This window comes from Anabrus simplex, chromosome 1 (assembly GCF_040414725.1).
Source record: "Anabrus simplex isolate iqAnaSimp1 chromosome 1, ASM4041472v1, whole genome shotgun sequence".
NCBI classification, from domain to species: Eukaryota; Metazoa; Arthropoda; class Insecta; order Orthoptera; family Tettigoniidae; genus Anabrus; species Anabrus simplex.
The window spans coordinates 610,575,949-610,720,127 of NC_090265.1; the positions used below are offsets into that span (position 1 = coordinate 610,575,949).

Below are 144,179 nucleotides of genomic sequence, written 5' to 3' on the forward strand. Positions count from 1 at the left end.
CGTAGCTATGCTGATTGGAGAGTAACGACTGAACTCCAGAGGTTGGTCTTGGTTAGTATAGAACAAGATATAGTATTTTTATTGCCGTTAAACGACGTGAAGTTGTAAATGTCTAAGTCGATTACATAATAAAATAATTTGATTTCCTACGTACATGTAAACAAATTAATTCCTTACTCTACAGGGAGATACAGGATGAATGCGACAATGCTTAGAACGCTGTGCGGCACGACAAATTGATCGTTTTTCAAGAGGGGGACCCATAAATACATAAATACATGGTTTGAGCGCTATGGGGCGTCAAAGTTTGAAAACGCTTCTGATGTGGTGATGGGTATGCATTTCACATTTTGTCACGAAACCTTTCCCAACCCAACCAAGAATCATAACGTGCAGTATATTGAATTGTAGACCTCCAATTTGATTACATACCATCCATCGCTGTCGTTTCCCACTGATTTTGTTCTAGAATTATTTAATGTACTGTATTTAGGAAGTTTTCCAGCAGCTGTGAACGTTTTGAGTGTGCATTGCATATTTTTGTGTACTGATGAAGTACTCATTCACTGATACAAGTCAGAATATAGGTATTTATATTAGAATCGGTGGGAATCGGTGGAAAAATTGGAGAACCTAGATGTATTTTCTACCTGTTTAATCGTCTTAAGAGGGTTAGGTAAGGCCCATAGCAGATTACCATACGCAGATTTATATACACGCCCTGGGAGAGAGAATTATCATGCTTTCTCAAAATTCAAGGTTGGTGAACACTGATGCCCAAATTACGGATATTTCAGTTAGTAAATTTATTCATTTCATGTTTGTTAGGCTATATTTAATTATATTAAGAATTAAATTACCGCCCAAGTGTGAGGCGAATTTTTTATTTAAATTACAAATTCAAAAATGCACTTTGGTTTAGAAATGAGAATTTTAAAAACCAATTACACTGTAAAACACATGTTTTGCCCTCTACATGAAAATATTCAATATACTTTATTAAAGGCCAACGGCCGTAGTCGTGTTGAAACACCGGATCCCGTGAGATCTCCGAAGTTAGGCAACATTGGGCGTAGTCAGGAGTTGGATGGGTTGCCACGCGCTGTTGGTGGGGGGGTGGGGGGGTAAGGGAATGGAGGAGGGGAAAGGAACAGGCCACCCTACCGCACGTAAACTCCGGCTCAGGAACACCTCTGCGGAGGTTCGGACCTGCCTTCGGGCAGAATAACCCTTACCTTACCTACTTTATTAAACACATTGTGTACAAGGTATTAATTAATTAATTAATTAAACGAAATTAGCATCATTTGCATAGTGTGACAATGTCCTGTCTTTGCACTCAATGATATGATACGTGTTGCATGGTCCTCGACATATGGTGCACTGGCATCTGTCGGTGGGGCTGTGGTATCCCTTGGTTGAACATATTCGGTGATGTAGTCCGTGGGCTGCCACTCTCATATATAAATGGCGCAGTTGGTAGTTGGCCTTTTCCCATTCGTTGCTTGTCATCGCTGGGGTGGTGAGGAGTCCGGGATTGATGTCCCTCGCTTTCTGTCGCCTGTCTTGTAGGAATCTGGTGCTTTGTGGTGTTCGTGTCAGATTATGAGCTTTCATCAGGTCTTTTATAAAGAAGGTTGTGTCTACCAGGATATACGTTATTCTGTTTTTCGTGTATTTTGAGACACAGAAAATTCTTTTCAGGTAGGCGTTTTAATCCCCTCTAATCTCTTCAGATTCGAGTATGTGTGAAAATATGTGGTTATGACTAATTTTCGTATGGTAAATTCACGTATGATTTTAGTTTTTCTCCATCACATACCATTTCTTCAGGATATAAATTGTATTATTTGTTATGAAAAAATGTTATTTGTTAGAGAATTCCTTCTCTGTTTGTGTTTCTGACATTGAGCGGTTTGTTGGACGTTGAACTTCAGTATGTTGGCAGAATATTTTTGGTCCTTAGAGACATCGATGAACATGAATACAAACGAAAATGACCAAAAATTTCGTTCTGAGTGTCTTCTTGAGTAAAATACATGTCTTTCCAAGGCTTCAAAATTATGTACTTTTCATAAATAATAAACCTCTGGTTTGTGAAAATGGTATGTAATGGAATATTTTTATTTTCAAATCCTCATTCCCCACATCCACGACAAGTGAAGTCCATTACTGTATTCAGAAGTCAGACAAAACGTTGTAAATTGTTGTACACTGTTATCTGAAATGCGTGAAGTCACTAATAAAAATAAAATATATGGGAACTTTTCTTTGAATTTTACAAGGTACCATTCTTAGTCTCACTTAGATAATGTTAGTCACTTAATGTCTCTGTGCTATAAAACCACATAAAATGAAGTAAAATAATTTTCTCTACAAAATTTGATATAATTTTAACCCCATGCAAAAAAGTCAATGATTTCTGTTATGCCAATGATTTTTACACCAAGGTAAATACTGGGGTTGTACCTTAATTAACCGCCTTTGCTGGCAGGACCTAGTGTTTACAGTGCACCATGTCTTCTGGTATACGCTAGAGCAATTTTGTTACTTTCGTAGATCTGTCTCTGTCTTATCCTTGGCTTTGACAATATGAAAGTGACTGAGGTATGAGCGATGCTAGTAATGCCAATCCTTATGCAGCCAGTCCCTGCTATGAATGGTGTGAAAATGTTGCTCATAGAGTCGGTTGGTGTATGCATTTCAGTGGGCTTGGCAGACTGATATGTAATAGCAACTCTGGCTCGGTGAGGAAAGCAACGGGAAACTACCTCACTCCTCATTTCCCTAGTACGCCTCTTCAGTGATGCCTAGGCCATCTACGACAGCTGATGGCAGAGCTGTTGAGGATCCCACCAGCGGAATCGCTGACGGACTGAACATACATACCTTAATTAAGGCCACGGCAGCTTCCTTCGCACTCCTAGCCCTTGCCTATCCCATCGTCACCATAAGTACTAACTGTGTCGGTGCGACGTTAAGAAAGAAACGACGTATCGTGACCTCTCCATGGTGTCTCTAAGAGTAATGGAATCTGATGAAATCTTGCAGAGTGTATAAAATATTTTACCTAAAATTCTGCAGTGCAGCAGGGGTACATAAGCTAATTAAATGTAACAAATCTTAGTAAATTAACAGTTCGGCAAGTGGTGTGTTCGTATATTAGTTTAAAACGGTTCTTATGTTAAACACGATAAGTAATATTCTTCTTTTTGTGTGTTTAAAGTTTTTATAATTGTTTACTATAATGTGGTGAAGTGTAAGGGAGGCCCATGAGTCTTAACTCTCCAATAATAAATAAATAAATAAATAAATAAATAAATAAATAAATAAATAAATAAATAAATAAATAAATAAATAAATACAACAAAATGAGAAGTAACGTATACCGAAATATTAAAAGCTGTTAACTAAACCCGATCGAAGCCAAGTACTTCGGCTGGCAATGGACAGAACGGCAAAGTACACGAGAGAATAGGAAAAGTCATACCGGGACCTTTTTTATAATTTGAAGGAACCTTTGCAGGTTGTTATGTATTGGTTCTTCACACGTGTTATGAAAAGGGACGAAAGTAATTTTAACCAATTGCTTTATCTATAGTTTTAGCATAACTCAAGAAACACTGCGTGTAGCTAATAGTTTAATATTTTCTCATCTCAGTTTCCTTCTTACTGTATTTTTTGTACTTTTATGTTATTCTTTTATGTGAGATTGTGGACAGGGTTGTGCGGGCACCGGTTTGCGGTACAGTCTACCTCCCATCGCAGTTTCAAGTAGTAGTTTTCATCAGCAGACGCTGACTTGGCAAAAACTTGCGGGGACAGTAAAAATAGTATGTGATCGAATGGAAAGATGACTGCCTTTCAGACCTTTTCCTGTTGCACAGAACAACACTGAAATATTCTCAGCCCGTATTGTAGACGAACTGTGCAGAAATCTCAGTAACGCTGAGTGACATTAATGTAATGTTGGACAGCCGCATCATGGAGTTGATATGAACAACACATGCGAAAAATTCATTCAGGTTTGATTCTATGAAACATGTTGTAATGACAGAAGGTGTTCAAAATTAAATTTAAAGTGAGGTTTGTCAGGAATGTTTCTTAACGAAGATAACCATTTTAAAAATATCAGCAAGAAACATTATTTTCCTATTTGTTTTATGTCACACCGACACAGAAAGGTTTTATGGTGATGATGGCATAGGACATGGCTATTGAGGGGGGGGGCAGGAAAGAAGTGACCGTGGCCTTAAGTAAGGAATAGACCCAGCATTTGCTTGGTGTGAAAAATGTGAAATAACGGAAAGTCGTCTTCAGGGCTGCCGGCAGTGGGGTTTAAGCCCGCTATTCCCCGAATGAATGGTGACATAAACAGCGTAAGCAACTCACTCGGTAAGAAACCATTTCAACCTCTCCCTTAGTCTCTCATCCTCCTTTGAATATTGTAATGCAATTTACGGTAGTATTTAAGTTCACACAATTGTAAAATTAATATCATCGTTGGGTCTCGAAGTACTGCTATGTGAGAATGTTGAGGAGAGAAGTACTGTCCCACAACACATGCATCACTTAGAACGAGAATTCATTGGTATAGTTCATGCAATACTGATCGTTAGATGACAGAACCTTTTTCGTCAGATTTCTAAGCCAAAATATTATCACATAGCGGTTTTCTTCAGGCGCAACGACGATATGCTGAGTTTTATAAAAGTGGACCATGCCATTTCGCGTGATTCCGGAACCCCCACCCCCCAAAAAAGTAAAGGCAAACAGACAGAAACAAAGTCAGTGGTCTCTCATACTTTATATGACATGGAAAGTTTATTTAGTCAAACAAAATATCATTTTTAATAATGTTCAGAGGAATTTATTTATATGGACAAATTTTTTGTTTAATAAACATGTGTTCACTTGTTGTAGTTGCTTTTTAATGCAATGCCTAATCATATAACAACATACGGATTTGAAAAATAAATAAAGGGTCATTTATCAGTGAGCATAATAATCACATTGATCTTGCAAATTATTTCGAGAAAATACACTTCTTTTTTATTTCCTAATAAAAATACAGGTACTGTAGACAGTTAAGCTAACTAGACAAACACGATATTACACAAAGACATAAAGAAAGTACAATTCGGTTCTATACATTGTACGGGTGACTTATATTGCAAATAGGCAACTTCCGTATTGTACACAACTCTCGAGTAATTAATATATTAGGCCTATTTAGTGTCTGAATATTGAAGATCGCTCGTCAAAACTTGGGATAAATATTTTTCTTGTTTCCTCGGTGGTAACATTTTACGCCGTTCTCTTTGAACAGACTGATTCTGAACACCGTAGTTGAATGATGAGGATTAACAAGTATAGTGTAGGTGGCGAAGTGTCTCAAATCCAGTAGAAGGGAAGATTCTTTGTTTGTCGAGGCGGGTAACCTTTGAATGCAGTATTGATGTGATCTGTGGAGTATTGGACTAGGTATGGGTTTCCAATTGCAGGCAGAGGATAACTACTGTCTCCCTGTGTACCAAATGCGGAAACACCAACGTCCTCACCAAAGCGATTTACTAAATCAGGCTGTCCTTGCCAGTGACTCTTTATCATATCAGCAGCTTTCTCAGCAATCATGATCACTGGCGCATTTGTGTTACCAGATATGTTAGCAGGAATGACAGAAGCATCTACTACTCGAAGATACTTCATTCCCTGCACACGAAGTTGAGGGTCAACAACGGCTTCTGGATCACCTATAGGTCCCATACGACAGCTACCAGCCTGATGGTTTACCTCTGGTCCAGAGAGGTGTGTTACTGCACACCTCCAGTATTCGTCGGAAGCGAATGGGATATTTTGGCATTCAGGGACAGGAGTTCTATCAAGTTCAAAACCATACTGGTTCTTCAGTACATTCGTCTCACCTAGTTTCACAGCTAAGTTAAATCCATCCACAATTACATCCATATCTCTAGGATCCGAAAAATAATTTGCATAGATCAGTGGAGGTTCTAGAGGATCTGAAGACTTCAGAGTTATGTATCCACGACTCCTTGGGTGTAGAACTACTGGCGAGAAATATACTCGGCGTTCTTGACTCTGTGAAGATGGATCTTGCAGTTCACCGACGGCTCCAGTCTTGGCGCAGTTAGCCAAAGATCCAGCAAAGAACATCTGCAAGTCAGGGTGGTTTCCTGAAGGATCAGCATACTTAGAGTTGAATTTTGCAGTAACCTGAGACAATCCAGTGCTTGCCATCGGCCCACGCCTGTATAGCATATAATCGACTACTGAAGTCCAGTCCAAGTCGAAAGTGTCAGACGTATTTTTCTGAATGAACGTCACAGGGTATGCAACATGATTGTTGAGGTTACGTCCTACACCCGGCAAGTCGTGCACAACGGGTATACCTACCCTTTCCAGCTCTTCTTTTGGTCCGATACCGGATAACATCAGCAGTTGTGGTGAGTTAATAGCACCTCCGGATACAATTACTTCCTTGCCAACCCGGACAAATTCTGTGCGGCCATTTCTCACGAATTCCACTCCGATGGCTGTTTTTGTATTGCTGTCAGTCAGGACTCTGGTAGCAGTCGTATTTATCAGAATATGCAGATTCCTTCTATCTCTGGCAGGGCGGAGGAATGCTCTTGAACTGCTCATACGGCTACCGTCCCTGTAAGGACAAAAAAGTTTAAAATCAGAAGGAGAAAATTTTACAGTAACTTTCTTTCCTTTCAGTGAACCAATTTTCTTTACTGTATAGGATGAGTCGAATCCACCGCACTTATCTCTAGATCCGTTAAATATAAATCTACATCCTGTTTTCATGTTCTTAAATGCTATTGTTTGCTTAGATAAGGTGAGGGATGCAGTGTGCACAGTGCACTGTATCTTATTGTGTGGTCTAGAATAAGTTTTGTTGCTTTCATTTTTCTGTCTTACCCTTATCCTTGGCTTTGAATATATGAAAGTGACTGAGGTATAAGTATTAATAATGTTTAACGTGTGGCATTTTCTTTAAGTGCCTGGATTGTCCGAGGACATATTCGACTTACCAGTTCTTTAGTTTCTTTTCCCGATACACCCCATGGGGGTGAGCTACATGTGCAACTATGTGAGGGTGTTGTCTGTGGGTGTAGATATAATTGTACGGGTGATTGATTGATTGATTTTGCATTTTATTTTTAAAATTTGTAAAACATTAAAGCACTAATGGAATACACGTCAGCACCACACACCATTCGGTTAGAAATTCTTATGGTCGCTTTGACTGCCGAGATTGAAAATTGTTCGCAAATGCAGTAGAGTGTGTCACATCATTGAGGAAGAACTTGTTCTGATTGCTCGAGAGATTATGCCTCTCCTCTTTGCCATAAACAGTAATAATAATAATAATAATAATAATAATAATAATAATAATAATAATAATAATAATAGCATGGCCTCAGCTACCGTGTGCAGACATTTCAATTTGACGCCATCTGGCTGTCTGCTTGTCAATTTCGACGTTTCGTTTTACTCTAGGCCCACTAGATGGCAGACCGAGTAAACCGGAACTCTCTTGGGCGTCTATGGTTGAGATTTAATGAATGTTGTCCGGTAAACACCAAATGTGTCACCAGAGATCTTTTACAAGCCGACATCGTACGACATGGGGTGTCGAATGGACTTTTTTCCGCCCTTCAAAAATCCGTCTACATCTGCCGGGTTTGAACCCGGCTATCTTGGGATCCGGAGGCCGACACTCTACCACTGATCCACAGAGGCAGCTATAATAAAGTGATATTTATATAAAACATTATATAACAAATATCAGAAGAAGAGGAAGAAGGTAATAAATAAGTTGCTAGACAGCCGAAGCTCGAATCTGCAAGGAAATGCCACGTTTACTTAGCTCATAAACATGTACTGTAAGCCTCACGGAAGAAAATAGCAGTGATGTCAGCGCTGAACAATAGATGTTTAGATTAAATAAATTAGTCACCTTGACATACGACGATGAATTAGCGGTGACGTCTCTAAACTCAGATTTTACGTTATCCATCAATTGAAAAGAACAAACAACACATTAAGCAGATATTCCGTTATCTTCTTCTCTACTTCTATAGCCAAGTGCTTATCCATACTGCAATGTTCATGATATCTTCGAAATTAAGCGACATGAGCAAAGAAAATGATATAAAAACTACTGTAACATAAAATCCCCGGTTCAATTCTCGATATTTACAAGTATGAAAAGTTACCTTTCTTTAGTCTGAGGTGTAAAAGAAGGCGGGAATTAACGATATCACTTACTCGACGAAACCAGGTCTCATAACTAGACGGAATATGAAGATCTATCCAAAATATGAAAATAGGTCAAATTCAAAATATAAAATAGGCCTATATATATATATATTGCTATTTGCTTTATGTCGCACCGACACAGATAGGTCTTATGGCGACGATAGGATAGGAAAGGCCTAGGAATTGGAAGGAAGCGGCCTGGTGTGAAAATGGGAAACCACGGAAAACCATCTTCAGGGCTGCCGACAGTGGGGTTCGAACCCACTATCTCCCGATTACTGGATACTGGCCGCACTTAAGCGACTGCAGCTATCGAGCTCGGTCCTACATATTTTAAAGCTAAACATATTTTCCCTAAACCGTTCAGAGTAGGTCCACATTATTATTTACACATAGGCCTCTCTATACATTAAATTGTATCTATATTTAATAATACGATACCAAATAATGCAATAAATCACAGTAATGATATGGTCCGTCGGTGTAATGAAACTGAGAAAACACAATAAATCACTCTGGCTGGACTTAACACACGTTACGAGACGTTACAAGTAGCCTTTCAATATTTTTCTGGCTACTCCTGAAAAGAGTGACTTGGTTTCTTCAGACACGTTTCCTGGAAAATATGTCATATCTGGAAAGCCCGGTGAAATGCTAATGGAAATATTGGCGGCGGGGATGGGGAATATTTAAAAGCAAAATATTGTAAACCTCACAGAACATGCATTAATATGAAGACGAAATTATCAAAGTGAACATTTTTACAAATCATGAAATATGAAAAATTCACGCAAAATGAATTCTACACGCTGAAAATAGTAAAAAAATCGTTGTTCCCATAGCGCTAGCAACCAAGGTATGGAATATGAAATTTCATATTTTTCCTGACTCGATTCATAACTACTAAGGGTAGGATGTTCTCTTTATGTGTATGTACAGTATACCAGTCTCATTTTTTACTAAGTTTTCCATTCATCCCGTCCCTTTAGCAATCCTTTGAAATACTTCATACATCATCGTTGCTTGTTTTCGCTTGGTCACTTCATACATTTTATTATTTTATTCTCTTCCGTATTCCTCGGTTTCGGTTTCCTTGCATTATCTATTTAACATCTGTACCCTTTTGACCTGCCAATTCTTCCTATTTTCACTCAATAAATCTTTGTACTCCTTCCTGTTCTTACAGAATTCTATCCTCAGTTCTTATGATGCCTCATTTATGTACGATTTTAGTGCCCATATCACTTCAGATATCTTTTACATTAGTATACAAACAGTTTCCATTTTCTGCCATCTATTACTATTCATCTTTTCACCATGCATATTTTATTATTATTATTATTATTATTATTATTATTATTATTATTATTAAACACATTTTCAATAGCTACATTCAAACTCTAAACGCCCCCGCCCAATTCAATATCCTCTAAAGTCATCTTTATATTTTACTAGTTGTTTCTGTATATTAATAATTGTTTTTCCTTAGATTTTTCTTCACCTCTCTGTCAGAATAACAACTATGAAAGGATATGCTGGCCCAGTGGTCTAATATGGAGGTAGTGTTCTTAACTTTGGAGCGGGAGGTGGCGACCACAGGGCTCTTAAATGAGTTCGCATTACGTCCACTGACTTATTTTAGTCTCCTCGCGTTTATCTTTCCTATTCGACCACCATGTGAACTCCTTGCCCTCTTCTGCAGTGTAGTGAAGGAACTGCGTTAAAGAGTTCGGGGAGGAATGATTATCTACCAATATATCTGTATATATCATCTTCTGCAAAGTGTGCGAAGTTAAATGTCCAACAGCACATCGACATTGCTAGATACAAACATATTGAGATAAGTGATGAATAAGAGGCAGGCCTATGCATTTTTTTCCCTATATTTTACTTTGTGCCCAAGGGACTGGCGGCGTATTCTTAATTCCGATAACTATTACTATTGGTTTGCAGAAGCAGGGATGTGGTAACTGACACCAATATATAAGACAGCAATATTAATTAAACTTATAATCGGTACTGGCCACAGTTTAATGACTGATCGTGAATTTATGATAGAGACTGTAGGAATTAAGTTAAAAGAACCAATAAGGAAGTAAAAATTGAAGTAGTGCAATAATATTTTATAATGAAAGAACTAGTGGCAACAATCATTCGTTAGAAGTACATATTTAAATATTTAGTTATTTTTAAGAGCATATTTGCCTAATCATGAACTTTTGGATCCAACAATCCATCACAAAAATGTACTTCGCATGGACAGTGGAGAATTTATACTTACTTGGACGTTGTCTGTGCTAAGGAGATGCCGGTGAGGACTGCACCATTCAGATCAGGGTTTCTTGGATAGCCAAGTTCTTCTCCGGCTTGTAAGATACCTTCGACCAGGTCAGGCTGATGTGGAAACCTCGAAACCGTGAGAGGTCCTCCTACACCATGAAAATCATGTCCCAGTTCGTCCACTTGAAGATTATCTTCTGATTTCTTGAAGTAAGGAAGGACATCCAGGTAACTCCACCCTTCATTGCCTGCCTCCGCCCAGAGGTCGTAGTCCCGTGGATTGCCACGCATATACACCATTCCATTGATTGTACTGCTGCCACCCAGCACCTGAAAAAAACATAGTACCAATTAAAACTTAAAACACGTAAGGGAGGAAGTACACTTTAATGACTCAATGGAACGCATTTATCAATTTATCCTTTATTTATTCATTCAATCGCTTGTATGGGTTGCCATTATGACAATACATACCATACAAGTCTTTCTGTTTGTTTTTACACATTGACATTACAAATTGACAGTAAGCTGTGAGCTTGCATCCGGGAGATAGTGGGTTCGAGCCTCACTGTCGGCAGCCCTGAAGATGGTTTTCCGTGGTTTCCCATTTTCCACCAGGCAAATGCTGGGGCTGTACCTTAATTTAAGGCCATGGCCGCTTCCTTTCCGTTTCTAGGCCACTCCTGTCCCATCGCCGCCATAAGACCTATCTGTGTTGGTGCAATGTAAAGAAAATTGTAAAAAAAAAAAAAGAATTGTAAAATACTATCCAAAGTAAGACGTTCCAAGCATTCTCACAAAGTCCCATTTGTTATAATTCTCGAGTTAGATGATAGTGTTTCTAGTACAAAAATCAAAGTTCTGAAAGAAAGCTGTTCTGGGTTCTCTTTTCAAAGGTACGTGAAACTCGACATTTTTCCTAGTTTTACATACGTTAGTCGCGTCGTCGCTTAGCAAGCTATCGAATTCAGATTGTCCACAAAGGTAGTTATAATTTCACTCAACTATGAATAATTTATGTTACGTAGTGTCCAGCCTTGAAATTAGTCTTTATAGGGCACATCAGTGCGGATAAGAACGAAACCATTAATTTTGTTGTTTGTAAAACGAAAACTGGACATTTATTATGAAGTCACACATTATGGCATATCGAAGTGCAAAATATCATCACAGAGAGATAGTATGGAAGTAAAATATAAGTGTTGCAAGTACAACATCTGAAAATAGCAGCGGAATAATAAATTGTGTTGTTTGTAAAAAGGAAAACTGTGATATTTATAATCAGGTCAGAAATGATGAGACGTCCAAGAGGAGAAAAATGTCACGAAGAGATAGTATGGCAGTAAAATATAAGTGTTACAAGTACAATATCCGACACCCTTCGATGTGTCACTTGCAACGTTGTCCGACTTGTTGGCTGAATGGTCAACATACTGGCCTTCGGTTCAGAGGGTCCCGGGTTCGATTCCCGGCCGGGTCGGGGAATTTTAACCTTCATTGGTTAATTCCGATGGCCCGGGGGCTGGGTGTTTGCGCTGTCCTCAACATCCCTACAACTCACACACTTCACATAACACTATCCTCCACCACAAGAACACGCAGTTACCTACACATGGCAGATGCCCCGCCCACCCTCATCGGAGGGTCTGCCTTACAAGGGCTGCATTCGGCTAACCACACGAAATTATTATTATTATGATGATGATGATTATTATTATTATTATTATTATTATTATTATTATTATTATTATTATTATTATACTTGCGACATTAAACTATCACAAGCACAACAAGCAAATATCTACTGGCAAACAGTGTTGTGGTGGACAGAGGGCAACAACTCTGGCACCAAGATTGAACCATCGCCGAAATTTTTAAAAGGAACTATCGAGCTAGGGTTCCATAAGTAATATACACAAGAAACTTTGGAATATCGAGGATGCAATAGAATAATAAAGTTACAGAACGTTATTTACTGTATCGCAGAGATAAGCTGCAAGGAAATATAAACTTTTAAAAACTCGAATGTTTTTCTTCCAATAAAAATAAATGTCGTATGGCTTTTAATGCGGGGATATCCCAGGAAGGGTTCGGCTCGCCAGGTGCAGGTCTTTCTATTTGACTCCTGTAGGCGACCTGCGCGTTGTGATGAGGATGAAATGATGATGAAGACAACACATACACCCAGCCCCCGTGCCATTGGAATTAACCAATTAAGGTTAAAATCCCCGACCCGGCCGGAAATCGAACCCGGGACCCTCTGAACCGAAGGCCAGTACGCTCACCGTTCAGCCAACGAGTCGGACTTTTTTCCAATATCTAACACAAATAAACAATAATAATGAAAAGGTTGCTATGTGTGATGTTTTTAATGGAAGTTTCGCCTTCTTCACTCTGCTTTATTACCTACCGTGTATGGCCTCCTATGTCATTGTTCAGGTCTCTTACATGTTGTGGTATGCTTGCGATCAGTACATTGACATTATTTTGAGGAAGAATGTTCCATTCCAATTGGGCTACTCTAATGAAGAATGAGAGTGTCTGTCGAGGCTTTGGACGATTACGAACAGCCGTTTAAAGCCTGTCCCATTCATGCTCAATGCAGTTTATATCCGGTGAGTTAGACAGCCACTTTATATGGTTGATACCTTCCACACTCATGAAATTTCTCACTGATACACCTCGATGATGGCAAGTTTCGTCGTCGACGAAAATGAATTCAGAACTATATTAATCCCTAAAGGGTTGTACAAATTGTCGAAGAACTACATCGGTATACCACTAGGAAGTTAACGTCCCTCGAATTAAGGTGAACGATACCTTGCATAATCCCAGCCCAAAACGTTACACCACCACCTCCAAATGAAGTAGGAGGAAGGGAAAAGGTAGGAAAGGGAAATGTAGAGTAGAGGATAGGAAAAGACAGGTGGAACAGGGTCATGGGAAGGAGAAAAGGGAGGAGGAAGTAGCTTCTGCAGCTATCAGGAAAGATAGGGCTGACCAGGAGGGGAGGGGATCAAATGAGGTGGGTAGGGTTGAGGCTCTGGTCATGAGGGATTCCATCGTTAGACACGTGGGGAAAGTGTGTGGAGGAAAGGGAACCAGGGTAGAATGTTATCCAGGAATTAGGTTGAGGCAGATGTTGAGGAAAGTAAAAGAGAGGGAGGAGGGGAAGGAGAAGGTGGTAGTGTTTCACGTTGGTACCAACAACGTAAGGCAAGCTGATATAAGTACCAACATAGTTGGAGATGTGTGGGATCTGGTAAATGCAGCACGGGTGAAGTTTAAGAAAGCGGAGATTGTTATTAGTGAAATACTGTGTAGGAGGGATACTGACTGGAGGGTGATTGGGGATTTAAATGAGACTATGGAGTGGGTATGTGGGAAAATGGGAGTGAAATTTCTAGATCCTAATGGGTGGGTAGGAGATAGGGATCTGCGCTCGGATGGCCTTCATTTAAACCGCAGTGGTACGTATAAGTTAGGAAATTTGTTTGGAAGGGTAATAGGGAGGTACATTCAGTGAAACGGGATGGCCTAGGGAGCGGTGATAAGGGAACAGGGAACTGGAAATCAAGTAGGGATGACATAAAATTGTTAGTGCTGAACTGTAGAAGTATTGTAAAGAAAGGAATAGAATTAAGTAATTTAATAGATATATATTTACCAGATATTGTAATAGGAGTTGAATCATGGCTGAGAAATGATATAATGGATGCAAAAATTTTCTCACGGCACTGGAGTGTGTATCGTAGAGACAGGATAGGAAAGGTGGGAGGGGGAGTTTTCATTCTGGTGAAAGAAGAATTTGTAAGCTACGAAAAAGTTAAAGATGAGATACATGAAATTCTAGGTGTAAGGCTCATTTCTAAAGATAATAGGCAACTTGATATATTTGGAGTGTACAGATCGGGAAAGGGTAGCACTGATGCGGATTCGGAATTATTTGATAGGATAGTCAGCTATGTGGGAAACGACATGGAAAGAAATGTGATTGTAGCGGGAGATCTGAATTTGCCAGATGTAAATTGGGAAGGAAATGCGAACGACAGGAAGCATGACCAACAAATGGCAAATAAGTTAATATGGGAAGGACAGCTGATTCAGAAAGTGATGGAACCAACCAAAGGGAAAAATATCCTGGATGTGGTGCTGATAAAACCAGATGAGCTCTATAGGGAAACTGAAGTAATAGATGGTATTAGTGATCATGAAGCTGTTTTTGTGGTAGTTAAAAATAAATGCGATAGAAAGGTCTTAAAAGTAGGACTGTTAGGCAGTACCATATGGCTGATAAAGCAGGTATGAGGCAGTTTCTAAAAAGTAACTATGATCGGTGGAAAACGGTAAATAAAAATGTAAACAGACTCTGGGATGGGTTTAAAGAAATTGTTGAGGAATGCGAAAACAGGTTTGTACCTTTAAGGGTGGTAAGGAATGGTAAAGACGCACCTTATTATAATAGAGAAATAAAAAGACTAAGAAGGAGGTGCAGACTGGAAAGAAATAGAGTTAGCAATGGCTGTGGAAGTAAGGATAAATTGAAGGAACTTACTAGAAAATTGAATATAGCAAAGAAGGCAGCTAAGGATAACATGATGGCAAGCATAATTGGCAGTCATACAAATTTTAGTGAAAAATGGAAGGGTATGTATAGGTATTTTAAGACAGAAACAGGTTCCAAGAAGGACATTCCAGGAATAATTAATGAACAAGGGGAGTGTGTATGTGAGGATCTTCAAAAGGCAGAAGTATTCAGTCAGCAGTATGTAAAGATTGTTGGTTACAAGGATAATGTCGAGATAGAGGAAGAGACTAAGGCCAAAGAAGTAATAAAATTTACATATGATAACAATGACATTTACAATAAGATACAAAAGTTGAAAACTAGAAAAGCGGCTGGAATTGATCAGATTTCTGGGGATATACTAAAGACAATGGGTTGGAATGTAGTACCATATCTGAAGTACTTATTTGATTATTGTTTGGTCGAAGGAGCTATACCAGATGAATGGAGAGTTGCTATAGTAGCCCCTGTGTATAAAGGAAAGGGTGATAGACATAAAGCTGAAAATTACAGGCCAGTAAGTTTGACATGCATTGTATGTAAGCTTTGGGAAGGCATTCTTTCTGATTATATTAGACATGTTTGTGAAATTAATAACTGGTTCGATAGAAGGCAATTCGGTTTTAGGAAAGGTTATTCCAGTGAAGCTCAACTTGTAGGATTCCAGCAAGATATAGCAGATATCCTGGATTCAGGAGGTCAAGTGGACTGTATCGCGATTGACATGTCTAAAGCATTTGATGGGGTGGATCATGGGAGACTACTGGCAAAAATGAGTGCAATTGGACTAGACAAAAGAGTGACTGAATGGGTTGCTATATTTCTAGAAAATAGATCTCAGAGAGTTAGAGTAGGTGAAGCTTTGTCTGACCCTGTAATAGTTGAGAGGGGAGTTCCTCAGGGCAGTGTTATCGGACCTTTATGTTTTCTTATATATATAAATGATATGAGTAAAGGAGTGGAATCGGAGGTAAGGCTTTTTGCGGATGATGTTATTCTCTATAGAGTGATAAATAAGTTACAAGATTGTGAGCAATTGCAACGTGACCTAGAAAATGTTGTGAGATGGACAGCAGGCAATGGTATGTTGATAAACGGGGCTAAAAGTCAGGTTGTGAGTTTCACAAATAGGAAAAGTCCTCTCAGTTTTAATTACTGCGTTGATGGGGTGAAAGTTCCATTTGGGGATCATTGTAAGTATCTAGGTGTTAATATAAGGAAAGATCTTCACTGGGGTAAGCACATAAATGGGATTGTAAATAAAGGGTACCGATCTCTACACATGGTTATGAGGGTGTTTAGGGGTTGTAGTAAGGATGTAAAGGAGAGTGCATATAAGTCTCTGGTAAGACCCCAACTAGAGTATGGTTCCAGTGTATGGGACCCTCACCAGGATTACCTGATTCAAGAACTGGAAAAAATCCCCCAAAAAAAGCAGCTCGATTTGTTCTGGGTGATTTCCGACAAAAGAGTAGCGTTACAAAAATGTTGCAATGTTTGGGTTGGGAAGAATTGAGAGAAAGAAGAAGAGCTGCTCGACTAAGTGGTATGTTCCGAGCTGTCAGCGGGGAGATGGCGTGGAATGACATTAGTAGACGAATAGGTTTGAATGGCGTTTATAAAAGTAGAAAAGATCACGATATGAAGATAAAGTTGGAATTCAAGAGGACAAACTGGGGCAAATATTCATTTATAGGAAGGGGAGTTAGGGATTGGAATAACTTACCAAGGGAGATGTTCAATAAATTTCCAATTTCTTTGAAATCATTTCGGAAAAGGCTAGGAAAGCAACAGATAGGGAATCTGCCACCTGGGCGACTGCCCTAAATGCAGATCAGTATTGATATTGATTGATTGATATTGAATGAATGAACCTCTTGAACGTGCTGGTACTCTCCACCGCGTCCTTTATGCCTCCACGCTCTTTGTCGTCGTGCCCCTGGCCTAAGTGATATCCGCGGTTTGTCTGCAAACATGACCAACCCCCCAATTAGTATGCTGGCTGGCCCACTTCTCCCCTCAACACGATGGCGATTCTCTAATGGAATACGCCGAATCGTTCGAAATTACCTTAACTGTGTACAATGCATCCAATTGCGTACAGTTTGTGTAGATAAACGGACCCCATTACTCTCAAAAAGTCGTCTCGTAATTGTTGAGCAATCGAAGTTGGTCCCCTCTAAGCTGTTTCGCGGATATACCAATCTTGACGTGGCATTGTCACCCTCGGTCGACTTTCCGTTGGTCTGTCAGTCACACCATTGTTCTCATGGTACGTTTTCCACGCTTTCGATATTGCATTTTTTGGCAACCTCTACTATGCATGACACTGTTGCTGAATCAATACCACAATTCTGGCTCGGTCGAACTTGGAAATACACATGGCACATGAAACGCAAACACCAGGTGAAGCTCGTACTGCACTCTATACCCTACTGCCAGTCTTCATTTGAAATGGCAACTGAGTTAGAGATAGCTGCCGTTTTGGTGAAATGACACGGCAGTCAGCTAAACGAATGGAACAGTAGGCGCAGCACATGACCACGATATTGTCATGCATCATACTGGCCGTGAGGGTAACAGATGAGCACAGAATCTGTAAGATATGAAATCTCAGTGGATTTGATTTCAGCCAGGTTTTCGATGCCGGACTTGTGGACTATTCCATCTCCTAAGTCACTCAGACAGTGGGATTTCCACGAGCCACCGTGTGCCACGAGTAGGTAGATTAGGCTGATGACACACGGAGCGGTTTTTGCCGAGTCGGCAGCCGCGTCGGCCGCCGCCTGTGATTGATACACAGAGCGGTTTTTGCCGACTGTGACGAAACCACTGCCTGCTCGAACTGCATCTAAAATGACTGCTTATAAGCAGTCATCGGGTGCGTATCGAGCAGGCAGTGGACAAAACACATTAGTGAGCGTGACGTTAGGTGAGGAAGCTAGCTAAAATTACCGAAAAATAAAGGATTGTTCTTATTCTTATTCCAAAAGTCTACTTACTCTATATGTCCTTTTACGTGTATATTATTGAATTTCAAAGATACTTCATGATATCTAATACAAGAATACCTACCAATGATGCAATCGCCGCGTAAATTCAGCCACGCCCGACTAGAGCGAAGCATCAAGTCGGCCGTGATTCAGCTGAATGTATTAAATCTATGGCGCTAGAGCGCGCACAAAGTCTTCAAAACGCTCGTTGCACCGCCAGCTACACGACAGGCCGAGTCGGCAAATCTGCCGCCTGTCGGCGAGCACCGCTCTGTCTGTTTCATCCCATCTGATACAATAGAAACATGCGCCGACTCGGCTGCCGATTCGGCGAAAACCGCTCCGTGTGTCATCAGCCTTAGAGAAAATCCACTTCTGCCAGGGTCAGCTACAGTTGTGTACAACGTGTTGATAACAGGATAGCTCGAACAATAACGAAGTGTGAGCAGCCGTACCATCCAGAACCATCTCCTCCTACAGGCACCATCCCACTACGGCACCTCTGCTTACTGCTCACACAAGGTACAAACACTGACGTGAGCAGAGGAACACTGCCACTGGACTCTCAAAGTATGGTAAAAGGTCGCTTGTACAGATGATTCGATTAACAGTTGGTACACGCCGATGGCTGGGTATGAGTTCATCACCAAGTAGACCTACATGAGGCAATGGATAATTGTTGCCAGTAGGATACAGTTCAGGCTGCTGCTGGTGATGGTGGTAGCTTTCTCGTACGGAGAATCTTTACATGGCATACAATGGGAGACCTACAGTAGTACATCTACCACTGTCCCTCACCATTAAAGGGTACAGAAACCTGCTGTTAAATCATGCTCTCCCATTTGTTCGCCTCCAATAGCCTGTAGGAGTTGTTTACGGTACCTACAGCAAGACAACAGACCAGCCCACCACTCCTGAATTGTGGGTTGATGAACAGCCCACGGATAATGGGAGGTTTACCTGTTCCCTACAGTCACCGAAACCATCTGGGATGCAGTTGAAAGGGATGTGCATGTTCTGAATTCCATTCAGATCGATCTCCGTGCATTGTAGAAGGTTGTACAGCTGTCATAGATTAACATATCTCTCCAACGTTTCCGGTGTGTAGTGCAGTCCATGCCACGCCGCATCACCACCGGCAAGAGGTGAACTCGGGTGCTACACGCTACTAGCCAGGTATCTCTAATGTAGTTGCTCATCAGTGTATTTTACGTAACTACACTAAATGTATTGACTTATTAACTTGTGTGTGTGTATGTATGAACGTACGTTTTGTAAAGTATTTCTGATGTGTGTGGCATTCGTGTTTTTACTGGTGGGTAATGGTAATTGATAGAGTTTAGAACTGAGAAGAAACTGGTCATAGCCAACATTTAAAGCACCATTGCGGTATTCACCTGGATTTGGAGAGTGTGTTGGGGTGGGGGAGGAAACCAAGGCCACAAGGATCGTTTAGGTCACAATGTGTATGGAGGTAATTATCCAAGAGGCTCATGAAGACTATGAAGGCGCCTCCTCCGAAGGTGTTCGCCAAGGATGGCCCTATGTACGGAGTTGGGCAGTTGCATGATACAGGTGCACAGGTGCTTACAACAAATTTCTGTGTGGGTTTCGTTCACGCCAAGAAAATTCTGGAATAGTAACATGGTGAAATTCTTTTCTGCCTAATGCCTGTTGTTCACCACCAGTTTTTTTAATTCAATACTTCACAAGAAAAGGTGTCAAATATTGTCAAAGATTGTTCAACATTGCTGAAGGTATGACAAGATTTGAAAAGATTTGGTAAAGTTTGATAGCATTTTGCTTTTACATGGAGGAAAAGCAAACATCAGTTGTGATATGGACGGGGAACCTCCAGTTGTACATGGAATCGAAACCAATTTTTTATTACAAAATTGCATACACACTTTCCGGGATTATTGCTGATTATTGGGTCCAGGATGTGATAGGTGTCTTAGTACTTGAAATAAGGTGTAACCATTATTTTCTTCGAGTGAGTATGGAAAACGTTTAAGGAAAAACAAACCGCAATTTAGCTTCGATCAATGCTAATACTCTTCCAACTTAAAATTATGACATAAATATCAGAGATGTTCACTTTCATATCTGATATCTTGAGAGTGATTATTATTAGGTCAGATACTTCTTGAAAAAGAGAAGAATAGCGTATGAAGTACCGTACCTTTCCCCGAACCCACTGGCAGCGTTTGTCAGGCGAGCTCTGACATGCACGCTGCTCTGGTTCGGTTTTGTAGTTCCAGTCAATCTCAGTGCCCTGGTAGCTAATCACCATAGATGGCACCACTGCCCCCGGAGGTTCATCTCCGCCAGCCTCCAGCAGCAGCACGTTCCAAGCTGGCACCTCAGAAAGTCGACTAGCCATCACTGCTCCGGCCGAACCTGCACCGATCACCACGAAGTCGTACACCCTCTCAGGTACTTGGCGAGGCGCTACACGGCCACAAGGGTCGTTCAGGTCACATTGTGTACGGAGGTAATTATCCAAGAGGCTCATGAAGACTATGAAGGCGCCTCCTCCGCAGGTGTTCGCCAAGGATGGCCCTATGTACGGAGCCGGGCAGTTGCATGTTACAGGTGCACAGGTGCTTAGCTGAAACAAAACAGAAATTATGTAATTTAATTTTCGTACTCCGCTTAGTCTATTACATACGAAGAATTATTTCGAATTTACCTTAACAAGTGAACCGGTAATGTTAAATATTCAAGTTATTTCTTCCTATTATGCTTCTCCGCAGCGTTTATACCGCGTAATTGCATAGTCTGCTTTTCTGCACTACACTCTCCATCGTTTCAGATCCTTGGTGTCAACTGGAGTAATGCCCACCGAGCACATGTCCTCCCGTATTGCGTCAAGCCATCTCTTCCTTGGCCGTCCCCGTGGTCGACGGCCCTCGGTGTTCAAATCTAGTGCCACCTTCGCAATTGAGGTACTACTGATGCGCAGTACTATACCATCTTAGACGTGTCTCTCAGCACTCCAAATGCCGCTCTGACATTCTGGTTCCTTACGTGGTCCATTATACTGAGTCCCAGAAGCCATCGAAGATTCTTCATTTCCATGACATGTCTTTTGGGACTGCCCAGCACTCCATCCCGTATAGTGCTACAGGACGAACGACCGTTCTATAAATCTTTGATTTTAAGTACAACGGTACCTTCCGGTCGAAAAGGACTCCCGTAACATAGCGCCACGTCATCTAGGCTTCATTTACTCTATTCCTTGTATCCGGCAGTGTATCATAGTATGAAACAATGACTGATCCCAAATATGCAAACCGATTTGTTTTAGGAAAATCAACACGGTCATGTTGATGGACCCATTTCCTTATTCTCCACACTCGAAGTATTCCGTTTTCCTGACGTTAAGTCTCAGTCCGTATTTATCCAAGTGACTTTTCCAGTGTTGGACTAGCTGTTGTAGTTCTTGCCCAGATTCGCAGGAGACCATGATATCATCAGCATAAACCAGAGTCCAAAGAAGTGGTGTCTGAAACTCTGCAGTGATGATGTCCAGGCATAGGATGAATAAAAGCGGAGATAAAGCCGAACCGTGGTGCACGCCGAGATAGATATTAAACGGTGCAGCACATCGGACGTAGCTTGTGACATTACAATACAGGGCCTTTCAAACGCCCAAAATCTCACGCGTCAAATTGAGGCCCAGAGTTCCTGTGCAAAGTACATCGGTCCCACTCAGCTCGGCTCGCACCAACGCTTCGTCTCTGGGCATCTCGGCTAAGCTCGACTCAACTCGGCTCGGATTTGGAGCGCTACGGAGCAAGTGAAGAAGAGGGAGACAGGGGGAGCGAGCGAGACAGACGTAGGGAAAGAGAGAAACAGCGCTATTGCTCCAAATCGAGGAGTGGGGGTCTGCACTCTGGTCAACCAAGCGAAGTCGTCTTTTGCACCGTGCACAGTGCATGCCTGAGAGGCCCTGTTCCAATATAAGAGCTGGATCCATCGAACATATCTACGTAGGTGTCTACGTGGTCCTAATTAGTGTATTATTATATTCATGACATGAAGGAATCAACGTGCCGTTAACCAACATTTCAATGTAAGCTTAATACTCTATAGGTATTGATAGTGATGTTTTTTAATTCATAAACAAAGATCTTGAAACTTGTAAACTGTAGAATATATTTTTGTAAAAGTCTAACTAGTGCTCTACGCACTCTGGAGCATGAAATGCTAAATCCGTATCATATACCTCTCTCCATCAAGAACATGGAAACAACATCCAGAATGGTGGCAATTTTTGCGAATAGATATTGCGACATGATACACCGGATTTCTCGTATATATTGTTTCATGATAAAGCAGTATTTACAAATTATGATCAAGACAGCCTTAGAAGTATCCAGTATTGATCAGTAAACACTTCAAGTCAGCCTCTATGGTGTAGTTGTTAGTGTGATTAGCTGCCACCCTCGAAGGCCCGGGTTAGATTCCCGGCTGTGCCACGAAATTTTAAAAGTGGTACGATGACTGGAACTGGGTCTGCTCAGCCTGGGAGGTCAAGTGGGCAGAGGGAGTTCGATTCCCACCCCAGCCATCCTCGAAGATTTCCGTGGTTTCCCATTTTTTCTCCATGTAAATGCCGGGATGGTACCTAACTTAAGACCATGGCAGTTTCCTTCCCTCTTCCTTGTCTATCCCTTCCAATCTTCCCATCCCCCACAAGGCCCCTGTTCAGTATAGCAGGTGAGGCCGCCTGGACGAGGTACTGATTCTTCTGCCCAACTGTATCCCCTAACAAATGTCTCACGTTCCAGGACACTGCCCTTGAGGTGGTAGAGGTGGAATCTCTAGCTGAGTCCGAGGGAAAAACCAACCCGGGATGGTAAACAGAAAAAATAAAGAACTACTCTCCTTTGGCTTCACCAAGTGGAATGTCGATGTTCATGATTTTCCATTTCAGTTCCAGCGAAAAGATCAGATGTAAACAAACATAGAGGATTGGATCGCTTCCTTCACGGCCCTACACCCAGTTCGTTATCAACACACACTACAGTACTGATATTATATGTACCCAGACTATTACACAGAAAGTTCACGCTCAATTAGTACACGGAGCTGATAATCAAGGGATAACGATAAATATTGGTTTAAGGAGAAGATGATGTAGTAGTAGTAGTAGTAGTAGTAGTAGTAGTAGTAGTAGTAGTAGTAGTAGTAGGGACCACTTCCTCTTAACTCTAATCAGAAATGAAATAAGTCGTACCACCAAATCCACCGCGACGAGGCTTGCGTATATGAACACCTTCAAATTCCACCGGACTGAGTCAGGATCGAACCTGCTAACATAGGCTCAATAAGTCAGCTTATACCGCCTGAACCACTTGTAAGCATGCAGTGGTGACCCCGGAGATCGAGCTGCATCTATCATCGGATCCTCTTACTTGGGACAGGCTACATTCCTTCTTATCCGAATTGTTTTGGTCAATACTTATTATCTTCCGAACCAGATGACATTACATTACGAAGGGTTAGCGAGTGTTTGCTTTTCACTCTCTTCCTGGTATCTGACTCGTTGGATGAATGGTCAGCGTACTAGCCTTCGGTTCAGAGGGGTCCCGGGTTCGATTCCCGGCCGGGTCGGGGATTTTAACCTTCATTCCAATGACTCGGAGCCTGGGTATTTGTGCTGTCCCCGACATCCCTGCAACTCACATACCACACATAACACTATCCTTCTCCACAATAACACGCAGTTACCTACACATGGCAGATGCCGCCCACCCTCATCGGAGGGTCTGTCTTACAAGGGCTGCACTCTGCTAGAAATAGCCACACGAAATTATTATTACTCTCTTCCTGGTGCCTTTCTTCCTTATCTTAATTTCTTGAAGGATATGACCTCTTTATTCCATACTTATTGTTAATAACAATTATTTCGAGTGGCTATTGCTAGACTGGGGCAGCTCTTGTATAGCAGATCATCCGACAAAGGTGGACGGTACCTACCGTAAAAATATTGTTTGCTAATGTGATAAAGGATAGTGCAATGTGTGGTGTGTGAGTTGCAGGGATATTAGAGACAGCACAAACACCATTCCCCGAGCCAAGGGAATTAACAATTTAATATTAAAATCCCCCACATTGCCGGAAATCAAAGCCGGAGCTCTCTGGACCGAAAGCCACAATGTTGACCATTCAGCCGAGGAGCTGTATTATTTAATGTTAAGGCATGCCAATAATATACGATAATCACCACCACGACCAGTTTCATCATGTTTCTGTGGGTGCTTTAGTCCTTTCAAAATAGAGGGAGTAAGAATTCTTACTTCTCTGAAGCTAGTGTAGAAATGCGGCACAGCGTGATTTTGAATGAGGTCATGGGCAAGTTACGTATATATTTCTGGGTTCCAATTTAATGAACAGACCTTGGGTCAAACTATTGCAACACCATTCGTTATCTGAAACGAATATAACGCCGATAGGGAATTGATCCACTGAGTATGTGTTTTTGGCACATAGATTGTGTACATAATGACAAATTATTTTCTAGTGCAGATTCATTTTAAGAATAAACTCAGCCGTAATTTGCCCATTTAGTACAGTAAAACGGAACGCGGAATTTTACGAGCAGGCAGCCCATTTGCGGTCAAATTTAAATGCCTGCACACGATAGGTGAATCCACATTATTATTATTATTATTATTATTATTATTATTATTATTATTATTATTATTATTATTATTATTATTATTATTATTATTATTATATCCGGCTCCATGGCTGAATGTTTAGCGTGTTGTCCTTTGGTAAAAGGGGTCCCGGGTTCGATTTCCGACCGGGCCAGGAATTTTAACCTTCAATGGTAAATTCCGATGACTTGGGGAATGGGTATGTGTGTGCAGTCTTCAGCATTAAAATTCATCATAGGTAGGACTCCATCCTCACAGACGTGCAGGTCGCCTATAAGGCGTCAGCTTGAAAGACCTGCACCAGGCGTCTCCGGAGGCCAAACACCATTAAATTATTATTATTATTATTATTATTATTATTATTATTATTATTATTATTATTATTATTATTATTATTATTATTATTATTATTATTATTATTTCACTGTTTGCATCCTAGATATTTAGGGGTCTCTTCGGACCGAACACGTACACATAAGGAGCAGTGCCTTAAAATGAAGCAGATCTCTTCGAGGAACTGCCTCCTCCGTACACTAGCAGAGACTAACTCGGGCACCCATCCCCAAACGTTAAGAACAACAGCATTGGCTTTATGCTATTCAGCAGGAGAATATGCCTGTCCTATTTTCATGGTTCATATTTTGTACTTCTGACACGAATAAATAAATAAATAAATAAATAAATAAATAAATAAATAAATAAATAAATAAATAAATAAATAAATAAATAAATAAATACTTAGTTTAGAAGGAGGCGAATGTGGAAGTGGAAGAGAGTACAACTTCAAGGGCGGATGTAAACACAAGTTTACTTGCCCAGTTCTGTTCTAGATTTGGTGATGACTTTGCATTTTAAAATCCGGACAAGTGGCCGCGCGGTTTGAGTCACGTAGCTATCAGCTTGCATTCGGGAGATAGTGGGTCCGAATTCCACTGTCGGCAGCCCTGAAGATGGGTTCCTGTGGTTTCCCATTTTCACACCAGGCAAATGCTGGGGCTATACCTTAAATAAGGCGACGGCCGCTTCTTCCCACTCCTAGACCTTTCCTATCCCATCGTCGCCATAAGACCTTGGCCCTATCTGTGTCGGTGTGACATAAAACAAATTGTAAATTGCGCAGTATAAAAACTGCTGCTACTATTGAACTTTATTATTATTACTATTATTATTATTATTATTATTATTATTATTATTATTATTATTATTATTAGGACGATTATTTTAATGGTAAGCCGCTTAAAATACCAATCATCGTCGGCAACATCATCCAAATTAATATCTCACATTGTGCACCGTCAATTTATTGTCTTACCTAGGAGATTTGCGGTGATGTCTGAAAGGCGCACTGGCATCCAAGGTCTTTGAAATGTGTGGCAATCCAACTGACGAGCCCACTGTCACATTGAGGCAAAACGCTGATTATTTCACGATTGAAAAATTTACATAGACATCATAGTGTCCAGTTCCTTGGATAGAAGGTCATTCTCTCGACTTCGGTTGATAGGGTTACTACCAGGTTCGATTCCTGGCCGGGTAGGGAATTTTAATCGCCTGGTTAATTCCTATGACTTGCAGACTGTGTGTTTGTGTCCGTCTCCATTCACACCTTTTCATATACAAACCACACACCACACCACCAACCATGAAAAAACAAACGTTCCTCTCCGAGTACACCTAATGATCATTAATATATCTTTCACTGCAAATCAAGGCGACCAAGGCCTACGATAATGATCAATATGATGTCACCCGACGGTACACTTTCTATTTCAGCACACTCTGTTTTATACAAATCCACAGCCACAGCATGTTTGACGACCAAGGCCTACGGTAATGACTAACGTGATGTCACTTCCGTCACACATTTTGTCGCGTTACGTTACACACTATTCCGGATGACCCCAAGCCATTAGACATATTCATGTCAAAAGGCCTAAAGAGATTGATGTTTTTATCATTTGTAAATGATGAAATTAAACTATGGTTTCCTTCCGGAAACGTACTTTTTAAAATAAAAACCATAAATAGGCATTTATACAAGTGGAGGTACATACTTCCACTAAGGTCGTAATACTTAAAGAAGCATTCTGACAGTTCTTAGGGGGAGGTCTGACTACTGCCTGTCTGGTAGGGGAGAAGGGAGTAGGAGGTATGGTTGCCATGGAAACGGGGCCGGGTCCATTGCGTTTGCCATGGAGATAAGCCTGCTGGTCGGCTCGTGTTGCTTGGAGTTGTCAAACCTCTCACTTCTGAGTTACGAACAACAGAACACAGCGTTCTGAAGGAACGAACAAGTGAGCAAAAAACGAGGGGAAAGAGAAAGGAATGAGGAATGTGGCAACACCGTGCAATGGCATGTGCAATGCTCCTCCCTTCATCTCTATCTGTCAGAATGCTTCTTTAATATTACGGGTATAGTGCTCCGTCACTGCGTTGTACTACATAGGAGACTTACAGTGGTGTCTCAAGGGATCCAGAAAGCGCGCTGAATTCGGGTAATTAAAGGGGGCATGAACACAGGCATGTAAATGAGGAAAAACTATTAATGCAAACATTCCTCTATAACAAAAATATTCACAAAGAGGAAAAATAAGTAGAACAATAATGGAGCTTGTTTCAGAAATACATTTTTGAACGAGTCTCATGTACGGAGTTTTCAAAAATATTCACGCGTAAACGGAAAAATAGAATGATTCATAAATAAATATTTTCGAGGAATGTTTTATATACGAAGCTATAAAAAATAATCACAAGTAAGAAAAGTAGAACTTGCTTAAATAAATTTTCTAAATAAATGTACTATTACTGCACAGTTACGAAATGTGAAAAGCTCTACCACCTGATGTACCGCCTGAACAATCTCTATTGGGAAATGTTCTCTGAAGGAATGCCCGCTTTCTTGATATAAGACCATCTACAACTGGTTTGGTTTGTTTGGGAAATCCCAGCTTTTTAAGTATCGGGTATGTCATAATTAAGGATGGCACTCTCAAATTCACCCGAACTTTGCTCTCAAGAGAGTAGCGGCGCTTAATGGGCCCAAAGAAGAAGGAACGTTTAAGAGGCCCCTGTATGTTATACTCGGCTGTACAGAGACACAATAATTATTAGAGTTACTGCAGATGTTATGAAGTCGATGGAAAAAAAGTAAGAGGAGATTCAGGACATACTGGGTTTGAACACCACTGTCGGCAGCCCTGATAATGGTTTTCCATTTTCACACCAGGCAAATGCTGGGACTGTACCTTAATATTAATGCCATGGACGCTTCCTTCCCCTTTCCTATCATATCGTGGCCATAAGACTTATGTGTGTCGGTGCGACGTAAAGCCAATTAAAAAAATAGAAATCGTTATCATTTTCTAGTTCCAGTATCTCGGGTGTGAAGGATGAATTCAAACAACTGCCATTTTATTACTACAACAAACTCTCGATTATCCGGATAATCACCGGACAAATACGCATGGATAACTGAAAACATGGATAATACGATTTTGTGCATTGTATTGCACAACGAAACTTTTAATAATACAGAACAAAAATGTTGTTTGAAAATGCAATAATGTCAAGCAATTAACAAATTCAATAGTCACCTTTGTCAATAATTTAGGCCAATAAAACATCACTTATAAGATCTATTGTTAGTAAAACACTTGAAGTACAAAATGTATAAGCCTACGAAATGTCAGTTTTTATCGTTTGGCGGAAAATATTATTTTGCTTTCGAGATAATTTAAGTTCTTTCGTATGGAAGTACGAATGTTCCGAAGTGAAACACCACTATCATTAAAATGTCCCTGTTATCTATATATATAAAATAACTTGTCCTGACTGACTGACTGACTGACTGACTGATTCATCATCGCCGAGCCAAAACTACTGGACATAAAGAAATGAAATTTTGGGGATATATTCATATTAAGATGTAGGTGCTCGCTAAGAGAGGATTTTTGGATATTCCGTCGCTAAGGGGGTGAAAAGGGGGGTGAAATTTTAAAAAGAGTGTATCTATATCTCAAAACTTTAAAAGTTTACAGATGTAACAATTGGTATTTAGAATCTTCTTTTAAAATAAGGATACACGTATTTTTTTGTTTTCTGAAAACCCCAATAGGAGGGGTGAAAAAGGGTGAAAATGGGGAAAAATGGGTTGAATGCCTTCAATCAGGATACCGGTACTTATATCTCAGAAACGAAGATATTGCAGACCTGAAAATTGGTACAATTGATCTCTTTTAAAAATAAAGAAACACGTATTTTTTTGTTTTTGGAAAACTCAATTAATGGGAGGGTGAAAAGGGGGTAAATTTTTAAAATGAGTGAATCTATATCTCCAAACTTTTAAAGTTTGCAGATGTAAAAACTGGTATTTAGAATCTTCATTAAAAATAAAGAAACACGTATTTTTTTGTTTTCGGAAAATCGCAATAGAGGAGTGAAAAGGGGCGGAAAAAGGGTTGAATGCCTTTAATGAGGCTACTTATATCTCAGAAACTGAAGATATTACAGACCTGAAAATCGGTGTTTGGGATCTCCTTTAAAAATAAAGAAACACGTCTCTTTTTGTATCTGGAAGATCCAATTAAGGGAGGGGGTGAAAAGGGGGTAATATTTTAAAATGAGTGTATCTATATCTCAAAACGTTTAAAGGTTATAGATGTGAAAATTGGTATTTAGAATCTCCTTTAAAAATAAGGAAACACGTATATTTTGTTTTCGGAAAATCCTAATAGGAAGGGTGGAAAAGGTTGAAGGAGGGGTCGAATGCCTTTCATGAGTCTACTTATATTTCAGAACCTGAAGATATTACAGACCTGAAAATTGGTGTTTGGGATCTCCTTTAAAAAAGAAACACGTATTTTTTTGTTTTTGGAAAATCCAATTAATGGGGGGGGGGGTTGAAAGGGGGTGATTTTTTAAAATTAGTGTATCTATATCTCAAAACTTTTAAAGTTTATAGATGTAAAAATTGGTATTTAGAATCTCCTTTAAAAATAAAGAAACACGTATTCTTTTGTTTTCGGAAAATCCCAATAGGAAGGGTGTAAAAGGGTGAATAATGGGTTGAATGCCTTTAACGAGGCTACTTATAATTCAGAACCTGAAGATATTACAGACCTGAAAATTGGTATTTGGGATCTACTTTAAAAGTAAAGAAACACGTATTTTTTTCGTTTTTGGAAAATCCAAATATTGGGGGGTGAAAAGGGGGGTTAATTTTTTAGAATGAGTGTGTCTACATCTTAAAACTTTAAAATTTACAGATGTAAAAATTGGTAGTTAGAATCTCCTCTAAAAATAAAGGAACACGTATTTTTGTTTCCTGTAAATCCCAATAGGAGGGGTGTAAAAGGGTGAAAAATGGGTTGAATGCCTTTAATGAGGATACATATATGTCAGAAACGAAAGATATTACAGAACTGAAAATTTGTATATGGGATCTCCTTTAAAAATAAAGAAACACGTATTTTTTAGTTTTTGGAAAATCCAATTAATGGCGGTTAAATAGGAGTGACAAATTGGGGTGAATTTTTTGAAAGACTATATCTACAGAATATCTTGGAAACGTAAAATGTTACAGACGTAAAAAGTGGGTGTTTGGAATCTCCTGTAAATGTAAAGAAACATAGGCGATTTGTTTTTGGAAACTCCATTTAAGGGGAACTCCAAAGGGGTGAAATTTTAAAATGAGAATTTTTACAGTATATCTAAAAAACTTAACATGTTACAGAAGTGAAAAATGGTATTTTTTATCTCTATTAAACATAAAGAAACGTGTATTTTTATCACTTGGGTGGAGGGGGGCGTAAAAGTGACTGAAAATGGTGTTGAATTCATTTAATTAGGCTACTGATATCTCTAAAATGAAGATGTTACAGACGTGAAATTTGATATTTTCAATCTGCTTTAAAAGTAAAGAAACACGTATTCTCTTAAAACCCAATGAAGCAGGGGGTGGGGGTGAAAGAATTGAAAAATTAATTGGCTTAATTGTATGAAAATACATACATCTAATAAAAACTAAGGTTGTTACAGACGTGAAAATTCGTATTTGGATCTCCTTTAAAAACAAAGAAAAATGCGTTTTGGGCGGGAAACCATCTTGGAGGGCGGGAGTGTAAAGGAGTTGAATTCCTTTCATGAGGACACATAAATCAAAAACTGAAGAACTTAGAGTCGTGATAATTGGTATTTAGAAGATCCTTTACTATTAAAGAAACAAGTATTTTTTGCGGGAAAGTTCACTTAGGGGGGGGGGGGAGTAGTGTGAAATGAAGTGAAAAAAGTAAATTACACTTTTATGGGGATACTTATATCTCAAAACTGAAGGTAATAGACGTGAACATTGGTGTTTGGAATCTCCCTTAAACATAAATAAATAAACTTAACGGCGGGTGGGGTGTAGAAGGAGGTGAGACCAATTGATTTTACTGTTATTAATGTACTTATAAGGATCCTCCGTTGCTCAGGCGGCAGCGCGCCGGCCTCTCACAGCTGGGTTCCGTGGTTCAAATCCCGGTCACTCCATGTGACATTCGTGCTGGACAAAACGGAGGCGGGATAGGCTTTTCTCCGGTTACTCCGGCTTTCCCTGTCATCAGCCATTCCAGCAACACATAATAATAATAATAATATTAATAATAATAATAATAATAATGTTCCGGACCGTCGTCAAATGTGCGGACCGCGCAGGTAACGGCTCCTGGACGGGTAATGACAAAGAATGCAGTCCGGCCGCGGGTTCAGTGCCGCCAAGGCACCCAATATGACACCACGCCGGATCTCCTGAAGGATTTTATCCATATTAAAAATGATTAAAGGAAAAGATGGCAAAGATTTACGGACCCAACTGACCAGGAGGAATACCTGAGCCTAGCCCGGGAAGTACGAAATCGATTGCTGGAAAGGAAGATTGCAATATGGGAGGAAACGTGCTGTAAAATAATAGAAAACGAGTCAGATCGGGAATGTTGGTGGATTCTCACAGAAAACGAGTCAGATCGCGAATTTCGGCGGATTATGTATCTAAAACAATAAGCATTTAATTATAAATTTCAGTATAATACCGTAGCGAAGCACGGGTATCTTGCTAGTAATAAATAAAAGAAGAAGAAGAAAATAATAATAATAATAATAATAATAATAATAAGAAGAAGAAGAAGAATGTACACTTTAGTAGGCGAGCCACTTCCATGTCTTTATGGCACAAAATGCCTTGATTTTAATTATGTCTTGTCTTATGGATTCATTTTCAAATAGGCATACTCCCATCAACCACTAAATTATACCACTTTTATGTAGGATAACAATAACAGGGATGTGACTTCAATTTCGAAAATACCTACCGGTAATGCATTGGCCAGAAATCCAACCACGACCGCCATGCTGAGGATATTTCCTTCCCCCTCCCCCATTTCTCTAGGTAGTTACGTCCACCCAAAATGACTGTCAATTATTATTTCTGAAAGGAGGAATTTAGATTCCTTTTCTGATGTTCCAGCATGAATACAAAGTTGCCATTATTTGTTTACATATACAGGTAACTTGCGTAATTGCAGTGAAGGAAACTGGTTTTTCACCAGATACCGTAAACCAATGAACGCCTTATGTAGACAAACGGAATGAGGAAAAAACATAATACTATTAGAGTGTGTTCTTTTTACAATTAGCTTTACGTCGCACCGACACAGATAGGTCTTATGGCGACGATGGGACAGGTAAGAGCTAGGAATCGGCCGTGGCCTTAATTAAGGTACAGCCCCAGCATTTGCCTGCTGTGAAAATGGGAAACCACGCAAAAGCATAATAACGGCTGTTGACGATAGGATTCGAACCCACCACCCCCGAGTGCAAGCTCATAGCTACGCGACGCTAACCGCATGGACAACTCGCGCGGTCATCTTTGAAAATACGTCTCATCTATCAGTAGTGGATTTTTTAAAATCGTCATATTTTGTATAGGCTGCCCGAGATGCAGAGTAGCCCTGTGGTTTTCTGATTCAAAATCTTTTTATTTAAGTTATTGCGTCAGTCGGCTCACTTACCCACTATCCACGTACACCTATGATCTTGTGATTCGATTATTGAAGTCTTGTGCAATGATGTGGCATACGGACTGAGAAAATACTGAGCGGTTCTTCCCAATATAAAACAGATAATTTCGAGTGGTTACGAGCGTGACTTATAGTCATAAGGTAGGCTACAGAAGTTAAATTAATTGTCAAATGTCAACTAAGTTATAACACTGATTCATTAAACTAATAAATAGAAGAACCAAATAGCCTATCAATCAATCAATCAATCAATCAATCAATCAATCAATCAATCAATCAATCAATCAATCAATCAATCAATCAATCAATCAATCAATCAATCAATCAATCAATCAATACTGATCTGCATTTAGGAGAGTCGCCCAGGTGGAAGATTCCCTATCTGTTGTTTTCCTAGCCTTTCTTAAATGATTTCAAAGAAATTGGAAATTTATTGAACATCTCCCTTGGTAAGTTATTCCAATCCCTAACTCCCCTTCCTATAAACGAATATTTGCCCCAATTTGTTCTCTTGAATTCCAACTTTATCTTCATATGGTGATCTTTCCTACTTTTAAAGACAGCACTCAAACTTTTTCGTCTGCTAATGTCATTCCACGCCATCTCTCCGCTGACAGCTCGGAACATACCACTTAGTCGAGCAGCTCGTCTTCTTTCTCCCAAGTCTTCCCAGTCCAAACTTCCCAACATTTTTGTTACGCTGCTCTTTTGTCGGAAATCACCCAGAACAAATCGAGCTGCTTTTCTTTGGATTTTCCCCAGTTCTTGATTCAAGTAATCCTGCTGAGGGTCCCATACACTGGAACCATACAGTAGTTGGGGTCTTACCAGAGACTTATATGCACTCTCCTTTACATCCTTACTACAACGCCTAAATACCCTCATAATCATGTGCAGAGGTCTTTCCCCTCTATTTACAATCCCATTTATGTAATTACCCCAATGAAGATCTTTCCTTATATTAACAACTGGGTACTTACAGTGATCCCCATAAGGAACTTTCACCCCACCAACACAGTAATTAAAACTGAGAGGACTTTTCCTACTTGTGAAACGCACAACCTGACTTTTAACCCCGTTTGCATTGCCTGCTTCATCTCACAACATTATCGAGGTCATTTCGCAGTTGCTCACAATCTTGTAACTTATTTATTACTCTATACAGAATAGCATCAACCGAAAAAAGCCTTATCTCTGATTCTACTTCTTTACACGTGTCATATATATAAGAAAACATAAAGCTCCAATAATACTGCCTTGAGGAATTCCCCTCTTAATTATTACAGGGTCAGATAAAGTATCGCCTACTCTAATTTTCTGAGATCTATTTTGTAGAAATGTAGCAAACCATTCAGTCACTCTTTTGTCTAGTCCAATTGCACTCGTTTTTGCCAGCAGTCTCCCGTGATCCACCTTATCAAATGCTTTAGACAGGTCAATCGCGGTACAGTCCATTTGACCTCCTGAATCCAAGATATCTGTTATGTCTCTCTCTAGAATCCTACAAGTTGAGCTTCAGTGGAATAATCTTTCCTAAACCCGAACTCTCTTCTGTCGAACCAGTTATTAATTTCGCAAACATGTCTAATATAATCAGAAAGAATGCCTTCGCAAAGCGTACATGCAATATTTGCCAAACTTACTGGCCTGTAATTTTCAGCTTTATGTCTATCACTCTCCTTTATACACAGGGGCTACTATAGCAACTCTACATTCATTTGGTACAGCTCCTTCATTCAAACAATAATCAAGATAAGTACTTCAGATATGGTACTATATCCCAATCCATTGTCTTTAGTATATCCCCAGAAATCTAATCAATTCCAGCCGCTTTTCTAGTTTTCATCTTTTGTACCTTATTGTAAATGTCATTGTGATCATATGTCAATTTTAATACTTCTTTAGCATTTGTCACCTCCTCACCTGGACATTATCCTTGTAAGTTGTAGCCAACAATCTCTACATATTGCTGACTGAATACTTATGCCTTTGGAAGATCCTCATATACAGACTCCCCGGTCTGTACAGGCTTCCTGTCGTACTGATTCCTCGAATGTCCTTCTTGGAACCTGTTTCTGCCTTGAAGTACCTATACGTACCCTTCCATTTTTCACTAAAATTTGTACGACTGCCATTTATGCTTGTCATCATGTTATCCTTAGCTGACTTCTTTGATAGATTCAGTTTCCTAGTAAGTTCCTTCAATTTCTCCCTACTTCCACAGCCATTTCTAACTCTATTTCTTTCCAATCTGCACCTCGTTTCTAGCCTCTTTATTTCTCTATTATAATAAGCTGGGTCCTTACCATTCCGTACCACCGTTAAAGGTACAAACCTGTTTTCACATTCCTCAACAATTGCTTTAAACCCATCGCAGAGGCTGTTTACATTTTTATTTGCCGTTTTCCACCGATCATAGTTACTTTTTTTAAACTCTTTCATGCCTACTTTATCGGCCATATGGTACTGCCTAATAGTCCTACTTTAAGACCTTCCTTTCTATCACATTTATTTTTTACTATGACAAAAACAGATCACTAATACCATCTATTACTTCGGTTTCTCTATAGAGGTCATCTGGTTTTACCAGCACCACGTCCAGGATATTCTTCCCCCTAGGTGGTTCCATCACTTTCAGAATCAGCTGTACTTCCCATATGAACTTACTTGCCATTTATTGGTCTGGCTTTCTGTCATTCGCATTACCTTCCCGATTGACATTTGGTAAATTCAGATCTCCCGCTACAATCACATTCCTTTCCACTTCGTTTCCCACATAGCTGATTAATCAAATAATTATGAATCAGCGTCAGCGCTACCTTTTCCCGGTCTGTACAATCCAAAGACATCAAGTTGCCTATTATCATTAGAAATGAGCCTTACACCTAGAATTTCATGTTTGTCATCTCTAACTTTTTCGCAGCTTACAAATTCTTCTTTCACCAGAATGAATACTCCCCCTACTACCATTCCTATCCTACTTCTACGATACACACTCCAGTTCCGTGAGAAAATTTTTGCTTTATATCATATCTCAGCCATGACTGAACTCCTATTACAATATCTGGTAAGTATACATCTATTAAATTACTCAATTTATTCCTTTCTTTACAATACTTCTACAGTTCAACACTAACATTTTAATGTCATCTCTACTTGACTTCCAGATCCCTGTACCCTTATCACCGCTCCCTAGGCCACCCCATTTCCATGAATGTACCTCCCTATAACCCTTCCAAACACATTTCATAACTTATACGCATCACTACGGTTTAAGTGAAGGCCATCTGAATGCAAATCCCTATCTCCTACCCCCCCCTCATTACAATCTAGAAATATCACTCCCAGTTTTCCACATGCCCACTCTATAGTTTCATTTACATCCCTAATCACCCTCTAGTCAGTATCTCTCCTACACAGTATTCCACTGATTCCACAGTATTTACTAGCTAGTTACTTTGGAATTATGCTTTGACTACCTTTTTAACACTACAAATAAATCCATATATTATTTAAACCTCCCTGTAAGAAGAGGACAGTGAACGAAAATGGGTATTATTTTCAAATGAGCTAAGAGCGAGAGCCCGTCTTAGCGTACGATTCTTTCGGTGTGCCATGGCTCTGTATGTCTCGCTGCAGCGGAAGTTCGGCTTCCCGCCAATGTCCACTGTGCTGATATGAACCGCGTGTGTGTTGTGTCTCACTGTGCCGTGATTGCGCACGATTCTTTCAGTGTGCCACGGCTCTGTATGTCTCGCCCGCAGCGGAAGTTCGGCTCCCCGCCAATGTCCAGTGTGTCGATAATGAACCGTGTGTGTGTGTTGTGTCTCACTGATCCGTGAGTGAGCCACTCAGCACTGTCTGCTGCGAGTCACTTGAATCGTGTGCCGTGAGCTCGGCGTTCCTGTGAACCGATTCACTCAGACACTTGAATGAATCAATGTACTGATTTGAATCATACACTCAGTAGCCAACACTACACCATATGCGGGATGGCTAATACATCCCCTTATTACAAAAAAAAAACCCACATTTTTTAGATTTCGACACATTCACCCTTTTCCATCTTTGGTCCTCAATTAGGCAATTGATGTTCAACCATCCATGGAGTGCTATTGCACGATTTGAAGAAAAAAATAAGTGAAGCCCGCGATAAAAAGAGGTATAGCATAGCGGAGTGGGAAGGATGCACGGTTACCAAAAGAGAAAAAGAAAAGTACATGTTGAAAGCACACATCAGTAGTTCAAGGCAGGGAAAGCATCCTTGAAGTATGATAGACAGGAAGGTAGACTAGTGATTGAATGAAGAAATAGACCACCACACGTGAAAGGAACTTCATTTGCAAAGATTGATGAGTAACGGTAAATGACGTGAATAATATTTCTTATGATGATACGTGGACTTTATGTAAGGCTAACGTGTGTTACGAGAGGTTCTGACTTACGAATATATTGTAGACTGCCTATAATTGATTAAAACTGGTCAAAATGACTCTATGACTGCACTTAGTGGAATAATAATAATAATAATAATAATAATAATAATAATAATAATAATAATAATAATAATAATAATAATAATAATAATAATAATAATTGTTACCGTGTTTTAGTGGATCGCAGAAAGAGGTGAAAGAAGGTGCAGGTGTTGATTGGGTCTAACTACGATATCAGAAATTTGAATTAAAACTTTAAATAAAGGTTATATTTCTTGCAAAAAAGACAAACTTAACAAATTTTCACTAGGTGAAATAACAATGAAATCTCAGGTACAAAATAGCAATCTTGAAATAAGACTTGGACAATCCAAGATTAGTGAATATTTACAGATTTGGAGCTTCAAGCCCTTAGTTTACAAATTCTGAGATACCGGATCCAGTTTACAAGGTTGCGAAATCTCAATGTTCAGACAAGGACGGAAATATCCCAATTTAAGAGCACCTGCTCCAAAAATTTACAATATTTAGCCTTTCAGTGGCACCCCTCTCTATAACAAGAGCTTAGAAAAGAGCTTACAAGCTCTCAATTTCTTACAGCCTACTCAAGGCAACATTGCACCAATATTTTACCATCTCTGGCCTCTCAAGGGACGATTTACAATGGAAATACTTTTACACAGGGGTATCTACTAACCTACTAGGCCTTCGTGGAAAAGGAATAACAGATTGAATTAATGACCCGAACACAAAACGGATGGGGGCGTATCCTTGCACTCCTCAATGAAAAATAAAATCCTAACAGGGCTCTCGGCCCAGTGATACAGGGGCTAATCCCAAGCTACTGAGGTGACTCGAATGAAAGTTATTTTAAGGCATTACAGAAAAGGAAAAAACAGTTACAAAATCGTAGTCACCTCGAACCAAGTTGAAGGGGAATTCGAGAGGGTAACGCACTTTCTATCCCCGAATTACAGTTAAAGATTTTATCAAATTTTTACATTAGCCGAACGAAAATTTACATTTTAGAAAAGGTTAGTTACATAGTTAGAAATTCGGACCTTCCCCTCGGATAAGTTGCGGAGACAGCTACAGAAAACAAAGTCTGGTGTTCATTACCTGGCTGATGTTCTGCCTGCCGAAGAATGAGGCGCCCCGCCTCCTGCCTTAACACACACACACACACACACACACACACACTCAGAAAGACGACGATCAATGAGACAAGGTAGCCAGAGCAGCCGCAGTTTATATACCCTCAGGGAAGTTTCGAGAGAGGATTCTGGACTAGTCCGGACACACCCTCTCAATTTTATTGGCAGACACAAAAGTTACACCCAAAGGACCATAAAGAGGCCTGTGATAGGCTGAAAAATAATTACAGAAAATTCCAATTGGCTAACTTCAAAACTGGCTGACTGAGAAATAGGTTTTACAAACCTTGAAAAATATCAGAAAAACAAATGAAAGTTAATTTACTAAAGAAAACCCATGAACAAAAAATTTATTTCAATAACAACTTCCTTTACCTTGCACCAGAGTGCATGACCATAGTTTTTTTGGTAGTGACATCTATGGAAAAGTGTCCAAACTTCTTGATGTACAGCAAAACCAAAACCAAAAGAAATTCAATCAGTTTAGGAAACTTCACAATAACACAATTATTTAAAACTTCAGTAGTGACATCTTCTGATTCAAGTTCCAACTTCCTATAGTAGCAATTTCACATTTTGGTCGATAGAGGAGTTCATAAGGCGCTTCTTTTGAATGTGCGGAGTTGAGGTGTACCTCCCGGTACAACAACAACAACAACAATAATAATAATAATAATAATAATAATAATAATAATAATAATAATAATATCCGCCTCTGTGGTGTAGTGGTTAGTGTGATTAGCTGCCACCCCCGGAGGTCCGGGTTCGATTCCCGGCTCTGCCACGAAATTTGAAAAGTGGTACGAGGACTGGAACGGGTTCCACCCAGCCTCGGGAGGTCAACTGAGTAGAGGGGGGGTTCGATTCCCTCCTCAGCCATCCTGGAAGTGGTTTTCCGTGGTTTCCCACTTCTCCTCCAGGCAAATGCCGAGATGGTGCCTAACTTAGGCCACGGCCGCTTCCTTCCCTCTTCCTTGTCTATCCCTTCCAGCCTTCCCATCCCCTCACAAGGCCCCTGTTCAGCATAGCAGGTGAGGCCGCCTGGACGAGGTACTGGTCCACCTCCCCAGTTGTATCCCCCGACCGAAAGTCTCAAGCTCCAGGACACTGCCCTTGAGGCGGTAGAGGTGGGATCCCTCGCTGAGTCCGATGGAAAAGCCAACCCTGGAGGGTAAACGGACTACGATACGATAATAATACAAAGAAACAAACGCCAAAATGCATGGAAAATGCTGTAAACTCAAATATGCTCCACAATTGAAATATCTCACTGAAACAATGAAGCAAAACCGAATTGAAACAAAAGCCAACAAAATTGGATGCCAGAATATGGAAACGGTATATGGACTCACCCAAAATATCTACAGCAAAAGATGGATTTCAAAGCAGTATAGTACCACTTGTGTGGCTGGGATCACAAGGAAACGAGTTGCGGCAGCAAACACCGTCTTATACGGGAAAATCGAGTGTCCACTCCTGAGCCACTACTGTAGAACCACAGGTTGATGTTTTAATGATATTTCTAAAAGTAATTGTCCGATGTATTAATTAATCAGATGAGCCGGACTGAGTGGCTCGGAATTTTCACTAACTACTTTTATGGTTTTTGGAGATGCCGAGGTGCAGGAAGCTGGCCTCGTGGTGTAGGGGTAGCGTGCCTGCCTATCGCCCGGAGGCTCCGGGTTCGATTCCCGACCAGGTCAGTAATTTTTCTCTCGACCTGAGGGCTGGTTCGAGGTCCACTCAGCCTACGTGATTATAATTGAGGAGCTATCTGACGGTGAGATGGCGGCCCCGGTCTCGAAAGCCCAGAATAACGGCCGAGAGGATGCGTCGCGCTGACCACACGGCCCCTCGTAATCTGCAGGTCTTCGGGATGAGCAGCGGTCGTTGGGCAGGCCAGAGCCCTTTCAAGGGCGTTAAGTGCCGTGGGGTTTGGTTTTGGTTTGGTCGAAGTGCAGGAATTTTGTTCCTCAGGAGTTCCTCTACGTGCCATTAAATCTACCGACATGAGCCTGACGCATTAGAGCAGCTTCAAATACCACCGGACTGAGCCAGGATCGAACCTATCAAGTTGGCGTCAGAAGACCAGCACCTCAATCGCCTGAGCCACTCAGCCCGGCAAAAAAAAAGGAAGATTAAAAAATGCCCATTTATTGCTTGTCATAAAGACGATACCTTAGAAGTTGAATAGAACCCTCTGAAGACTAATAATGTCAAACTTAATATAAGTGATTTCCAAGATGAAAATGAGACCAAAATTGTTGAAATAATTTTAGAATTGTACCCCTGCAACTCACTAGCAGTCTAATGACTATGGCACACTTTAAATTGTATGCGGTTTTGAAAAGTCTGCAATTGGTTCATACATTTGTTTCTTCTTTTGGTCGACTGTTGTTGGCTGGTCTATACTTGTTTCGAAGCGCACTTTGGGATCAATAATGAAACCAACTCTTTGGACTTCATCGATGGCAGTTATATCCACTCTTCGTGTACTACCCTTTTGAGCTACTGCCCTTTGAGTAACAAAGAAATCGCTATCCTTGGTCTTGCGATGGTGTCGTGTTTTTCATAACATTTCTCCATGCGAATAGGAGCCAAAGACATGGGCTAAGGTTTCAGTCTCCCTACAGCGTCTTCAGCGGTTGCCATCTTTACTTCTTCCATGGAGAGCCCTCATTTGAAGTATAAAGAAATAAACAAGTAACACTACAAAAATGTCATGCGTCAAAAGTATCCGTATGGGCATGAACACGCTCCGTAAACAGTGACACTAGCGCAGTTTCGATACGATAAGGACTCGTCCGACAAGATGTATAGTTCAGTCAGAAATCGATTGTAGCTGTATGTGGATAAGTGACCGCAAAGTAGTGTCAATAAAGGCTGTAAAGGAAAAAAAATGAGCGAAGCGGAGCGCAGGTTTGTTATTAGACTTCACAATTGGTGCAAATCTTTGCAGGAGATCTCAGCGCTGGTCGGGAGACCTTGTTCGACTGTCCAGTCTTTAACAGATCGATAGTAACTCTGTGGAAAACGTTAAAAAGTGGACGTCCGGCCAAACTGACTTGTGGAGAGAATCATAGAGTGGAACGTTTTATTAAGAAAAGAGCCGAAAACAAATGCCCAAAGATTATGAAGGAGCTGCCGCGGAGTTAAGGTGTGTCAGTTCCTGAAAGCTCGGTGCCCCGTGTGTGTAAGTGTGAAGGGTATAATGTGTGCATTGTTCGCAAGAAGTTTTTGTTTCCGAAGTGAATCGGAAGAAACGTCTTGCTTTTGCAAAACAGCACGTCGATAAAGGGCCCGCTTTTTTTTATTAAAGTGAATTTAATATGTTTGGGTCGGACGGACGACAGATGGTATGGCGGAAAAAGAATACGGAGCTACAGTCTAGAAACCTGCGTCCCACACTCAAATATGGAGGTAGAAATGTGTTAGTGTGAGGATGCATGAGTGCTGCCGGAGTCGGTAACAATCATGTTATAGATGGTATAAATGATCACAGAATGCATACTGACATTTGAAAATACATCTCGCTGTCAGTGCTGAACAAATAATCCTCCAGAACTACTTCATATAATACTCCGAAGCAGCTTCATACTCCTTCCCAATCCAACTGAACAGTTTTGGAGAACATATGAGTAAGGTCGATTTCGAAGTTCCTTGGAGTTGTAGAAGAGAGAAGTTTCATTTTCTGCAAACGAAATAATAGAAAGCTTGAATAATATTAATCCATTTTCACGGGAAAGTAGAAGTTACGCGAATTTGAGGAATTACTATCATCTCAACTGCAGTAAATAGAATAACAGCAGCTTGAAAATTCCTTTTGTGTGTGTTTATGTGAGTGCATCATGAACGATCCTCCTGACACGGGTCAGGTAATTAACGCTGCCTTACAAGCATGCTACAGCAACTCTCCATCGATGATTCCAGACTTTACTTTAAATGCTAAAATTCCTCCGAATCCACATCAACTTCTGTTGACTCAACAACCTGTCAACACCTACTCAACAGAGATGCAAGGAGCATCTGCCGCATTACTTCAAAGAGGTCAGGTACCAGTATCCATTGCATCAGCACAACCAGCCAACAAATCAGGTAATTCTGACTCTGAATTTTTAAGTGAATTCAATCCCCAGTGCAAAAAAATGCGTCCTAGTGGAAGTGAACCCCGTCCTACTGAGGAGTCTGACATGATCCTTGATGTCACAAACAGTTCCGGTTCAACTCATACCACGAATAGTTCTAATGGTGCAGATGTGGGAGAAATAAATACTTTATCCTCATCTGTAAATCAGCCCAACACTAATCAAAGAGTTATATATCGCAATAGTAGCGAAAATAGATACAATCCCAATGATCATGGCCCTTTCGTTGTTATCGTTGAAAGTGTAAACAAAGACGTAGGTAGTCTCCATCCAATGGCGCTTGGTAGGCTTTTATTTAACGAGCAGGTCGTTAGCCGTCAAAACATCCTGGACATAAAACCCATAGGGCGAAACAGACTTCGAGTTGAAACCACTTCAGGAGCAGTGGCGAATCAACTAGTGGAAACAGAATTTTTTCGTAAACAAAAACTAGAAGCTTACATTCCGTCTAGTGTTATTCAAAGACAAGGCTTAATTAAAAATGTCGACCCCTCACTTAGTGAAGATGAAATATTACGGGAGATACAAACCCCGTTACCAGTTGTTCGCGTAAAGCGCTTCAGTAAGGTTATTCGCGGGGAGAGAAGGCCTATCCCAGTTTGTCTGTTAACTTTTCGGGCACAACAACTGCCAGCATATATCCACTTACTCGGAACTAGGTGCCCAGTGCAACCATTTGTGATGTCTGTGCGATTATGTGAACGATGCCTCAGATTCAATCACTCTAGCCTGCAATGCCGAAGTGCTCAACGCTGTAGCCGTTGCTCAGGGCCTCACGTTATTAGTCAGTGTTCAGATTTAATTACTCCCTGTTGTGTTCACTGCAAAGGAGCTCATCTCTCCACTGATAAAAACTGCACAGAATATAAAAAGTGGATTTCTGTTCGGGAACTTATGGCATTTAACAATATCTCTCAAGTGGCTGCGCTTGATATTTATAACAACAGAGCGTACGCGGACTCAGCGGCACGCCCACCAGTTAATTATCAAAATCAGGTGGAATTTCCCCCGCTACCTAATATTTCTGCAACCTCTAACATGTCAACAGCAAGAAACTTTCCAAAACAACATGAGCCCCTGACACCAAGTGTTACAGCAGAGCCACCAATGAAGGAAGATACCCCATGGAATATCACACAACAGATCTCTCCCCATTCAACATTTAACCAACAACTCGACCATCCACTCGCCTCTCAGCGTAAAATTTCAGTTCCTGTAAACTCGTCAAGACGTCCGGTACAACCTTTCAAACCCCATTTTCCACCAATTTCTCAACTGGCCTATATTCCTCCACATTTACCTGTTACTCCGATTATTCACAATCCCTACCCTCCCCAACCCCATCGCGTAACATCAAATCCTGCTCAAAACAACGAACAACTCATTGAGCATATATTCAATATTATTATGCTCATCGTAGGTCAGCTCCAATCTTCAGCATCCAGCAACATTCATCCAACAACAATCCGCGACATGATTACCAATATTTTCGCCTCTGAAAATGGCCTTTAAAATCTTACAGTGGAGCGGCCGGTCGGTGATCTCGAACAGAGGTGTTCTACAGCGCGAGATTCAAAGCCAAAATGCATCCATAATCGCACTATCTGGGACATGGCTACTTACTTTACTGATCCAACTATTTTCGTCTCAACCATCTGACTCTCTACAACCCATGGCGATCAAGTATATTCTGCGACAGATTTTCCAAGCTCATAATGGCATTTAAAATTCTTCCATGGAATGCACGATCGGCTATTTCAAACAAAGAGAGTCTAGATAATACACTTCACAATATAAACCCTCACGTTGTTGTCCTGTCAGAAACATGGTTCAAACCTCAAAGATATATACATTTTCGCAACTATACCATTTTAAGGGAAGACCGTGATGATGGATATGGTGGCGTTGCTATTCTGGTACACACGACATTATCTTACAGACAGCTAACTATCCAACGTAGTGTACCATCGCCATTTCAACTGATTGCAGCTAGTATACAACTACCTTCTAGAACTCTTACGATAGCATCTGGATATTGCCCACCGAGAACAGCAGTCACCTTGGATATTTGGCAAGAAATCATGTCGCAACTTCCTCCCCCACAGATCATATGTGGATATTTCAACGCTCACTCCACAGCATGGGGTTGTCCAACCACCGATCGCTACGGCAATGATATAGTCAATATGGTCGAACATTATAATTTAGTCATCCTGAATGATCATTCCCCTACATTGGTTCCTTCACCGAATCGGCAGAAATCGGCAGTTGACCTCACGATTGCTAACCCCTCTTTATCCTTGTCCACCAACTGGTCCGTCCTTACTGATTCTGGGGGTTCCAACCACTTTCCAATTTTGATCACAATAGAGACTTCTCCTCCACCTCATCAGCAGAAAGTGTCAACAGGAAAATGGAACTGCTCTAAAGCAAATTGGCCAGTATTTACAGCCAATATGGATGAAGAGATATTACGCCTTCCACTGCAAAATCCTAGTGGTGTCAGCTACAACCTCTATATCTCCGCTATGGAGAAAGCTGCATCCGAGTCGATTCCCCTGAAGAAAGTTGGATCTATACACACGGGAAAACCAGCTGTCTGGTGGACCCCAGACTGCTCTCGAGCTGTTGCACGACGACGGACAGCGCTTCGGCAATACCGGGAACAACCCACTTTTGAGAGGTACCAGCAATGTCTGCACACTACAGCTCAAGTAAGGAGATTTTTGAAAGAAAGGAAAAGACACAGCTGGAAGGAATTCTGTGCATCATTAGATAGGAATGCCAACATCTCCGACGTCTGGAACAAAATCAAAGTCTTCCACCACAAAGATCATAGTCCACGATCCCATACGATCTCACCAGCCTGTATAGAGGGATTCTTTGACAAAATAGCTCCACCGTTTGTTGATTCTCAACCCCTTCAGTTCAACACGAACCCGAGTACTCATTTTTTATGCTCTCCCTTCACATTGGCTGAGCTGCAAAATGCAATAAAACAGTCCTCCAGTACTGCACCAGGTTTTGATAATATTTGTTACCCGATGCTGGCCCATTTATCAATCCATGCTCTACCGTGGCTGCTTCGGATCATAAACGAAATATGGTCTCAAGGAGAATTTCCATTATCCTGGCTAACACAGATTGTGATACCCATCTTTAAATTCGGAAAGGAACCAGAGGATCCGAACGCTTACCGTCCTATCGCCTTGTCTTCATGTATACTGAAAACCCTCGAGCGTATGATTAAACTTCGACTCGAATGGTGGCTAGAATTTCACAATCTTCTACCACGAACTCAGAATGGTTTTCGAAAAGGAAGAAGTACCTATGATAGTCATGCACTGCTCACTACGGACATATATAAGACATTTGCTTCGAACAGTTATATGCTTGCCCTTTTTCTGGATATTTCTGCTGCATACGACAATGTTGATATCTCAAGATTATTATCTAAATTAATGGACCTCGGCCTTCCTCATCAGCTCATCAAGGGCATTTACAATCTTCTACACACCAGATGGATATATGTGCGTTATCATGACAAACTACTTGGCCCACGGAAAGTCTCACAAGGTCTGCCTCAAGGTGCTGTGCTTAGTCCCCTGCTCTACACCATTTACACCAGTGATCTAGAGACCATATTTTCACCCAGGATTAAAATATTACAATATGCTGACGATGTGTGTGTATATACTAGTGCAAGCTCTCTCCAGTCTGTAGAAGCCCACATGGCTTTAGCTGTATATCAATTAGACCATTGGCTCCTTGAAAATAATTTATCCCTATCGCCTTCCAAGTCTCAAGTAGTGATATTTACGCGAAAATACCTGAGAGTCCTACCCTTAACCTTGAACTTGGGTCCATACAACATCAGAGTCAAACCTCAGGCAAGGTTTTTAGGTCTCACATATGACACTCGACTGACATGGTCGCCATATATATCTGAGCTTACACCAAAACTGGAAAGATCTATGAATATTCTTCGTGCTCTCACCCGAACATGGTGGGGGGCTGATCCCTGTGTTCTCCTTCTCCTATATAGCAGTTTGATCCGATCCAAAATGGATTATGGGAGTATGTTTTATCATAACGGAAGCAAAATCGCTTTGCGCAAGCTGGACAGAATACAATATAGCTGTGTCAGAACCTGCATTGGAGCAATGGCTTCGACCCCAACAAATGCGTTGTTACTAGAGTGCGTCGAACCTCCTCTTGCTGTACGTCGACAATATTTAGCAGACAAATTTGTATTATCCAGGATGTACAACAATGAACCACCAATCTGCAGCAGTCTGGATGATTTAGAAACAGTTATGAGAGAACACGGACACCGAAAATGGATGAAAAATATATGCCTTCTGAACAGTCTTCAGTTTCTACGCCCCATACTTCCATCGTCAACACCCCACAAGTCTTGCCTTGCTTTTGAGATTCCGTACTCCTACTTATTGTTTTCTGTTCCAATACATCTTTTTACAACAGACTTACTTCCTCTAACCACAGTTCAGTCTTACTTTGTGGAATATACTCAAAGACAGTGGCCCAATGCTCTTCAAATCTTCACTGATGGCTCAAAAATACCCTCACCACCTGCAGTGGGATGCGCTTTTTACTGTCCCGCAACTGAAGAATCTCGTTTATTCACTTTACCAAATGACTGGTCTATTTTTACAGCAGAAGCTGTCGCTATTTCCGAAGCTCTAGCATACAGTTTAAGAGTTAAACCTTCTACAGTTCTTATAATTACTGACTCTCTCAGTGTCTTGAAGACTTTACAGTCACCTGCCACATACAAACTAACGGTTCATCAAATTCAGATCATTCAGAGAATTCGACAACTTACTCGTCTCAATATTGCTGTACACTTTCTTTGGATACCTAGTCATAAAGGTATCAAACACAACGAGTATGTTGACCGGCTCGCTAGAGCAGCAACGCATTTGGGCGAACGGCTAGATTCACCAGTGTCTATTCGAGACTACGTGCCACGTATCAAGCAGCGTTCCTGGACGCAAATTGAAGAAGAATGGTATATTACAAAAGGGCAACGGGGAAAACAATACGCTGCAGTCCAACCATACCCTCCTCACTCACCTTGGTTCTCCAAATGGAATGCTTGTCGCCGATACATCACTTCTCTTATTCGCATGAGGTTCAACCACGGCAGTTTTGCAAATCATCTCTATCGGATAGGAGTCCTAAACTCGCCCTACTGTTCCTGTGACCACCAAGCAATCGCTGACCTCAACCACATCTTCTTCTCGTGCCATCTTTATAATGTACAGCAGGAAAAATTTATAACAACTTTACTTTCATTGAACTTCCAACTACCACTCAACATCCAGTGCATTTTATCATCCCAACAACCAGAAGCGTATAATGCAATCGCCATATTCTTAAAAGATACCGATTTAAGATTATAACGTTTGATGTGATACTACTTCAGAAAAACTACGTAAACATACTACAGTTGCAGTGTCCCAATTTGTTCTTTTTTTTTTCTCTCTCTTCGTATGTGTGTGCGCGCATTCTGTACGGGCTCGGAACGTAATACCATTATAATACTATGGAAGATTCATAGGTGTATATGTATTCTAAGTGTATATTTAATGTATATGCTTTGTTATCTAATGTATATCTAGCTGGCTGTTTGGTCTGGCACCTAAAGCCAATAAATTAATTTTAAAAAAATATGAGTAAGGTTACCATGGGAACGGCTTTCCAAGAAAAATGGGGCTCTGTTTTCGAAGAAGTGATGAAAAAAACTCATTGAATCATTTCCGCAGCGCCTTAATGCAGTAATTAAAGCGAAAGGAAACCCAACAAAAACTAAACAAAGCAAAACAAAGAAATCCTATTTTCAGTTAATTTTTCATCAAAAATATGTCGTTTTCGAATACTTTTGACACTACAGATATGTGCATTTCTGTTTGTAAAGTGCATTATACCTGTCATTGTGGATCGTTTGTTCAAATTGCAGAGGTGTGTATTGTCTTTGTAATGCCGTCAACCACGTTATCCTAGCCAGAACCATTATCGCTCAGCAACTGATTAAGTGCAGTGCAGGCGTACGAATGCTTGTGACTAGAGCTCAGAAGTTGAGAAAAAGTCCTCTTTTCCTCGAGTGTCCGAAGACGAGGCCCAGAATAATATATGTTCATTCAGGATCATTGTAGGCCAGAAAATGGTGGATTTTATTTGTTTTTTGCCTCTTTCGGCGTTTTTCGCTTTCTTAGGTCTTAACTTTTTTTGCAACACATTCTTCCAACTAAATTTGTACTGCCCATTCTCAATTCGAATCATCATGAGTTCACATCTTAAACATCTTTTCTGTCGTAAGAGAGAAAATGAAATGAAATGAATAAAACTAATGCTAGAAAAAGACAGGGGCATCAAATTATGTGCAAGATAAGTGAAATATTGAAAGGAGAAAATGTTATTGTGACTGTTTTTGAAGAGGAAGATCTCACTTGCTTCCAGTATGAACCCTTAAAATCCGTTGATGTGGAGAGTAGTTTCTAGATGTTTTGCAAATGTGTTGTCTGAAAACGGACGATCCTTTACACCTAAGAATCTTGAGATGACTATTGTGATATACTGCAAAGCCAACTGAGGTAAGGTATCCAAATTTCAATTTCTGTACCCTGGTGGGGTTAAACCAAATATGATTCCAGTTATATTAATTTCAATTTCTTTCTCCAGGATGTCCCTTTTAGGCAAGTTATAGGTTTTCAACTTCCGAACCCTACTTATGACATTCACCGTACGTATTCTGTAAGGTATCCAATAAAGAATATTTCTATCGACCCCACTCAGTTAACATTACTGAATATAATGTCCGGCCCCATGGCTAAGTGGTTAGCGTGCTGGTCTTTGGTCACAGGAGTGCCGGGTTCGATTCCAGGCAGGGTCGGGAATTTTAACCTTCATTGGTTAATTTTGCTGGCACGGGGGTTGGGTGTATGTGTCGTCCTCATCATCATTTCATCCTCATCACGACGCGCAGGTCACCTACGGGTGTCAAATCAAAAGACCTGCATCTGGCAAGCCGAACATGTCCTCGGACACTCCCGGCACTAAAAGCCATACGCCATTTCATTTTCACTGAATGTAATAGAAATCACTGCAATCACTATTATGAATCACGGCCTCTGATTTACATCGTAAATCTACTTTTCAGTTAGTTTTTCAAAACGCAAGAGTAGACTGAAAACATGACCATATTCCACGGACGGCTATAAAATCGAAAGAACCCTTTCTCTTCAGACATATTTTATTACTTAACTGAAAAAATTACCATCAAATTGTCTAATGTTTTTTCGTCATGGCCTTCTAGTATATATCAAGGCCGTCTTCTATCTAATTGGTTGCAGTGAACTCCACCTTCTCTGTCTAGGAACAAGTGAAGGCGTGATGCTACCGGAACGTGTTTTGATATTTTAATATTGAAAACATTTCTCAGCAAAGTAGGGTTCCCCATACTACGAAAAACGTAAAATTAAGTAATTTCCTCAATTGTGCCGAAAGTTGAAGGGCTAAAGTGCCCGGAATGGTTTCAAATTGTGAGTCTTGGATAGCTCTATCAAACTAAAGGAATAAATTTCGAAAATCACTTTCGGCCTAATTGAAATTCTGGAAAAACTGCCTAAAATATCCAGTTCCTAGCCAAATTAACTTACCTACATATTTTTTTTCTGCAATGTGTTCCTGGGTTCAATACCGTCAGGTATTTTCTGACTTTTTGAAAAATGTCCACAGCGAATGTAGTAATAAGGGCTTAAGTGAAACTCTGCATTAACTCAGATTAGCGCTCAAAGTGGTAGAAAAAGGCAAACTGCTAATCTAATCGACCGGATAACGATGTTTAAGAAAAGGATTGCAATTCTTAGGAATAAATAAAGAATATGTGAATATGCGTGAACGGAAACTGTGGATATTTTTTTTGTTTCCATTGCATTTCCTTATCCGATGTACCTACTGGTGACCTATTTTAATCCATTGCAACTTTGCCCTGGAAATTTACGCTCAAATTGCGCGCATTATTTCCAGTTCTTTACAACTTTGTAGACATTATGAACATACTTTGCGTTAAGTTATATGTGAGGAATAGGTAAAATCCCGTGTTAAGCCACCAGTGATGTGGTCAACATTATCCCTTGACCAGCCATTATGAACAATGTCCCTCGATGGTTGAAAATTCTTCAGAACTCATATACAGTTAGTAAAAAAAGAAAGGTATTCGCTTGACTACACTCACATCACATTCTTATAAATATCGAAGAATTAACTCACAATATTTGCTGTTTATAGTTATTTTCATGCTGTTCTAAAATAACATTATTTTGTTTACAGTCAGAACACATGTCAGAAGGCATGTCGACCTTGACGCCAAATAAGTATTCATCTAGTAGTGCCATGGCTCAATCCCAGTGGATCATACTCACACCCTTCAGTTGCTGAAGTCAGGTTTTTTGTTTTGTTTCTTCTTCTTTTTTTTTTGGCATTCGGGATGAAGCCCACTCAGCCGGTAAATTATGTAACGAAGGGATTTAATGGAACTTACCTACTTACCTCAGACTTATGACTTCCAGTGGTACACATGAGTAGGCCATGGAACAGAAGGAATTAGGAGTGGTATAGTTCTGGTAGGTGAAGGTTTTATATTCGCAGCCCAGTATCAGAAAGAAATGCAAATAACTTAAAGTAGGCAGATTGGTCACTTTTGTGGAGAATTAACGAAAGAATAGGTGTTAATTGGTATCCCAATGGCAATAACGTTTGTAGTAGGCAAGTAGTAGGAACAAAGTGGTGTGTACATCCAAAGAATATGTGATTAAGATCTGAAACTGTATCAGCTGAACATGAACAGAAGGGAGATCGTAGTACTTGTATTTTGTGCAGGTGCTGAGGGAAACAACCATGATGAAATTTCATTCCTGCGATTGCTCTAATGGGCACGAGTAGGGATGCTTGTGGTGCCAAAGTACGTTCGGAATATCTGTAGATAGTGGCATAGTGTTCTGAAATCAGTTTTTTCAACTTTGAAAAGTGTGTATCAGACTTGAAATATGTTACGCTAAAATAAGGAAACGACTGAGGAAGAAAGACAAATTGCAGCGAGATGCTTCCAAAAGCGAGAATCCTTCAAAATTATTCCAGAAATAATAAACAGCTCCATCAGTGCAGTAAAGAGCATCATATACAAGTTCAATTAAAGTAAATTTATCACAACAAAGCAAGAAATGGTCGGCCGTCAATTCTGACTCCTACAGACACACGACAGATGGTCAGAAAAGTGAAGAGGAATCCGAAGTTAAGTGCTCCAAACATTAGTTCTCAAGAGAAAAGTGAACTTGGCAAGCATGTTACGGCACAAACAATACGAAAGGTTCTTCATGAAGCTGTGTACAATGGCCGAACAGTCCAAAGGAAACCTTACATCAGTGATATTAATAGAAGAATGAGATTTGTCTGCCAAGGAGCATAGATGGAAGTAAGTTCAACATTTTGAAGTCCGATGGATTAGTAACAGTGTGGTCAAAAAAAGAGCTGTTAACTGGATGCAAAAAACCTCATGGCTACAGTTAAACGCAGTGGAGGATCCGTCCTTGTATGGGGGTGATTTACTTTTTTCTTTTTTTTTTTACAATTTTCTTTACGTCGTACTGACACAGATTTATGGCGACGATGGGATATTAACGGCCTAGGAGTAGGAAGGAAGCGGCCGTGGCGTTGATTAAGGTACAGCCCCAGCATTTGCCATATTTGAAAACGAGAAAACACGGAAAACCATCTTCAGGGCTGCCGACAGTGGGGTTCGAACACAATATCTCCCGGATGCAAGCTCACAGCTGCGCGTCCCTAACTGCACGGCCAACTCGCGTATTGGGATGTATGAGTGCTAATGGTATAGGTATATTGTATTTTATTGATGGTACCGTGAACTACAAACGCTACATTAACATTTTTAAAACCAGCCTTCCCAAGAGTGTACAAAATATGGGACCCTCTAGGGACTGCACCTTCACCCATGATAACGACCCTAAGCATACAACCCTCAACACAAAGCTGTGGTTGTTTCACGACACTTTACAGTGGATGATAACTACTGAAAGGATTTTAAGGTGCACCTTTCCAAAAATATAGCTATTTTCATACGGATAGGTCAATATACTGTATGTATTTGTGGACATGAAATGAAGCGAAATGAATACAATTTGCATCCCTTTTGCACTTTTTTGTGAAATTACTACAAGTTGCCACATTTCCTCTTCTATTTCATGCTTGAACACCTTTTTTCTCCTAACTTTTATCTGAGTTTTTAAAAGATTAGACAGAATCTGTTTTCTCTTCAACACTTCTTGGGCGAAAACTTTAATCAAATCGAATGCTTCATTTGTGCCCTAGACTCAACGGACGCAGAAGTCATCAGGCAGGCCTAACAATTATTTAACAACAAAGATCTAGAGCTGAAACTTTTTGCAGTGTATGGCCATAAGATTTGCCTGATGTGATTCAGAGTTTGGAAGAAGTTGATGAGTGTTAAGGAGAACGTTGATGAATTTTTTAAAGATATATTTGAATTAAATTTGAAGAAATTTCCTTTACGAGTGCTGACAACAATGCCAATAGTTTCTGTAAATGTCGAGCGGAGTTTCTTTCTCTCTCTATATATAAGAATCTACCGAACTTAAAGCGCCAACGACTTACTGTCAAAAACATTGAAATGTTGTGTGCAATCCAATAAAACAAGTTATTAATTATTCGAATCCGGTAAATGGGATAAGGAAAGTTCATGTTAACTGATCTAAACCTTAATAATGTGATTTAATCAACATTTTTTTATTTTCAGAACTTTTCCCCCCTTTTCTGATAATACTTTCCACCTTAAAATTCTTCCCCTAATAATAACACTCCCGCAATAGACGGACATCAATCCTATTGAGAATTTGCGGCATTTTCTAGAACAAAGAATACAAAACCACGACATCTCAAATAAAAATGACCTCAAGAAGGCATTGTTGGTCGAATGAAGAAAGATACCAGCAGAAACAACAGCCATCCTAGTCAAAGCAATGTCAAGAAGGTTGCAAGAAATCGTAGAGAGGAAAGAAGGGCTGACCAGGTATTGAAAATGACCCCAGAAATAACATGCAAATAATCGTTTAGTGTGAAATGAAACATTATTTTGTTTGTAAATTATTTTCCTTTTCCTGCAGGCAGCAATGTATTTGTTACGTAGGTTTTGTACCCACATTATTATGCACCAGTCACATGTACAATGCACTTGTCTTATTACTTTCTTTTCTAGTTATATGTCCTTGAACTATAAGACTCAAGTAAGACGAATACTTTTTTTACTAACTGTAAATAACTCAGTCAACCAGGATCGAACCTCGATTCTTCCAATCTCACTATAACCAGCTAATCAATTTTCTCGCAGATAGAGAGTGAAAAATGGCAATTCTCAAGTATTCGGAACTGGATTGCTTACAACTTTATCTGTGGCCTTGGTCAACCTTCGATAATTTTCATTTTTTTCTTATTCTTCCTGGCCCTTTTCCCTAGTTTACTAAAGGTCAGCATTTCGTGTGGATTTGACCCTGTTTTATGATCGGAAGCCCTTCCTGACGCCAACACTATATGTGGAGGATGTATTCGCTACTGCATGTTTATGTGGTGTTTGGTAATGTAGTGTATTTTATTTAGAAGTGCATTGAGAGATTACAAATACCCGGTCCTCGTACCAGGAAGAACTAACCTTACGCGGTTAAAATACCCAGCCCGGTCAGGAATCCAACCCGGGACCCTCTAAGCCGAAGGAATTTTATACTATATCGATTTCTCCCATTCCTATGCCAATACTGCTTCATGTCTTTGTTTAGTTAAGTTTACAGACATACTTCCTTCTTATTACGCTTCTTACCGGGCGAGTTGGCCGTGCGTGTAGAGGCGCTCGGCTGTGAGCTTGCATCCGGGAGATAGTAGGTTCGAATCCCACTATCGGCAGCCCTGAAAATGGTTTTCCGTGGTTTCCCATTTTCACACCAGGCAAATGCTGGGGCTGTACCTTAATTAAGGCCACGGCCGCTTCCTTCCAACTCCTAGGCCTTTCCTATCCCATCGTCGCCATAAGACCTATCTGTGTCGGTGCGACGTAAAGCCCCTAGCAAAAAAAAAAAATTACGCTTCTTCCCACTACTTTCTAAGCAACCTCATCATCATCATCATCATCGTTTTCACTTTAGAATATCAATCATCGTTGATCTTCATTTGTTTGCCTAGTCGGTTCCTTAACCCTTAAACGCCCAGCATTGTATATATGCAAAAGAGAATTTACTTACCTGTTATAACTGTTTTACGAGTTTACAAGTGTGCATTTCTGGTGCGTTTACTTCTATCTTGCAGATGAACTCACTAGGGGTCGTTAGTGTATTAACACATGAAACATCTTTTATTTTACTATTTTCTTTGCTAATCAGCTGGAGTGGTATAAACTTTAAACAGCTAAAGTAAAAACCTTAAAATAAAGTTGCTTACCTCAAAGAATTCGTGAGCAAGGTCATCCCTAAGGCTACAGCATTAATCATACAGCTTTGCATATACCGGTACGTAAAAATATTCAACACGCTTAACACTTTGACTGATCCAAAACAATACTGTATATTTTTTTAAAATATATTTTGAATATTTCTTTTTCTGATAAATGAAATGGCGTATGGCTTTTAGTGCCGGGAGTGTCCGAAGACAAGTTCGGCTCGCCAGATGCAGGTCTTTTGATTTGACGGCCGTAGGTGACATGTGCGTCATGATGGGGATGAAATGATAAAGACGACACATACACCCAGCCCCCGTGCCAGCGAAATTAATCAATTATGGTTAAAATTCCAGACCCTGCCTGGAATAAAACCCGGGACCCCTGTGACCAAAGGCCAGCACGCTAACCATTTAGCCAGGGAGCCGAACTTTTTCTGATAAGGATGAATGAAAATCACAATATTTGAAAGAGTTAATAAACTGCGCATTTAAGCGTTAAATTATTTCAAAGAATTTGGAAATTCATCGAACATTTCCCTTGAAAAAAAAATTAATTCCATTCACTAATTCCTCTTCCTATAAATGAATACCTGGTAAATACAAACAAACAAACCCATGGCACTACAGCCCTTGAAGGGCCTTGGCCTACCAAGCGACCGCTGCTCAGCCCGAAAGCCTGCAGATTACGAGGTGTCGTGTGGTCAGCACGACGAATCCTCTCGGCCGTTATTCTTGGCTTTCGAGACCGGGGCCGCTATCTCACCGTCAGATAGCTCCTCAATTCTAATCACGTAGGCTGAGTGGACCTTGAACCAGCCCTCAGGTCCAGGTAAAAATCCCTGACCTGGCCGGGAATTGAACCCGGGGCCTCCGGGTAAGGGGCAGGCACGCTACCCCTCCACCACGGGGCCGGCGGTAAATACATACTGTATCTATTGAATGCACCTCCCTATAATCTTTCTGAACAAACACCCTAACTTACACGTACCACTACGGTTTAAGTGAAGGCTACCTGTGCGCAGATTTATATCTATTACTTAGCTGCAGTCGCTTAAGTGCGGCCTGTATCCGGTATTCGGGAGATACTGGGTTCGAACCCCATTGTCGGCAGTCCTGAAGATGGTTTTCCGTGGTTTCCCATTTTCACACCAGGCAAATGCAAAACCATCTTCACGGCTGCGGACAGTGGAGTTCGAACCCACTATCTTCCTAATACTGGATACTGGCCGCACTTAAGCGACTGCAGCTATCGAACTCGGTTTTTGCTTTCTCCGACATGCCTTTATATACATGTGCATATACATTCTAAAATACTAAAATAATTCATAGGTTGATCTTTCATTTGATTTATGAAATGAACACATTCTATTAATGAAGTAAACTCCCCAGAGCAGGGTAGAAAATCATTCTTTCAAAATCAGAACCCGTTTAGAGTGAATTCTTCTCATCAGATCTTAAAGTCCACAGAAGAATGTGAAATATTATCTTGGACACCACAGCAGCATAATTTCCGGCACCGTTCCGTCTGTACTCCATATTTCAGTAATGTTCAACACCCAGCATGTACAGTACTTCCAAAAAGTTGTATCAGTATCTGTGAGTTAATGATCTAACACAGCACTAGCGTGATCAGTCTCGCGGCTAAATGCTAAATAGCATGTGGGTGGTGTTCGATTCAGAATGTTCTAAAAAAATCACGTGCAACTCCTATAGCCCTGAAAATAACGATGTGGCGTCGCTAAGAAAGAGGGGAAAGCCTTATTGAGGGATCTAACCGCTGATCTAGGAGTAGAAAATATTACGACGAAAAGATTACCGATCTTAGATTTTGATGGTATGTTTTTTATAGTGGCACGAGGACTGGAACAGGGTCCACTCAGCCTCGGGAGGTCAACTGAGTAAAGGGGGTTTCGATTCCCACCTCAGCCATCCTGGAAGTGGTTTTCCGTGGTTTCCCACTTCTCCAAGCAAAATGCCGGTATGGTACCTAACTTAAGGCCATGGCCGATTCCTTCCCTCTTCCTTGTCTATCTTTCCAATCTTCCCATCCCCGCACTAGACCTCTGTTCAGCATAGCAGGTGAGGCCGCCTGGGCGAGGTCCTGGTCATTCTCCCCAGTCGTATCCCCCGACCCAAAGTCTCACGCTCCAGGACACTGCCCTTGAGGCGGTAATGCGGGATCGCTGGCTGAGTCCAAGAGAAAAACCAACTCTGGAGGGTAAACAGATTGAAAGAAAGAAAGAAAGAAAGAAAGAAAGAAAGATGTTTTTATGTTGGTATAAATTGAGTGCCATAAGTAACTACAACATTGTAATGTTCCGCTTTCCACATTATTTTATAGAACGTCATTTGACAAAGAATGTTATAATTTTTTTTTAAGAAATAGGATTCAGGTGAGTCGAAAGTCTCTGCTATTCTGAATGTTAGCTTTGGAGAACTCTTAGCATCTGCGAACGCTGACTGAGAGCTTGTGTACGTGGACAACATTGAGCGAGTGCAACACTCTGTCCTTGACCGCACTTCTTTCAAATTATCAGACTTGTTTCAACAGGAAAAACAGTGTATTGTATAAACAATTCAGATCAGGACATCCTACTTTCATCTTCTTGTGGAGAGTACTTTTCTTCAGGTCATCAAGAGAGCTTCGCCATACCAGGTATAAAATTAGAAACGAGAATAACGAGTAGTTGGGCCCCAGGGGCTCTGAACTTTGGAGCGTGGGTTGGCGACCACGGGGTCCCCAGCTGAGTCCTGGCATTGCTTCCACTTACTTGTGCCAAGCTCTTCACTTTCATCTATCCTATCCGACCTCTCTTGGTCAACTCTTGTTCTTTTCCGACCCCGACGCTATTAGGTTTGCGAGGGCTAGGGAGTCTTTCATCTTCACCCCTTCGTGGCCCTTGTCTTTCTTTGACCGATATCTTCATTTTTCGAAGTGTCGGATCCCTTCCACTTTTCCCTCTGAGTAGTGTTATATAGAGGATGGTTGCCTAGTTGTACTTCCTCTTAAAACAATAATCACCACCACCACCAACGAATAGTTGCTGCATGTAAATAAAAACGCTCGTTGAGATCAAGTGTTTATCATTGATCATCTTATCCTAACCAATATTTATTCACAGTTAGTTTGCAGGGATGTACTAGTTTAGTGACATTTGACTGCTCTATTGATGTGCGATATTGAAGATGGAAAGAAAGATCATTGGTGTTCGGACTTCACAATTAACTGCTTATACAGGTGTATCCGTGATGTTGTTACATTCTTTCAGGGATGGTGGACGACGGCAGATGGATCAATTTGAGATAAGGAACCGAATTCCGGAAAGGATCGAGTCGAAAGTTAAGCAAAATTCTACTCATTTAAGTCCATTTACCTGCTTAAGTTTTTTTTGTTTTGTTTTGCTATTTGCTTTACGTCGCACCGACACAGATAGGTCTTATGGCGACGATGGGATAGGAAAGACCTAGGAAGTGGAAGGAAGCGGCCGTGGCCTTAATTAAGGTACAGCCCCGGCATTTGCCTGGTGTGAAAATGGGAAACCGCGGAAAACCATCTTCAGGGCTGCCGACAGTGGGGCTCGAAGCTACTGTCTCCCGAATACTGGATACTGGCCGCACTTAAGCGACTGCAATAATCGAGCTCGGTAACACAAGTTTCACAAGCTACATTTACAATAAATATTCGAAATGGCGTCCGCCTGCGTCAATGCAGACATGGCATTTTCGCACAAAGTTCTGTCTTACCCGTTCGAATATCCCCGGTGTCGTTTGAACAGTGTCGCAATCAGCGGGTTCAAACCCAACTGAGGTCGGTGGCTTTTGAGGGTGTTTAAAGGTGACAATCATATGTCGTTGGCTTCCGGTACGTTAAAGAACTACTGCGAGAAGAAATTCCGACACCCCGACGTCTGTTAAGAACGGGTGGACATTAAACAACTTGGATTACTAGTCACTTTTGACCGGGCGAGTTGGCCGTGCGGTTAGTGGCGCGCAGCTATGAGTTTGCATCCGGAAGGTATTAGGTTCGAGCCCCACTGTTGGCCGCCCTCAAGATGGTTTTCCGTGGTTTCCTATTTTCACACTAGGCAAATGCTGGGGCTTTACCTTAATTAAGGCGACGGTCGCTTCCTTCCAACTCCTAGACATTTCCTATCCCATCGTCGCCAGAAGACATATCTGTGTCAGTGCGACGTAAAGCAATTTTTTTTTTTTTTTTAAACACAACTTTTGACTCGAACGCTTCCGGACTACTGTTCCTTATCTCAAATTGATCCATTTGCCGTCCTGCATCATCGCTGAGCCGGGCTGAGTGACTCAGACGGTTGAGGCGCTGGCCTTCTGAACCCAACTTCGCAGGTTCGATCCTGGCTCAGTCCAGTGGTATTTGAAGGTGCTCAAGTACGTCAGCCTCGTGTCGGTAGATTTACTGTCACGTAAATAAAACACCTGCGGGACTAAATTTCAGCACCTCGGCGTCTCCAAAAACCGAAGAAAAAGTAGTTAGTAGGACGTAAAGCCAATAACATTAACATCATCCCTGAAAGTTTGTAACATCATTACGGATACACTCTGTATATATATATATAAGGGCAAGAGCGTGTTAAATCTCACGTTTACTTGGTCATTCTTTAAATGGAATAAGCATTTCACTGCAAGTCGCCAGGACATTTGGAGCCCGGGACATTCGGGCTGAGAGTCGAGTGGCTAAACCATTTGTACCACTGCGCTCCCTTAAACTTTCTTTGTCTAATATCGAGTATTTCTGGAGCTAACCTACCTCATGTTGAGTTTGCCCGGGGCTTTAAGGCTGCACGTCCTTCCTCATACCACGTGCGTTTTTCAGGTGAGCTGGGGCTTTACCTACGTTAAGGCCATGGCCACCACCTTTCCAGTGCTAAGTGCTTCCAATCCTTGCGTCGCCGAAAACCTTACTTATGTCAGTACGACGTTAAACCACTAGCAATGAAAATTCTACCCTGACGTCCACCGGACTTCGAACCTCAGCTATCTGGATGAAAAATCAACATAATAATAATAATAATAATAATAATAATAATAATAATAATAATAATAATAATAATGTTTAATAAGGGATAAATAAGATCCGTTCAGAGGACATCAGGAGAGAGTAGCAAGACTAAAATGGCAGTGGGTAGGACACGTAGCTCGACAAGACTACAACAGGTGGACCCCTAGGATTGTTCACTGGAGACCATGGGGACACAAGAGAGGCATTGGAAGACCCCAGAAGAGATGGCTCGACGACATAAAGCTGTTGGCTGGAACACGCTGGTTCCAAGTGGCTCAAGACCGAAGACGATGGAAGCACATGGACGAGGCCTATATCCAGCAGTGGATTGAAATAGGCTAGAAAAGGAGAATAAGAAGAAGAATAAAATTCGGGAAAACTCAATTGACAAAACCGACAAAGCTATCTCAATCGGAAGCCATATTTTTGGTCATGCTAGCCCGGGAGGGCATGTATAGCAAGTGGAGATGTACCACAATTCTCCCTTACCACGTCGACACTGCATTTGTGGCTATCTCTGGATAGTTTGCAGTGGTATCACCTGGCCAGAGAGAGGGTGTTGTCCTCCGGGTAGCCCGCCTCACCTCTTCAGGGTGAGAAATGAAAGCAAAACAAAGTGGTGTCACTTGGCCAGAAAGTAGGAGTTCCCTACTAGGTGGCACGCCCTCCCCTTCAGGGGAGGAATGCAAGCTTTAATAGATAGATAGTGGTGTCGCTACCGGCATGCTAGGCGGCCAGTGTCTTGGGAACGTGCGGTATCCAACTGATAAGCCCATACCGCACTCGGGCGAAACACTGGTAATTTTTGACGATTGAGTTTTCCTGAATTTTTGGTCATAATAATAATGTTATAGGCTTTACGTCCCCCTGACTACATTTACAGCTTTTCGGAGCCGCCGAGGTGCCGGAATTTAGTCCTGGAGGAGTTATTTTACGTGCCAGTAAATCTACCGACACGGTGCTGACATAACTGAGCACCTTTAAATACCACCGGACTGAGCCAGAATCAAACCTGCCAAGTTGGGGTCAGAAGGCCAGCGCCACTCAGCCCAGCGGGAAAATCAGCTGCTTAGCTCATTAACCACACATTTACTTCAATGAATGGTTAACGTTGCTACCTTCCGTTCAGAAGGTATGGGGTTCATGGGCCGGGAATTTTAGCTGCGCTTTGTTTACACACAACAGTCCACTCACTTTACAAACCACGACAGGAACATAAAAATTACCTATCTCGGAATATTCCGCCACTCAGTAAATCGGAAATTATCCCGAAAACATCTGCTTTAAGTCACCATGGCCCAAATACAAACTTTCGCTTCCATTTCATGGTAGGCCTCTGAAGGTTATCAATTGTGTAATAAAGAATTGTGTGTAACTCAAATGAGAACAGTATTTTGGTGCCATGTGATAGGAGTGGCAAGAACTTGATCTTAGCTCAGGACGGTTGCAGTGGCGTAAGATTCCTGAATAGCTGATCTATTTTGAAGAAGTATATGGCTTGTTATACGGCCTGATACATATTTTAGCTTGGTATTTCACAGTAAACATACAGAACTGAACGAAATTGCCGTTAAAGGTAACTGCATCTCATTCACAGACCAGTTGTCAAGGCTGGGTGACAATCTGAGATCCCGGAAAACAATATAATAATCGTCGTCGCCGTCGTCGCCGTCGTCGTCAATATCATCCTAATCATCCTCGGCTCCATGACCGTGTGGTCAGTGTCTTGGCCTCAGATTCTTGGGGTTCCAGGTTCGATTCCCGGCCAGATCAAGGGATTTTAATCTGAAAAGATTAATTCCCTCGATTCGCGGGCTGGATGTTTGGTGTTTTGGTTTTTTACCGGAGCGACGATGGGACAGGGAAGGGGCTGGACTGGGAAGTAATCGACCGTGGTCTTCTTTAAGGTACAGGTACATTTTTGTCGGGTGTGACAATGGGAACTCACGGAAAATCTTCACGGCTGTCGATAGTGGGGTTCGAATCCACTATCTCCAAAATACAAGCTTAAAGCTATATAACCCAAACCGCGTAGCCAGCCAACTTACTCGGCGGTGTTTATGCTGTCCTCAAAAGCCCTGCAACTCACTCCCTATACCAACTCTATAATCCACCTCAATAACACTCAATTTCTCATACACGGCAGTTCCCGCCCACTGTCATCGGTGGGTCTATCTATAAGGGATGCAACTAGTCTAACAATGTTGTTATTTGAGTCATCAGTCCATAGACTGGTTTGATGCAGCACTCCAAACCTGTGCTAACCTTTTCATTTCTACGTAACTACTGCATCCTACATCTGCTCTAATCTGCTTGTCATGTGCATACCTTGGTCTACCCCTACTGTTCTTACCACCTACACTTCCTTCAAAAACCAACTGCACAAGTCCTGGGTGTCTTAATGTGTCCTATCATTCTATCTCTTCTTCTTGTCAAATTAAGCCAAATCGATCTCCTCTCGCCAATTCGATTCAGTATCTCTTCATTCGTGATTTGATCTATCCATCTCACGTTCAGCATTCTTCTGTAACACCACATTTCAAAAGCTTCTATTCTCTTTCTTTCTGAGCTATTTATCGTCCATGTTTCACTTCCATACAATGCCACGCTCCACTGGAAAGTCTTCAAACAACATCTTTCTAATTCCGATATCAATGTTTGAAGTGAGCAAATTTCTTTTCTTAAGAAAGCTCTTCCTTGCTTGTGCTAGTCTGCATTTTATGTCCTCCTTACTTCTGTCATTGTTAGTTATTTTACTGCCCAAGTAACAATATGAATCTACTTCTTTTAAGACTTAATTTCCTAATCTAATATTTCCTGCATCACCTGCCTTCGTTCGACTGCACTCCATTACTTTTGTTTTGGACTTATTTATTTTCATCTTGTACTCCTTACCCAAGACTTCGTCCATACCATTCAGCAGCTTCTCGAGATCTTCTGCAGTCTTAGATAAAATAACAATATCATCGGCAAATCTCAAGGTTTTGATTTCCTCTCCTTGAATTGTGATTCCCTTTCCAAATTCCTCTTTGATTTCCTTTACTGCCTGTTCTATGTAAACATTGAAGAGGAGGGGTGACAAACTGCAGCCTTGCCTCACTCCTTTCTGGATTGCTGCTTATTTTTCAAAGCCCTCGATTCTTATCACTGCAAACTGATTTCTATACAGATTGTAGATAATTCTTCGTTCTCGGTATCTGATCCCAATCACCTTCAGAATCGTAAATAGCTTGGTCCAATCAACATTATCGACTGCCTTTTCTAGATCTACGAATGCCATGTACGTGGGCTTGTCCTTGATTCGATCCTAAGATCAGACGTAAAGTCAGGATTGCTTCACGTTTTCCTACATTTCGTCTGAAGCAAAATTGATCTTCTCCCAACTCAGCTTCAACTTGTTTTTCCATTCTTCTGTAAATAATACGTGTTAAAATTTTGCAGGCATGAGATACTAAACTAATGGTGCGGTAGTTTTCACACCTGTCAGCACCGGCTTTCTTCGGAATAGGTTTAACAACATTCTACCGAAAATTGGATGGGACTTCTCCTGTCTCATACATCTTACACACTAAATGGAATAACCTTTCCATGCTGCTTTCTCCTAAGGCAGTCATCAGAAGGAGTGTCATCAATTCCAGATGCCTTGTTTCTATTTAGGTCTCTTACAGCTCCGTCAAACTCTGACCTCAAAATTGGGTCTCCCATTTCATCAGCATCAACAGCCCCTTCTTGTTCCAGAACCAAATTATCTACATCTTTACCTTGATACAACTGTTGGATATGTTCTTGCCATCTTTCTGCTTTGTATTCATTACCCAGAATTGGCTTTTCATCTGAGCTCTTAATATTCACACACCTAGATTTCCTTTCTCCAAAGGTTCCTTTGATTTTCCTGTATGCAGCATCTACCTTTCCTAGGACCATACAACCTTCGACATCCTTGCACTTCTCCTTCAGCCATTCTTCCTTAGCTACCTTGCACTTTCTATCCACTTCATTCTTTAATCGCCTGTATTCTTTTCTGCCCTCTTCATTTCTAGCATTCTTGTATTTTCGTCCTTCTTCAATCAGGTCTAGTATCTCCTGAGTTATCCACTGATTCTTAGTTGAGCTCTTCTTCCTTCCTAACATCTCTTCAGCAGCCCTACTGACTTCATTTTTCATGACTATCCACTCTTCCTCTATTGTGTTTCCTTCAGCCTTTTCATTTAGCCCTTGTGCCACATGTTCCTTGAAACAATCCCTCACACTCTTTTCTTTTAACTTGTCTAGATCCCATCTTTTGGCATTATTTCCTTTCTTCAATTTCTTCAACTTCAGATGGCATGTCATGACCAACAAGTTGTGGCCAGAGTCCACGTCTGCTCCTGGGAAAGTTTTTCAATCCAACACCTGGTTTCTGAATCTCTGCCTAATCATAATGAAGTCTATTTGATGCCTTCCAGTGTCTCCAGGTCTCGTCCACGTATACAGCCGTCGTTTATGGTGTTTGAACCAAGTATTGGCAAGGACTAAATTATGATCAGTGCAGAATTCAACCAGCCGACTTCCTCTTTCGTTCCTTTGTCCCAATCCAAATTCTTCTACTGTACTACCTTCTCTTCCTTGGCCTACCACTGCATTCCAGTCTCCCATCACAATTAGATTCTCGTCACCTTTTACATATTGTATTAAATCTTCTATCTCTTCATATATTCTTTCGATTTCTTCATCATCCGCTGAACTAGTAGGCATATAGACCTGCACTATTGTGGTGGGCATTGGTTTGGTGTCTATCTTGACGACAATAATTCTTTCACTATGCTGGTCATAGTAGCTTACCCGCTGCCCTATTTTCTTATTCATTATTAAACCAACACCTGCATTTCCCCTGTTTGATTTCGTGTTGATAATTCGGTAGTCGCCTGACCAAAAATCCTGTTTTTCCTGCCAACGTACTTCACTTATACTAACTACATCTAACTTTAGTCTATCCATCTCCCTTTTCAGATTCTCTAACCTACCACAACGATTCAAACTTCTAACATTCCACGCTCCGACTCACAGAATGTCAGTATCCATCTTCCTGATGATCGCCCCCCTCTCGTGTAGTCCCCACCCGGAGATCCGAATGGGGGACTAGTTTACCTGCGGAATATTTTACCCGGGAGGAAGCCATCATCAGTAATCATTCATACAGAGAGAGCTGCATGTCCTCGGGAGTTAGTTACGGCTGTAGTTTCCCGTTGTTTTCAGCCGTGTAGCAGTGTCAACACAGCTAAGCCATGTTGAGTATTATTACAAGGCCATATCAGTCAATCATCTAGACTGCCGCCCTTGCAACTTCCGAAATGCTGCTACCCCCCTTTCGATGAACAACAACAATAGCCACACGAAATTATTTTATATTATTATTATTATTATTATTATTATTATTATTATTATTATTATTATTATTATTATTATTATTATTATTATTATTATTATTTCATTTACATTATCCGTTTAACTTCCAGGATTGGCTTTTCTCCCGGACTCAGCGAGGAATCTCATCTCTAGCGCCTCAAGGGCAGTGTCCTGGAGCGTGAGACTTTGGGCTGGGGATGAAACTGGAGAGGAGGACCAGTACCTCGCCCAGGCGGCCTCACCTGCTATGCTGAACAGGGGCCTTGTGGGCGATGGGAATACTGGAAGGGATGGACAAGGAACAGGGAAGAAAGCAGCCATGTCCTTAAGTCAGGTACCATCCCGGCATTTGCCTGGAAGAGAGGTGGGGAAACCACGGAAAACCACTTCGAGGATGACTGAGGTGGAAATCGAAACCCCCTCTACTCAGTTGACCTTCCGAGGCTGAGTTGACCCCGTTCCAGTCCTCGAACCTCTTTTCAAATTTCGTGGCAGAACCGAGAATCGCACCCGGGCCTCCGAGGGTGGCATCTAATCGCACTTACCAATACATCACAGAGGCATACATTCTTCTTATTATTATTATTACCTCAGTTAACATGTGTAGGCATTTTAACTTTTGACCCGTGAGTCAATTTCGACGTTCTGTTTTACGATATCAGAGGGCAGAGGAATCGGAATCATATTGGATGGCATATTGTTGAGTTGTTAATTTTTTGAGTAAACACTGAATGTGTCACCACATAGAATTTACATGCCGACGTCCTTAGAAATATTGTATTGAATGAACTCTCTTGGAAATATGTGACAGCCTCTGGCAAGTCTGACATTTCTTTCATTTATGTATACGACGTGTATGCATAACGAAACCTGCTGTGAATTAAAATAAAAGGCAAGCAAGTTTGTAGTTTTCCATAACTATTCTTTTTATGATCATAGCCGAAGGACCTACAGTTTTACCTTGAATCTGACCCACAGGGATATGAACCTTCATTACAAGCATTTCAATTGCATTGGCTGTGTTCCGAACCTCGACCGCCAATTGTCAAGCCAGTGACCATACCACTCGGCTATCACATCTTCTTTGTGTGGATTGACGGCAAAAGTCACTTGTGGATCATTGTGGAAGAATTTATCCACAGTACTCCCTGCCTTTCGTAAGAGGTAACTGCCCGTCAATGGCTCTGATCTTCGGAACGTGGGCCTTTAGCTGAGTTCGACATTACTATTCGACCTCCCTGGTCATTCTTGTTCTCTTCTCACCCCTACGGTAACAGGTTTGTGAAACCTACGAAGTTCCTGATATTCGCGCCCTTCCCCGATAGTTTCACTCTTCGAAAGTTCAGACTTTTTCCATTTATTCTCTGAAAAGGATGGTGGCCCAGTTTATACTTCCTTTTGAAACAATAATCACTATCACCACCACCACAGTTAATAGCAAAGCATTAAAATGTAATATGCACTCCTTTCGTGAATCGAGTGAGTCCAATTACATCGTCGCTAGCTTCTCCCCAGTGCGTCCGTGATTTGAATCCCTGTCGCTGTATGCAAAACTTTCAAAACTGAAAATTACGACCTTGTCTTCGTATTACTGAAAAACTGTTAGTCTCAAGGCAATTGCTCGTATGATTTATTGCCACGTAAAAAGGAAAAACGTGTTTTGCGTTTCTGTTCGTAGTCTATTACAGTCATTCTCACCTCTTTCTTATTGTTTGCTCTATGTCTGCTAACGTCACTTTTACCTCCGGATTAATACTTCTTGTTTCTCTTTTATTAACCTGTTGTCATTGAAACTATTGCAGTTCATGCCAAGACTGTACTCTAAATTTGTATGCAAATGGAACAAATTTGTTGCTAATGAACTTAACATTTTAATGCTTACGCCGCACCATAATATATATATTTTTTTAGCTACCAACAAAATGTTTAATTTTTTAAGGGAGTTGGACTGCCCTACCTTGTCACTGTTAAAATTGCTCAATTTGCGTCCCTGAATCCCTAAAACATCTGTATATAGAACTTATCCGGAATTTTAACACCTGTTTTCAGTATATGCTTTATGTTTACTGAACTAAAATTAAGCGACAATCTTGGTTTACGTAAGATTAGTGCTTATTTTCTTACTTTAAGCAATATTAAAAAAAAAAAAAATATATATATATATACATATATACATGTCTCTCAGTACGTGAAATTTTCCTATTATCTTGGTTCAGTGGCTTCTCTTTATTGTTCTATAACTTCTTATTCTTATTCTTCTTCTCCTCCTTCTTCATCTGTTTACCCTCCAGGGTCGATTTTTTCCTCGTACTCAGCGAGGAATCCCACCTCTACCGCTTCAAGAGCAGTGTACTGGAGCTTCAGACTCTGGGTCGGGAGATACAACTGAGCAGGATGACCAGTACCTCGCCCAGGCGGTCTCATCTGCTATGCTGAACAGGGGCCTTGTGGGGGGATGGGAAGTTTGGAAGGGATAGGCAAGGAAGAGGGAAGGAAGCGGCCGTGGCCTTAAGTTAGGTACCATCCCGGCATTTGTCTGGAGGAGAAGTGGGAAACCACGGAAAACCACTTCCAGGATGGCTGAGGTGGGAATAGAACCCACCTCTACTCGGTTGACCTCCCGAGGCTGAGTGAACCCCGTTCCAGCCCTCGTACCACTTTTTAAATTTCGTGGCAGAGCCGGGAATCGAACCCGGACCTCTGGGGGTGGCAGCTAATCATACTAACCACTACACCACAGAGGCAGACTTGTTCGATAACAACTCTGAAAATTGTATTATTGTCGGTTAAGCAGTCTGTAAGACTAATGGACATATGATAGCTAAAAGCATACAACAAAATAATGTAATATTAATATTTTCACACCGAGTTCGATAGCTGCAGTCGCTTAAGTGCGGCCAGTATCCAGTAATCGGGAGATAGTGGGTTCGAATCCCACTGCCGGCAGCCCGGAAGATGGTCTTCCGTGGTTTCCCATTTTCACACGAGGAAAATGCTGGGGCTGTACCTTAATTAAGGCCACGGTCGCTTCCTTCCCATTCCTAGGCCTTTCCTGTCCCATCGTCGTCATAAGACTCTGTGTTGGTGCGACGTAAAACAAATAGCAATCCTGGCTCAGTCCGGTGATATTTGAAGGTGCTTAAATACGTCAGCCTCATGTTGGTAGATTTACTGGTACGTAAAAGAACTCCTGCGGGACAAAATGTAGACACCTTGGTGTCACCGGAAAACCCTAAAATAGTTAGTGGAACGTAAACACCAATAATATTATTAATTCCATTGCTTCCAACTTGTGAATAAGACAGCATGAGCCTACCCAGATTTCACTCCCATGCAGTAAAGCCGGTCTGAAAATAGACTGATGTAAACAAAGTTTCGTCCAAGAACTCATTTCTCTCTTACAGAATACCGCCGATCGCAACTACGAGCTAACTGCATTAGCTTTGCTGTAGCATAATTCAATTTCACTTAGTATACTGCCATCCTGGAAGAACAGCAAAGTAAAGACATTTCCGTACAGGCCATGAAGGCCCCAGGAGGGGTGCAAGATAAAGGCTTCCACTATCCGTAACCTCGGCACTTGGTGGGGTAGCTCTATGCCTGGTCTACTTTACCCCCAGGAATTAACCTGGTACTCACTTTTGTGTAGGCTGAGTGAACCTCAGAGCCATGTGCACCTTCGGAAGTGGACATCTCGTTTATTAAATTGTTCGACTTCATGACGGGTAATACAATCCACGTCATTCCGAGTGAACCGACCACGCATTTATCGCCTCCTTGAAGAAAACATCCTAAATACCTGGAATGATAGACCGGTTCCAGTTTTGTATTTCTTACCTGATATTCGATCGTCTTATGTTACTGATTTTACGAATCGTCGCCATAAGACCTATCTGTACCAGTGCGACGTAAAGCAAATATCTATTTAAAAAAAAAAAACTATACGTACCACGAACTATTTTTACGGTTTTCAGATATCGTCTCTGGATTCTTCCCTACTGACATCAATTTAGTCTTGGAGATGCTAATTTCCATAGCATAATCGCTGCATCTTTGTTTTAGCTCCAAAATATTAGATTGTTGGGTTACAGCAGTTCGGTGGTATTTGAAGGTGCTCAAATACGCCAGCCTCGTGTCGGTAGATTTATTTATTTCCAGGGGCTGCCTGGCCGAGGCGATAAAGGCGTGCTCGGTTCGCCGGGAAGGACGTGGGTTCGAATCCCCGTCAGGAAGTCGTGCACATGGCCCTGAGGTTCGCTCAGCCTACACCAAAAATGAGTACCAGGTAATTCCTAGGGGCAAAGGCGGCCGGGCGTAGAGCTAACCACTCTACCCCATCAAGTGCCGAGGTTTTGGAGAGTGGAAGCCTTTACCGTCCATCCCTCCAAGGGCCTTCATGGCCTGTACGGAGATGATTTAGCTTTTTCGCTTTTTACAAGAATTTCCGCGGGACAAAAATTCCAGCACCTCGGTGTCTCCAAAAACCGTCAAAAGTAGTTAGTGGGACGCAAAAAAAACATTATAATGATTATTATTATTATTATTATTATTATTATTATTATTATTCGAAACATCAACAGTAATGTCTATTCTTCTAGTAGCATTTTTCGATTATTTGATGCTTACTGAAAATCTGGCCCTAACAGCCCCTCTGTGGTCTGAAACCATACAGGTCTTCATCCAACTTACTCTCTATCGATGATCACACCCTCCTTTCTTGAATGCCTGATATACTGATCAGTTAATATACTCGCTAATTTGCAAGTGCTATACCACCTTTTGAAATCTTAAAACTTCGCTAATCCATCTGTGTTATTTGTGTCTTATCTGATATGTAGTCAATTGTTTACATCTTCGCATTATGTAAATTAATATTATTACCCCTTAAAATAGTTCTACAGTGTCAGTTTTCTTCCCTTTAAAACCCCATGGCGCAAGAGCCCCGAAGGCCCATGGCCTACCAAGCGACCGCTGCTCAGCCTGAAGGTCTACAGATTTCGGAGGTGTCGTGTGGTCAGCACGACGGATCCTCTCGGCAGTTATTTTTGGCTTTCTATACCGGGACCGCTATCTCATCCTCAGATAGTTCCTCATTATTGTAATCATGTAGGCTGAGTGGACCTCGAACCAGCCCTCAGATGCAGGCAAAAATCCCTGATCTGGCCGGGATTCGAACCCGGGACCTCCGGGTAAGAGGTAGGCACACTACACCGCGGGGCCGGCTTTCTTTCGTTTGACACATTATATTTCCTTTCGAGAGACGGACTTTGCGCTAACTTGAAAAGACACGCCCCGCCCTCTTTAGGACGAGTTATCAGAGTTTACTGTACAGTAGAACCTCATTAATCCGGACTAATGGAGGCTCTAGATTGTCCGAATTAATGAAAGTCCGGATTAAACAAAATAACTTATGAAGTGAGCCGAGGTACATATTTAAACACTCTGTTCAGTGAAAAGAGCGTGTAAAGTACAGTATTTTAAAATTAAGAAATTCAAAGGTTATTTAGTATACAAGATATAATGTAATACAGTATTAGGCTCTACAAAATACAGAATAACTAATGCAGTGCATAATTAGAACATGGCAATCAAGGCACACCTCCATTGACCACACTTGACACGCTTAATGGTTTGAAGAAAATACCGATCTTTCTTTTTTTTTTTTTTTTTTTTTTTGTCTTCCTTTGACATTAATAATTTGGTAATTAACTCATGCAGATGCCTCAAACGTTCATAATGTGCAGATATGCCTTCATCGCTGTTATATTCAAAATATTGAATGACAATGTTTAGATGGTTCTTAATTTCACTAAGTTTTGGCATGAGGTTAATAATATCACCACCGGGCGAGTTGGCCGTGCGCGTAGAGACGTGCGTCTGTGAGCTTGCATCCGGGAGATAGTAGGTTCGAATTCCACTATCGGCAGCCCTGAAAATGGTTTTCCGTAGTTTCCCATTTTCAAACCAGCCAAATGCTGGGGCTGTACCTTAATTAAGGCCACGGCCGCTTCCTTCCAACTCTTAGGCCTTTCCCATCCCATCGTCGCCATAAGACCTATCTGTGTCGGTGCGACGTAAAGCCCCTAGCAAAAAAATAATATCACCGCCGAGCGAGTTTTGCCGTGCGGTTAGGGTCACGCAGCTGTGACCTTGCATCCGGGAGATAGTGGGTATGAACCCCACTGTCGGCAGCCCTGAAGATGGTTTTCCGTGGTTTCTCCATTTTCACACCAGGCAAATGCTGGGGCTGTGCCTTAATTAAGGCCACAGCCGCTTCCTTCCGATTTCCTAGGCTTTACCTATTCCATCGTCACCATAAGACCTATCTGTGTCGGTGCGACGTAAAGCATAATTGTAAATAATAATAATAATAATAATAATAATAATAATAATAATAATAATTCAGAGTTTTCTGCAGTGATCACACTTTCAACAATCCCCTCCTGTGTAGTTTGCAATATTGCGCTCGCAACTCAGCTTTATACTGTAAATGCATTTATGTATTATTATTGAACGACTGTCCGGATTAAGCGAAGTCCGGGCCATTGGGGTTCGGATTAATGAGGTTTTACTGGATTTCCTTTTTCGGATATTTTGTGTACTCACTATAAACCACCGCAGGTACGCGTAGAATAATTTCAAAAATGTTGTTCTAAAATGGCACTGCCATGGTGTCTATACTATAGCAGAGTGTTAAAGAGCACGTGCTGTACATTTAGTGACGATGTCTTTCTAAAGCACAGACCAATGAAATGGATTTCACACCATGAATGTTAATAACAAGATACATAAGGAGCGGTTATTTACATGCCATTCAATGTTAGTGAATAAGTAGCAGTTTCCAGCCACTCCTACCTGTGGGAACATGATGTTGCCGCAGCTGCTGAAGAACTGACTGGCCCGACCACTAGCTTAGCAAGCGGTAAATCTCTTCTCTCCTACAAGGCCAAGGGCAGGCAACAGGTTTAGCCTCCGAGGAGGTCTCATCGTGACATCTTCCTCGAGGAAACGATGGGAACATAGCGCAATAGCACAGTCATCATGGAGGATGATATCATTTAATATCCGGGTTCGAATGTCGGTTTGATGGACTGATACGATTTTTCTCGAAAATATCCCCCTCTTAAGCCGTGGTCAAGAGACCGAACGGGCTTGTAGTTACACAACTGGTTAATATCGTCATTATAGCCGCGAGACCAACAGTTTTTGCTGGAATCGCTGACTTTTCCTTTTCAAAATTACACCCGTGTTCAAGAGGTGTTGTAAAATTTTCCTGGTTTCCTAATCCTTTAAACAATATTGTTAATGATTTTACGTTCCATTATCTACGTTTAGTTTTCTGTTTTTGCGATTGGCTTTACGTCGCACCGACACATACAGGTCTTACGGCAAGGATAGGATAGGAAAGGGCTAGGAGTTGGAAGGAAGCAGCCGTGATATTAATTAAGATATAGCCCCAGCATTTGCTTGGTGTGAAAAAGGGGAAACCATGGAAAACCATGGAAAACCATCTTCAGGGCTGCCGACAGTGGGTTCGAAACCGCTATCTCCAAATGCAAGCTCACAACTGCGCGTCCCTAGCCGCACGGCCAACTCGCTCGGTTTTAGAGTTTTCGGAGGCGCCGATGTCCGAATATTGTTCCGTATAAGTAATGTTACGAGCCGGTAAATCTACCGACAAGAGACTTCTGTATTTAAGTATCGTCAAATAAAATGCGACTGTGTCTGGATCGAACCCTCCAAGTTGAGCTTAGAAAAACAGCACTCTACCGTCTGACCCACACAGCCCTATTATTATTATTATTATTATTATTATTATTATTATTATTATTATTATTATTATTATTATTAGTTATCCTGGGCCAGGTGAGTTGGCCGTGCGGTAAGCGGGGGGGCAGAGGTGAGCTTGCATCCGCGAGATAGTGGGTTCGAACCCCACTGTCGGCAGCCCTTAAGAGGGGTTTCCGTGATTTACCATTTCCACACCAGGCAAATGCTGGGGCTGTACCGTAATTGAGGACACGGCCGCTTCCTTCCCACTCCTAGCCCCTTCCTGTCCCATCGTCGCCATAAGACCTATCTGTGTCGGTGCGACGTGAAACAAATTGTAAAATATATATATTCTGGGGGAAGTTGCCCTCCAAATGACAAATAATAGAGCACTGAATGATATCCTATAGACGACACGACATACTCTTCTACCGCTTTTCTCACTTCCTGGTAGTGTCGCAGGTGCGAACTGTGTCGTGCATGTGACACTGTTTCTCAGCCGTATGGCCTTCCAGATCCCAACGCTATGTGGAAGGATGCATTCTCTGTTGCGTGTTGTTTGCACACCAAAAGGAGTGTATTGAGACAAAGGCAAACTCCAAGCCAGGAATTAACTACACGCAATTAAAAATCCTTCGGCCCGAACGGGAATCGAACCTGCGACCCTTTGGACAGAAGGCCGCGATGTTAACCATTCAGTGAAGCGGGAGAACTTATAAACAACACAATATATTGTATCTTGAAATATTCACAATACGTTATAACTCCCAAAGACGCACTATAAGACAATAGCAAGACAAACGTTGCACAATTATGATAAATATTTTCTTTCTTTCTTAATCCTTTACCCTCCAGGGTTGGTTTTTCCCTTGGACTCAGCGAGGGTTCCCACCTCTACCGCCTCAATGGCAGCGTCCTAGAGTGTGAGACTTTGGGTTGGGGATACAACTGGAGAGGAGGACCAGTAACTCGCCCAGGCGGCCTCACCTACTATGCTTAACAGGGGCCTTGTAGGGGAATGGGAAGATTGGAAGGGATAGACAAGAAAGAGACAAAGAAGCGGCCGTGACATTAAGTTAGGTTACATCCCGGCATTTGCCTGGAGGAGAAGTAAGAAACCAAAAAAAAAAAAAATCCAGTATGGCTGAGGTGGGAATCGAACCCCCTTATACTCAGTTGACCTCCTGAGGATGAGTGAAACCCGTTTCAGTTCTCTTACCACTTCTCAAATTTCGTGGCAGAGCCGGGAATCGCACCCGGGTCTACGGGGGTGGCAGCTAATCACACTAACCACTACATCCCAGATGCGGATATTATTATTATTATTATTATTATTATTATTATTATTATTATTATTATTATTATTATTATTATTATTATTATTATTATTATTATTATTATTATTATTATTATTATTATTGTACCGGGAGGTACACCTCTACGCCGCACATTTAAATCTTGCGCCTTAAAGAACTCCTCTACAGGAGAAACAGTGAACTTGAAACTGGACTAACTTATAAATGTTCTCTGAAGATGGCACCACTAAAATTTGTTATTGTGAACTGTGTGAAATTCTACTTGTTTTTCTTTTCTAGTCATCAAGAAGTTTGAACATTCTCTCATAGATGTCACTACTAACAAACTTTGATCATGCACCCTGGTGCGAAGAGAAGGAACCTTTTTGAAGAAACTTTATACTCATAAGTTTTATCTTTACTAAATTTTGTTCATTCATTTTTGGGTTGGCAATATTTATCTTTTCTTTCCGCCCGCCAATCAAGAATTTCTGTAAATAATTTCCGACCAATCCCATATTTCTTCTTCGATTTTGAGTGTAACTTTTGAGTTTAACCAATAAAACTCTGTTGGTGTGTCTTGATTATTCATGAAAGGTCTCGAACTTTCCCCGAGGGTTTATGAACTGCGGATTTTCACGTCTCCTGGCCATTTGATCAACATCTAACTAAGTGTGTGTGTCACGCAGGGGGCGGGAGGCGCCTCTTTCATCCGTCAGCTGTTCCCCAGCAAGGTATGGGCATTTAACATCTTCACTTTTGTTTGCTCCGCAGTTTAACTCGAGGGAAAGGTTCGAAACTTGATTATGTAACCAACTTCCTTAAAATGTAATTCTCCGTTCGGCTTATGTAAAATTTCATACATCTTTAAATGTAATCCGGGGATAGAGAGTGATTTACCCTCTCGAGCCCCCTTCATCTTGGTTTGAGGTACCGCATTTATTTCTCCAATGTATTAAAGTTATCTCCATTCGCGCTACCTCAGTAGATTGGTATTAGCCCCTGTTTCGTTGGCCAAGTGCCCTATAGGTCTTAAAATTTTTTTGTGGAACTTAATCTCCGACTCCATTCCTGTTGTACTCGGGCCGTTTATTGAACCTGTTCTTTTTCACTAAGGCTCCGTAGGTTGGGTACTAGATACCTCTGTGTAATAAAATTGCTATTTGTAAATAGTGCCTTGTAAGGCCAGTGACTATTAGTTTTTCACATTGTGTTGCCTTGAGTAGGCTGGGAACACTGAGAGCACGTCAGCTCTTTTCTAGTATTGTAAGAATGCCTCTGGGAGGCTTGATATTGAAAACTGGGAGCAAGTGCTCCATGTATTAGGGGTTTTCTGCCCTTTGAAAAAAAATTGTGCGTGTGTAAAGTTGAGCTAGGAGCTCAAAATTGTAAAACCAGGGGCTTGTAGCCCAAGAGTGTTTGAATTCTGGTCTTGGATCCTTCTAAGTCTTGGTTCTAAATCGCTATGTCATTGTTATTTCTCTAAGTGAAAAGATGTTAAAATTTTGTTGTTTTTAAGAAAATATAACCTTTGTTAAAATTTTAAATTAACTTTGACTTTGTAGTTAGACCCATTCATCCCGGCACCTTCTTTCACCTCTGCTGATCCACGGGTAACCCCGTAACAATTATTATTATTATTATTATTATTATTATTATTATTATTATTATTATTATGTCGCCCGCCTCTGTGGTGTACGAGTGGTTAGTGTGATTATCTGCCACCCCTGGAGGATTGGGTTCAATTCCCGACTCTGCCACGAAATTTGAAAATTGGAATGAAGACTGGAACGAGGTCCACTCAGCCTCAGAAGGTGAAATGGGTACAGGGGCTCGATCCCTACCTCAGATATCATCGAAGTGATTTTCCGTGGTTTCCCACTTTTTCTCCAGACAAATGCCGGGATAATACCTAACTTAAGGCCACGGCCGTTTCCTCCCCTTTTCCTTGCCTGTCTATTCCAATATTCCCATCCCTCACGAGGCCCCTGTTGAGCATAGCAGATGAGGCCGCCTGTGAAAGGTACTGGTTCTTCCTCCAAATTGTATCTCCGAACAAATGTCTCACGCTCCCGGACACTGTCCTTGAAACGGTAGAGGTGTAATCCCTTGCTGAGTCCGGGGGAGAAACCAAACCTGGACAGTAAACTGACTAGGCCTATATATAAAATGTCACATTACTCGAACTTGTGATGAGCCTCCGTTGCCCAGGCGGCAGTTCGCCGGCCTCTCACCGCTGGGTTCCATGGTTCAAATCCTGGTCACTTCATGTGAGATTTGTGCTGGATAAAGCGGAGGCGAGGCAGGTTTTTCTCTGGGTACTCCGGTTTTCCTCCTCATCTTTCATTCCAGCAACACTTTCCAATATAATTTCACTTCATCTGTCAGTCATTAATCACTGCCCCAGAGGAGTGCGACAGGCTTCGGCGGCGGCACAGTTCCTATCCTCGTCGATAGATGGTGGTCTCATTCATTCCATTCCTGACCTGCTCAAATGACTGGAAACAGGCTGAGGATTTCCACTCATAAGGAATTTGTAATAATTCTCATATATTTATTGTCTTTCGTTTCTCGTTTTACTCTATACATTTTTATTCCTTCATTGTCTTGTAACTTCTTTTGATGCAATTTCTTATACCGTAATATTTTCTTTTCTTGTGTTGTTCTTATGTAATGTAAATTTTTATTTAATTTAGTTTTTTATCAATCGGACTGTATTTATTAATAATACTACCTTCGAAAGTTATGAAGGCTTTTCTAAACTGATGTTGACTTCTTGAAAAACAAGAACAGTGTTACTAAAATGTTACAAACTTTGGACTGGAACGATTTGGGAGTAAGGATCATAATTTATAACTTTCAATTCCGTGTTGACGTTTGAATTATATGATAGGAATCTGTCGAGGGATGTTCCACCATTCAACAATTTGTATAACGTGTATAAATATGTTATGAGTAAGGAGACGAGCTGCTCGACTAAGTAGTATGTTCCGGCTGTCAGTGGAGAGATGGCGTGGAATGATGTTAATAGACGAATAAGCTTTTGTGGAGTTCTTAAAAGTAGGAAAGATCACAGTTATAGAAATGAAATTTGGAATTCAAGACGACAAACTGGGACAAATATTCATTTATAGGGCCAGGAATAAGGGATTGGAATCATGTGACAAGGGAAATGTTCCATGAAATTTCGATGTTCTTTGAAAACATTTAAGAAAAGGATAATTTTAAACAATTGGTAGGAAGACTGCCACCTCGGCGACAGCCCTAAATGCAGGTCATTGATGATTAAGTGATGTTGGCATTTTTAAATTAAGGTATTCAGAAATAACATTGGCCCTAAAACCTACTCAAGGACAGGTGGATTCTAAAGATCAAGTTTGGTAGATTTATTTATTTATTTATTTATTTATTTATTTATTTATTTATTTATTTATTTATTTATTTATTTATTTATTTATTTATTTTTGCTAGTGGCTTTTCGTCGCACCGCCACAGATAGGTTTTATGGCGATGATGGGATAGGAAAGGGGTAGGAGTGGAAAGGAAGTGACCGATGACTTAATTATTGTACAGCCGGGCTGAGTAGCTCAGACGGTTGAGGTGCTGGCCTTCTGACCCCAACTTGGTAGGTTCGATCCTGGCTCAGTTCGGTGGATGCCGGAAAAGTTCGAATACGGAAATTTGCGAACACGTCATTAAAGTGGAAATTCGCGCACGCTAGGGATTATTGCTACCTGACTAGCGTCTCCCAGGTCTTGGTAAATATTTCGTTGCCGGAACACTAACCTTAGAATCCCATCTACCCTGGATTAGCTTTCCGATTTTAACATTAGCATTGTAATTTCAACCTCCCATACCATGTCACAAACTTCTACTAGGTAGTTTTGTAACTAATGCGAACAGTAGTGGGGATTTCCTCTGCGGCCGGTTCCACCGCCGGTTCGGGGCGCATACCCGTACGTTTGTTCACTTACTTTTAACCTTCATAGTCTTCGCAATATTGAGTATGGAAATTGTTACCACGATCAGGGGTAGGCCCTCCGCTCATTATAATGGTTACGCGTACCGTAAGTATAGAGAAATAAAAGCAGGCGTTGTTACGTGGCTATCTTTACGCTAAAAGTCATGGCACTGTAAGGGATTGATGAGGTCGAAGAATGAAGAAGTACTATATGCATCCGGACATTTGTATGGATCACCAGACGACGCCGCTCTAGAAGTGAAGAAGCAAGTGTGTAACCCCAAGAAGAGGGCTCGAGAAGAAACTATACACAGTTACATGAGATATACACCGATGAAATAGGAAACCTACATAATAAAGGTTAGTAAAGGAACGTCCTTATTTATATTCCAATAACTTTCGTACTTTATTAATATAAAGTGCATGTGCCATATGGTAAAATAGAGAATGAATTTTGTATTACAAATTATATTATAGGTCAATAACTAACAATGCGTTATGTATATATATTCATATATTTACTACTAATATAGTGTACTATTATTTGGCGTAGCCTGTACATCCGGAAAATTTATTGGAGCTCTTCTACTCTCTTGACGAAAAGTGTTTTTTGGTGGGGGAGGGGAGGGTGGTGTTTAGCTTTAGACGGTACTTAAATGCAAATTTTGACTGAACAAAAATTACAGAGCGTAATGTGCTCTACAAAATTGGTTATTACATTTTTAAATGCATCGTAAGGTCAGAAATGAGAAAAATAACAATGAGACAATATACTTAGAATTTTTAATACATACTTTAATAATATACTTAAGATTTTTAATTAATCAGTATGGTCGTTTCAGGTTATGACTTTGTGATAAAAATGCCACACGCAGAATCGTTGAAGGTGACCTTACGAAGTCAGCGGAGTAACGAGCGTGGAAATCAACAAGAGCCAAAATAACGCGGTGATATTATTCTCAATGAAGAAATCTTGAAAATGGCCGATGGTAGCAGTTTTCTCCTTGTAGATGATGGACTAGAAGAAAGAATCCTAGTTTTCAGTGGAAACAAAAGAAATTAAAGTTTTAAAACATCTACACAATTTATTATGGATAGTACATTTAGGTGCTGCAGCAAACAGTTTGCACAAGTCTACACTGTTCACGCAGAGCTAGGAGGCCGCCCTGACGAAACTAATGTGTCCCCTGTGGTATTTGCCTTACTCCCTAATAAGAAGAAAGACATTCGCCTGTTCCTTCTTATTAAAGAAGTAGTTCCACAGTGGTGTCCCAGTAAAGTCAATGCCGATTTTGAGGCAGCTGCAATATTGGCTCTACATCAAATTTTTCCCTCGATTCAAGTGAGTGGGTGCCACTTCCGTATGAAAAAATGCTTATGGAGAAAAATTCAAAGTGGAATACCGTCAGAATGAAGACTTAAGGCTTCACGTCACCATGTGTGCGGCACAGGCATTTTTGAAACCGGAGGACGTAGATGGCGAATGGCTCTAGATTCATGCGCAAGCTCCCGACAACCAAAAGTTCTTCGAGTTTTTCCGACTACTTTGTGGATACATGGCTACAAAATGAAGAGATTCCTATCGAAATGTGGAGTTGCTACGGTAAGAGACACAGAACCACGAATGTTGTAGAAGGATGGCACAACAAATTAAATACTGTCGTTCAGAAACTCCTACCCCAGAGTCAACATGCTGGTGGAATGTTTGAAGAAGGAATCGGAACACACAAATTGCATGTAAATGAGGTTAGAAATACATCTAGAAGGAAAAAAGAGGAAGAGGAAATACTTGAAACTGGACGATAGGATTGAGAAAACCATAAAAGCATATGGAGAGACAAGAGACATTCAGAAATTGGACTAAATTACGGTAACTTACATGTAAATACATAGTGTAAATATATACGTATGTAAAAATGGCGAAGCCTATAAAAGCCGAATCTAAACGACAAATGTGTGAAAAAAATGACGAAGCCATATGAAGTCTGATTTTAAACACGCTAAAATGGTAAGATTATAAAGTGTGATGGGAATTATTTTTAATAAGTTGTATGAATTAATTATTCTTTTATTTACAGGGGTCGCTTACATACATGTCTTGTTTTTTTTTCTTTTTTCGAAGATTATGTTCGCAAATTTCCGGCAACGAAATATTTACCAAGACGTGGGAAACCCTAGCCAGGTAGTAATAATCCTAAGTGTGCGCGAATTTCCGCTTTAATGATGTGTTCGCAAATTTCCGTATTCGCACTTTTCCGCACACCGTTCAGATACGTCAGCCTCGTGTCGGTAGATTTACTGCAACGTAAAAGAACTCCTGCGGAACTAAATTCCGGCACCTCGGCATCTTCTAAAACCGTAAAAGTAGTTAGTGGGACGTAAAGCCAATAACATTATTATTTATTATTATTATTATTATTATTATTATTATTAATAATAATAAATTTGGTACAGTCCCAGCATTTGCCTGTCATGAAAACAGGGAAACCACGGCTAGTTTGTATAAGCATGGTCGAGTACGTACCGGTACTTTCCGTCTGGCCTCCTGAGATTCCTACACATTCTGTTCAGAGTACCGTACTTCTAGAATAACTGCATTACGAACACTTCTAGTTTTCTCCGCTCCATCTCTCACGAGCTATCTTTCATATAGGTCCTATACGGCAGCTCCGTATTCCAGGATTGATCTCACAAGTGATTGATGACCAAGTTCCTTCTCCTAAACACTTATAGACTTCGACACTCATCCCGAGAAATTGCTGAGGATGAATTATGCTTCCATTATCAACGTTCCATTTTTTCTTTCTCTTAACGTAGACTTACGTTCCTCGACAACTCTTTTAGTGTTTGGGTAGGACGCGTATATCACCGAGGATATTTAACTTACGACTACGTTTAAAGTCTCAATTGACAGATAAAAGAGGAGGCTGTTTGTTGCAAAAAATAAAAGAATTGAAAATCTGAAACGCAGTTTTCATGAAATAGCGCTTCAAAGCATGGCAAAATTTGTGCTGAATATGTGACGTCACACGCATACTCTGCTATAAGATGGCGCTGTGTTGTCTCGAGCGCTCAAGAGGACGAGCTTGACTGTTGAAGCGGAAGGACGTACGTGCCTCTCGCTCCACTCTCCCTCTCCTCGCCAGGCGATCTGTACTTTCTAAGTGCTAGTCCGGCAGTTGTACTTGTTAGTACAATTTCGAAAGAGCATTTGTCGAAGCTGAGCACTTCTCAGTGCTCGCTTTCTCTCTTTCTTCCACGATTTCTTTTCAGGAGGACCGGGATGGGTAAGCTTACCATCCCAGCGAGAGCGGCGGACTACGACTGCAAGGGGAGCCATAGTGAAGCTACAGGCCTCTGCTCTCTGGCAGTCCCCGACTACAGATTCCCGACGGTGCTGGTCTACAACCGGTGGGGGAAGGACCCCTACCAGGAGACGATCCGCATAATCGATCTCCTTACGGCGATCGCGGAGTTCATCGGGGACCCGATCTTCGAGACCAACGGCGAGGTGATCACTGGCTGGGCGGTCGTCATCCACCCCAATACGCAGACCGCTTCCGGGTCTACGAGAAGCTGGCGTCCCAGATATACCAGGTTGCCCGGCTACCAGGACACAGGAAACAGCTGGACGGTTCAGGCTACCAGGAGACAGCAACCCAGACGGAGCAGAGGACCGAGGATGGCGGCGGCGCGTCCCCAGTTGGACCACTGTACTTTACGAAGTACATGCAGATGAACAAGGCCGCCAACCAGGAACGTCGTCCACCTGCCAGGGCGAAGTGGACGCAGACGCAGGCCTACCAGGAAGGGCCTGTTACCCGGGCGCAATCCAGGAAAGCGCCCACGACGGCGGACGGCACCACAGCAGTGGAGGAGGACGCCCCCTGACGTTCAGAGGCTGCTGTCCAGGCCCAGCCTGCCAGCTTGTCTGTCGAGCTGCAGACGTCGATGTGCACCCCACAGGACAGGGAACGCAGTCGAGTGTTAGCACCGTCCGACGCCACGGCCGCCACCCAGGAGGAGGAAGAAGACGGCGACGCAGCGGAGCTACCCGCAACCCCGGGGTCACCAGACCGGGAGGAGGGCCACCAAGAAGAGGCCTCTTCCCCTGCCGAGAAGAGATCCCCGAGAAGAAGACGCCGTCCCCGGACCAAGAGGAAAAAGAAGACGCCGGCCCACCAGGAGAGGGCCGCCCAGCCACAACCCCGGACGGCTCCCAGGACAGCAGCCGACCGAGGAGCCAATCAGGAGAGGACCTCAGCGGGTAGCGGCAATCAGGTGAGATCGAAACGTCCCCCTCAACAACTCTTGCAGTGTATCCGCTGTTTGAGGTGAGGCCACCGGGAGGAGAGGTGTAGGCTCCAAATTATGTGCAACCGTTGTGGGGGTGATCACCACTACACGGCATGCGCAGCACTTAAGGAGGCGCCGGTGTGCGCCAACTGCGCGGAGGGCCACCCGGCCTTCCATCGCAGTTGCCCTGTTTACAGGGCCATGGGACGGGCAGAGAGGAGGGAGGCCCGGCGTCATGACCCACCCCCTTCCAGGAGGCCGGGCTTGGCCTCATCCTCCAGGATCGGAGACTGCGGACGAGGGACCCCAAGGAGGTGGCGCTGTGCGGCGGGCCCTAGTGGTACTAGACGCATGGCTCCGCAACCGGCAAGGCCCGCGCTAGTCACGATAGTGCTCAGACGGACTGATTCCCAGGCAGATGGAATGGCGAGACGATGGATCATGGTTGGTGCATGATACCTCTTCTCAACTAACACACATTTCCAGCCCACATCCTTGCATATGATATCACAAGATATCAGGTTTTACATATAGGCTATTTCTCTTTTCTGCCTATGTGGTTTTTCCCTGACCCTTCAATACCACACCTTAACACCACCCTATCAACACAAACTCTGGCCGTGGTAGCAAGTCTGACTCGGAAACCGGCATATACTCTTTGTGCCACTTCCCATTCTTTTCTTAGAAAATTAATAGCATGTCGGAGGCCATGTAGACTGAATCGATGGTCACGCGGGGGGAGCGGGCTTCGGGGGCCCCCCCAAAAAAATCGAGCGCTCATGTGGCGCTGTGCGGCGGGCCCTCGACCCTCGACGCATGGCTCCGCAACCGGCAAGGCCCGCGCTAGTCTCGGCAGCGCCCAGACGGACTGATCCCCTGGCAGATGGAATGGCGAGACTACGGTTCATGGCTGGTGTATGATACCTATTCTCAACTAACACAACCTCTGGACTTTTCCAGCCCACATCCTTGCAGGTGCTATCAAAATTTGTCAGGTTTACATGTAAGCTCTTTCTCTTTTCTGCCTATGTGGTTTTCTCTGACCCTTCAACACCACACCTTAACACCACCTTACCAACACAAACTCTTGCCGTAGTAGCGAGTCTAACTCGGAAACCGGCAGATACTCATTGTATCACTTCCCACTCTTCCCTGTTATCTCTTACTTCTTAGAAATTAATAGCATGTCGGAGGCCATGTAGATTGAGTCGATGGTCACGCGGGGGGAGTGGCTTCGGATCCCCCCCCAGAAAAAATCGAGCGCTCATCCTTCGTCGTGCAGTCACGCTAGAGAGCACATCGGAGAGACTAACCCCGACGCCTGGTACTGGAAACCCAGACTTCCAGCTTACCGATCACCACGAGGATAGCATCGCCGTTAGCAACCGCTAGCCCCACACTGCCAAGAAGAAGACCGCCAAGAAGACAGCTTCGTCGCTAGCGCCCGCTAGCTGCTCACACTCAAAGAGACAACTGCAGCCACTAGCCACCCTTGTGGCCCCTGAGCAATTTGTCAGAACAGCTTGGTGCCCTGAGATCGTGCCTTGCCCATGGCGAAATCCACGTAAAAAACTAGCCTGACACGACTAAGTCAACAAGTTGAAATTACCCAGCCGGGTCCGCAAGTGCGTTTGGCCGTTCCAGTATTTCATTCCCTTTCATTCCAACCCTACCAAGCTAAATCCCGCCAAGACCATGCCCTATCAGCTCAGGAAAAAGAACAAGCCCGGTGGATCGAGTAACCGGGCCTCTGTTCGCTCTCCGTTCCTAGACACCCCAGCCTCACCCCTCGACGAAATTTCCACGAGAGTCACCCAGTATCTCAGTTCCCCAAGCCTATCTACACCTCAGTTCATTCGATCTCCGTCGCCCGTACTCTCCCATAAACAAACCCCCACTACTTACTCCCATCATGACCTGGAAGACACAAACTTCGAAAACCCCTCCCGATACGTTAAGAACAACTCCATATTCCCACTCTCACCCAAATGCAGTATAGCCTTGATCCCTCTCGGTATCCAAGGACCTGTGCCCCCCCAATCGATGCACACTAATTGGTGCCATTTCAGACATCATACCAACCCATTTTTCAGTGCTAGAAAAAACCCACAATAACATCCTAATGATCACCCCCATTCGAGAATTTCTTATGAAAGACATTCTACAGAGACTCACCCCACTCCCAGACCTTCCCCACCCTATAATTATAAACCCCTCCGACTCCCTCCTAGTCCCCGAACTAGAAGAATACGAAGAAGAAGAGGAAGATGAGGACATTGAATAAGCTGAAGAAGAAGCAGAAGAATCAACGGAAGAATATCCATTCTGAGAATGCAGCATCCAGACTGACCCACCTTTGTCCCTCGTGGATACCAGCTCTCAAACCGACCCTGAAATCACTCACCCTACAGGCACAACACCTACCCAAACTGATCTTCCTAACTCTGAAACTACTCCAGTAACACCTATGTTGCAGCCTGAAACACCCCTTCCCCTATCAGAAAATCTGCCCCTCCCAACCGAACCCGCACCATTCACACCGCACCTCGCCCTAAATCTTCTCTTATAGTCATGTGCTATAACTGTCTCCAACCGCATCACACTGCTGCTAACTGTACTAACGAGACCCGCTGTAACAGATGCGGCGACCACCACCATCACACCACCTGCCCAGTCCCTCGTGACCAGGCAAGGTGCGCCAACTGTACGGGCAATCACGCCGCCTCCTACCCTGGCTGCCCATTTCTCAAAAAGGCAATCAAAGCCCACTACATTGCAAATAAACACCTACGCCGTCCTCAAACATCCAACCAACAACCACCGTCGCTTCTAAGCCTAAAGCTTAACCCCCCTCCCACGTACAACTTAATCGCCAACCACAATCCATCCCCCCTTCCTTCCATAGAGCTTCTGAAATGTCACCTCACCTTCCTCACCAGCACAACATAATCCTACTCCCAAACCCGAAACTTCCACCTCCTCCCCCCCCCCCCCCCTAAGCACTGTATGCCACCCCAACAACGCCAACAATAATCTCGCACGCCTAACAACTCCTCTAGACCTCTAATGCCTCTAATGTTTAGACCCAAACACTCCTCGTCCACATATCTAAGGTCGCCACCACCACATTTCTAATACTCCCACACGCACCTGTCCCTACCTTCCCGAAATACTGGAAGTTAGGGCACAAATGCTTCAGTCGTTAGGAGCAAAGATTCGCCACACCTCACTAGAAGAGGATTGTCGCTCTGGAAGAAATTTGCACCAGGCAAAGGCAACCACCAGTTGTATTGGGACAAAGGACCTTGCTTAAGGTCGGCGAACCCTACAAACCTATTAACCCCCCCCCCCCCCCCCGAAATAAGAACAAGCCTAGACACTGCAGCCATTGATGAAATTTCCAAGACAGTTATCCAGTTTCTCTCCTCCCCAAGCCCATCTCCCTCTCAGTCAATTCTATCTCCGTCTCCCGCACTCTCACACAGGTGAACCTCCACAACTCACTTCCATCACGACTTCGAGACCTCAACTTCGAAAACCCTTTTAGATACGTTAAGAGTAACTCCACATTCCCTGTCTCACCTAAATACAGTATAGCCATGATCCCTCTTGGTATCCAAGGACCTGTGCCCCTGAACCGGTGCACAATACTTGGTACCATTTCAGGTATCATATCAACCCATGTTGCAGTGATAGAATAAACCCACAATAACATTCTAACGATTACTCCTATTCGAGACTTTCTCTTGAAGGACATACTTCGGAGACTTACTCCACTCCCAGGTATCAGCCACCCTATAATTATACACCCTTCAGACTCCCTCCAAGACCCTGAACCAGTAGTACCCGAAGAAGAAGAAGAAGAGTCAGAAGACATTGAAGAAGGAGAAACCAGAAGAATATCCTACATTCTGGAATGCGGCACTCAAACACAATAAATTCACTCGACCTGCAGCCACAAAACCTACCCAAACCGATCTTTCTCATTCAGAAACTTCTTCAGCAATACTCATGTCACAGCCTGAAATACACTTCGCCCCTGTCTGCAAATATGCACTCACCCAAAATCGAACCCGCACCATTCTCACCAAACCTCGCCCACAGTTCTTCTTCTTCTTTTTCTACCGCTTATCCCACACATGTGGGGTCGCGGGTGCGAACTTTGTCGCACATGTGGATTTGGCCCTGTTTTGCGGCCGGATGCCCTTCCTGACGCCAACCCTATATGAAGGGATGTAATCACTATTGCGTGTTTCTGTGGTGGTTGGTAGTGTAGTGTGTTGTGTGAATATGAAGAGGAAAGTGTTGGGACAAACACAAACACCCAGTCCCCGGCTAGAAGAATTAATCAGAGACGATTAAAATCCCCGACCCGGCCGGGAATCGAACCCGGGATCCTCTGAACCGAAGGCCAGTACGCTGACCATTCAGCCAACGAGTCGGACAAACCTCGCCCACAGTCTTCCCTAATATTCATGTGTTACAATTGTCTCCAACTAAATCAATCTGCTTCAAACTGCCCTAATGAGACCTGCTGTAATAGATGCGGCGATCATCATCATCACACCGTCTGCCCAGTCCCACGACAATAGGCCAAGTGTGCCAACTGTAAAGGCAATCACGCCGCTTCTTCTTACACAGGCTGTCCATTCCTCAAAAAGGAAATCAAAGCTCACTACTTTCCGAGCAAACACTTGCGCCGCCTTCAACCATCCAACCAACAGCCACGGTCACTACTAACCCTAAATCTCAGCCCTCCTCCTGCACTCAATCTAAACCGCCCGCCACAATCTATCCCCACCTTAGAGCTTCTAAAAGTCTCATCTTCTTCCTAACCAGCACAATATAACATAAGCCAAGTTCCCAACCCACGCCATGTGCCACTAAGAACACTGTATGCCTAACCTCAATATCACACTCCTCACAACTCCTCTAGACCCCAGTCGAATACAACGGAAAGTACCCACACACCTCTCGTCTACAAATCAGTGGTCGCCACCACCATATTTCAATCACTCCACATTCGCACCTGCTCCTACCTTCCATGAAATACTGGAAGTTAGGGCATAACTGCTCCAGTCGCCAGGAGCAATGAAAACCTCACCACAACTCACTAGATGAGGAAAAGTTACTCTTGAAAACCCGTTGCACCAGGCAAGAAAAAAACCTCCAGTTGTGTTGGGACAAAGGATCTAAGGAAGATGGGCTGTCCCGAAAGACCAACTGAAGCACGCGACCCCGCAAAGGGGGGTCGCGTGGTGTCGCTCCGCGCTCGGAACTCCAGCACTCAGTTGAAGGTTAGCTGGCGTTGTGAATACATTGTGGTCAGTTCTATAGAATGACAAATTTAATCATGGAAAAGAAAGATTGACGTCACACGCATACTCTGTTATAAGATAGCGCTGTGTTGACTCGCGTACTCAGTTGGAGGTTAGCTGTCGTTGTGAATACATCGTGGTCAGTTGTATAGAATTAACAATTTAATAATGGAAAAGAAAGATTAGATTAGGATTCGGCAAAACAGTGCAAAAGAAAGAGTTATCTACATAATATTTGTCTTTTATTACTGACTAGCAAATGTACCTGTGCTTCGCTGCGGAATCCTACATTCTATACGGATATCGAAGTAAATTACTGTACACGCAGTGAAAAAGATGTTTTAAATTGCATGTCTCCTAGCGTTATCAAGAAACAGCAGGAGGAGGTTCCCATACGTTGTTTCCAATGTAAAGTGTGGGTTGTGGAGTTGTGATGATAACGGCAGGTTCACTTGCCTACTGCCATTCACAATTGAGTAGGTAAGGTTTCATTATAATGGGAGGTCCCATTACCTACCGCGTGGTGACAATCGATTTGGGGAGTTTTCGTTACTATGGCAGGCGCCCTTTCCTACTTCCAGACAGATATATTTGAGGAGTTTTTATTATAATAGAAGGCACCTTCCCCACTGCCAGTCAAAACTGAGTTGTACTGTGATCATTATAAGGACAGGCCCGTTTTCTTAATGACAGGCACACCGAGTTGGTGAGTTTCCATTATAATAGCAAGGCCACTATGCTTAATGCCAGTCACATTTTAGATGGGTAAATTTATTTATAATGGCGGGAACATTTACCAATTCCCAAACACAATCGGTTAGGGGAGAATGAACAAACTTGCATGCTCCCTTGTCTTCTGCCAGGCAAATCGAGAAGGGAATTATTAATTACAATGGTAGTCCCTCCTTACTAATGCTAGTTACAAAGGAGATGGAGAAGGATCTCATTCCTACCGACAGTCGAAGTCGATGTGGAGAGTAATGATTAATAGCAGATGCCCTCCTGCTGAGAGTCACTATCGATGTAAAATATTAATTATAATGGCAAACACACCCTTTCTACATCTCTACAAATCGACTTGAATGAATATACAGTATATAGATCGACTTACGAAGTATATGCATGTTTACAATATTGCAAACATTCATTTACAGATTAACTGCTACTAAACGATACATGATATTGACAAACGGATCGTACCATAAGACGTCCCATTTAGCGGTATAAATGGCTGGTCTTAAGATATTTTCTCCTGTCTCATCTATTTATGGGTGAAATTGAGTTAGAAACGTTGTTAGGGTGAAATTTGGGTAAAGTTTTCTCACAGTGCATTACTTTCGGGTACTAATATGACAGCTACAAACGTAGAATTTGGCTTAAGACTGGATACTGGGTGGGCAAATGTTCGTGTAGAATTATTCTACCTTTCGTGTAAGCGATTCAAACTACAAATTATACGGGTACAAAGAGCAAAATGTATGTATAATCGAGAAATACAGACCAATCTGACATATAAGGAATAGAGATACGACGAAACGTCATAGGACCAAAGTTGTAGATCACTCCAATTTGAACTGAGATTGTGCCATCCGCTTTGTGATGCGACTTGCCATTTAGCCACGAAACACCTCGAAACCAAGGTCTGCACCGACATTAAAATTGCCTCAATATTCCGATATTTTTCGGGGGTAAAAAGTAAAACATTTAAAGATCTTGGAAGCTGTAACCGCTTACGGAGACGGATTACATTCTTTACCCGATATCTCCATTTTTACTCGTCGTTGGGCAGCCTAGTTTGACGAAATGGAGTCGCTCAGCGGATACCTCAGGGTTTTCTTATGGCAAGTAAGACATGTAATCTTACTGTAGAATTCGCTTCACGTGAGTTCAAGAGAATCCCAACTCACGGGTGACACCTACCGACACTCACGACATAATAATAATAATAATAATCGTCGACAAATTTTATCAATTGTCTTCGAGAGAACTTGCCATGATTAAACAAACACTTAATTACACGGTACCTTTCTTAGCTATTAATTAACTTACGAGCTAGACAGTAATTAAAGAATTCATGACACAAGCAATTATAGAAAAATAACAAGATATTTATTAATAAAATATTAAATTATTAAATTACCATATCATGCGACGCATTATTTAAAATTGACTGAAAATAAGTATGGAGAATGAGTCAGCGCTGGCTCGTAAAATAAAACAAAATAATATTCAATATTTAAAATTATTAAGATGATCAGTTCCTTTGTGAAGTAGAAGTTAAGTATTTACACATTTACAATAGAGCACTGGACACATCTGAGGTCCACCTTGCAGTTTGAAGGTAAGTGTAACATCAACATCATTAACTTGTTACGATAGTTCATTTCCTTAGTTTGTTCAAACCAGTCTTACATGGACACAATGTTCAGCCGAAATGCATCTCAAATACACTAATAAGTTAAGTCTGAATAAATTAGAATACATTTAAATAAATTGAATAAATCAAAGAAAATCGAAAATAGATTTGAGTAAATCAAGATAATTCCGAGTAAAAATCCGAAGTCATGATTTTGTTGCAACGATCTCGTTGTATGTGGATAACTACTTACGAACTAAGGCATTCTTTCCTAGTGCCTGGTAAATGCGGCTCCTACTCTAGCTTTTCCCTAGCTGAAGTTCGTTAAAGAAATGTACGTTCAAACGGAGAATATTAATCGATCTAGCTATCTAACTAATTTTCAACATAATCTTTGGCTGTCATACACATGTCCTTTTAGGTTCAATGTCCCTTTCTTTAGTTATATTCCAATAACATTCAACTACAATGCAAGCTACTTTTCTCTCTCGCAATTAGTATGGAAGCGCTATGCCGCGAGGTTTAGAAACATAATCTCATATACATCGGTGTCGTAATGCATCTGGTTAACTACAGCTATTCAAAGTATCATAGTATTCTGATGTTCATTATAAATCATCTACACTGACATACGATTACGTCACGAGCATACATCTATAATAGTAAACCCAGTTCGTACCTTGGCTTGTGTCGCTCCAGCGGTGTGGGCACTCTTACGTAAACGAATCACAAAAATAAACTTGTAGTGTGGCATATCTTAACTTGCAGATACACGATGGCCCCTGCATCGTGCGAAACTTCTCATATCACTACATATATAACTCGAATCTTTCATCCAATTACCATAATCATATCCTTATTACAACATCCATTTAATATATTACCGTAGCCTCCATAATAATTTATCGCGTCCCCAACTTCACGACTACGTCAAAATATCACACTGTTTCTTTATATAACATCTACGAGTCGCTGCTTCTCATAACCCAAGACTGAGTTCAATGCCCTTTCTATGAACCAAACAATGCGTAATTCCATTTGTTTATTTCTACACCGCGCACAACCACTCGTGACGTCAACTTTAAACATTTCTTCAATGAAATCTCTATAATCTCCCAGTATGTCATTAAAATCAGCTGTTTCACACTTCTCTTTCAAACCTCACGCTTCATACGAGTATTTTAGTCGATATATGTTGACGTATATATCCATTACATGTGAAACTATTACTATATTGCTAAATCGTAACTACGAACTTAATTATCACACACATCGTTGGTAATCCTCACTTGCATTGCCATATTTATCGGTCTACAATTAGCCCATCGGCACATACCTAAGGTACATGTGTAGGCAAACCAAAAATTATGCGATAAAATATTGTGAATGACTTAGCTCGCTCATGGTTGTCCCTGGTCCAGGTGTTCCGTTCCCAAATGGATGTAGTTGGGTCTTCGGTTCGGTCACGGGTTGAACAAATGGTACATCATCCGCTCCTTCGTTCTGGAAGTACTATCTGGATTCCCGTTGCCTTGCCTCGTCATGGCTCGGTCGGATGATTACCCGTCGCCTTCCTCGTCATTGCCTGGTCGTATGGTAAGATGAATTGTTCCCAGGTTGGTCCATCATGTGTATTTAGCACATCATCTTCATCGTCTTCTTGTCAGTCTCAAAGTTGAAGATTATATTGCAGTATACAGCCATTTTGCTATTCTTCTCTGACGTGTCAAATCCTTAATTTTATTTCTTTTTATTTTTCTTCGTAGCTCTCCGACGTATCCGCAATTTCGTATGTAATGAATTCAGTACGTCTATTTTCCGTCTGAACTGCTTGTGAATCTTGACGAAAACTTATTCTTTATTCTTATTCAACCGTTGGAAAATACTTCTTTTCTTATGCGTGATCCTTTGCTTCTCCTAAAAGAATTATTCCGCTGACGGTAATTGCGTCCGCTCTCTACGTCGTGAAAATTCAAGATGAAGATTTTTAATAATGAAGTTTTTTCTATTTTTTTGAAAACAATACTGTAGACCGTCCACTGTCCGTTTTACCCTGACTACTTGACCATTCCATGACGTATATGGCCCTCTGTATAATCACAACAGGTGACTATTCCTTGCTTGCTATAGATTACATGGCCCATACCTTCGGTCGGCGCCATTTTGTAATCTGTCGTGGACGTGCGAACGGGCACAAAGCTTTTCGTCGATTACAGGCTAAGACATATAATTTTGCAAAATTTCAATTTTCTAGCTCGTCTGGCAGATTGTGCCTCAATCTTGCTTTGGGGGATGGGACAGAGGTTGAAGTGAGGACTTTCAGGAAACTAAAGCTAACAAATATGAAGATGGTAATTATTACACTTGAAACGCATAACTGTACGAAAATTATGCTAAAATGGTCAATGTATGGACCTAAAACTCACCGTTGGAAAGTTGGATACGAAATACGAAGCCTGGTCGAAATATCGCCAGTAGTTTTTGCACACCCGCTCTTGGGTAAAGTCCGGTGGGACTTGCACCGAAAAACGGTCTGTTATTGATATCTCCCTTATTAATCCTCGTATCGAAATGAGGAATATGAGGAAAAAGAAGGTTTAGAAATTGATTTTCATTAAAGCAGGTAGATTTACATTGAGTTTGGTTGTGTATATTTTGTGGGAGTGCAAAATCACGATTTCGGTTTCGTATAAATCCCCAGTCAGTTCAGGGATTTAGAATCAATATTGACCCTAAAACCTAGCCAAGGACAGGGGGAATCTAAATATGAAGTTTGGTAGAAATATATCCAGTAGTTTTCAAGTTATAGACAAACAGACATACAGATAGACAGAGAGACAGACAGACAGACATCAAAGCAAAAAAAAAAATATGCGGATGGCCATTATTACACCTGAAACGGATAACTGTGCGGAAGTTTTGCCAAAACAGTCAATGTACAGACACACGGTTGTTACGATTGTATTTATATAGATAACTAAGTCTATGAATCCCTCAAAAGCCTGCGGCCGTTTCAACAGTGACAGCCTACCACCAATTATTATTATTATTATTATTATTATTATTATTATTATTATTATTATTATTATTATTTCGTTTCGGCCCACTAGGGACCACGTCAGTTCAACTGTCTCCTTTCCCGAGCTTTAACTGCCGCCCAATACTCCTGCATTCGTCTCCGGTGTTGTTCTTTTCTCTCTTGGGTCACACCTTCCCTGTCTTCGGCTTCGGCTTTTCCTGGAAACAGTGCGTACGCAGTTTTTCCTTAAGCGGAACACGCTCCTGGATATCTTCAGGAGAATTTTTAGGAGAAATTTCAACTTCTCGTAGATCTTTCTCAATTTCTGTGAGCCATGCCCCTTTGGTTTTCTTATCTTCAAAGTACGTTAATATCCGTTTAGATATACTGCCTGGGATCATTCGTGTCACGTGGCTATAAAAGGCAATCCTTCGTTGTTGAATCGTGTCACTTATCTTCTCCACGTGCTTGTATAAATCGTGGTTGTGACGCCTTCTGTACTCGCTGTTTTCTTTGATGGGACCCAGGATTTTTCTCAAAATCTTTAGTCTATAGCTTTTCCATTAGACCTTTATTGTTGATTTTAAGTCTCTGCCGCATACAGAGTCTCTGATCGAATGATTATTATTTGGCGTATGGTGAATAATGACAACCTATGAACTATTTACACAACCAGTGAAAGATGAGTACAAAATAAATACAAATTATCATATCTATACAGTCAAAGAAAGCAATTTACAAATTTTGAAAGAAGAAAACACAATATATTTACATCACTATCCACCTATCAATTCTGACAGTTCGTATATACACACTGAGTGCGAGTGACGTACATCTCACTAAATGTGAATATCCAAACCCGCCACTCACTTCACTGCTTCGGTTGTTGCTGAGTTGAGGTCTTCAATAATGCCAGTGAAAGCCCGGAGTGGACATTTCTGCACTAAATGTTTCATTGTTTGTCGAACCTCCCCACAATCACAGTATGGAGAAACTGACCAGCCCCAGGTGTGTAAAGTAGATGCTGATCTACCTACTCCACATCACAAGCGATTTAGTCTACTCCAGGTGCAGCTTGGCAGATCGAAGCCTGCCAGTTTTGTGGATGGATTATTAATATCCACTATTGCCCGAGGTGGGGATAAAGACCACTCTGTTAACCATTTAGAGGTGGGGTTGAAGTCGCTGGATGTTATCTTCACGGCAGTCTTCCAAGCAGGCTGGCGAGACTTAAGGCGTGTGCATTTCTGTCTGATATCCTCATGAATAGGTAGATGTTTATTCTTCAGGTCAAACAACAGCGCAGTAATGTCAATTTTGGCGTTTAAGGATATCGATCTCTTATTGTAGATGTCTTTAGTTGGTAGACCATTTCCATTTTGTTAATGAGTGACACGAAGGCTTCTTCTCTGATAGGTTAGGCTCTCTATCCATTCACTGAGGTATTAAAAATTTTCTGCCTGCTTAATTTTTCCTAGTCCGACCTGCAGTTCCCTTGGCGCTGATTTTATTTTTGTCATGAAGTGCGTCTTCTCAAAGGAGATTTGAAGCCCAGCCTTCAATGCTTGAGTCTTCAGTTGGTTAAGTTGTTATTCTGCCTTATCAATGGAGTCTGAAAAGATCACTAGATCATCTGCAAATGCTAGACAGTCGATTGTAAGAGGTGGTGATTGGTGGTGATTATTGTTTTAAGAGGAAGTACAACTCGGCAACCATCCTCTATATAACACTAATCAGAGGGAAAAATGAAAGGGATCCGACACTTCGAAAAAATGAAGACATCGGTCAAAGAAAGACAAGGGTCACGAAGGGCGTGAAGATGAAAGACTCCCTAGCCCTCGCAAACCTAACAGCGTCGGGGTCGGAAAAGAACAAGAGTTGACCAAGTGAGGTCAGATAGGATAGAAGAAAGTGAGGAGCCTGGCACAAGTAAGTGGAAGCAATGCCAGGACTCAGCCGAGGGCCTCGTGGACGCCAACCCACGCTCCCAAGTTCAGAGCCCCTGGGGCCCCTTTTAGTCGCCTCTTACGACAGGCAGGGGATACCGTGGGTGTTATTCATATACTTGTAGCCTAGCCTTACCCCATTTTCTACCCCTGAACTTTTTATTTGTTTCAACCATTCTCGAATGACCGTTTCTAAAACACAGTTGAAGGGAAGAGGTGATTATTATTATTATTATTATTATTATTATTATTATTATTATTATTATTATTATTATTATACGTAGACTCCACAAAATATTTACACTAATCACTGTCCACAAGTGCGCCCGATCCAATACAGTATTGACAGACACCTAGTCTTTCATTCCCCCTTCCTTCCTTCCTTCCTTCCTTCCTTCCTTCCTTCCTTCCTTCCTTCCTTCCTTCCTTCCTTCCGTCCTTCCTTCCTATCTTGATGAAACTACATTTTTGTTATTATCTTCATTACATTTCTAATGCCTACAGTCTAAGAAATGTACGGGTGTAGCCACCTATACTGCTAATAATAAGAGTTGGTGTCTGACATTTCTTAGAGGGAGGTCCGTTTACTGCCTGCCGAGGCGGGATAAAGGGAGTGGCTGTGTGGTTGCTATGGAAACGAGGGTGGGGCGACTGCGGTTGCCATGGAGATAAAACCAGGGCAGCTCGTCTTGCTGGGAGTTGCCAAACCTGTCACTGTCACTGATAACAACCTGATTGTTTGTATAAGAGTGATTGCAAATGGGACGACACCGCCTGGCCAGGTAGTCCACAACAGATCACAGCGGTCAGAATGAAGGAGGGAACAAGTGAGCCGGAAGCGAGGGGTAAGAGCATGTAGAAAGGAATGCTGGAATGTGGCAACATTGTGAAATGGCACGTGCAGTGCTCCTCCCTCCAACCTTACCTGTCAGACGCCAACTTTAGTTAAGTCTAGTATAGGAAACGTGTACGTGTTTAAAACAAAGGATTTAAAATCATGGACCAGATGACTTATTAACTTTCTAATTTACTAATGTCAAATTGAGATTCCTGATAAATGGAAACAAAGCCTTGAATTTAAATGTGCTAATTAATCTGTATTGACAACTGCTGCTGTTTTCGCCTGTAGGATATAATCTTCAAAATATACTTGAAACACTAAAATTTGGTACGTAGCTAAGATGATCTTATCTAGGCATCATCGTGCTCAAGCTATTCCAGGAAGACATTAATCACACGGTGCGCACGTTATAATTAGTGTGATTTACCATGCAAATTAACGTTAGGTTACATCCTTAGTGTGATGTGTAGGAGGAACAACGGCGAAAACAAGGCAAGAGCTACGAACATATAATTGTGATCTCATGCTTCTCTATAGTATGTTAACCAAAGCAATGTACAAGGTGTGTCTACAAAGTACGGTGAATACAACGCTATCGCCATGGTAACGTGAGGTAACACTGCGTGCATGCGCATGTGAATAGAGAGAGATCTCGAGAAGCGCCACGTAGTGTTGGACATAGAGTTAGTAAATGATTCACTAGACGCAGGGCCTCTCAAACGCCCAAAATCTCACGCGTGCAGATCGAGGCGCAAGAGCTCCGTGCACTGTGCATCTGTGCCGCTCGGCATGGCTCGGATCAACGCTTCGTCTCTGGGCTACTCGGCTAAGCTCGGCTCTACTCGGCTATACTCGGCTCAACTCAGCCCGGATGTGGAGCGCTACGGCGCAAGTGGGGCAGAGGGAGACAGGCGGAGCGAGCGAGACAGGCGTGAGGAAAGAGAGATACAGCGCTATTGCTCCAAATCGAGGAGTGGGGGGGGTCTGCACTCTGGTCAACCAAGCCAAGTCGTCTTTTGCACCGTGCACAGTGCATGCACCCTGAGAGGCCCTGCGGACTAGAGGTAGCATTGGCGCCACCGTATACGAGAGAATCACTGTAGCGAGCAGAGCATGTTAAAATCGCAGCTGTTTGGCAAAGAGCTCACTCCGCTGTTCTCAATCAATGTAAATCGGGGCCTTTTAAAACTGTGTGTGTGTATATACATTCTTACATGTACATATTCTCAGATACTACAGTATACTTGCGATGCTTCTCTCCAGTAAAAAAAGAAAGCCCAAAAAGCACGAATACAGGACTAAATGCGTAATTTAAGACGACGGTGTTCAGGTGCAGTTAATTAACACAAAATCAATTTACTGTTCATATTAAGTCTTCTAACAACATACGTTTGGAAGGAGAGCTCGTATATTTCACTATATTTTGTGTAAATGACCAGAAGTTTGGTATAATTCTGCCCAACGAACGAAAATGTCCTCTGTCGTACGAAGAGGATGAGCGAATTTTTAAGCCTAAAATCGTTGGCGAGATTTTGGGGTAAAGTAGACAAAATATTATCATCGCCGATTTAGACCCTAGCTTTCTGAGCCCAAGTTGGCAGGTTCGAGCCTGGCTCAGTCCGGTGATACTTGAAGGTGCTCAAATAAGTCAGCCTTCTGTAAATAGATAGATTTAGCGGCACATGAGAGAACTCCCGTGGGAAAAAATTGTGACACCTCAGCGTCTCCGAAAACCGTACAAGTACTTAGTGGGAGTGGGACGTAAAGCCATTATAATTATTATTATTATTATTGTCGATGTTTTTTAAACGTGATTACAAGTGGAAATATGACACTCGGTTGTGGTTTCAGCCTATTATGGAGTTTTTATTTAGCTTTTCCTGAAATGTATGATTTGCTTTACGATTTAAACTTTTAAAATGATTTCCGGTAATTATTTGATTGAAGAGAATTGAAAAGTACTTACAATATTTTTTACAGTTTGATTTACATCGCACCGACACAGATAGGCCTTATGGCGATGATGGGATAGAAGAGGACTAGGAGTGTGAAGAAAGCGCCCGTGGGATTAATTGAGGTACAGCCCCAGTATTTTCCTGGTGTAAAAATGGGAAACCATGAAAAACCATCTTCGGGGCTGCCGACAGTGCGTTTTGAACCAACTATTTCCCGAAAGCAAGCTTACAGCTGCGTGGCCCTAACCGCACGGTCAACTCTCTCGGTCAATATTTCATTATGCTTGTATATAGTCCTGTATGATATTTAAAGGAATAATAATATTGGCGAAAGTAAAGGACTCAGATGTTCACACGGTGTTGCACATTTAGTCTCTAAACTGTAAAAAGTGGTAAGGTAGGTTTTAGGGCCAATATTATTTCTGAATACTTTAATTTACTGGACGGGGGTATCCGAAACCGGAACCATGATTTTACACTCCCACAAAATATGCACGTCCAAAATTAATGGAAATCTACCATCCTTAATGGAAATCAATTTCTAAACCTCTTTCCTCGAGTGCATCATTTAGATAGGAGAATTAATAAGGGAGCTATAATTAACGGACGGTTTTTTCAGCACAAGTCCAAACTGACTTAACTCACAAGCGGGTGCTTTTAAAGCACTGAAGATATTTCAACCAAACTTTATATTTAGCCTCAGCCTGTCCAGAGGTAGGTTTTAAGGTCCATACAATTTCGAATTCCCGGATGGAATGGGGGTTTATAGGGAACCGAAACAGTGATTTTACTCTCTCACAATATATACAAGACCAACCTGACTGGAAATCGACCAACCTTGATGGCCTGACTGGAAATCGACGAACCTTGATGGAAATCCATTTCTAAATCTTTTTTTCTCATGTGCGTTTTTTCGATGGGGGATTAATGAGGGACATATCATGAACGGTCGGTTTTGCAGGCTAAGTCCAGCGGACATAGCCCAAACATTGTTGTACGTGGAGCAGATTCCTTATCCATCTATATAAATAAAATCGCAACGACCGTGTGTCTGTAAATTTACTATTTTCGTACAGCTATCCGTTTTAGGGTTAATAATGACCATCTCCATATTTTTAGCTTTAGTTTCCTGAAATTCATTTTTATCCCCTTCCCCCAAAATCAAGGTTGCGGCACAATCTGCCAGACGGGCTACAAAATTGAAATTTGGTAAAATTATACGTTTTAGCCTGTAACCGACGGAAAACTGCCGATCTTTAAATTTTTCACATTTTATCCCTGAAGATATCGAAAAATGGAGGCAATTTTAATGACGGTGCAGACCTTCGTTTCGAGGTACTTCGTGGCTAAACGGTCCTATCACAAAACGAATGGCGTAATCTGTCTTCAATTTTTAGTGATCTACAACTTTGGTCCCATGACTTTTTGTCGTATCTCTGTCACTTCTATTTCAGATTTGTCTGTATTTCTCTCTTGTAAGTAAATTGACACTTTTTACACGCATAATTCATATCTTGAATCTATATATATAAAAGCAAGTCGGTCTGGAGCGATGTATAGATATTTAAAAATGAAAAAAGACGTGAATTAATGAGGAACTTCCAGAAATCTCAGAAATTTGACTCTTGGTACGGGAGAAGCTGATGACCCCAGGATCCCTAGAAAAATCGAAAATTCTCAAAATTCCCTCACGGGGGCACGCTGGGGGGCCTCAAATTTTGGGCTCAGCATAAGAACGCAGTAGTCTAATTTATCCAAAACGACAACCTATAGGTTTCGTGGGCTTAACAATTTTCGGGAATTTCCTAATCTTTATCCCCCGTCCCTCCAAATCAAGATGGCGGCACAACCTGCCAGACGAGGTAGAAAATTGAAATTTGGTAAAATTATAGCTTTTGGTCCCTACCCGACGGAAAAATTCCAAGATGTGCAAATTTTTCACTTTTTACCCCCCAAAGATATCGAAATATGGAGGCAATTTTAATGACTGTGCAGACATTCCTTTTGAGCTATTTGTTGGCTAAACGGTAAGACGTATCACAAAATGGATGGCACAATCTCGCTTCAATTCGGAGTGATCTACAACTTTGTTCCTATGATATTTTGTCGTATCTCTCTGCCTTATACGTTAGATTTGGCCGTATTTCTGGATTCTTCGTAAATTTCGTGATTTTTACAAGTATATTTCATTGTTTGACACACTTATATTAACGATAGGATCATCAAGTTGAGTTCGCACATTGGCACAATCAAGGGCCATATGTGGACCAAATTTCATGATTCTAGCTTATACATAAGTAGGCAAAAAGTAATGTAAAACGTTACAAATGTACCCAAATTTCACCCTATTCAAATTTTGAACTCAATTTACCCACTAAATAGGGGCGATACGAGGAAATGGTATAGAAAATAGCATGTAGAGCGATAAATGAAGCGCCTGATGGCGCAAACCGTTTGTTAATATCATGCACCGTTTAGGAGTTATGAATCTCGAAGTGGAAGTCTGCACTTTTCAACGTGCTCATGCTTATCCCTCATCTTCTTCTTATAAATAAAGATGTTCGTGTCTTTATTTAATTTAATTTCCGGATTGAACCGTGTTGTACGCATATCACGTACAGTTTGCCGACGTTTCGAATACATTGCAGTATTCTTTGTCAAGGCGACTGAAATCCCGGAAATTAAATTAAATAATTCTTCACACCGTGGAAGCTTCACTTCTAATGTTCGTGTCTGTTTGTCTGTTTGTCTGTTCCACCATCACGTCGAAACGGCTGGATAGATCTCAACCAAACTTCATATTTAGAGTATACTGACCCAGGGGAAGGTTTCGATATGCATATCATTTTAAAATCTTTGAAAAGACGGGGGTTTTATAGGAAAAACGGTTTTCCTCCATTTTCTCTTATACTATTATAGGCAAAATATCGAATTTGTCGTATAAGGACGAGACAAAGCTCAATTTAATCCTCTTGACGCAAAGAACAAAACTCGGTAAGCCATATGGGCCCGAAAAACATGTTTTAAGGCTCTAAAACCAACCGTTACGGAGATATTGGCACCACACTACCCCTGCTCTAGGAATCGGATAAAGAAATGAACTGCCGTAACCATGGCAACGTCAGCTCCAGGATTCTAGAGCAGTGAGATTATGCATGTACGTTTGGGCATAGCTGCCAACCAAAATTGGTACAAATAAGACTTAATATCTGGAAAAAATATACTGTTGTGTAAGGCACTCACAGGACTCCTTTGGGCGGGAATGGAAATGGGGTGAAGTACGAGTGTAAAAATCTTACTATATATAGAAATGGAAGTGTGTGTGTAAATGACACATCTCCAACTAAACCACTGGAGCAATTTCAACCAAACTTGGTACACGTATCACTTACTATCGGGAGGGTAAGAGGGTAAGCCATCCCTAGCGCCCTTAAGGGAGAGGGTCAGGGGGGGGGGGGGGTAGTTACAATAATAATCGAGAATAGTGTCGAATACATAGTTTTCGGGGTCGCTGAGTTGAAAAGTAATACTCCAGAATTTTTTTAAGTCCAGCCCCCTTTTAGGTGGGGAGCAAAGGGTGGGGGGGGGTGAGATATAGGAATAATTAAAAACAGTTTCGAATCCATAGATTTCAGGGTCTCTGAGATGAATAGTATTACTCCGGATTTTTTTGCAAAATCCAAGTTGGGAGCGAAGGGGGTGAGATATAAAATTAATCGAAAAACTACATATAAAAATGTTATCTTCTTCTTCTTACTATATATAAAAATTGATGTATGTGTGTGCGTGGGTGTGTGGGTGTGGGTGTGTATATGACACATCTCCTCCTAAACCACTGGAGCAATTTCACCAAACGTGGTACACTTATCAGTTAGTATCAGGAAACAAACCGCGTGAGGGTAAGACACCCCTAGCACCCTTATGGGCAGGGGGCGCGGGGGGTGGTATAAAAATAATCTTATAAATAAAGTTGTTCGTTTCTGTTCGTCTGTTTGTTTGTTTGTTTTTTGTTTGGCTTAAGTGCGGCCAGTATCCAGTATTCGGGAGATTAGTAGGTTCGAACCCCACTGTCGGCAGCCCTGAAAATGGTTTTCCGTGGTTTCCCATTTTCACACCAGGCAAATGCTGGGGCTGTACCTTAATTAAGGCCACGGCCGATTCCTTCCAACTCCTATCCCTTCCCTGCCCCATCGTCGCCATAAGACCTATCTGTATCGGTGCGACGTAAAGCAACTAGCAAAATAGAAAAAAATAAAAATGTTTGTTTGTTCCACCATCACGTCGAAAGGGCTGGATAGATCTCAACCAAACTTCATATTTAGAGTATAGTCACCCCGGGGAAGGTTTCGATATGCATATCATTTTAAAATCTTTGAAAAGACGGGGGTTTTATAGGGAAACCACAACGGTTTTCCTCCATTTTCTCTTATACTATTGACTTTCTGCGAACTCTGTGGACCGTATGTGAAAGGTCTCTTCATCATAAACAACTTTCGTTATGTTCATAATTTACCTTACTCTTCAAATGACGGAGAAATTTACTATTTTCTGCCGATACCATGCTCGGCATTGAGTGACCGACAGAGCGATAACGAATAAATGGGTTACCATGGCAACGTCTCTGACTGCTTGCCAGCAGGGAAGTAACGTATTGCCATTTTCCTCATCATTCCTTAAATTCGTGGTTGTTCCTTGGGTAGAAAGCAAGAGAGTCGTCAATCGGCCATTCTGCAGGATATTGGCGGAATATCATTGGAGGTTATAACCGTCCTCGAATAGCTTAAGTAATAACACAAATATTCATCTTCTTATCTGATTACCTAAGAATCCCTGCGCCTAAATTTCTCTCCGATTACCGCTTTCTTATATCCATCTCACACCGGCATAATTTATTGAGGAACATTTGATTTTCCAATACATTCACTTGGTATTTATATATTTGTCGTCATCCGGATGTCCTCAGTTATAATCCATTTTCTATTAATTTCAACTTACTAAACTGTATTATTTTCTTCCTTAATTACCACGTATGTATGCGAGTGCTAATCCCGAATGCTGTACACTCTTTCCTTTGAGGAAATATTCTAAGCTAAGCAAATGTATAACTTTTGGCCCAGGAAAATTCCGAAGTATGGATGCAATTTTAACGGCGGTGCAGACCTTCGTTTCGGGGTAATTGGTGGCTAATCAGTAAGTCGTATCACAAGTCACAAAGCAAATGGCTTTTCATTTTGTAGAGATCTACAACTTTTGTCCTATGACTTTTCATCGTATTTCTATCCCTAATACATTAAATACAAGTTGATTTTGTACTTTTACACGTATATGTTATCATTTGGCACACTTATAGGAAAGGTAGAATCATGACATTCGGCACGCACATTGACATGACCATTGGCAATGTTATAGCCAAATTTTATGATTCTAGCTGTCACATGAGAATCAAAAATATAAAGTAGCATCCAAAAACTGTACAAGATTTCACCCCATTCAATGACTCTAACTCAATATAACCCATGAATATAGGAGATACGAGAAGATGTCATAGGACCATCCATGTAGAGCACTGAAAGGGGCGTCTGATGGTGAAGTCCGTTTGTAGATACGTCGTACAGTTACAAAGCAGTAACTATCGAAATAAAGGTCTGCACTTCTAGAGTGTGTCTGTACATTGACAATTTTGGCGAAATTTCCGTACAGTTATCCGTTTCAGGTGTAATAATGACCATCTGCATATATTCAGTTTTGGTGTCTGTTTGTTTGTTTGTCAGTTTGTCTATAACTTGGAAACTACTGGATATATTTCCACCAAACTTGATACTTAGAATCCACCTGTCCTGTGGTAGGTTTTAGGGCAAATATTGTTTCTAAATCCCTGAACTGACTGGGGGATTATACGAAACCGAAACCGTCATTTTGCATTCTCACAAAATATAGACAACCAAACTTAATGTAAATTTACCTGCCTTAATGGAAATTCATTTCTAAGCCTTTTTCCTCATGTGCATTATTTCAATAAGAGGATTAATAAGGGAGATATCATTAACGGACCGTGTTCCGGTACAAGTCCCACCGGACTTAACTCAAGAGCGGGTGCGTGTAAAGCGTATGTTTTACAACTTGAAAACTACTGAAGATATTTGAGTCAAACTTTACATTAACATCCACCTGTCAAACGCTACGTGTTAATCGTCAATAACATTTCATGTTCCCGGAATGGACTGGCGGTTTATAGGGAACCGAAATGGTGATTTTACTCTTACACAATATGTACAGTACAAGACCATCCTGACTGTAAATCGACCAAACGTGATGGAATTCCATCTCTAAAACTTTTTTTCATGTGCATTTTTTCGACAGGAGGATTAATAAGGGAGATATCATAAACGGTCCGTTTTTCCGGTTAAGTCCAGCGGAAATAGCCCACAAGGTGTTGTACGTGGAGCAGGTTCCTTATTTATCTATGTAAATAAAATCGTAACTACTGTGTGCCTGTACATTGACTATTTTGTCGAAATTTTCGTACAGCTACACGCTTAAGGGGTAACAATGATCATCTGCATATTTTTTGGTTTAGTTTCTTGAAAGTCCTACTTTTTACACTACTCACCGAAAACCCAGATTGCGGCATAATCTGCCAGTCGAGAAAGAAAACTGAAATTTGGCAAAATTTTACGTTTTAGCCTGTAACGGGCGGAAAACTTCCAAGAGCCTTAAATTTTTCCCTTTCTATCCCGAAGAATATCGAAATATGGAGGCAATTTTAATGATGGTGCAGACCTTCGGGAAGTATTATCACATAACGGATGGCAGAATCCCCGTTCAATTTGGAGTGATCTACAACCTTGGTCTTACGACTTTTTGTCGTATTTATATCCATTTTACGTTTGATTTTTCTCTATTTCTCGATGTTAAGTAAAGTTGTACTTTTCACATACATAATTCATACCTTCCATCACTTAGAGGAAAGATAGAATCATCATACTCTACACGAAAATTGGTCCACCCCGTAGCCATATGTGAGCCAAATGCTATGTATGTAGCTGTCACTTAATTATCCGAAAAGCAATGCAATGTGAGATAATCTTACACAAATTTTACCCTATTCCAAGTTTCTAACTCAATCTGACCCATGAATAGATGAGATATCATAAGACCAGCAATTTAGGCCGCTAAATCCGGCGTCTTATGGTACAATCCTTTCTCGATATGATGTACCGTTTAGAAACAGTTAATCTGTAAATGAAGGTCTGCAGTATTATAAACAAGCACATACTTTCGTATGTCGAACTATATATATTCACTGATGTCGATTTTGTAGCGATCGAGAAAGGGTGTGCCTGCTATTGTAATCAGTACTCCGCACACCGACTATGACTGGCAGTAGGAATGGAGTCCTTCTCCAATTCCCGTGTAACTGGCATTAATGAGGCAGGCCTACCATTGTAATGAATTATTCACTTCTCGATGCATGCAGCATACAGTCTTTGGCTGTAGGCAAGCGTTCCCGCAGTTATAAACAGATGTACCCATCTAAAATGTGACTGGCATTAGGCATACTGGCCTGCTATTTTGATGGAAACTCATCAACTTGGTGTGACTGGCAGGAAGCTGGCTGGCAGTTGGAAAAGGGGCCTATCATTATAATGATAACTGCACAACTCAATTTTGACTGGTTGTAGGGAAGTTTCCTGCCATTATAATAAAAACTCCTCAATTTTTAATATGTCTGGAAGTAGGAAAGGGGGGCTGCCATTGTAACAGAAACTCCCCAAATCGATTGTGACCGCGCAGTAGGCAATGGGGCCTGCAATTATAATGTAAACTTCCCAACTCTATTGTGAATGGCAGTAGGCAAGTGAGCCTGTCGTTATCATCACAAATCTGTAACAAGCACTTTACACTGGAAACAACGTATGGGGACCTCTCCATATTGTTTCTCGGATAACGCTAAGAGACATGCTATTTTAAAACAATCTTATTTACTGCATGTACAGTATTTACTTCAATATTCGTATATAATGCAGAATACCGTAGCGAAGCACGGGTACATTTGTTAGTCACTTATAGGAAAGAATAATCAAATTCTACACGACCATTGGCTCACCCGGTAACCATATGCGAGCCAAATGCTATGTTTTAAGCTATCGAATAATTATCCGAAAAGTAATGCACTATGAGACAATCTTACCCAAATGTCACCCTATTCAAAGTTTCTAACTCAATCTGACCCATGAATAGATGAAATACGAGAATATATCATAGGACCAGCCATTTAAACCGTTAAATACGACGTCTTACGGTACAATCTGTTTGTCGATATGACGTACCTTCAGCAGCAGTTAATCTATAAATGAAAGTCTGCAACATAGTATATATATTCGTCCGGGCCCGCGGTGTAGGGGGCCCCGCGTCCGTCTGTCACCCGGCGGCCCCGGGTTCGATTTCCGTCTGGGTCAGGGGGTTTGAATTGTAAATGATTAATATTCCTGGCCTGGGGACTGGGTGTTTTTGTCGTCCTTGACGTTCCTTTACTCACATTCAACACTCTACACTTCTTCCATTCCAATTACACGCAGGTTCATATCACATGGTGCAAGTAGGGGCAAAAGATCTCTATAGGTCAACGCCCCGAACAAATAGCATCTAAAAATATGTAAATTCACTGATGCTGATTTGTAGCGATCGAGAAACGGTGTGTCTGCTATTGTAATCAGTACTCCATACATCGACTTTGTTTGGCAGTAGGAATGGGGCCCTTCTCCAACTCCTGTGTAATTGGCATTAGTAAGGAGGGCCTACCATTGTAAAGAATAATTCCCTTCTCGATTTGACTTGCAGAAGGCAAGGGAGCATGCAAATTTGTTCAAGACTCCCCTACTCGATTGTGTTTTGCTGTAGGCAAGGGTGCCCGTCATTATAAACAAATGTACCAATCTAAAATGTAACTGGCATTAGGCATAGTGGCCTGGTATTTTAATGAAAACTCACCAGCTCGGCATGACTGGCAGTAAGCTGACAGTCAGAAGGAAAAGGAGCCTGTCATTATAATTGTACCGGCTGGTACACCTCTACGCCGCACATTTGAATTTTCCGCCTTAAAGTACTCCTTTACAGGAGAAACTGTGAACTTAAAACTGGATCTACTTAAACTTTTGCTCTGAAGATGTCACTGTGTTAATTTCGACGTGTTTTTGTTTAATATTTATCAAGAAGTTTGGACATTGTCTCATAGATGTCTCTACTAAAAAACTATAATCATGCAGCCTGGTGCGAAGTGAGGGAACTTTGTTGAAAACAGTTTGTACTCATAAGTTTTATTACTAAATTCCGTTCTTTCATTTGTGGGTTGGCAATATTAATATTTTCTTTCCGCCAGTTTTGAAGTTAGCCAATCAATTATTTCTGTAATTAATTTTTGACTAATCGTGTCTTTCTTCTTCGATTTTGTGTGTAACTGTGTACTGTAGCCAATAAACGCCTGTGGGTGTGTCTTAATTATTCATGAAAGGTCTCGAATTTTTCCCTAGGGTATAAAAACTGCTGATTTTCTTGTCTCTCGGCCACTTCATCAACTTATAACCTTGTGTATGGACATGTAACAGGAGGCGGGAAGCGCCTCTTTCATCAGGCAGCAGCTCTTCAATAAGGTAATGGCCCTTTAACATCTTTATTTTCTTGCTAGCTCAGCAGTTTAACCCTCGGGAAAGGTCCGAATCCCTTTACCATGTAAACTATCTTATCGATATGTAAATTTTACCGTTTGATGTAAAAACTTCATTAAAATCTGTAACTGCAGTTCGGGGATAGAGAGTGCTTTACCCTCTCGAGCTCCCCTTCATATTGATTGGAGGTGACTACGTTTTCTTCCTTTCTGTAATGTCTTAAAATTTTCTTATACGAGGCATCCCCATTGTTTGGGAATAGCCCCTCTTTCATCGGCCTAGTGCCTCGTAGGTTTTAAAAAAGGTTTCATGTAGGAGTGCAAGTACACGCCTCCATTCATCTTGGTATTTTGGGCCATTTACTTAACCTGTTCTTTTCTGCTAAGGCCAAGTAGGTTGGGTACAAGATACCCATGTTTCTTTGTAAGTGTGCCTTGAGGGCAGTTAATGGTAAAGTCTGTTGCGGCCTTTGATAGGCTCAGAAAATTAAGAGCGTGTCAGCTCTTTTATTTGTGGTAAAAGTGCCTCAGAGAGGCTTGATATTCAAAGTTGGAAGTGAGTGCTCCATGTATGGAGGGGATTTCTGCCCTTTGGTAAATATGTGGTTGTGAGCTGAGAGCTCAGGAATTGTAAAACTTGGGGGTTGAAGCCCAGATTGTTAAATTATCTCTAAACCTTGGCCTTTCCTGGTCTTGTACCTGATTGTCGGTTATTTGTTAAACTTTGAAATTCTATGTAAAAATTGTTAAGTTTTGCTATTTTCGAACCTTTAATGAAATTTTAATTCATATCTCGGCTTTGTAGTTAGACCCATTCACCCCGGCACCTTCTTTCACCTCTGCTAATCCACCAAACCACGGTAACAATAATGATGACAGCACAACTCAATTTTGACTGGCAGTAGGGTAGTTGCCTGCCATTATCATGAATACTCCTCAACTGTAATCGGTCTAGAAGTAGGAAAGGGAGCCTGCCATTGTAACGAAAACTCCCCAAATCGATTGTGACTGCGTAGTAGGCAAAGGGCCTGCCATTACAATGTAAACTTCCCAACTCGATTGTGAATGGCAGTAGGCAAGTGAGTCTGCCGTTATCATCACAATTTCTCAACTCATACTTCACATTGGAAACAACGTATGTGGACCTCCCTAAGCTGTTTCTCGGATAACGCTAAGAGACATGCAATTTAAAAAATCTTATTCACTGCATGTAGAGTAATACACTTCAATATCCGTATACAATGTAGAATACCATAGCGAAGCATGGGTACATTTGCTAACGTGCAGGGTTATTACAAATGATTTGAGCGATTCCAAAGCTCTACAATGACTTTATTATTTGACATATTGTTACAAGGCTTCGCACACACATAGAAAAACTCGATTTTTTTAATATTTACAAATGTTCGATAAGTGCCCCTTTAGTGCTTCTGCACACATCAAGTCTATAATCAAGTTCGTCCCACACTCGGCGCAGCACGTCCCTATCAATGGATTCGAAAGCACGGTTGATGCGTGCTCGCAGTTCTGGCAGGTTTTTTGGAAGAGGAGGTGTATACACTGAGTTTTTCGCATAACCCCATACAAAGAAATCGCCTGGGGTTAGGTCAGGAGAACGTGGAAGCCATGACATTAATTTCTGATCATCAGCTCCACCACGACCGATCCATCGGTTTGGCAATCTACTGTTTAAGAATTGACGAACATCACCATGGAAGTGGGGTGGAGCACCATCCTGTTGGGAGATGGAAGTCCGCGCTGTCCTCCAGTTGCGGCATGAGCCAATTTTCCAGCATGGCCAGATACACGTGTCTCGTACCGGATTTTTCGCAGAAGAAAAAGGGGCTGTACACTTTAAACCGTGAGACCGTACAAAACACATTAACTTCCGGTAAATTTCGAATGTGCTGTACGATAGCGTGAGGATTCTCTATCCCACAGATTCGGACATTGTGTCTGTTCACTGCACCATTAACAAAAAATGTTGCTTCATCACTGAAGACAAGTTACGTACTAAACTCATCGTCTTCCATACACTGTTGCAACCGCGCCGAAAATTCAACTCGTTTGACTTTGTCATCGGGAGTCAGGGCTTGTAGCAATTATAAGCGGTAAGGCATCTGCGTTAGTCGCTTCCGTAAGATTTTCCAAACGGTCGGATGTGGTATGTTCAGCTCTCTCCATCGACTTCTGTGGGCTATGCGTAAAACTTGCCCGCACGCGATCAACTGTTTCTTCAGTCACTACAGGCTGACCCCTTTACAGAGGAATCCTGAAGCTTTAAATTGCACATACCATCGCTGAATTGAGTTAGCAGTTGGTGGATCTTTGTGGTACTTCGTCCTGATGTGTCGCTGCACTGTTATGACAGACTGATGTGAGAGCATTTCAAGCACAACAAACGCTTTCTCTGCTCCTGTCACCATCTTGTCTCAATGCTCACTGCTGCTGCACTCTCGTGGCAGAAATCTGAAGTACGACTTCAGCAGACCAAAACTTTTTGAGTTTTTCTACATGACTGTACCATATGTCAATTCATGGAGCTGCAGTGAATTTATGAAATCGCTTCAATCATTTGTAATAACCCTGTATAAAAGACTGACTGTAATCAGCGCCCAGCCAAAACTACTCGACATCAAGATTTTACATTTTGGGATATTCCGTTGCTAAAGGGTGAAAAGGGGGTGAATTTTTTAAATGAGTACATGTATACCTAAAAAATTTAACAGTTTACAGACGTATGCATTTGTATTTGGAATCTACTTTAAATATAAACAAGAATTTTTTTGTTTATAGAGAATCCCGTTGGGTGGGGGGGGGGGGGCGGTAGAAAATGGTGAAAAGCGGTTGAATACCTTTTGTGAGGAATCTCAAAAACTAAAGACGTCACAGATATGAAATTGGGATTTGGGATCTACATTAAAAATAAAGAAATACATATTTTTTGTTTTCGGAAAATCCACTTAAGGGGGTAAAAAGGACTGAAAACGGGGTTGAATTATTTTTATTAGGATACTGATGTCTCAAAAACTGAAGATGTTACAGACGTAAAAATTGGTATTTGGAATCTTTATTAAAAATAATGTAATACATATTTTTGTTTTCGGAAAATCCGCTTAAAGCCTTGAAAAGAAATGAAATAGAGTTTGAAGTATTTTTATTATGATACTTGTCTAAAAGAATTGCAACACCGTGTGTCTCTACATCGATTATGTTCGTACAACTATCCGTTTTAGGTGCAATAATGATCATCTGCATATATTTTAGTTTTCGTTCCGGAAAGTCCTCACTTTTACCGATCTCCCTAAAATCAAAATGACGGCACAATCTACCAGACGAGCTAGAAAATTGAAATTAAGCAAAATTATAGGTTTTAGCCTGTAACCGACGCAAAAATTCCAAGATGTTTAAAATTTTCACTTTTTACCTCCCGAAAATATCGAAATATGGAGGCAATTTTAATGATGGTGTAGACCTTCGTTTTGATGTATTTCGTGGCTAAACGGTAAGTCGTATCACATAACGGATGGCACAATATTCGTTAGTAGCAGGGCAAAATATGTTCTAAAACAATGGGTGTTGATTCAGCATTTCCCCACGCTTTTTTTTTTTTGTACTAAACCTATGTAATTTCTAGCTCATTGACCTAGTAGCAAAGCTATGTAGTTTCTTACCCGGTTTCAATGACCTCTCGGTGAGGTTAAGACGCGGAATAACGTGATAACCTTGCGTACGGAAGTAACGTCATGGTATGAAATAAAATATATATCTCTATTTTACGAAATCTAATACTGAATCCCTTTAGTCAATAAATGATGGGTTCAATACATATACCAGTATATGTGTTATCAGTGCAGCTTTACCATGTCGAAGAATGGACACTTAAGCCCTCGCCAATGAACCGACTTCAGGCCTTTGAAATCTGGACGTATCTCAGAATGTCGAAGATCACATGGGTAGACCACGTAAACACGAGGATATTCTCCGCCGTGCCGGGAAATCATGTGAGGTCTTAACCCGCGCGAAACTCAAAAAAGCCGGCTATTTCGGGAACACTTTCCGAAATGACAAATATAGTCTGATCATAGAAGGCAAGACAGAGGGAAAATGTGCGAGTAGTTGAAGAAGATTGTCCTAGCCATGAAACCACCGACAGTGGTTTGACATTCACGATACGGTTACACTGATCCCGGGAGCAAAATCTAGGAAAAATTAATGACGGTCTCAAACCTTCTGTGAAGAAGAAGAAGAAGAAGAAGAATACAGCAATGTTTAACAACAAATGGCTGTGGCACTGTTTGTTACGAGCGGTTTTTATTCTAACAATTTTCCGGTCAATACTTTCTCTACTGTGGTATTCTTCATCAGAGTGAAAGCTCATATCATAGGACTCTTGATTCAGGACATTTCCCTTTAGATACACTAGGTTTTGACCACTGCTCCGCCCGTGTCCCTAATTTCTGCGAAACAACTCGAAAAATGTCACCAGATGAAAAATTTATCGGCTTACGCTGCCAAGAACTCGTAAGAATTGTAGGGCGTAAAAGATACTACAAAATATTTTTTATTATTATTATGATTATTATTATTATTATTCATATGGTAACATTAACTCCGTGCAGTTACTGTAAGTACCGTCACGGTATGCAAACCGCCTGTCCGCTGCTCTCTTCTCACGAGGCAGCCAGCCATCCCGGGCGGAAGACGTAACGCCTGCTCCCTAGAGCAACTACTTTAATGACGCCTGATCTAGCCCACCAACGGCTGAAATTCAAGAGAAGTTTCCTCAATACAGCAGAAAGCCCTAATGAACCACCTCAGGCATTATGATCAACATTATGGAAGACAAGAAACACTCACATTGCAGGCTGGATGCGTCCATCTGAACCTCCTCCTCCGGGCCATGGGAAACTTTGGACTAGTTGGAAGTAAATTAATAGGCTGTCTGCCACCGTAGCGTAACTGTTAGCACTATTAGCTGCCGCGCTCGGTATCCCGGGTTCGAGTCCCGGTACTGCCAGAGATTTAAGAATGACAGAAGTGCTGGTATGTGATTAAAATAGCTCATGCTGCTCACCTCGGGAGGAAAAAACGAGTTTTCTATTTCTAACAGCCTATGTGCGGGGGTTGGTAGATTTAAACCCAGGATGATAATGTGACGTTTTCTTTGTATTTCCACGTTATGTGATTTGCATCTCATAAACTACAGCAGTTGTGCGTTAAACTGCACGACGGAGATCGGGGGACGGTCACACAGTTAATGCCCGTGAGTTGTCCAATATACTAGACGAATGCCATTTTGATATTTTTTGTTTGAGTTGTATGAGTTCTATTTTGCTTAGTATATTAATCATTTGTGCCGTCATGGTGGTATGGTGGTTATTGTGATTAGTTGCCACCCCCAGAGGCCCGGATTCGATTCCCGGTTTTGCCACGAAATTTGAAAAGTGGTAAGACGGCTGGAAAGGGGTCTATTCAGCCTCGGCAGGTCGACTGAGTAGAGGGCGGTTCGATTCGCACCTCAGCCATCCTCGAAGTGGTTTTCCGTGGTTTCCCACTTCTCCTCCAGGCAAATTCCGGGATTGTACCTAACTTAAGGCCAAGACCGCTTCCTTCCCTCTTCCTTGTCTATCCGTTCCGATCTTCCCATCCCCCAAAGAGGCGCCTGTTCATCATAGCAGCTGATGCCGCCTGGGCGAGGTGTTGGTCCTCCTTCCCGGTTGTATACGCTCCAGGACACTGCCCTTGAGGCGGTAGAGGTGGGATCCCTCGCTGAGTCCTAGAGAGAAACCAACCCTGGAGGGTGAAAGAATTAAGAAAGATATTAAATTTTATTAAGTACGGTACAGTTTGTACAGGTCATGTTCTCTTTGCTGCTTTCCTTTCTCTGAGCCAAATGTGTTAAGTTCACTGCCAACATTTATCGCTTTTCTTTTCTTGCATTATTTTCCTTCGAGTCATCAGGCGGTCGTGAAAATTTTCATTGAATTAGCCCATTACGGCCGACTTGCGCGGACTCTTATAGTTGCGTTGCGGTAGTTGGAGATTAGATCCTTTCTTTCAGAAAAAATATGACCTCTGCTGCCATAGCTCAGTTGTTAAGATCATTCGACGTGAAATCGGAATGTTGTGGGTTCAGACCCCACTAATGGCCGGTTAGCCATTTTTGTTCTGTACTTAACATATCTTCGATATGTACTATGTGTACCGAACATGGCCTAAGTTTACTTCGAAGACCACCAAAGGTTATATGGTTATAGGGAAACCCCAAAAACCGATGACCTGCCATAATTATGTGTATGGGATATGATGAGAAGTGAGGTAGTTTGCCATTGCTTTCCTCATTGGGTCAGAGAGTGCTATTTCAACACGATGCGTCGCGCCGGCCCAATGAGTAGCACTCTTTAGTATAACACAGACGCAATAGTCAAGTTCCGAATATCACCATCCATACTCTAGCAGATACGTACTGTGACAGCCATAAATGAGACTGAGATTTCGGTGGAAGCTACAGTACATTTTGCTCTGGCTTCCGCTAAGAGACAGATGCAAAAATATTGCATCCGCCGAGAAAAGGCAATAGGCGATTGTGTTTTATTATATTACGTACCAGCACGGAGTGCTTTCCTTTCTCTTTCGTTTATCCCTTCTAGTTCATCATTAAAATATTATAACATAGCGTCACTTCTGAGACGTTTAAATAAATGAGTAAATACGCACAGAATGTACAGGCATTTATTTCAGTCAGCCATTCTACTGCATATTTCTTTCAGAGGGTATTTAGTGAGCTCGGTGAATTGTGTGACCAGAAATCATTGCTGATACAGTTCAGCTCCGTGTCTAAATGGTTAGTATGCTAGCCTTTGGTCCAAGCGGTCCTGGCTTCAATTCCTAGCCGTGTCGAGGATTTTAACTTTCATTAGTTAATTCCTTTGACTCGGAGCTGGGTCTTTGTGCCGTCTTCATCTTAAGTAGAACCCCATTTCTAAAGACACGCAAGTCGCCTACACGATGTCGACTCGAAATATCTGCACTAGCCCTCTCCAGAAGCCATATGCCATTATTCTTGTTCTTATTCTTATTCTGATTCTTATTCTTATTATTCTTATTCTTATTCTTCTTTTCTTATTATTATTATTATTATTATTATTATTATTATTATTATTATTATTATTATTATTAATACAAATTCAAATATGTATTTTGATCATCTAGAGCAGGGCCTCTCAGGGTGCATGCGCGTGGTGCATGCACTGTGCACGGTGCAAAAGACGACTTCGCTTGGTTGACCAGAGTGCAGACCCCCCAATTCCTCTCTCCCTACACCTGTCTCCCCGTTCGGCCTGTCTCCGCGTTCCTCACCTTCACTGCTGTTTCTCCCCCACTGCGAAATGTTTACGTGTGGTGAGCGGAGACGCACAGTTGTATGGGACAAGATTACCAGTGTTATTAAAAAATTAAAAAAGTGAATTAGAAATACACATACATGTTTGAGAGGAATATAAACATAATTTTAAAAAAATGCAGAACCTGTAACCAAAATGAAAATGCTACAGTACTGGAACAAACCTCATTTGTGGATACAGAATGCTCTTCTTCAAGCTGTTTCAACTTCCTTAATTCTTTCTCTCTGACGTCTCCTATGATTTCACAATAATTTTCCGAATGTAGTCTGTTGTAGTGTCTTTCAATAGACGATTTTCTTACGCACGTAATTATCGTCCCACAGATTAAGCATTTGGCGTTATCGTCACGACAAACAAACAACAAAAAAATACGAAAGTTCCCAGTTCGATTGAAATGGACTTTCGGAAGTCTTTGCTTTCTTCGAAACAGGTTGCTCCATTATTATGTTGTAGTCGTGCGCTTATCTATTTCACTGATAAACACGTCGTCTACCATCAAACGCTTCGTCGCTCTCAGCACACTACACCATCCGAGTCAAGCCGAGTTGAGGCGAAGCGTACCGATGCACAGTGCACAGAGCCTATGCACCTCGCTCTGCACGCGTGAGAGTTTGGGCGTTTGAGAGGCCCTGATCTAGAGTCTTCGCTTGAAAGGATATGCTCATTGTGTGCAAAAGTTTAGTATGGTACTTATATCAACAGCTTAGTAGCATACATGAAGTTGAGAAGCCTGACCAAACAAGGCTATGGTAACCATGTCATTTACTTCACAACTTTCGTGATGAATGTTTAATGAGAACATCTAGCAGACACGCTACTGACATCAATGCCAACTGTTTCACAACTTAAGAATGCTTATTCTGAGAATGCTTGTTCATTGAAAACAATAAAAATAAAGGGATAATAATAATAATGATGCACAGTGAGATTAGAATTCTATTCATTGAAATCGTTCTCTGCCGGGGAAGATTTAATATATGACACTGTCAGGTCTTTCTTTCTTTCTTTCTTTCTTTCTTTCTTTCTTTCTTTCTTTCTTTCTTCTGAAATTAGAATTTATGTACATCTCAAGACTAATTCGTGCGTGAAAAGTGGGATAGTCTAATCGTGTTCTGAACGGATTCATTCCATTAAGATGTCCTGTAACGTAATATCTCAGCGGTAAGAGATGACCTGGAAGTAGTCAATACACAATACACAATGTGATTATGTGCTAGGGAACTGTTCCAAAGGTGAATTGTTTTGAGAAACTCTCGCCAGCATAGGTAATAATAATAATAATAATAATAATAATAATAATAATAATAATAATAATAATAATAATAATAATCCTTATTCGCGCTGTGTGAAGTGATAGTTTAGGGTAAAGCCTAAAATTTGATTCTCAAATACCTATCAATAAATACTAAATAACTAAAATTATATAGATTAACTTTTCGATCATCTATATTTCATACTTTTTTTTCACGTACCGACTATGACAACAGAGATATTCATTAATTTCGATTTTTGTTGCTAAGTCCATATCAACGCCGAACCGCGAAAAACCGGGTAAACAGAATTTAATGAAAATCGGTATGTAAAGCCAGGGCGTAAGGCACTGCAGTCTATAGGCCATAAATCATTTTATTCACGCTGGATGAAATGGTAGTTTAGGGGAAGGCGTCCAAAATGTAATTTTCAAATAACCTATGAAGGTCTAACAAGATTTAACTAGCTCTATAGACAGCAAAGAGAGTCTCTGTGGAGATCCTTTTGTCAACGTTTTAAAGGCTTTGTACATCTGTCAGTATTTTCTTGAATATTAATCCGATTCTTGGCTTCCTTTATACCGGGAGGAGGAAATCAAATCAAGATCAGCGACAATGAAAAGGAATATGAAATCACAAATGGCCCAAGAGAGGAAGAGGACGGAAGCGAGAACGTCCCGACAAGTTACTGACAGAGAGAAAAAGTGAAATGGCGTATGGCTTTTAGTGCCGGGAGTGTCCGAAGACAAGTTCGGCTCGCCAGGTGCGGGTATTTTGATCTGACTTCCGCAGACGACCTGCACATCATGATGAGGATGAAATGATGATGAAGACGACACATGCACCCAGCTCCCGTGCCAGCGAAATTAACCAATGAAGGTTAAAATTCTCGACCTTGCCGGGAATCGAACCCGAGACCTCTGCGACCAAGGGCCAGCACGCTAACCATTTAGCTATGGAGCCGGACTGACAGCAAGAGGCCTACCCACTTACGTGCCTCAGAATCTGAGCAACAATGCGAGGAATGGACAAAAATGTAACCGTGCACGTGATGTGATTGCCCCGTCAACAATGGGTACTACAGCTAGTTTACCTATAAAATGAAATATATTTCTAGGGGCGAGTTGGAGGGTCCTCACCATTTGCAAAGAACACGCTTCTCTCTACTACATCTGTAATATGGGGTAAAATTTCTAAGACTCCCTTCCTAAATTATGCATTTCATGCTGAGTACCTGCTGTATATCTTTGCCGCCCGATTTATTACATTAACTCTTATTAGACCATAATGAAAGTTATGACTTCTTATTTTTAATTTACCTGTGTAGTCATTTACGTTGGGAATACCAACTTCTCATGGAATGGTTGTTGTGAAACAGAAGAAATTCTTGGGAAACATTAACCTTCTAGAGGTGTGAGTGTGTGGTCATTCATGTTTCATAGAAAGCCGTGCCGGAGGTCATGAGAGGGCATTCCCGCGTGCTAGACTTCTTTCACGCCTTAACCTGCAAAACGCGCTGTACACACGAACAGTACGGTAATAACATTACCGGGTCTTCTTAAGTTCTTGACTTACCGTACCAGACAGCACCTACTGTATTTGAGGAAACCATACAGCGGTATTTTTCGTGGACAAAAAGAATGACTGGGTTCGAACCTCACTGTTGGCAGCCGTGAAGATGGTTTTCCGTGGTTTCCCATTTTCACACCAAGGAAATGTTGGGGCTGTACCTTAATTGAGGCTACGACCGCTTCCTTCCCTCTCCTAGGCCTTTCCTATCCCATTGTCGCGTGCGACGTAAAGCAAGTTGAAAAGAGAAAAAGGAATGACGCCTTTTCGTTGTTATAACTGAGTTTCACAACATTAAGTTTTCACCTAGCTGAAGGTGGTGGTGGTGGTGATGATTACTGTTTTAAGAGGAAGCACAACCAGGAAATCATCCTCTATTAACACTAATCAGAGGAAAAATGGAAGGGGTCCGACATTTCGAAAAATGAAGATATCAGAAAAGAAAGATGACGGCCACGAAGGGCATGAAAATGAAAGGCTCCCTAGCCCGAGGAACCTAATAGCGTCGGGGTTGGAAATAAACACGAGTTGACCAAGGGAGGTCAGATGGGATAGATGAAAATGTGGAGCCTGCACAAGTAAATGGAAGCAATACCAGGACTCAGCTCCAACTCACGCTCCCAAGTTCAGACCCGCTGGGGCCCCTTTTAGTTGTCTCTGACGAAAGGAAGGGGATACCGTAGGTGTTAATCTGCCACCCCCACCTCACAGGGGGATACTTGTCTGAAGCACAATAAATGAATAAGTAAATAAGTAAGTAAATGTATGTACGTAATATACGCAGTGAATTGGGTGCTGGTTTTCTATTCAGACAGCTGAGGTTCAAATCCTGGAGTATCGTGAGAACTTTCAGCTTAAAAATCGCGTGAAGTAAGATAAGGAATCTTGCCTTGAACCCTCCAGCAGAATCCCAAAATGAGCCAGCGGGTTTCCAGAGATCACAAAAATAATTAGGACAAGCTGAAGGAAGTTTTCTTGAATTTGAAATAAGTTAGGGTATTTTATACGGTGGCAAAATAAACAGTTCCCCTAAAAAATATAGGGGCTGCCTGGCCGAGGCGGTAAAGGCGTGCTCGGTTGGCCTGGAAGGACGTGGGTTCGAAAGGAAGTCGTAAAATTTAAGAAACGAGATTTCCACTTCCGGAGGTGCACATGGCTCTGAGGTTCACTCAGCGTACACCAAAAATGAATACCACATTAATTCCTGGGGGAAAAGGCGGCCGGGCGAAGAGCTAACCTCTCAACCCCATCAAGTCCCGAGGTTACGAATAGTGGAAGCCTTTACCTTCCACCCCTCCAAGGGCCTTCATGGCCTGTACGGAGATGACTTTGCTTTGCTTTTCCTAAAGAATATAGTTAAATTCAAATTTGAGCAAAATTATTCCAGAAAATATGTCTATCATTTGAACCTTCTGTCCGCCTCTGTGGTGTAGTGGTTAGCGTGATTAGCTGCCACCCCCAGAGGTCCGGGTTCGATTCCCGGCTCTGCCACGAAATTTGAAAAGTGGTACGAGGACTGGAACGGGGTCCACTCAGCCTCGGGAGGTCAACTGAGTAGAGGTGGGTTCGATTCCCACCTCAGCCATCCTGGAAGTGGTTTTCCGTGGTTTCCCACTTCTCCTCCAGGCAAATGCCGGGATGGTACCTAACTGAAGGCCACGGCCGCTTCCTTCCCTCTTCCTTGCCTCTCCCATCCAATCTTCCCATCCCTCCACTAGGCCCCTGTTCAGCATAGCAGGTGAGGCCGCCTGGGCGAGTTACTGACCATTCTCCCCAGTTGTATCCCCGACCCAAAGTCTGAATCTCCAGGACACTGCCCTTGAGGCGGTAGAGGTGGGATCCCTCGCTGTGTCCGAAGGAAAAGCCGACCCTGGAGGGTAAACAGATGATGATGTTGATGATTTGAACCTTCTTATGAAAACGATTCCCTCAATTGAACTTTCATTTGCATCAATAAAGGGAATGTGCATAGCTAATGAAATCATCCTATTGTATTCTCCGTAGGGAATAGTGTTGTAGGAAATGAGAAGAGGAATGCTTTCAGGTCCTTGGTCGAATGGTCAGCATGGCGCCCTTCGGTTCAGAGAGTTCAGAGTTCCATTCCCGGTTGGGCCGGAGATTTCAGCCGCGTTTGGCTAATTCCTCTTGTTTGGGGACTAGCTGTTTGTGTTTGTATTAATGTACAATTCGTCACATGTACACAACACACTACCAACCAGCACAGAAATACGTAATAATGAATACATCTCTCCATCTAAGGTTGGTGTCAGGAAGGGTATCTGACCGTAAAACCTTAACCAATCCACATATAGTGCCGTCCCCCAAAGTATAACTGGGAAAAGGCTAGAAAGAAGAACAAACGAGAGGAGAAACGTTGCCGCATGGACATTTTATGATGCTCCTTGCACAGTCTGTGTGTTTTTCTCTTCAGTTATCAAAAACTCACCTGATGTGGTTTGTTTATTTCTTTCCTTCCTAATCCGTTTACCCTCCATGGTTGGTTTTTCCCTCGGACTCAATGAGGGATCCCACCTCTATCGCCTCAAGCGTGAAAGTTTGGGTCAGGGGATAAAACTGGGGAGGAAGACCAGGACCTCACCCAGGCGGCCTCACCTGCTATGCTGAACAGGGGCCTTGTGGGTGGCACTTGCCTGAAGGATAAGTGGGAAACCACTTTGAGGATGGCTGAGGTGGAAATCGAACCCACCTCTACATAGTTGACCTCCCGAGGCTGAGTGGACGCCGTTCCAGCCGTCGTGCCATTTTTCAAATTTCGTGGCAGAACTGGGAATCGAAACCGGGGATGGCAGCTAATCACACTAACCACTATATCATTGAAAATATAACTTCAAAAATGCATTTACTTAAAAACTTAAAAGACCTATTTAGCTGATAATGACTACAGCGAGGAACGACCTTCACCTAAAAACACTTAAGTAGTGATTACGTTCTTTAAAGAATAAAGTAAGCCTAGTTCTGCGTCACAGTCATTACGTAGATAACGTGAATTTTTCTCTCTCTCCCTTTCTTCTTTGGCTGTAAAGAAGACACATACAATCGATTAGAATGTTCATTCCTTCAGGTGTTCTTCCTCACTTCTGTCGCTGAGAAGATCATTTCAAGCTTTCCCAATTTCTCACCTGACAAGTTCGTGAAGGTTGTATTGCGCAGCCGTATCTTATGCTTTACTCCGTCCTACAGAAGGAATTCCTTTACTACCACAAAACTAAATCGCATCGATAAAACTCGGATAGACGTATAATAAATATTTTTATGGAACGTCTTTGAACTTGGCTCTCGTCACTCCGATACGGCGCTTCTTGTGCATTTCGGGCTTTGGAAAAATAAGCTCAGTGCATAAATGCACGTAGAAGCATTTGTCATTGATTGGGTACTCTAATTCCAACTAAGGGCTGAGTTCATCGAAGCCCCTGCTAGCGCCGAGGTACGGGAAAGAGCCGATTGCTAAGATCTGGTGATATATGAACCGGGAATTCAGTAATATACAGTAAGGCCGATGCACATGAAATGTGGGATTTTGTAGTGAAATTTTATCAATAGGAACTCTCTGACAACGGATAGAAAATGCCCAGGACGAGGAATTAGACAGACGTACATGAATATGATTAGCGATCGATTTGACCCTGGAGCAGGCTGGATAGCGGTAGCCGTGTGAAAAACAACCATTCGCTGAATCAGAAAGTGACGGAACCAATTAGAAGGGAAAACGTCCTAGATGTGGTGCTAAGAAAACCAGATGAGCTCTAAAGGGAAACTGAAGTGATAGATGGTATAAGTGAAGTTGTCTTTATCAGAGTTAAAAATAAATATGTTAGAAAGGAATGTTGTAAAACTAGGACTACTAGGCAATACCATATGGCTGATGAGAAGGGAATGGGGACATTTTTGAAAATCAATTACGATTAATGGAAAATTGTAAATAAAAATGTAAACAGCATAAACAGCCTGTGGGATGGGTTTAAAGCAATTGTTGAGCGTGAAAACAGATATGTACCTTTAAAAGTGATAAGGAATAGTAAGGACACATTATAGGTATTATAACAGGGAAATAAAGAGATTAAGAAGGAAGTGGAGATTACAAAGAAATAGAGTTAGGAATGGTTGCGGAAGTAAGGAGAGATTGAAAGAGCTCACTAGGAAATTGAATTCAGCGAAGAAAATAAAACAGCTAAGGATAAGAATTTTAAGGAGCAATGGAAAGATATGTTTAGATACTTCAAGGCAGAAACAGGTTCCAAGAAGGACACTCCAGGGATCATTAATGAACAAGAGGATGTATATACGAGGGCTCGAAATGAAATGGCGTATGGCTTGTAGTGCCGGGAGTGTCCGAGGACAAGTTCGGCTCGCCAGATGCAGGTCTTTCGATTTGACACCCGTAGGTGACCTGCGCGTCGTGATGAGGATGAAATGATGATGAAGACGACACATACACCCAGCCCCCGTGCCAGCAAAATTAACCAATTAAGGTTAAAATTCCCGACCCTGCCGGGAATCGAACCCGGAACCTCTGTGACCAAAGGCCAGCACGCTAACCATTTAGCCATGGAGCCGGACTACGATGACTTACAGAAGGCAGAAGTATTCAGGCAGCAATATGTAAAGGTAGTTGGCTATAAACATAATGTCCTGATAAAGGAGGCGACTAACACTGATGAAATGCTTAAATTTACCTACAGTATGATAATAAAGTCATTTGTAAAAAGATACAAAAGTTGAAAACTAGAAAGGCAGCTGGGATTGATAAGATTTCTGCGGATATATTAAAGGCTATGGGTTGGGATATAGTGCCATATCTGAAATATTTTATTACTGTTCGCATGAAGGAGCTATACCGGTACCAAATGAATGGAAGGTTGCGATAGTAGCCCCAGTGTACAAGGGAAAGGGTTACAAACATAAAGCGGATAATTACAGGCCAGTTAGCTTGACATGTATTGTTTGTAAGATCTGGGAAGGCATTCTTTCTAATTATATTTGACTGGTCTGATAGAAAGCCGTTTAGGAAAGGTTATTCCCGTGAAGCTCAACTTGTAGTATTCCAGCAAGATATAGCAGATATCCTGGATTCAGGAGGTCAAATGGAATGTATCGCTATTGCTCTATCTAAGGCTTTTGATAGGGTAGATAATGGGAGATTACTGACGAAAGTGAAGGCTATTGGACTAGACAAAAGACTGGTTGAATGCGTGGCTACATTTCTATAAAACAGAACTCAAAGAATTAGAGTAGGTGAAGCGTTATGTGATCTGTAATGATTAAGAGGGGGTTCGCGCAGGGCATTATTATTGGATCTTTATGTTTTCTTATCTATAGTATATATAAATGATATGAGTAATGATCTGGAATCACAGATAAGTCTATTTGCAGATGATGTTATACTGTATAGAGTAGTAAATGAGTTGCAGGTTTGTGAGCGACTGCTTAAACAATGTTGTGAGATGGACAGCAGACAATGGTATGAATGCAAATGGGATAAGTTTCGCCAAGAGGAAAAGTCCTCTCAGTTTTAATTATTGTGTTGATGGGGTGGTAGTACCTCAGGGGAAACACTGTAAGTACATAGGTGTTCATTGGGGTAATCATATTAACCAGGTTGTTAAGGAAAAGCCTCTGTGGTGTAGTGGTTAGCGTGATTAGCTGCCACCCCCGGAGGTCCGGGTTCGATTCCCGGCTCTGCCACGAAATTTGAAAAGTGGTACGAGGGCTGGAACGGGGTCCACTCAGCCTCGGGAGGTCAACTGAGTAGAGGTGGGTTCGATTCCCACCTCAGCCATCCTGGAAGTGGTTTTCCGTGGTTTCCCACTTCTCCTCCAGGCGAATGCCGGGATGGTACCTAACTTAAGGCCACGGCCGCTTCCTTCCCTCTTCCTTGCCTATCCCTTCCCATCTTCCCATCCCTCCGCAAGGCCCCTGTTCCGCATAGCAGGTGAGGCCGCCTGGGCGAGGTACTGGTCATACTCCCCAGTTGTATCCCCCGACCAAGAGTCTGAAGCTCCAGGACACTGCCCTTGAGGCGGTAGAGGTGGGATCCCTCGCTAAGTCCGAGGGAAAAACCGAACCTGGAGGGTAAACAGATGATGATGATGATGATGATGATGATGATGATGTTAAGGAAAATTACACATCGCTTCACACGGTTATGAAGAGTATTTAGGGGTTGTAGTAAGGATGTAAGTGTCTGGTAAGAGAACAGTTAGAGTACGGATCCAGTGTGTGGGCCTTGATACGAGAACTGAAAAAATTCAAAGGAAAGGAGCACGATTTGTTCTGGGTGATTTCCGACAAAGAAGTAGAGTGACAAAAATGTTACAGAATTTGTACTGGGAAGACTTGGGAGTAAGGAGACGAGATGCTCGACTATGTTGTATGTTTCGAGCTGTCAGTGTAGAAAATTGGTGCGGAATGATATAAGTAGAAGAATAGGCTTGAGTGGAGCTTTTAAAATGAGGAAAGATCATAATATGAAGATAAAGTTGGAAATCAAGACGACATATTGGGGAAAATATTCACTTATAAGACGAGGAGTAAGGGTAAGCCCTAAATGCAGATCATTGATGATTGCTTGATAACTATCATGGGATATCTGACGCAAAAAATGAAAGTTGTCCGTAGTATATTGTTTATTGATTGGTATTAATCGCCTTTCCCTTCAACTTAAATGTCAACTTTCATGAAATTCTATCCAGATCTTTTCCCGCGATGCTGTTACAAGCAACTAAAAATTGTTGTTATAGATATTATATATGTGTACATCCCAATATTTACATTGAATTATAATATTTCTGGATGCATTATTCAAACAAATTGTGTATCAAATGTGGCCATCAATCCGCAAGTTGCGAAAGGAAAAGGTGCTACAACATTCAAAAAGTATTTATTTATTTATTTATTTATTTATTTATTTATTTATTTATTTATTTATTTATTTACCGTATGGCATACATGAAAATTATTTATAATTCAACATCAAGATTACAAATATAGTGAAATGCCTGTGGTGTCCTAAGGAAGAAGACTCTTAATTCACCATTGTAAGATGTTCGTGGGCATTCTTGAACTAAGTGTCTAACAGTCTTGTGAAAATTTAGATTTTATAATTCCACCTTTACAACAGTCTGTCTAACAGCGCCACATTCGCAACATGGTGGAGGTCTTTTCATCCACTTGTATAGGAGATCCCCACATACACCGTGATTAGTTCGAATTCTATTTCATTTCAACCAGATCTTTCTAGGTTGAATGAACCCTGGCACCTTTTCAGTTATGCAGGGCATTACTAAACTCTCTGGAAGGGCAAACAATTTCCAATCATGAGACCATCTCTCGCCAGATTGAATGTGTTAGCTACGAGGTTCTCCGCTGTGCAGATAGGTGGATGTCTTGATCGTAATCGTTTCACGTGTAGATCGGCAACGTCACCATGAATAGGTAGTTGTTTGTTGGTCTGGATCCTCTGATATTCACTTATCAGAATGTTGTATCGCCGCAAATGAGGTGGAGGGATGTGGCTGAGAATAAGGAGCCACTGTGTGGGAGTATTTTTTGTCAGTCCTCCACCATGATATTTCTCAGTATTTCCACTCACCGAGCAATTGGCCGTGCGGTTAGGGTCACGCAACTGTGAGCTTGCATTCGGGAGATAGTGGATTCGAACCCCACTGTCGGCAACCCTCAAGGTGGCTCTCCGTCGTTTCCCCATTTTCATACTAGAAAAATGCTGATACTGCACCTTAATTAAGGCCACGGCCACTTCCTTCCCATCCCAGCTCTTTCTTATCCCATCGTCGCCATAAGACCTATCTGTATCGTTGCGACGTAAAGCAAATTGAAAAAAAACATATATACTCGTATTTTCTTCCAGCATGATCTTGTTTTTGTGTTCGGTACGTCTGGTGTACATTTCATGACTCCGAGGTTCACAAAAGTGCTCCTGTAGGCACAATTCACGTAAATAGGCAGCGACCGATCCAGTAATCAAGACATGATGGTGCGTATTTCTATATCTACGGTTTGAAGAAGTTCAAAATGATGTATCGGGTTAATATTAAAAATTACAAACAGAAAGACGTCTTGATAGACAGATAGATAGATAGATAGATAGATAGATAGATAGACAGATAGATAGATAGATAGATAGATAGATAGATAGATAGATAGATAGATAGATAGATAGATAGATAGATAGATAGATAGATAGATGAAGTAGAGGATAATGTCTTCCTTGTTACGTAACTACTTTCATTTCCTAAAGTGTATCATCGGCCATGTTGTCTGTTCATTTTACACGGAAATTCAGCCAAGAATTTTAATGTTACACGTACAAGATGCTTAACGTCGCTCCGACACAGATAGGTCTTATGGCGACGATGGGACAGGAAAGGGCTGGGAGTGGGCAGGAAACGGCCGTGGCCTTAATTAAGGTACAACCGCATCATTTTCCTCGCGTAAAAACGGGAAATCACGGAAAAGGAACTTAATGTTAGTCTGAGGGTTATAACATGGGTCACTTGGTCTTCTGAATACAATTAGGAAACTGATAAGAAATCCAAATAACTAATTCTTGAAAACTAAGTAATAGAGCTGACTAAATCTTCACGCCAGTCGTTTGGGTAAGCGAGAAAATCTTCACTGCGAGCGACAGGTTGTTTCTAAAGCGTGTGAGAGATGACGAGAAGATGTATACAAAGATCGAGATGTATTTCAGGTTTTACGAAATTTCATAAGAACTCAATAGTTACAGCATCAGTCAATGCCATGTACGTTTCACAATCTACTGGACACCTTCAAGGTTAATTCCAAAAACGAATGGGTCTCTACAGGTCAGTAACTCCTATAATAAAGCCAATAACCCTAAACAGGGTATTCAACAGAATAAATACAGCCAGAATTGTAAAAAAGAAAAAAGAAAAAAAAGCTACTCTCCCGATATAAGCGGACATTGACATCATTGCCATTACAATCAGTTTGATTAATTCATAAAGTATTCTACACCATTCATCAAAGACTGGAAGTTCTCAACTAGTGGGTTAAGATCCTACTTGGAGAATAAATAATGTTATTGGTTTCTAGATCCACCAACTACTTTTACAGTTTTTGGAGATGGCGAGGTGCAGGAATTTTGTCCCGCAGGAGTTCTTTAACGTGCTGATAAATCTACCGACACGAAGCTGACGTATTTGAGTACTATCAGATACCATCGGACTGAGCTAACTTGAGCTCAGAAAGCCAGCGCTCTACCACCTGAACTACTCAGCCGGGCCCCACGTGGAGATCTGAGGTGTGTGTCGGATAGTTCTTCTCCTGACCTCTCCATTACTACTCATTTTAAAATATGATACTTATTGTGTAAAGATGAACTATGAATAAAATCATCGAACGACATTAAAGTACATATAAATGTATTTTTTATTTTGCTATTTGTTTTACGTAGCACCGACACAGACAGATCTTATGGCGACGAGGGGAGAGGAAAGGGTAGGACTGTGAAGGAAGAGGCCGTGGCCTTAATTAAGGCCTCGTGTGAAAATGGGAAACCACGGAAAACTATTTTCAGGGCTGCCGACAGTGGGGTTCGAACCCACTATCTCCCGAATACTGGATACTGGCCGCACTTAAGCGACTGCAGCTATCGAGCTCGGTAATCGTTTTTTTAGGAGCTAGTTACAACTAATCAACTTATTTATTTTTAAGTTATTCTAATTACAATTAATGTAATACATTGCGTTATTTTTCTTAGAAGCAGTTCAATTTTTACGATACACGTGTCGGCCTGAGTAGCTCAGACGGTTGAGGCGCTGGCCTTCTGATCCGAACTTGGCAAGCTCGATACTGGCTCAGTCCGGTGGTATTTGAAGGTGCTCAAATACGTCAGCCTCGTATCAGTAGACTGGCACAAAAAAGAACTCCTGCGGGACGAAATATCGACACCTCGACGTCTCCGAAAACCGTCGAAAGCAGTTAGTGGGACGTTAAAACAATATCATCATCATCAACATCCTTTCATGTATTAGTCCTGTAGAAAAACTGTTACGGTCTATACAAAAGATTTGCATTTTCACGCCATCTCTTCTTGGGGCGTCCCAGAGACCTCTTCCCACCGAGGCAGTACTTTATGACTGCTTTGAGGATTCTGCTTTTGTCCATCCTGTTTAGGTGTTCGAGCCAATTTCACTGGTATTCTTAGATGTATTCCAATATAAATCTGCTTTTAAGATCGTTCAGCACATCTGTATTTATTTTGTGTTCCCACTTAGTGACTCCTGCTGTCTGCCGAATGTATTTCATTTCAGCTGTTGTTATTCTCCTCTCATCGCATTTCCTCAAAGTCCACGCTTCACTTCCATAGCAAAGTACAGGTCTTGCCAAGGTTCTGTAGATTCTTGTACGGGTGTGTTTTTGAACTAATGATGGTCTAAAAACTTTATGATGATTCCCAAACATCTGTTGAAATAGGAGATTTTCTCGGGTATGTCCAGTTCTTCAAAGAAAGACAGTTTGTAGCCGAGGTATTTAAAATCATTTACTCTTTCCAAAATGTTATTTAAGCAGATCTTACTTCTTACTGGTTCCTTGCCACAGAAAGACATTATCTTAGTTTTCTCGGAGGATATTTATTGAGTACTTTTCTGAGACTAGGTTTAGATTATACACAATAACATTATTATTATTATTATTATTATTATTATTATTATTATTATTATTATTATTATTATTATTATTATTATTATTATTATTATTATTATTGTTACGAAGGTCTCCGTGGTAGTTAGAGGTGAAAGAAGGTGCGGGCTGAAATAGGTCTCAACTACAAAATTAAAGTTAATTTAAAACTTTAACAAAGGTTATATTTTCTTTTCAAAATCAACAAATAACAGAGTATAACAGGTACCAAGTAGCAGATCAACAATTAACAAATTACAGCTCATTACAAAATTTGGGCTTCGAGCCCCAAGTTTACTTTCTGAGCTCTCAGCTCACGATCACAATTGCTAAAGGGCAGAAAACCCCTAAGTACAAGGAGCACTTGCTCCTAATTACAATGTTAAGGAAAAGAGCAGACCCGCTCTCAATTTGACAAGCCTCTCAAAGGCCACAACAACTTTCACTTCAGACTGCCCTGAAGGCACACCAAGAAACAGGGGTATTAGATACCCAACCTACAGGGCCTGTACATGAGGAAAAACAAACATCAGGTTAAGTTACTGGCCCATAATGCAAAATAGAATGGAGGCGATAACTTGCACTCCTACACAACGTTTTTGTCTACAAACCTCTGTGGCGCTAGGCCGATGATACAGGGGCTAATCCCAATCTATGGAGGTGACTAGTCGGCAAACTTTTAAGACTTTAAGAAGGAAAAGAAAAACGGTTACGAAAACATAGTCACCTCAAATTCAAAATGAAGGGGAGTTCGAGAGGGTGAAGCACTCTCTATCCCCGCTTTATAGTAAAAGAGATTAGAAGTTTTTACATACACAGAAAGGAAATTTACATTTTAAAGGAATAGGTTACATATTAAAGGCTTCGAACCCTCCCCGAGAGTTAAACTGCTGAGCTAGCGAAAAATAAAATGTTAACAGGCCATTACCTTGTTGAAGAACTTCTGCTTGAAGAAAGAGGCGCTTCCCGCCCCCTGCTACATATTCACACACTAAGAGAGATGTTACTGAAGTGGCACCGAGACAAGAAAATCAGCAGTTTATATACCCTCGTGGAACATTCGAGACCTTTCAGGAATGAGTAGACACACCCTTTCGTTTTTATTGGGTAGCTCTTAGCAGCATATCCCTATCGACGAAGACATACATGATTGGCTGAGTTCAAACCTGGCGGACAGAAGGATTAATATTGCCAACCCAAACAATAAAAGAAAGAAATTTAACAAAGAACAATTTATGAATACAAAGTTTCTTCAAGAACAGTCCCTTCACTTCGCACCAGAGTGCACAATCGTACTCTTTTCTCTGTAGAGACATCTAGAAGAGAATGTCCACACTTCTTGATACGGAATAAACAAACACAAATCGAAATAGACACAGTTCAGAACACTTCAAAATTACCAAATTTACAATAGTGACCTCTTCCGAGAAACCGTTGAGTTAATACAGTTTGTTAAAAGTTCAGGCTTTCTCCTGTAGAGGAGTTTTTCAACTGGCGCAATATTTGAATTTGCGGGGTCGGGGTGTACCAACCGGTACAATTATTATTATTATTATTATTATTATTATTATTATTATTATTATTATTATTATTAGTTACTTAGTTAGTTAGTCTCCGTGGCTCAGGCTGCAGCGCGCTGGCCTCTCACCGCTGTATTCCGTGGTTCAAATCCCGGTCACTCCTTGTGAGGTTTGTGCTGGACAAAGTGGAGGCGGGACAGGTTTCTCTCCGGGTACTCCGGTTTTCCCTGTCATCTTTCATTCCAGAAACACTCTTCACTATCATTTCATTTCATCTATCATCGATTAATCATTGCCCCAGAGGAGTGCGACAGGCTTCGGCAGCCGGCACAATTACTATCCTCGCCGCTAGATGGGAGCTTCATTCATTCCATTCCTGACCCGGTTGAATGGCTGGAAACAGGCTGTAGATTTTCATTATTATTATTATTATTATTATTATTATTATTATTATTATTATTATTATTATTATTATTAGCAAATGTACCCGTGCTTCGCTACGGTATTCTACATTGTATACGGATAAGGAACTAAATACTGTGCGTGCAGTAAATAAGATTGTTTTAAAATTGCATGTCTCTAAGCGTTATCCGAGAAATAGCATAGGGAGGTCCCCATACGTTATTTTCAATGTAAAGTGTGGGTTGCGGTGTTGTGATGATAACGGCAGGCTCACTTGCCTACTGCCATTCACAATCGAGTTGGGAAGTTTACATTATAATTGCAGGCCCCATTGCCTACTGCTCGGTCACAATCGAATAGGGGAGTTTCGTTACAATGGCAGGTCCCCTTTCCTATTTCCAGACAGACAACAGTTGAGGAGTTTTTATTATAATGGCAGGCAACTTCCCTACTACCAGTCAAAATTGAGTTGTGTAGTTATCATTATAATAAGAGAATCTTTTTCCATCTGCCAGCCAGCTTACTGCCAGTCACACGGAGTTGGTGAGCTTCCATTCAAATTGCAGGCCACTATGTCTAATGCTAGTCACATTTTAGATGGATACGTTTGTTTATAATGGCGGCCACCCTTACCTACAGCCAAACACAAACGGGTAGGGGAGTTTTGAAAAAATTGCATCCTCCCTTGCCTTTTCAAAGTCAAATCAAGAAGTGAATTATTCATTAAAATGGTAGGCCCTCCTTACTAATGCCAGTTACACAGGAGTTGGAGAAGGACCCCATTCCTGCTGCCAGTCAAAATCGGTGTGGGGATTACTGAGTACAGTAGCAGACACACCCTTTCTCGATCGCTACAAATCGACATCCATGAATATAAATAGATCGACATATGAAAATATATGCATATTTACAATATTGCAGACCTTCATTTACAGATCAACTGCTGCTAAACCGTACGTCATATCGACAAAGGATTGTACCGTAAGACGCAGTATTTAGCGACCTAAATGGCTGGTCCTATGATATTTTCTCGCATCTCATCTATTCATGGGTCAGATTGAGTTAGAAAAGTTGAATAGGTTGAAATTTTTGTAAGATTACCTTACATTCCATTACTTTTCGGATAATCATGTGACATAGCATTTGGCTCACATATGGGTACTGGGTGGGCCAATGTTCATGTAGAGTTTGATGATTCTATCTTTCCTGTAAGTTATTTAAAGTATGAATTACGCAGGTAAAATGTCCACATTTACTTAACATCGACAAATAGAGACGAATCTAACGTATAAGGGATACACATACGACAAAAAGTCATAAGACCAAAGTTGAAGATCACTCCAAATTCAACGGAGATTGTGCCATCCGTTATGTGATAGGACTTACCGTTTATCCCACGAAATACCTCGAAACGAAGGTCTGCACCTTCATTAAAATTGCCCCCATATTTCAATATTCTTCGGGGATAAAAACTGAAAAATTCAAAGATATTGGAAATTTTCCGTATGTTACAGGCTGAAACGAATAATTTTGCCAAATTTCAATTTTCTTGCTCGTCCGGCAGATTATGCTGCAATCTGGATTTTGCGTGAGGGGGGGGGGGGGTAAAAATCAGGCCTTTCAGGAAATTAAACAAAAATATAAAGATGGTCATTATTACCCCTCAAAAGGGTAGCTGTACGAATATTTCACCAAAATAGTCAATGTACAGGCACACACAGTCGTTACGATTTTATTTATATATATATGGATAAGGAATCTGTTCCACGTACAACAAGGCTACGTCCGCTGGACTTAACCTGCAAAACCGACCGTTTGTGATATCTCACTTATTAATCCTACTGTCGACAAATTCACATGAGAAAAAGGTTTGAGTAATGGATTTCCATTAAGGATTGTAGATTTCCAGTAATTTCGGATGTGCTTATTTTGAGGGAGTGCAAAATTATGGTTCCGGTATCGGATAAACCCCAGTAAATTTTGGTATTCAGAAAAATATTGGCCCTAAAACCTACTCAAGGACAGTTGGATTCTAAATATCAAGTTTGGTAGAAATATATTCAGTAGTTTTCAAGTTATAAAAACTCATACAATCAAACCGACAAACAGACACCAAAGCTAAGAAATATGCAGATGGTCATTATTACACCTGAAACGGATAACTGTACGGAAATTCCGCCAAAATAGTCAATGTACAGACAGACGGTCGTTACGATTATATTTATATAGAAGACAGATAACCATTGGCACGTCTGTAAGTGCAAACCTGCATTTCGAGATTTACTGCTCCTAAACGGTACATCATACCAACAAACGGTTTGCACCCTCAAACGTCCCTTTTATCGCTCTATATGTCTGGTGTTAAAAAAATGTTCTCGTATCTCACATATTTATGGGTTCAATTGAGTTGCGTTATTTGAATGGGGTGAAATTTGTGTACATTTTTAACATTTTACATTATTTTTCACATACTTATGTGGAAGCTAGAATCATGAAATTGGGTTCGCATATAGCCATTGGTTTTGTCAATGTGCATGTCAAATTCGATGACTATCTTTCTTATATATGTGTCAATCTAAGTAACATGTGTAAAAAGCACAAAATTTACGAACAATCGAAATATGCAGCCAAATCTACCCTACGAGGGAGAGAGAGTGAGACGACAAAATGTCACAGGACCAAAGTTGTAGATCACTCGAAATTGAACGGAGATTGTGCCATCCGTTTTGTGATAGGACTTACCATTTAGCCGCTAAATACCTCGAAACGAAGGTCTGCACCGTCATTAAATTGACTCCATATTTCGATATTCTTCGGCATAAAAAGTGAAAAATTCAAAGATCTTGGAATTTTTCCGTACGTTTCCGGTTAAAACGTATACTTTTGCTTAATTTCAATTTTCCAGCTCGTCTGGCAGATTGTGAGGCAATCTTGATTTTGAGCGAAGGGGCTAAAATTTAGGATTTGCAGGAAACTATAGCTAAAAATATGCAGATGGTCATTATTACCCCTTAAACCGAAAGCTGTACGAAAATTTCGCCAAAATAGTCAATGCACAGACACACGGTCGTTACGATATGATTTATGTAGATAGATAAGGAATCTGCTCAACGTATAACACCTTTTGGGCTATGTCCGCTGGACTTAGCCTGAGAAACCGACCTTTCATGTTATCTCCATTATTATAGTGCTATTAAAACAACATGCGTGTTCTGACAGCTCCCAGCGTGGTTGTAAGGGATGGCAGTTACTATGGCAACTAGTACACGCCTCCCGTTTAAGCCAATCCCAGCGAGATAAGCTTTTTCCCTTTTCCTACCCTCTCTGTCTTACAAGCTCTGTGAGGAGGCCAGTCCCAAGTTCCACGTTGCCAACTGGTATACCGTAGCCAATGTGGGCGGGTTATATAACAGTGTCTGTTACCGAGCTCGATAGCTGCAGTCACTGAAGTGCGGCCAGTATTCGGGAGATAGTAGGTTCGAACCCCACTGTCGGCAGCCCCGAAAATGGTTTTCCGTGGTTTCCCATTTTCACACCAGGCAAATGCTGGGGCTGTACCTTAATTAAGGCCACGGCCGCTTCCTTCCCACTCCTAGCCCTTCCCTGTCTCATCGTCGCCATAAGACCTATCTGTGTCGGTGCTACGTAAAGCAACTAGCAAAAAAAAAAAAGAACAGTGTATGTTTTATGTGATATCGTTATCTTTATAGTGTGTTTTAAAAATCAGCTAAATATTTATGGTGCTATTGTGTTCGTGTTAATAATAGACTAAGTGTATCGTTATCAAGACTAGGGTTTTAGTGCAGTGAAAATTTTACATAATATAACATTCATAAAATACAATTTATGACTTTTATCGAAAATTGGTAATGCAATTTTTCCAGTTCTAATATTAAGTCAGCAAAACTGGAAAATGCCTTGAAAAGTTAACATTTGAATTGAAGTACAACAGGTGTATCACTAGTTCTTCCACCATAACAAGGGGAAACAAAAACAATAGTTCCGTTTGGGGCCACAGCTAATAAAAATTTAAATGCATAACATGACTTGTTATTATGTTATTGTTTATTACTTTGGTTTCTTAAAATAATAATTGTATATCCTTCTTCTTCTTTGCTTCCTTCTCATTAACGTGGACGGGCTCCGATTTTTGGAATTTTGGACAAATTTTGTGAGATTTCAGAAATAAGAATCACGATATGTGGTTAGAATACCTAAGATGTTGTTTTTGCTTCGGATTTCAATAAAAAATGGTTCCATAACTAATGATCACAAGGTTAAAGGCACTCGAAACGACAAGGTGAAAGATGGACTTTTACCCATCACAACTCACGTTTCAATTATAACTGGCATCCTAAATTGTTCCGACGCTCATGACAGGGTCCCTTCTTTGTGTATACAAAAGACTCTTAGGTATTTCTCCTATCCTCACTCGGATTTCAACCCAGAATATTGTGCGGGCAAGTCAAAGTGCCATACTACTACTGAAATGTACATAAAATGAAATCACTCGTCCGGAGATAGACTGATAAAATACTGTGAGGGAAGGGAATTATGAGTAAGTCTCACGATATTTGATTTGATCAAATTATTGCTGAGCCATCTTGGAATAATAGCATCGATATTTAATGTTATTCGAACGTTCTCATGATCCCCGTGCATGGATATTATTTTCCGCAGTGCCTAACACGGGGTGAGAGACATTCATTGTAGTTGTACTAACTCCAGCCGGATCATGTGGCAACACAGCGCTTCCACTCCTCTGCTCGGCGCCACGTGCTGCGAGCTGTCAGAACACGCACGTTGTTTTAATAGGAGTATAATCCTCCTGTTGAAAAACCAAATGTGAAAAAAAAAAATTAGAATTGGATTTCCATCAAGTTTGGTCGATTTCCAGTCAGGTTGGTCTTGTACTTTATATAGTGTGGTAGAGTAAAATCACCATTTACTTTCCCTATAAAACCCCAGTCCATTCCGGGAATTTGAAATGGTATTGTGCCCTTTTCAAGGCATGGCTTATGGGTGCAGTATTGACCTTGGACAGGTGGATGCTAAATATAAAGTTTGGTTCAAATATCTTCAGTAGTTTTCAAGTTGTAAGAAATAGCCTTTACACGCACCCGCTCTTGCGTTAAGTCCGGTAGGACTTGTACCGAAAAACGGCCCCTTAATGATATCTCCCTTATTAATCCTGTTGCCAAAATGATGCACATGAGAAAAAAAGGTTTAGAAATTAATTTTCATTAAGGCAGGTAGATTGCCATTAAGTTTGGTGGTGTATATTTTGAGGGATGGAAAAATCACGGTTTCGGTTTCGTAAAAATCCCCAGTCAGTTCAGGGATTTAGAAACAATATTTGTGCTAAAACCTACCCAACGACAGGCGGATTCTAAATATGAATTTTGGTGGAAATATATCCAGTAGTTTTCAAGTTATAGAAGGACAGACAGACAAACAGACACCAAAGCTAAAAGTTATACATATGGTCATTATTACACCTGAAACGGATAACTGTACGGAAATATCGCCAAAACAGTCAATGTACAGACACGCGGTCGTTACGATTTTATTTATATAGATACTAGCAAATGTACCCGTGCTTCGCTACGGTATTCTACATTGTATACGGATATCGACGTAAAGACTGTGCGTGCAGTAAATTAGGTTGTTTTAAAATTGCATGTCTCTTAGTCTTATCTGAGAAATAGCATGGGGAGGTCCCCATACGTTGTTTCTAATGTAAAGTGAGGCTTGCGGAGTTGTGATGATAACGGCAGGCTCACTTGCCTACTGCCATTCACAAGCGAGTTGGCAAGTTTACATTATTATTGCAGGTCCCATTGCCTACTGCGCGGTCACAAACGATTTGGGGAGTTTTAGTTACAATGGCAGACCCATTGCCTACTTTCAGACAGACTACAGTTGAGGAGTTTTTATTATAATAGCAGTCAACTTCCCTACCACCAGTCAAAATAGAGTTGTGCAGTTATCATTATAATGACAGGCCCTTTTTACGGCTGCCAGCCAGCTTACTGCCAGTCACACAGAATTAGTGAGTTTCCATGAAAATAGCAGGTCACTATGCATAATGCTAGTCAAATTTTAGATTGGAACATTTGTTTATATTGGCGGGCACCCTGGCCTAGAGCCAAACACAATAGGGTAGGGGACTTTCAAACAAAACTGCATGATCCCTTGCCTTCTGCAAGACAAATCGAGAAGTGAATTATTCATTAAAATGGTAGGCCCTCCTTACTAATGCTATTTACACAGGAGTTCGAGAAGGACGCCATTCCTACTGCCAGCAGTCAAGGTCGGTATAGGGAGTACTGATTACAATAGCAGAAACACCCTTTCTCGATCGCTACAAATCGACATCAATGAATGTATATAGATGGACATACGAAAGTATATGCATGTTTACAATATTGCAGACCTTCATTTACAGATTAACTCCTGCTAAACGGTACGTCATATTGACAAAGGATTGTATCGTAAGGCGCAGTATTTAGCGATCTAAATGCTGGACCTATGATATTTTCTCGCATCTCATCTATTCAAGGGTCAGATTGAGTCAGAAACGTTAAAAAGGTTGAAATTTGTGTAAGATTATCTTACATTGCATTACTTTTAGGATAATTATGTGACATAGCATTTGGCTCACATATGGGTACTGGGTGGGCCAATGTTCGTGTAGAGTTTGATCATACTATCTTTCCTGTAAGTGATTGAAAGTATGAATTATTTAGGTAAAGAGTCCAAATTTACTTAAAATCGAGAAATAGAGACGAATCTAACATATAAGCGATACAGAACGACAAAAAGTCATAAGACCAAGGTTGAAGATCACTCCTAATTCAACGAAGATTGTGCCATCCGTTATGTGATAGGACTTCCCGTTTATCCCACGAAATACCTCGAAACGAAGGTCTGCACCATCATTAAAATTGCTTCCATATTTCGATATTCTTCGGGGATAAGAAATGAAAAAATTAAAGATCTGTGAATTTTTCGTTCGTTACAGGCCGAAACGTATAATTTTTCCAAATTTCAATGTTCTTGCTTGTCTGGCAGATTATGCTGCAATCTGGATTTTGGGTGAGGGGGTAAAAATTATGACTTTCAGGAAATTAAACCAAAAATTATGCAGACGATCATTATTACCCCTCAAACGGGTATCTGTGCGAAAATTTCACCAAAATAGTCAATGTACAGGCACACACAGTCGTTACAATTTGAATCTGCTCCACGTACAACACATTTTGGCTACGTCCGCTGGACTTAAACTGCAAAACCAACCGTTCATGATATCTCACTTATTAATCCTCCTGTCGAAAAATTCACATGAGAACAAAAGTTTTAGAAATGGATTTCCATTAAGGATTGTAGATTTCGATTAATTTCGGATGTGCATATTTTTAGGAAGTGCAAAATCATGGTTCCGGTTTCGGATAAAGCCCCAGTAAATTTAGGTATTCAGAAATAATATTGGCCCTAAAACCTACTCTAGGACAGGTGGATTCTAAATATCAAGTTTGGTAGCAATATATTCAGTAGTTTTCAAGTTATAAAAACTCATACAATCAAACCGACAAACAGACACCAAAGTTAAGAAATATGCAGATGGTCATTATTACAACTGAAACGGATAACTGTACGGAAATTCCGCCAAAATAGCCAATGTATAGACAAACGGTCGTTGCGATTATATTTATATAGATGACAGATAAGCATGGGCACGCTTGAAAGTGGAAAACCTTCATTTCGAGATTTACTGCTCCTAAACGGTACATCATACCAACAAACGGTTTGCACCCTCAAACGTCCCTTTTATCGATCTACATGTTTGGTCTTAAAACATTTTCTCGTATCCCACATATTTATGGGTTCGATTGAGTTACGATATTTGAATGGGGTTAAATTTGGGTACATTTTCATCATTTTACATTATTTTTCACATAGTTATGTGGAAGCTAGAATCATGAAATTTGATTCGCATATAGCCATTGGTCGTGTCAATATGCGTGCCAAATTCGATGACTCTACCTTTCCTATAATTGTGTCAAACTAATACACGTGTAAAAAGCACAAAATTTACGAACAATCGAAATATACAGCCAAATCTACCCTATAAGGGAGAGAGAGAGAGAGAGACGACAAACTATCACAGGACCAAAGTTGTAGATCACTCGAAATTGAACGGAGATCGTGCCATCCGTTTTGTGATAGGACTTACCGTTTAGCCGCGAAATACTTCGAAACGAAGGTCTGCACCGTCATTAAATTGCCTATATTTCGATATTATTCGGCATAAAAAGTGAAATATTTAAAGATCTTGGAAGTTTTCCGTAGGTTACCGGCTAAAACATATAAATTTGCTTAATTTCAATTTTCCAGCTCGTGTGGCAGATTGTGAGGCAATCTTGATTTCGGGCGAGGGTGGGGGGGGGGTGTAAAATTGAGGACTTCCAGGAAACTATAGCTAAAAATATGCAGGTGGTCATGATTACCCCTTAAACGGAAAACTGTACGATAATTTCGCCAAAATAGTCAATGCACACACACACGGTCGTTACGATATGATTTATCTAGATAGATAAGGAATCTGCTCCACGTATAACACCTTTTGGGCTATGTCTGCTAGACTTAGCCTGAAAATCGACCTTTCATTTTATCTCCCTTATTAATCAACCCGTTGAAATATGCACATGAGAGAAAGAAATTAGAATTGGATTTCCAAACAGTTTGATCGATTTCCAGTCAGGTTGATCTTGTACTTTATATCTTGTGGGAGAGTAAAAGTCACCATTTCGGTCCCCTATAAAACCCCAGTCCATTCCGGGAATTTGGAATGGTATAAACCTTAAAACCTACCCTTGGGGGGGTGGATGCTAAATATAAAGTTTGGTTCAAATATCTCAGTAGTTTTCAAGTTGTAAGAAATACGCTTTACGCGCAACCGCTCTTGCGTTAAGGCCGGTGGGACTTGTACCGAAAAACGGTCCGTTAAGGATATCTCCGTTATTAATCCTCGTATCGAAATGATGCACATGAGAAAAAAGTTTAGTAATTAATTTCCATTAAGGCAGATAGATTTCCACTCGAAACACCTCGAAACTGCCGGGCACAGATTCCGCAGAAGCACACGGAGTTACTAGCCCAATTCGACCACTGCTTTTAAATCCGTAAAGTAATTTCCTCTATACCGGGTGTAACAAAATGCAGTACTCAAACTTCCAGCGTTGACAGTGTTAGGTTATATGTATAAATAAAACCAATTTTTCATGTATTATAGGCTAGGTTATGTATTTAAGTTTACTTATGTGTATATAACTTACGTACGTAGGTGGATCAAAAGGTTAGTTGCACTAACGCGCCGCAGCAGCGCGCTGTGTGTCGCAAACGTGGGCACAGCGGAGAAAGGGACAGACACAGTCCACACGTCTGTTAGGCAGGTCGCTGTGGTGTCTCGTCTAGTATTGTGTGAATAGCGGCCAAATGCAATGGCGCGTCAACTGGACGTACACTCCAAATATGAGGTGCGTGCGACAATCCGATTCCTATGGGCCAAAAGGAAGAATTGCACGGACATTCATCGTAAAATTAGTGTTGTGTATGGGGAGCGGGCCATTTTCCGGCAAGGTATCGTAAAGTGGTGTCAGCAATTCGAAGCCGGACGCATGGATATCACGGACAACCATCGCGAAGGCAGGCCCGCAACGTCCAGGACTCGTGCAAAGGTCAACAGTGTGAATGCGATCTTTAGACAGAACCGGCGCATTAAACTGAGAGAAATCGCGACGCACCTGAACATGTCGTATGGCAGTGTGTTCGCCATTGTTCACGAGGACCTTGGATATCGTAAACTGTGTCAAAGATGGGTCCCACGTCTTCTCACCGATGAGCACAAGGGACAACGTTTCAAATCCTCCCTGGCATTTTTGCAACGCTATGCCTCAGATGGCAACGGGTTTCTGCGGCGAATCGTCACAGGCGACGAAAAGTGGGTCCACCACTTCACCCCCGAAACGAAGCGAACATCAATGGAATGGGTGCATCCCTCATCACCACAACGAAAGAGGGCCAAGGTTCAACCTTCAGCCAGTAAGGATATGGCGATAATGTTCTCTGACATGGAGGGTTTGCTACACGTAGAATTCATGCCGAAAGGAACGACGATCAGCGCGGCGTCGTATTGTCAAACGTTGCACCGGTTGCGTAAAGCGATTAAAGAGAAGCGCCGGGAGACATTGAGCCCCGGTGTGATTTTGTTGCACGATAACGCAACACCTCACAAGGCCCACGAAACAAAAGAACTGCTCCAGCGTTTCAAGTGACAGGTCTGGCAACATCCATCCTACAGTCCCGACCTAGCGCCATGTTACTTACATCTGTTCGGTAAGCTCAAAACGGAGCTCGGTGGTCGACGTTTCCAGACCGATGAGGAGGTGAAGGCCGCTGTCTCCGAGTGGTTGTAGAACGCTGGAGGAAATTTCTATGCATCCGACATCGACAAATTGGTTGTGCGTTCGCAGAAATGTTTGGAGTCTCTTGGAAACTATGTGGAAAAGTGACGTTACAGTGTATGTCGTTATAGCCGTGTTGCTGTTGTATAGGTGGTGTAATAAATGGTCATAACTGGGAAGTGCAACTTATTTTCTGATCTGCCCTCGTATTATAGTGAACCACATCGTCATATGCTTCAGATACATAACTTTAATTGTTACATAACACTGTGGGCTCATTGCGCAACATGGCTTTGTGTGGGAGTCGTTTGGAAGACGGTTGGATACCGGGCCGCGCCAGTACAAAGGCAGCAGCCAGTACAGAGCTTCATACAACGACTTTTTTGTTTAAATTTGAACGATGTTGCTGGGAACCGCTGCCGCACTCTTTGTCCAGCAAGTTTCGAACTCAGCCATTCACGAGCTAGTAGGAGGACTCTGCGAGCTACCGAATCGCGATAGCAGGATAGCCAACTTTCTAACAGCATGTCTGAACCTGTTCTGATGTGTCCAGAAAGACAAATGTAATTTTCTGATGCCTGAAGATATAATTGGTACCTACTTAATGTCAAGGTGTATATTTCACTTTATCAACGGCTTCTCATTCAAACTGACCTGGCCATTCAACTGACATTCTATTCATCAAAGGGGACTCCCCATCTATGAATGAAAGTGTACGGGTCTTTATAACCACGAGGAGCGGGGGAGCATTACTCCACTCCTAGTCAGAATCTCGTGCCGGTTGGTCGATCACTCGCCGACATCATAATTAGCAGAGGACGCTTTGTTCTGATGTCTTGTGAACTGAGCTAGTGATACAAATCCGTAACGGGTAAAAATATAACTGTGGTTATCTGTGGCACAATGTATGTGCAGTGTTTATAATTCGATCTGGGAGTGATATCAGTATGAGCATAATAAGATAGTTACCTCCATCTGTAACGGTCGTTAAAGTGACGCCAAGTGCGGGATTGGCGCTTAATTGTCTGACGCTATAAGGACGGTAAATGAACGGCGTTATTCGGTGCCGCCTATCACCCGACAGAAATTTTACATCAGTGTAAGCATATGACTATAACTGTTCGCGTTAGCGGTCGCGAGAACATTTGTATCCGCATATGTTGCAGTGCCACGCCAAGGACTGACTGCGTCCGGGTCGAGGTGCCCTCAAATTAATGGTAAGCGAAACGGACTAATTTTCGCTTACAGGCTGTAGTAAATTAACGGCCAAGCATTAAGGGCGCGATCTTGCACACGTGTGTTACTAGCGGTGAAGAAGAGGTGCCTAAATCAACTGTTTTTCAGGAGCATCACCAACCAGAGCTATGGAGGCAGCGCCAAGGTTCGATGGAGTGACTTCCCACATCCTGGAGATTGACGTGATGATGGCCTAAGTTCGTGGTGACGCTGTGGCCATGTAATCATCACGAGTGCTGAGTCCGACGCAAGCTACGCTTTCATGTCAATTTTTTAGCATGCCTGGGGTGATAGTTACACACTAGTTTAGATCTGTTGTAAATAACTACTTTAAAGTTAACTTTCAGCCAGACGGCACAAATGCTTTGAATTCAATTTAAATTTAAATGTGTACTGTGCTGGTGCATGCTTTTATTTTTTGTTACTTTTTCAGTTAGGTGGGTTTAAGGGTATGCTAGTGTAGATATAGGAGTGTTTTGTGTATTTTAGTCTATTCCATTGTGTGGTAATTATGCAAGTTCTGATCATTACTTACATCGGCTACACGCCGGTAGTTACGTATGGGAAATCAGTTACAGCTGTAGTTTCTATCTTATATTATTTTATCATGCATGGGAATTTCAGGTGTGGTCCTGAAGCAGAATCGAGGAGAGACTCAACGTTGTTTAGTTATAGTCTTTACTATACTAGGGAAGCGGGTCAAACGGGCTTAACGAACAACTGAGTGGCCGAATAAGACGCCAGAAGAGCACATAAAGATAGATGTATTCTAACCTGGGGGCTGGTTAATATAGTCGTGAGAAGTCATAAGTGCATTTATGTATAATTTAGGGGATGTTAAACTGAGATATTTGAAGGAGGCTAGAATTGCCGTAGTCATGACCTGACGAGGGTCAAGAACCCGTATACTGCCAAGTGCATGGCCCGAGTTGGTCTCAGGATTTATGGAAACAGATGTGTATATTCAAATGAAGGAGGCCGAAGCCCTTATTGACGTGCGATTGATTATGTCAGTGAATTGAGATCGCAGGTTATTTTATGAGAGCGTTGAGAGTGTTGTGGAATTATCCTTGTCTCCGAATGAAAGTTAGCAGGTAGCGACAAACACCCCTTCTTGAGAAGTTGAACGTACCAGCCCAAAGCCATTTCATTGTAGAGTGTTATCTGGACCGTTATCCGCGCTCACCCTTGACAACTAGGGAATGTTACAGGTCTCAACTGTTTGTGACAGTGAAAGTGTCCCGGAATAGATATGCTTTGTGTCTTACTTCTGGACGCAAGCCATGTGTCTGCCTGCTGTGGGAGATCCCAATGACCACATGTGGAGATTTTGTGCACATAACATGTTTTATTTTACAGGTCCCATACGCATTATTTACACTGACTGACAGAGCAAATGCAACACCAAGAAGGAGTGGTCAGAACTTTATGCCAATTGCAGGGTAGACTGACGTCACTGAGGTATGCTCATGATGTGAAATGCGCCGCTGTGCTGCGCACGTAGCGAACGATAAATGGAACACGGCGTTGGCGAATGGCCCACTTCGTACCGTGATTTCTCAGCCGACAATCATTGTAGAACGTGTTGTCGTGTGCCACAGGACACGTGTATAGCTAAGAATGCCAGGCCGCCGTCAACGGAGGCATTTCCAGCAGACAGACGACTTTACGAGGGGTATGGTG

At 41.4% G+C, this 144,179-nt stretch overlaps 1 protein-coding gene across 1 annotated transcript; it reads right to left on the bottom strand.

The window, feature by feature from the left end:
- Positions 1 to 4,801: 4,801 nt before the first annotated feature.
- LOC136857203 (glucose dehydrogenase [FAD, quinone]) lies at positions 4,802 to 72,500 on the bottom strand. The gene is made up of 4 exons (XM_067135666.2): positions 72,399 to 72,500; positions 20,312 to 20,740; positions 10,571 to 10,899; positions 4,802 to 6,676 (listed from the first exon to the last, which is right to left on the bottom strand). The coding sequence occupies exons 1-4, from the start codon at positions 72,408 to 72,410 to the stop codon at positions 5,395 to 5,397; spliced, it is 2,052 nt and encodes a 683-aa protein (XP_066991767.2). The 5' UTR covers positions 72,411 to 72,500; the 3' UTR covers positions 4,802 to 5,394.
- Between the last annotated feature and the right edge of the window lie 71,679 nt (positions 72,501 to 144,179).

What these genes read in the sequence shown, in the direction of transcription:
- LOC136857203 (XM_067135666.2), bottom strand. An exon ending in GCCAGTGGGTTCGGGGAAAG is followed by an intron (nt 10,900 to 20,311) that starts GTACGGTACTTC and finishes TGTTTTTTTCAG; the next exon opens with GTGCTGGGTGGCAGCAGTAC. An exon ending in TTAGCACAGACAACGTCCAA is followed by an intron (nt 6,677 to 10,570) that starts GTAAGTATAAAT and finishes TTGTCCTTACAG; the next exon opens with GGACGGTAGCCGTATGAGCA.